General features: G+C 34.2%; 1 pseudogene; it reads left to right on the top strand.

Moving 5' to 3' along the window:
- Nucleotides 1-41,955: 41,955 nt before the first annotated feature.
- LOC141505738 (legumain pseudogene) lies at nucleotides 41,956-91,423 on the top strand (annotated as a pseudogene).
- Nucleotides 91,424-144,179: the final 52,756 nt, after the last annotated feature.

Raw genomic sequence — 144,179 nt, forward strand, 5'->3', positions numbered from 1 at the left:
ACCTATTATGAATGTAGCAAACCTTTTGAAATTGATATAAAAATATACGCACACATCTACTTAAATACCTCATATCTCACTGATGATCCTTATTTGGTGCAGTTTATGAGGAGTTCTTGCAATACATTTTTCTCTCCCTAATTTATGTCTTTAAAGCAAGATAGTACAGAAGGGACAGTACATGTCTTAGAAGTATTTGGTAGCAGGTGTAAAAACCAAATACCAACTGTTTTCCAAGCAGTAGAATCAGATGTGTAGTTTAGCAAAAGTCTGTTGTGTATCTAATTTTTTCATTAAGAATTTCATAGACAGAGAACTGATAATCACTCTCCCAGTGAATCCTGATGAGGTATGCTTGCTTGGTTGAAGAGGAGGAAAATGAATATGTGCATTTAAAATTTTTATGATTACATTTTCAGTGAAGTGTAGGGGGCTGCAGTTTCATGACTGTTTTAATGCAATTGGTTCCACTTAGAAGAGATGACATGTTGAAATGTGATGAGCAAAGATGTGCCGAATGCTTCCAGGGTAATTGGAATTCAAGCAATACCAAAACTTGTCATTGATGGTGCTTTTAAAACAGACTTATTTTAAATATCTCACATTTTTTCTTTCTAGAATAAAATACAACAGATTATAAGAACTCATGACCCTATATAATAGCAGAAGAGATGATTTTAAAAATAATTTACCTTCTGAATTTGGATCAAGTATTTGATTCAGCACAAAGATTTTTCTAGTACTTATGTTTCATCAAAAATGAGATAGTTTGTTTTGTGAAGGTAGTAAGGTACTAATTAAAAAAAGTAGAAAGTAATATAGCCAAGCCATGGCATAAAAGGGAGTAAATTCAACTATTTTTGCCAAGATATGCCAACACTTCTACCAAAAATGAGCATGTCTATAGACAGTCTTTAAGAAGGATGGACATGAAGCCTTTTACCTACGCTTTTGTAATTGGTCACATAGCAGTAATTTTCTTGATATCTATATTCTATAAGTGAGGTCTAGGTTCAGTTAACACTGTAGTATTCAGAGAAAGGTCGATATTAGTATCTATTTGATATAAGTGGTAGAATTATTTTTATTCTTATTATAAAGCATATTATGGTTTAAAAGCATATATAACATATATATATATGTGTGTGTATATACATTTATATATGTATGTGTATATACATTTATATATGTATATAGATATGATGGAGGTGAAATTTGAACTATAGTCTTGCCTACTCCAAGACACCATTCCATCCACTACCATGCCACATATAACACATTCAAGTGTTGATATTTGTCTTTCATTCTCCAAGAAAACAATGACATTCAAAAGCACATGAATTAGATTTGAGTGAAGGGGTGCTGTGCTAAGTCACCAGTCTCACTTTCTCCTTTAAAACCATCTGAGTCCAGTGAACAGATATAAATCAGGAGTACTGGAGATGGCCCTGCATACAAGGCAATCAGGGTTAAGTGACTTGCTCAAGGCCACACAGCTAATGTGGCTGGATTCGAACTCAGACTTTGAGGTCAGTGCTCTATCCCCTGCACCACCTAGTTATCCTCTATATTTTAATGGAATACAATAGGGAAAGGGAACAAGCATTTAATAAATACTATGTTATGTCATTTATTCCTCATTATAGATACTCATTTAATCTTAAGGACCCTAGGAGGTAGAAACTATTGGTTTTCCCATTTTACCTCTAAGGCAACTAAGGTAGACAGAAGTTAAGTGATTGTCCAGAGGCCAGATCTGATTCCTCAAGTTCAACACTATATACACTATGCTACCCATATTTCTAGGTGAAAAGCTTTGAAGTCAGAATTTCAATTGGAATTAAAACTTAAATACTACCTGTGTGACCTTAGACCAAGTCATTTAATATCCTTGAGCCTCAATTTCCTTAACAAGAATAATGGGAATGTAATCTAGGGTCCCCTCCAGTTCTGTACAGCTATGACTACTGTGTGTGCTATATCAAAACAATGCCATCATCTCCTACCCCTAGTGAAGGCATCCAGATTTGTTTGGGTATTTTCTAATTCCTTGGACATTCCATAGTCTACATCTACACTCTATAATACTACTTGGAATTGTATTAGGAATGCACAGTTCAGCCAAAGAGCTTCAAATCTATACAATTAAGCTTGAACAAATAGATGTCTATCTAATTAAGAGCATTAAGAATTCTCCCCCTTTAATAAGGGTGTAACTGAAAGTTTTTCAGATGTAAAATCCATCACTTCAAGTGTTCCTGTAGAGAATAACTGACTACTTTTTAGAAATACCATACATTGTATGGAATATCAAACTATTCTTTGATTTCCAAAGTCCTTTTCAGTCTAGGGGAGTTTGAGGATTGTGACTTGTACTTAAGTTTATGTGATATTTTAGAGGACAAGCAAGTCATTTACTCTCTTTTTTTTTTCATGATTTCTTGTGACTGCAAGAAAGGCAGTCAGAAACCAGTCACACTGTTTTAAAGAGGAGGCAGAGGCTCAAGTGTTTTTTTTATCTTAGACAAAGAATAAATGATTAAGTTCTCAGGGCCTGAACAACCTAAAACTATATTTAAGGTATAAGAGAGATTTTAAGAGATAGTAAAGGAGCTAGATAAGTGTCCAGAAAGTTAGAATGAAAACCAGGAGAGTGAAGTTTCTTTGAAGCCAAGATAGAAGAGATTATCAAACATTAGGGGCTTGTCAAAAACTGCCAAATGCTTCAGGGAGGCAAAAGAAGCTAAGGTCTCTGAAAGGACTATTGAACTTGAGTCATTAGTGAGTTTTTAAGACAACCATTCAATAGAATGATATGGAAGGAAACATGATTATAAGAGGCTGAGGAGTAAGGGACCAAAGGTTTAGTAGGCATTTGGCAAGTGCAGAAAGTTAGTATTGTCTGTTTTCTTTGTATAATTATGATAATAAAGAGGATGAAAGAGATAGGATAATTGTTCCGAGATAAAGTAAGGCTAAAGCAAACTCTTGGAAACTGGTGAGACTTGAGAATGTTTGTAGATAGAGGAAAAGAAGCTAGTAAAGAAAAGAGAGGAGAAATCCTTGATGGATCAAGTTCTTTAAATAGAGATGATAGAATGATATCAAAGACTCAGGGGTGTAAGAACTGCATTGTTAACTTCAGAAATTAAGAGTACCACTTCTTCTCCTGAAAAAGAAAGGGGGGGGGAAGGATATTATGAATACAGATTAAAACTGAGATGTAAAGTTTTCAAGGGATCTCTTGAATATCTTAATCCTTGGTAAAGTATAAGGCAAGGTTGTTAGTAGGGAGTAAAGTTAAAGGAGTGCAAATGAGGAGAAGGGTTGGGGTATCAAGAGTAATAGATAAGAACCACTTAGAAATATAACATGGAATTTCTAAAATCACATTGTCATTATAACAGACAGGAAGAAAGCTAAGAAATTTGTTACAAGTATCCTGGCATCTCTCAGCTAATCATCAAAGGTAATATCTGATTTCCTAGATCAACTACTGAAAATTGCAATCAGGCATTCCCCCACATTCAAGGCAGGTTTATTTAGACTATACAATAGTAATGAATGAATGGATACTTACTGTGACTCATATCAAGGAGTGGAGCAGAAATAAATTCAAGATCTCTGAGTATGCAACATCATTATTGGGCTAAGTCTTATCAGTTGCCAAGAAAAATTTTCAATGTCAAGAATTTCAATGGTACCCCAAATCTATATTTATCCAAGCTCATAGAAAGTCAGGGATCATTATGTAAGGACAGTAAGGAAGAGCAAAGTTCAAGATATGCAAAGAGCTAGTGGATGAAACAATTGAGATTTTAGGAGACAGTAAAGAAGTCAGATAAGTAACCAGAAAGACAGAATGAAAACCAGGAGAGTGAAATTTCTCTGAAGCCAATGCAGAAGAGATGATCAAATATGAGGAGCTTGTCAAAAACTGTCAAATGCTTCAGGGAGACAAAAGAAGCTAAAGACTCTGAAAGGATTGTTGGACTTGAATCATTAGTGGATTTTTTAGAGAATCATTCAGTAGAGTGACAGGGAAGGAAACATGATTACAGTCAATATGATAAAATAATGAATAAAGGGAAGACTGAATTTTTAAAATTTTTCAGAGGCAATGTTGCAAAAAGATGCATTTAAGCATGATCAAGTATAGAGGCTGGAAGTCTAGGAATTGGAAGAGACAGAGGCAATAGGAATCAGAGTAAGAGTAACTATGATATTTTCAAATTTGGTCAAAATTGTAAAGTTTAAATATCACAATATTAATAAAGTTCCTCCAAACTGTAAACTTCACACAAATTTCCATTATACAACACATTATGTGTAAAAAAATGTAGCATCTGGGCCACTGCAGAAGTTGTAATAGTCCAATTAGCATATGTGCTATCTTGTTTATACATGTAGCAAGAGAGACTACTGAACGAGATGGTAGAAAGAAGTCAGGTACTCTTAAGCTCTTCTGGCTTTCCCTTAGAACTAACATGAAGCAAGCCTCTTAACAGATTTTGGATGCATAAAACCCAAAGAAGAACTGAGAAGAACATCTACCAACAAGGTCTGTCCCAAGGGGGCATGGGCAAGACTGGGACAGAGAGCAGAAAGTCAGTGCAGGGGCTGTGGGGTGACATCTGGGGACTTACCTGGGAACAGCTACAAAAGTATTTGCTGTGTGCATGATGGCAGGGAGAGTTACAACACAGAAGGGTTTGATATGTAGGGTGAGAGAACTAGACACTGATTTAGTCAGTTCAACTGATCTGAAAAACCAGGACCAGGATCCCCAATGTTTTCAGTGAAGTCCCCATGTGTTTCCAGTTGAGTTTCCCCCGCCACTTTTCCTGTGGGAGAAAGATGACTTTTCAGAGAACAGACTGAGTAACAGCTACCACCCCCCATGTCCCCAGGGTCTGGTGTAGGCAGCAGATCTCAACCTGAAGATTAAGTAGATGAACTATAAAGCCTGAGGGCCAAGCTCACTTTGTTCAGGAATAACCCAGATCCTGCTGCTCCCCCAAACCCCCCATGTCTAGAGAGTGGGCTGTTAATCAAGGTCACAGAAACTCCACAGACCACATTTAGCATCCCCTACTGGCTGGCCCACTTGGAGTTACTATGGCCAGAGAGCAAAGCCACTGAAGATCTCAACCCCAAATGTCTGAGTCCCTCCCCCAACACAAAGAATCTAGGAAAAGGAAAAAAAGGCCAGTGAAAAGGAGGGTCCAGTGAATGTTACCTTGAAGACAAGGAACCTGACTCAGAGAGAATTAGAATTTCAGAGGAGAATATGAATTGGTCTACAGCCCAGAAAGACTTCTCAGAAGAAACCAGGAAGAATTTTTAAAAATCAGTTGGAAAAATTGGGAAAAGAAATACAAGAGAAAATTAACACTTTGCAAGAGAAAAATATCATCTTACAACAAGAAAATGAAAATATAATTGAACAAGTGAAAAAAGAAAATAATTCTCTCAAAACCACAATTGAGCAAATGGAAAACTCCTTCAAAAATAGAATTGACCAACTGGAAAAGGAACTGCAAAAAGGTAAAGGAAGAACATTCTTCTCTAAGAAAAAAGATTGGAATTTGTAGAAACTAATGACTTCATGAGACTACAAAAACAAAAATTTGAAAAAAAAAATAGAAGAAAATGTAAGATACCTCATTGAAAAAACAACTGACCTGGAGAATGGATCCAGAGAGACAATTTAAGAATCGTTGGACTTCCTGAAAATAGTGAGGAGGGAAAAAAACCTGTACTGCATATTTCAGGATCTAGTGAAGGAGAACTGCCCCAATATCATGGAACCAGAAAGCAAAAGAGTTATTGAAAGAATACATCAATACCCACCTGAGAGGGATTCCAAAATGAAAACATCAAAGAATAATGTGTTCAAATTCCATAACTATCAAATAAAAGGGAAATCCTGCATGCAGCCCAGGTTAAATAAAGAGAAAAATACCTAAATAACCCTTTATCAGAAAAAGACATTCAAGAAGCCATCAATAAATTCCCTAAGAAAAAAAATCTCTCCAGGGCAAGATGGGTTCACAAGTGAATTATATCAAGCATTTAAAGAACAATTGCTCCAATTCTATATAAATTCTTTGGAAAAGTAGGTGAAGACAAAATTCTGCCTAATTCCTTCTATAACACCAATGATGGTCCTGAAATCTAAACCAGGAAGAGTCAAAACTGAGAAAGAAAAATAGACCCATTTCCCTAATGAATATGGATGCAAAAATCTTAGCAAAGTGATTACAGCAAGTTATTACTACGTTAATATACTATGACCAAGTAAGATTTGGATTTGTTCTAGGAATGTAGAATTGGTTCAAAATTAGGAAAACTGTCAGTATAATAGACTATATCAATAACAACCCTAACAGAAATCATAAGATTGCCTCACAGATGCTGAAAAAGCCTTTGACAAAATATAGAACCCACTCCTTACTAAAAACACTACAGACCATAGGAATAATTGGATTGTTTCTTAGAATGATGAGCAATATCTATCTGAAACCATCAACAAGCATTATATGAAATGGGGATAAGTTAGAGGAATTCCCAATAGGATCAGGGATGGAAAAAGAAGTCTGTTATCACCATTACTATTCAATACTGTTGTAGATATGTTAGCTTTAGCAGTAAAAGAAGAAAAAGAAATTAAAGGAATTAAATTGGGAAGGAAGGGGGCAGCTAGGTTGCACAGTGGATAGAGCACTGGCCCTGGAGTCAGGAGTACCTGTGTTATAATCTGGCCTCAGACACTTAATAATTACCTAGCTGTGTGGCCTTGGGCAAGCCACTTAACCCCATTTGCCTTGCAAAAAAACTAAAAAAATGGGGAAAGAAGCAACAAAACTCTCATTCTTTGCAGATGACATGATGATATACATAGAGAACCCTAAAAAATCATCTAAAGTGGCAGCTAGGGGGCACAGTGAATAAAGCACAGACCCTGGAGTCAGGAGGACCTGATTTCAAATCTAGCCTGAGATACTTAATAATTACATTGCTGTGTGACCCTGGACAAGTCACTTAACCCCAGTGCCTTGCCCCAAAAAATAATCTAAAAAACTGCTGGAAACAATTAGCAACTTTAGTAAAATCATAGGCTATAAAAATAAATATACATAAATCCTCAGTATGTCTATATATTACTAGAAAGGTACAGGAGCAAGAGCTAGAAAGAAAAATCCAATTTAAATTAACTTCAGACAATATACTTGCCAAGGTAGACTCAGAAACTATATGAAAACAACTATAAAACACTTTTAACACAAATAAAATCAGATTTAAATAACTGGGCAAATATCAACTGCTCATGGATATGCTGAGCTATTAAAAAAATGACAATTCTCCCTAAATTGAACTACTTATTTAGTGCCATACTAACCAAATTTCCAAAATATTTCTTTAACCTGCTAGAAGAAATTGTAAGTAAATTCATAAGGAGAAACAAAAAAAAAATCAAGAATATCAGGGAATTTAATGAAAAAAAAGGCACAAAAGAAGGTGGCTTAGCCTTACCAGATATGAAATTATATTGCAAAACATCAGTCATCAAAAATGTCTGGCACTGACTTAGAAATAGTGTTAGATCAGTGGAGCTGACCAGCTACAAAAGAGACAGGAGGAAATGAAAATAATATTCTGCTGTTTGATAAACTAAAAGAGTCTAGTTTCTGGGATAGGAACTCACTCTTTGATAAAAACTGTTGGGAAAATTGGAAGAGAGTATGGCAGAAACTTGAATTAGACTAACATCTCATATCCTATTCCAAGACAAGATCAAAATAGGTGCAGGATTTAGACATAAAAAGACAAAAATAGTTTACCTGTCAGATCTATGGAAAGGGGAGAACTTTAAGACTAAGGATGTGATAGAGAACATCACAAATAACAAACTGGTTAATTTTGATTACATTGAATAAAAAGCTTTTGTACAAACAAAATTAAAGATCAAAAGAAATAGTAAATAGGGAAACAATCTTTACAACTAGTGTTTCTGACAAAGGACTCATTTCTAAAATGTATATAGAACTGAGTCAAATTTATTTTTTTTCTTTTTTTTTGGCAAGAATGCAGTAAAGTGATTTGCCTACGGTCACACATCTAGGTAATTATTCAGTGTCCCAGATTTGAACTCAGGTCCTCTTGATTCCTGGGCCAGTACTCTATCCACTGCACCACCTAGCTGCCCCCTGAGTCAAATTTATAAAAACAAACCAACAAACAAAGAAATAAACAAAAACTAAGCTATTCCCCAATTGTCAATGGCCAAAGAGTATGCAAAGGCAATTTGCAAATGAAGAATTCAAAGCTATCTATAATCATATGAAAAATTGCTCTAAATTATTACTGATTAGAAAAATGCAAATTAAAACATCTCTGAGATATCACCTCACACCTCTCAGATTGAGCCATGTGACCAGAAAAGACAATGATCAATGTTGGAAGGGATGTGGGACATCTGGGACACTAATGTATTGTTGGTGGAACTATGAGCTGATCCAACCTTTCTGGAGAACAATTTGTAATTATGTTCAAACGGCAATAAAAATTTAAATACCCTTTGATTCAGAAATACCACTACTGGGTCTATACCCTGAAAGGATCATGAAAAAGGGTAAAAAAAATCACTTGTACAACAATATTCATAGCAGCTCTGTTTGTGGTGGCAAAAAAATTGGAAATCAAGGAGATGTCCATCAATTGGGGAATGGCTAAACAAATTGTGGCACATGCATGTTACAGAACACCATTCTTCTATTAGAAAATCAGGAGGGATGGGATTTCAGAGAAGCTTGGAAAGAATTTCAGTGTGCTAGGTGAGATAAGCAGAAACAGAAGAGCATTATTCACCCTAACAGCAACATGGGGGTGATAACCAACCTTAATGAATTTGCTCATTCCATCAATGCAATAACCAGGGACAATTTTAATTTATCTATATCCTGAGAAAGGATTGTGGCATTTAAGCAAAGATGAAAGATTATTTTGTTCAAATTTTTTAAAAGTTTTTCTTATTTACTACATAATTTTCTCTCTAATATTTTTTCTCTTCCTCAAGGATATGGTTTTCCTCGTAACACATTCAATTTTGATGAATACATAGCATAGAAACAATGTAAAGATTATCAAATTGACTTCTGGAGGGACGGGATAGGGGAGAGGGAAAGGAGAGTGGGTGAAAATTGTAAAATTCAAAACCTTAAAAAATGATAGGTAGAAACTACTATTGTATATAATTGGAAAAGAAATAAAATATTTATATAAAAAAAGGAAAAATATGTAGCAAGACAAGCTGTTATATCAATTATTCATCAAAGAGGGTCCAATATCTGACATATCTAGTATCAGCTATCACTCTCCTTAAATCACCAGCACAGTGCTCACTTCAATTTCATTCTGGCTTATTCATGATGCAGCCCCCTATAGGTTCAGTACTTTCACTAACAACTGGACAGTATGATATCAGTGGTGAAAGTGATTTCAGAATTAAAACTATAAAATAACATGACATTTTGGGAGGGGCAGGTTAGGTTTTTTTATTTTTTTTGCAAGGCAATGTGGTTAAGTAGCTTGCCTAAGGCCACACAGCTAGGTAATTAGTGTTTAAGACAAGATTTGAACTCAGGTACTCCTGACTCCAGGGCCGGTGCTCTATCACTGTGCAACCTAGCTGCCCCTATTGTTTTTAAAAAATTAAAAATAGAAAACTATAACTCTAGCCAATGGCTTTATCTGTAATATCTTCTGTCATTTGGATATTTCTCTTCCTGTCCCACAAGATTTTTAAAGGAACCATTGTTTTATACACATAGGAACTGTGGCCTACAACGTAGCAGAAAATAGAATAAATGTAAATGCTAAGTGTTTGTACTTAAGGTCTCCTCACAGAATAACAGGATCATAAACTGAGAGATAGAAAGGAAAAAGAAAGATCATAAACTCTAACCTCCTCATATTATTGCAGAGAAGTAACCTAGATCCAAAGAGTTTGTTTCTTTCCCAAGATCATACATGTTATAAATAGTGAAACTGAGATTTAAATCTATGCCCTATTCCAATTACCTCCTCAGACTCCTTGAACTTATTTTTTAGATGATTATTCCTAAATTATCTATTCTTGGAGATCATGGAAAAGATTGAGTTAATATTTCATGAGTTTATTGCTTTTAGATCATCATAAAGATAGTGGAATATTCCTAAGTAATCTATTCCTATAGATCATGAAAAAGATTAAAAAGTCAATATTTCATGAACTTATTGTTTTAGATCATTATAGTGTTAATAGAATGTTTTTAAGATATCTGTTTCTGGAGATGATGGAAAAGATTAAAAAGTCTACATTTCAAACCACTCTTGGGGTCTGGAATTACATTAAAGAGGAAATATAGTGGAGTGAAGCTGTTCTTTTCCCTCCACTTTTTACCAGCTGATAGGAATTTCAATAACTCTCATCTGAACTTCCTTCTACTAAGACAATTTCTTCAATCTGCAACCCTGAGTGCCTTGATTTTACTTTTGCCTTCTCCTCCCTTACCACCAGCAGACATTATCAAGCCTTGGCAGCCTGTGTGCATTTCAGCCCAACCTGAAGGTCAGCTGGTGGTCTTTCCCACAAGATTACCAGCGACCCCAATTTCAGTAGCAGCCTCTGAGTACTCCTATTTCATGAATAATTAGCAAGAGTCCTGGGTCTCAAGAGATCATCCCAATTGCCATGAATGCTCATTCTCTGAGCCATTTCAAGTGCACTGGAAGACAAACAAAATCCCATACCCCAATGTACAGATTTACCAATTTCCTCCCCTCTCTCTGTGCTAAACACTATTGAGCAATGTTATTGTCCAGAATCTCACAATTCTTTTACTCTCTGTGGTAATTTACAGGGACACATTGCTACCCACAGAAATGAAAAAGTGCTACATTATTATTTCTTCAACTTTATAAACTGGTCTTCCTAAATATCAAGGGAAAGGTTTCTTTAGACACCGTCTTTAGCAGTAATGGGTTGTTCATTACAATATTCTTCTCCTAAGTCAATGATATACAAAGAATGGGTAAGCAGCATGTGTCCATGTGTCAGAATTTAAAAATACCCATTTATTTGAGCTCAGATTTTCAGAGGAATCAGTTCTGAACCTCAACATAAATTGTAGACTTTTTCCCCTCCTCTAGGCTTCTTGCTGTCAAACCATAAGCATGAGTTGAGCTATGAATATATCCAATGCCAATATGGTGACTCTCCAGTCAAACTCATCTTTCATAGGTTAGTTCAGGCTAATCTGGAATCTGGAATTGCTTCAATGGCTCATTTCATGCTGTATTTGCCAACAGGCAATGGACTTTGGCAGATATTAGAACACAAGGTGCCTTCCCTGATGAAGCTATTGCCATCTCAACTGTGTCATTGTGATCCAAATCCCCAGACACATATTGGCTCAGAAACATCCATCAGGGATGCCTAATATAGCATCATCAGCTCTCACTGACATGGAAGTCCAAGTAAGAAGATCTCTTGATGCAAAGACGCAACATTGGGCTCATTTTGTATTCTGAAGGATCTATTGCATTTTATAAATTGTTGAGGATAAAGATGAAATATTAATATTTTTATGAAATTTAATCTGGGATCTAATGGTGCTATTGAACTAGAAAGAGAAACTTTGATTTAAAGCCCTCTGTAGTTGAGAGTTCAAGAAGTGGAATTAGTTGGGGAGAAAGGGCAGGCATAATAAGAATTGTCAGAGATTCTGGTGGCAGTTAAAGACCTTGTCTCAGACAACGGGGCCTATATTTTGAACATGAGTATAATTTGCCCTAAAGATATGACCTCCAGCCATTGATACTATCTTTCTGAGAGTGTTGACCTCCAGTTTTTACTGTGCTGGGATCATATATACATATATACATATATTAGAAGAAAGATAATGCCCAACTAGGGGCAGGGGAGAGGAAGACAAGAGGGACAGGAAAGGCCTTCTGCAGAAAGTCTTGAAAAATTCAAGATCTAAAACTTCAAATTTAAGGAAAAATAAAGATTCCTTGAAATACAGTTATTGTACTTTGCCCAAAGAACAATAAAACTTCATACCCTTTGACCCAGCAATTCCAATTCTAAATCTATATCCAAAAGAAATTATTAGAACAGGGAAAAGTCCTACATGTTCCAAAATATTCATAGCAACCCTTTTTGAAGTGACAAAGAATTGGAAATTGAGGGGATGTCCATCAAATAGGGAATGACTAAACAAGTTATGGTACATGAATACTATGGAATATTATTATTCTATAAGAAACCCTAAATGGTTAGTCTCTAGAGAAGCATGGAATGACTTATGGGATCTGATGTTAAGCATTGTGAGATGAACAACCTTGATGGAAGCAACTCCTCTCAGCAGTTTAGAGAGCTAGGACAACCCTATTAGATCAGCTATGGACAATGGTATCCCCCCTCCAGAGGAAGAAAAACAAAACAAAACAAAACAAAACAAAATACACACACACACAACAACAACAACAAACTTTCAGAATCTCATATATAATTTACAAAAATTATCTATGTATCTCTTTCCCTTAATCCTATTTCCTCATACCTAAAATAATCTGTAAACATGTTTATCAAAATATTTTGTATATATTGTTCTTCGTATGTACTGTTCTTTTTTGTCTTCATGTCTTTGTGACATGATAAATGCTCCCTCTCTTAATGCTTTTTACCATTGATTCCACAATGCTCTTTGTTTTGGGACTCTAGAACTGTTGCTCAGTTTTTAAAAATTACATATCTGTCCATGTATAGTTTTTGCAGTTAAAAATAATCTCCATGATTTACAAAATCCTATTATATAACAAGGGTATCTAGATAGCACAGTGGATAGAGCTCTGGACCTGAAGTTAGAAAGGTCTAAGTTTGAATCTGGTCTTAGGTACTTGCTAGCTGTATGACTCTGAGCAAGTCACTTAACCCTGTTTGCTTCAGTTTCCTCACCTGCAAATTAATTGAAGAAGGAAGTAGCAAACTGCTCCAATATCTTTTCCAAAAAAAATCCCAAATGGGGTGTCAAAATATTTTGAATCTGCCCTAATTCCTAGAGTTAAAGTCGAGCAAATGGACTGTCTCTGAGTTTGGCATAGCAACAATCCTTTGGGCTCTACATGATCTCATGTAGTAAAGATTATTGCTTGGACCAGCATAGGAATTCACTGAGGTTATTAATTCTTCCTATTTCCCAAGGCTATCCATCCAATATTCACAGTCCCTGTTTCTTGTACAGTACTCCTCTTCTCCTCATAGAACTTTTATTCTGTGGTAATGACCTCCAGACTAGAATTAATGACTGCTCCCATGGAACCCAAGAATGCTACATAATCCCAAGAAGTACCAACCATGAGAAGTGCCTCAAGATCTAAGAATGATTGTGTGGTCGGCCATCATCTTTCATGTATACAAGGGACTCCAGTCTTAGTAGCATTAAACCCTCTTTTTAGGGGATGGATGGGGGTTTCATTTTTCTCATTCAGAAAGTAATTAAACTTATGTTTATGTCCTGACTCTCCCATCTCTAACTTGCTCTGCTTCTGCTCTTGTCACCCACAAGTTAGAGGACAGCTCCAGGCCAATTTACAGGGGTCATGGAGAGTCTGAACAACAACAAATAACATAGCAAGCATATAGGGAAAATTCAGTTTCTTTCTATTCAATTCACTCCTGGGCTGTAAGAGAGTTTATTGGTTTTCTAAATTTAGCTGAAATAGCAGCTTGAATTGAAATAGTTTGACATTCACTAGTATTTATTGTATATACTATATTACCTAAAGTGTGCACTATAGAATAGAAATATAAAACATAATTATGTCCCCAAGGAATTTGCAATATAGTTGGAGAGGCCATGTAAATATCAATTAAGTAGTTAAAAAACAACCAAAAAGTCTATAATTAAATGTCAAACCAAAAACCAGAGTCCTAGGGAAAGTTCATTGTGGGCTTAGCTGTAGGGGGAAAAGATTGCCAAAGAAAAAGACATCAGAAGAGTTTGAAAGATGGAGAGGATTTGGATGGGCTGAGAAGAGATTAGAGTATCGCAGACAATGAGACTAATAATATGTGCTAAAACTGAGAGATAGAAATAAGTATAAAATATGTAGAGGACATTAAATAGAACCTAGGGTCGATATTAAGGAGCAATGGAAAATAAAGCTAAATTGAAAGCCTAGTTTCAAGAAATGTTGAAGGACAGGGGCGGCGGGCAGTTATGGAACTATGGAACTTCCAAGTACTGTGCTAGAATAGTAGTTTTCAACTTTGGATGTGATGGGGAGGCACAAAGCTGTTTGTATGCCAAGCATTATTATTTTGTATGTTGAATAAATATTTCCATGTGCATTTATGGTTATTAATAATTAATAATTATTTTGATGATTAATTATTTAATTAATCATTAAATTATAAATGCAATTAGTTAATAATTGTTGTAGTGGCAGCTAGGTGGCACAGTGGATAGAGTACCAGTCATGGAGTCAGGAGTACCTGAGTTCAAATCTGGCCTCAGACACTTGATAATTACCTAGCTGTGTGGCCTTGAGCAAGCCACTTAACCTCATTGCCTTGCAAAAGCCTAAAAAAAAATTACTATTATTGTGCAGCTAGATAGCATAGTGAATAGAGTTTCACATATGGAATGAAAAAGACCTGGAGTTCAGTACCTGCCTCAGACACTTACTAGATATGTAACCTTAGACCACTGAACCATCTGTCTAGTTCAGTGTTATCATCTATAAAATGGAAATAATAATAGACTTATTAAAGTGCTGTTGTGAGGATCAAAAGAGTTAAGATGAAAAGTGTTTTGCAAAGGTTAAAGAACAATATAAATGTTGTATATTATTGTTATTTAAAATGTACATAGACTTTTTTTTTTTTGGTGGGGAGGAGTGGTCTGAAACTGTGTTTTCATGAATTTAAGGAACACCTTTTGTTGAAATTCCCATTACTGATACAAATCATCAACTTGTCTATTTCTTAGAGTTTTAAAGAGGTATATGGAAACTAAGATCCTCTGTCCATGGTCACATAAATAGTGTGTGTCAGAGGCAGCTCTGCAACTCAAGATTTCTGATATCAAGTTCATTACTCTATTAACTATGCATTGTCATATATTGTCTTCAGTAACCTATGAACCATAACATATCAATATTGTCCATAAGGTTTCCTTGGCAAAGACACTAGATTTTTTTGCCATCTCCTTCTCTAGGGTAAAGCAAACAGAGGTTAATTGACTTTCCCAGGGTCACAGAACTGGTAAGTTCCTAAGAACAGCATTGGCACAGATATTCTGGACCCAGTGGTCTATCCAGTCAGCCAGCTGACTTGTTTTTAACAAATCACTCATATAGATGTTGTGATTAATAAAATAGAAATTTATCAAAGAGTATTATTAATTCAGAGTATTTTGTCACTATTTATTTTTAAATCAGCATTTGTATTAGCATCAATAGGACCTTGTGAGAGCTCACAAAACTGAAAAAAAAATAATAATTATTTTAAAAAACTAATTTATGCTCAAGAAAAGTTGAGATGGGAACTGTTGTCCTACAGGAACTCAGAGGGATAAGACTTTCTCAGCTCACCTTGTCAAAGATGCACCTTTGTCAATAATAGAATTATCATGTCAAGGACTAAGTTGTTTGACACAGGAGTGTCACGATGAAAGCAGTTTATAAGGAAGATTAGTCTGGCAGAAATATAGAGGAGGAATTAGAGGCAAGGCTAGAAACAGAGAAAGCAATCTGGAAGACACAATGGGGCAATCCAGACATAAGGTTCTGAGTGCCTAATTAAAGGTGATAGAGGAAATAGAGAGGGAGAGGAGAATCTGAAAGATGTCTTTTTAGAACATATCATCAGTAATTGATTTGAGTACAGGAATGAGGGAGAGTTAAGAGGCAAAGATAAAAAGTTTTCTAGCCTAAGGTAAGGATGAGTTGGGACACTATTGTATTTTAATAATAATTGAAGGAGTTGTTCACAAAGAAATAATTCACAAAAATATACTTTCAGCCCAAGTTCCCCTCCTGAGTTTCCAACACGCACCTCTAATTCCCTGATGAATATTTTTACTTAAATTCCCTGTCATAATCTAAAACTTGAAATATCTAAAAATGAATTTCTTCCTCTTTCCCCCAATCAGTGCTCTATTATACTATTAAGTCACTCATCCATGAAACTTCCATTTTCTCCTTCCCTCCCTTTCTTTTTCCTTATTCGTTTACTTACCATTACCAATAGCCACACCCCAACATATCATTAAGTTCTAAGTTTTATTCATTTTTTTCTTTTGAAATGTTTTCATTAGCTAATTTTTTTTTGCTGTTTTTATTCAAACTGTCATAAAGTTATTCAGGCAAAGACTTTTACAGCAGAGATATCAAACTCCCAGCCAACAAAACTCTAGAGTACCACTAAGCTAGATTAAAATGCAAAAATATTTAACAAAATAAATAAAAACCAATAAAACATAGATAATATGGCCTGCAGGGATCCATTTTTGAGTTTGACATCATTGTATTACAGTATACTCCCAGCTGTTCTCCATGCCTTCAAACCTCTGCCTCTCCAATCTTCCTTGTACAGTTGCCAACTGGCTTATAACTAGTGTGGGGTAACGAGGACTTCACCTTACAGCAATTAAATTTGGATTTCAATATAGAAACTTAGCAACTAGTTAACAATGATTCTTAGTTAAAATATGAAGTTATCTGATGGTATCCTGGGTGAGTACTAGCCTGGGTTAAGCCACTCCCTTCTTCCAACACAACTCATCCTCCTCAATAGCAATATCATAATGTTCTAGAGACTTCCTCCTCCCCCATGTGTATTAGATCCTAGGGTCTTCCCTAAATGTGTCTTTTTAAAGTAATTTAATAGGGATGTATTTGGGATTTTTTTACTCCAAATAGGAATGTTGCAAGATATAACATTGCTTGCCAGGCTTAAGTTTTCTAAAATATCATTTTTCAAATATTGGCTTTTAAAAAACTTTCAATAAGTCCTCTTTGCCAAAAAAGATTAATATTTCCTAAAAGTTCAAAGTCCTTAAGCTATTGTGTGAAGCTATCCATAATCTGATCCAATATCTCTTCCCTACCATACACCCTTCAGTTCCTTAACAAAAGATTCTACTTCAGTAAAACTGGTCAGTTCACTGCTGCCTCCCAAATATTTCATTGACATTTTTATTTCCATGTAATCTTCCATCATAATTTTTTCCCTACACAGAACTGCCCAATTACTTTAAGATTCAAAATTTTAACATGACTCATATACAGCTTCCTTTCTCTCAAAAGAATAAAAATATTTTGTCACTTATAGAATTATGGAGATCCAGAATTTTAGATTTAGAAACTTTTTCAGAGTTTATTCAATTCAACTACAAAGATGATTTCACTAAAATGTGGATAACTGTTTGAAGACACTTCCCCACACACAATGATGTGACCTTCACTACCTACATAGGGAGTTCCTTCTATTTTGAAAACTAATTTTAATTGAAAACTAATGTTAATTGAAGGAAAATTCTATTTCTCAGTAGTTCCCCTTATGCTAAGCCAAAATTGGTATGTGTATCCCTCCATGCCCAAGCAGAATAAATTTTTCTAACCAATTGTACTTTATAAGTACTTAAACATATATATATATATGCCTTTTATATCAACAAAATATCTTTCAGTTAAAATTCATGCAATAATATACATACAAATGTAATAAATATTATGGAACAACTTACAAATGGATTATAATCTATAAATACATGATTATAAATATTTTTGCATTTTTCTCATTTTCCTCTATTTAACAAAATTATCTAGATTTGAGTTGATTTCAAAATCAAAAAAGATCTAAATTCAAATCAAATTTTTCATGCTTACAAATTGTATGACCCTGGTCAAGTTGATTAACCTCTCAGGGCTTCCAGACAACTTAGCTTGCATAGGAAAGGTTGTTATCATTGTTTCACTAAGTCTCCTCTCCAAGAGAAGCCTCTCTTTCATTAGCATTTTATATGATGTAGTTGAATCTCCTCACTACTCTGACCATTCTGTTCTGGTTAATCTACCTTTCCAAAGGATAATAGCCAGGATTTTACCTATTACTAAGGATATATATTGGCATTGTTTTCTTTTTTCCATATTATATTCTATCAATGCAGAAAAATATATAAACTTTTCTTTTAGTTGTGACATCATATTGTGATGCTTAAAGCACATTCAGTAGAGCTTTGTCTTTTTCACACCATTTTCTACTAGCATCTCTGTCATGTATTTATGAAGTTATTTAAAAATTAAGGTAAAAGTTGACACCCTTTGGGAGATCAGCCTGCTCTTAGGAAGTGTGATTCCACAAATAAATACCCTTTGTTTGACTTGGAAAAAATAAATGTAGAGTAAAATAAAATTAAAATAAAAAAAAAATTAAAAACCACTTCCTTCTCTCAGAAGAGAATTAGGAAACAATGGAAACCAAGTGCTTTATAAATTCATAACACTATTAGTTTCAGGAGTTCAGAGTTTACACTTATTTAATAACATACTATTAGCTTCAATCCCTCATTCTAACCTGTTGAAATATTAGATTCCCACTGTCATCCAGTATATCAACTCTTTTCCAGCATTCATGCAATCCTTAATTTGCATTCTACACCTTCATTCAAGTCACAACAAAAATTTTGAAAAGATCAGCTTATAAAGCTGTCATGTCATTTGACATTCCACTAAATATCTCTCTCTCTGCATTGATTTCAGCACACTTCTATCAATATGATTTGAATCATTTTGAGTCTCATACTTCTGAAGTCATCTAAATGTACTATCTGATCAAGTTGATCTGAAAGAATATCATGTGAGAATTGTCCAAGTTTTCTTTTGAAACATAACTAAACTATACCCATGGCATTCTTATATAGAAATGTAGTAACCCTATCAGAAAAGAAATGAAGTTAGACTTGCATACCTGATCTCTGAAGAACCCCTACTACCATATAATAACTGGTTCTATTTCACAAACTAATCACTCATAAATTCACTCTAGAAATTGAAGCAAGGATTGAGTTTAATAATCTTTATTTTAAAGCTCCCACCTCTTTTTTAAAATTTGGGATATTTGTCACTGTCTATATAGCTTCTTACTTGACATTATTCTACAAGTAAACTGTATTTCTAAAATGATACAAATCATAGGTCTAGAGGAAGAGGGAGAAGATGTCAGAGGAAAAATTATACATGATATAAAAACAATTTTTTCAATAATTTAATAATCTATTTCCTCCTAACTAGCAGAAAATATCTCATTTTTCCCCTTTGTATCATCATCATCGTCATCATCAAACATGGTGTCTGCCACATAATAAAATCTTAATAATTGTTTTGATGGGTCGACTCAAATTTTAATGGCCATGGCTCTAAAGTCATTTTAACAAATACTATTCATCACTAAGCACAAATAGCACTGAACTTGGAATCTAAAAAGACCTTGATTCAAACCATAACTCTTCATACTTACTCAGTAGGTGCATGTCCATAAGCAAATTCTAATCACTTTGAGTCTCCATGCCTTAATCTTTGCAACAGACATATTATCTTTAGTACCTATCTCATAGGGTTGCTAGGTAGATCAGGATTTTTCTGGGTTGTAAAGTGCTTTATAAACCTTGAAATGCTATATAAATTCTAACTTTCTCTGTTATTGAAGCAGTTAATTGGTACAATGGATAGAGCCTTGGGTCTGGAGTTCAAAAAACCTGAATTAAAATCCAACTTCAAATTTTTGCTAGTTGTATGACTCTGCATATGTCACTTAACCTCTGTTTATTAGATTTTATAGAAAGCTTATTCTCTTATTCTATGATCAACACCATCAGCACCAATGCTGCTGTATACTACCATCATTTTCAACTCCACACTAGAATGTACTTCATCAGGGATCTAGCAACTGGACCATATTTTGTGCAAATAAATGTCTTCTTTATTCTTTATTTCTCAAATGTGTTTTAGCTAGTAGCAATGACCTAAAATGTTACCTATTGCTCTAAATCATTCAGTTTGCTGACCAAGACTTTATTAATGCTGAAAAATAACTTCCTAGTTTTCTTTTTTTCCTGTCAATAAACTGTTGTCTCACAAGAGCTACCCAAAGTACTTAGTAGTTATTAGGTGTAAAGACTCTAATTCATGTTCTAGATACAAGTCCCAGAAACTAGCATGTGTCTTGATTTGCAATTCCAGGTAGAAAATAATGTAATTTCTATAAGCCACTAACAGGAAAGCTGGCCACCAGAATACATCTAATATTTCTTTGACAGATCTTTTTCATTCCTGATCATGCCTGAGTCTTCTCTATCCATTGAGAATTCACCATTAGAAAATATGGATCCAATCTTTGGAAAATATACTTATGATTATTACAAAGCCTCAATATCAGCTCTTTCTCCTCCCCTCCATGCTTAGAGGTTGTCAATTCCACTCAATTTATTTCAACATGTTTTTATTAAACATATAGTTGGAGTTCAAGATTTACTTGAGGCTTGAGTAAATAACTTCATTTCTTTTAAAACCAGTCTCCTCTCCTTTAAAAGAAGGGGCCGGACTAGATGAACAGATAAACCGTTATTTCTGTGAGTCATAACTTTGTTCATTTCTATAATTATTAAAATTGACTCATACTATTGTGTTTTGACAACTCATTTTTACCAAATCCCATTGCTTTTTCTCTACCCATGACTATCAGTTCCTTATTTCCATTTTGTTTCCTGATTTTTGCCTATTTCTTTTCTATTGCATCTGCTTTGTTTGGATTTTTCCTTTCAAAATTCCAAACAATTTCATAGCAACCTGTCCATTTTAATATGGTGAGTCCTCTGACTGTATTCTCAAGTCTCCCACTCCTTTCTCAAGAGCTATTGATCCTTAGTGGAATCTAGAAAGTGAGTGCTGACAAGAATTATATTCCCTTATCACTACTCATATTAAGGCCTACTTTTTCTTCAAGTTCCCACTTTCTTTATGAAACTTTCTTTAATCAGTGATATTTAGCTCCTCTGTGCTACTATAATTCCCTTTCCAATAATTTTCATTTGATATTTAGTATATGAATATTTATTTACATTTTCTGTATATGCTCTGGCTTTCATCTGCACTGTAAGCCTTTACATTACTTAGACTATGATTTACTACTCTCTTTTATTATCAGTATTGAAGACTTTGCCATAACCTTAAAGGATATTCAACAAAGGTTTCTTGTTGATAGTGAAAATATTTAGTTCATTTCCATAAGCACATATTTAAGAACCATCATATTCCAAGTTCTGTGCTAGACACTTGAGCTTACAGTGACAAAGATAAAACAATCCTTTCCTTCTAGAAGCCCACATTCTGCTAGTAGAAAACTCAGATAGGAACACTATATACATATATATATATATGTATATATGTATACATATATATATATGTATGTATATATATATATATATATATGATAAATAAATAAAAGAAAGTTTTGATGATGATTATTATAAATTTCAGGCCACTTCATGGGTCAGAAGGAAGGAATATTTTTGATTAAATGATAAAATATATTGGTATCTCTAACTTTGAGTGAATAACTTTTTACTCTCTGATTTGGCTTCACATATACCACTTACTCAATTCTAGGGCATGTAATCTTCATAATTTGCTATAAAAATCCAATTTTCCACAGAAAACTTTCCCAAGCTCTCTTAAATCTACTGCCTTCCCCCTCTTATTTCTTATTTATTCTGTCTATAACTTGTTTTAATATGTTTATTTGATTGCTATCATCCCCATTAGATCACAGACTCCTTGAAGACAGGGACTATCTTTAACCTCATTATGTATCTTCAATATTTAGGTCAGTGCCTGACCCATAGAAAGAACTTAATAAAAGTTTAGTGACTGACTTATATATGTCTGTGAACATCAAATATGTCATTTATTGCCTGATATATGCACAATATTCATATGAATCTATGGCACTTGTTTGACTGACCTATGTACTCTTACTCCATTATATTCCTACTTTCAAGAACAGTTTGCACATGAATACATATAGTTATTTCCTTCTGGAAAAGTTTTGTCATTCTGTTCTTATGAGAAAAATAAAGCCTTTGAATACTGCTGGGGCATTTAAGATGGAGAGTATATTTCCATATCAGGCGAACTCTCTGTTTTCCAAAATGCTACTGGACCTAGGAAGATATAGTATGTCCAGATCTTTTATTTCTCTCAATATTTTCTGAATAAATCTTTTATCTTAAATTGACCTAGACTTCAGTATGCCTGGTTCCAAACCACTAGAAAGCTGAGATGTCTAAACAAGAGAAATTTAGTTAAGGGGAAAAATATAGCTTTCAAGATCAGAAACTTGGCAAAAACTACTTTCGCATCAGAAGTTCAATTTAATCTGAAAGGAAAACAAATCTGTCAATGTCTATTCAACTTGCACTCAAACCTGGAGGGACATTTAGCTCTCTCCTACTTGAATCTCTGTTTTGCTATGTGTTATTCAGGTCTTTCTGTTCCCAAAACACTACCTTTGAGGTGTACCATATAATTAAATTCTACAGTCCTTTCCTAGATATTCACATGCCTACATATTAAAAGTTCCCTAGACTCTTTTAGAGGCTTGATTTTTAACTTCAAGCAAAGTGCCTTTGCCAAACCAAAAGATGATTTTGTCCCACTTGAGATTCACTTTCAGTATCACTAGAGAAGTTGGCCCCATCATCTTAAATGGACCATAGCCAGCTTAGTTATTTCTAATTCAGTACAACTTCTCCTCCATTGTGGATCCCTGTAACCTTTGTGGAACTTGACTTTCTTAACAAAGCCAAGTAGCATTTGGGGGATAATAGTCCCATAGAGATAATTAGGGGGGGGGGTAAATGTGAATACAACTTTTAAATTTAGTCATTTGCACACATGGACCAACCTAATAGATATGCTCTAAATGAACAATGCAATTAAGATTGGAAGCAGCATAGCAAAAATAATAAATTTGAAAGCAGAATCTTCACTTAGGCTGACATATTATGGTTAATGTCCAAGATATGACTATACAGTTCAAGAATATTTCATACAGAGGGATAGCTTTTGCTCCTGGATGCTTCTCCTTTCTCATCTCTGCCATCTACACCACCCTGCTATCAAAATATGTACTGTATTTTCATTAATGAAATTTCAACACCTTTTGAAGAGGCAGAATTCTTTAGTCAATAGTGTTGAGGGGAGTGCAGCACTTGGAATCAGGAAGACATGGACTTAATGCTATTTTTCACACTTACTAGTAGGGTGGTCATGAGGAAATCATTTAGCTTCTCTGACCCTGTTCTTTTTTATGTAAAATGGGGATAATAATAATAATGACCTCACAAGATAGCTATGAGACAAATCACAGAATGTAAATCAAATAGCTTGCAAAGTTTAAAGCACTATTATCACCAATAAATTAGCTTATGAACAAGTAATTAAGAGTCTCCTATGTGCCTAGCCCTGTGATGGCGGCTGTAGAGGATACAAAAGGAAAGCTATGAGATATTGTCTGCTTTCAAGAAGTTTCCTATTTTAGGAGAGAAACAGACAAAAGTAGTCTATATGAAGCAATTATTGAATAATCAATGGAATAACTATAGAGAAAGGAAAGATCAGTGTAAGACTAAAGTTATGAGGAAAGGCCTCAGCAAGGATATGTGATGAGATGGACTTGAAGCAGTAGTTGAGTATCCTCTAGTGAAGGATATAGAAGAAGAAAAGTTTGGATTTAGTCAGAGTGCCTGAGTTAAGTTTGAATCATAGTTCTGCTACATAAGTACCTCTGTGACATTTGACAAGCAACTTAACCTCTCGGGTTTTTGGATTCCTCATATTTAAAATTAAGGACTACATGTTCTCTGAGTTCTCTATTTCTAAACAGCCAACTTGATCTAATAGTCATTTATTAAATGGGTTCCTATAAAAGGAAACCAACATAAAGGTGCCAAAGAATAGAGTAAAGTTGAAGACATGAATGAAGGGATCTAGGAGGAAACTTTCTAACTGGAGCAGAGCTTGTAGGCTATTGAACAGTGATCACAGTTCTTATTAATTTGTAAATACTGGAAAATAATGTCTCATATCTCACTAATCAAGAAACAGACTATTAAGTCAGTTTTCCCATAGAGCAAAGAAACATTTCTGAGCAATATTTGAGAGTTATTAATTATGACTTCAAATTGTAAAGACTGATGATTTCAACAAGCATACTCCCTCAACCATTTTTCCTGGGAGATTGGTTTCAAGATGTATTTGCATCAAAACTTTCACCACTTTGTGGCTAGCTTGATGATTTGTTTTTGTTTTTTGTCTTTTCTGAATATGGACAAATTAGTCTTCAGATAGTAGATGAGAAATGTCTATATCATTACTCAAAAATGAAATAAAATTAATATTTATTAGAGATGGGTTTATGCAGAGCAGGGACTAAAAATAGGACCTTTGATATTTAATGGTACATATATGAATTGGTTTTACCTGTAAGTGCATAGGAGTTCAAATAAGGAGTGTTATTTCTTTGTGAGTTTAGAGAAACTGAGAAAATCTTCATAATGTGGATTGCTTATCTAGATTTTGAAGGATGAGTAGAATTTAGATCAAAGGGGGATAGAGAGGAAAGATAATGATCCTGATGTTCAGCTAGGGTAGGAATTTAGGAGCCCAAACTATTACTGAATAAGAATCCCTCTGACATCACAATGCATAAGACATTATCTACTCTTCACTTGCAAATTTACAGTGAGAAGTAACAAGTGGTATGATAACATATATTTTTATTCTCCAAACAAAAAGTTCATATAGTTCATCTATGGGTTTAATCACTATTATTAATATTCCTCCATTAAATTATTAAATGTAGATAATAAAAATCAATAAAGTCCTGATTTGTAACATCTATCAATTTCCAAGGTATAAATACTCATGCTGAAACTTGTGAATTTGCAATATTGTTCCTTCCTTCTCAAAGACCATGACATCAGGGAGGTGATGTCATGACAAACACATGATTTGGATTTGAGTGAGGGCTTGCTACACGTAGTCACTAGTTTGCTGAAAATTTTCATTCATGCTGAAAATTTTACAACTGACACTTATGAGTCACTGTAAGTTGCCTTCAAGCAACCTCCAGGGGGTATTCATATTCCAAAGACGGGGTACTATTTCATAGTGGGGGAGAAATAGTAGGAAATTTATAGGAGAATAAAAAGAGTTTATGCTTCTCTTATGAACATCAGACATTTGTTAGCTTAAATAATGTATTATATCAAGGTGGTAGTATGAGTGTATGAAAAAGCAGACTGAGGTAGCCTACTTTCTTTTTATAGTTTTTCAAAGAATGATGGGTATCTTTTTTTTCATTCATGCTTGTGATTTCATTGACATAAGAAATTCTCATTGAAGAATTCCTTCTACAAATAAAAATCCAATAAAATCTTGTATTGTTATCTGACATTGAGAATTTAAGAGATTTGTCCAGGGTCACACACCCAGTATGAATTAGAAGTGAAGCTTGAGCCCAAGCCTTTCTCATTCTGAAGTGTGTGTTCTATTAACTGTTCCATGTAAAAAATGCAAGATTGAAATTCAAGTTATTTGAAATATTTATTCAGAGTTCTAGTGACCAATAGAATTTACTCTATTTAAACAAATGATGAGTTAATAATTATTGTATAAAACTTAATTAACAAAACTGCTAATTATAGTTCTTGTTTAGTGCAATGAATCTCTAATGGATGAAATAAGTTCAGTTTCGTGAATCCAAGACCAATTGGTAGCTGCAGAGAAAGGGAAAAGGAATAGAGTTTTCAAGGTAATCCTAAGATAAATATTAGAAAATATGGAACAATGGATAATACAAAGAATTCTAAGGTAGTAGTTAACAAAACGTCAAAATTGCAGTCCATGGAGCTAAACCAAGTTAGAATGGTGAAGGTGAATTAGAAGAATTATTCAATGAATAAAAGGTCATCATATGGATAAAAAGAAGGGTTAGAGTGAGTGAAGAAATGGGAAAGAAAAAGTATAGGAGGGCAAGGTAGAATAAAATTTCTAAGTTCAGGGTCTTAAAGGTGGTGAGAAGATGGCATTTGACTAATGTGTGACAAGAGAATTTTAGCCAAAAGCATTGGACTTGAAATGGTGGAAGGATTGTAAGGATAGGATAATAGAGCTATAGTCAATATAAATATTTAAGTTGAGTATAATAGTAGAAAAGAGGGTAGAGAGAAAAGTTATGAATGAGATTCCAAAGCCATAGTGAAAATGACCAAGTTGAAAAATGACCAAAAAATGAGGAAGCAATAAGGGAGAAGAAAGAAGGGAAACAACCTCTATTCATAGCCTAATGAAACAAAGAGAATGGAATGAGTGGCCCACATTAGTGTTACAAGAGAAGAGGTATAATATTAGGAAAGAAAATTTTAAGTTAAAGTCAATGAGTAGGAGTTAAGTAAAACCTAAAAAAAATATGTGTATCTATTGAGAATAGACTATGCCTTTCAAAGGTCACAAAAGAATGAACTAGGAGAGGGGAAAACTTCATGACAGTTTACCTAGAAGGGATAGGGTAATTGAAATAGAGGTGAAGGTTTTAAAGATTTTATGGGAATAAAGCTTGCATCAAAGGTTATAAGATTCAGTGACCAAAAGTTGAGAAATAGTATAATGGGGGTTAAGGTTAAGCAATATATAGGCAGGATAGAAAGGGAATGACTTTGTTGTTGGACTTCAATAAGGAATAAACTTGAAGAGCTTGCCTTCCTCCAAATTCTAAATATTGTTATCTAACTAGATTCATTCAGGTTCTGTCTTTCTTCTTTTTTAGTTGCTATTTTCAATCTAGAATTTATCAGGAGAAAAAATTAAGATGCAGAAATATATTTTGAACCTTGATTACACAAAGTATCAGCATGTGAGCAAAATGGAGTGGGAGAAGAAGTTATCCCAATTTACCCAAAGACAGCTGTTCCGCACCTTTTCTCTATTAAAAGCCAAACCCTGTGGCTTTTCTGCAGGATTAATAGAACTTTATTGCATACCTGATAGATCTGACTTTTAGACTCTCTCACCTGGTTCTCAGACTCATCGTGTTTGTCTTCTCTTCCCTGCCAACATGTTTATTTCAGAGTGATTCCAAGTGTGGAGGATTAGTAAGCTAAGAATATATTGAAGTCTCTCTTTTCAATCCCTGATGCCCATCACATCTCCTGGAAAAGTAGATTTGCAAAAGTTTTTATTGAGGTTCATGTACCTCAAAAACTTTTTTTTAACATTTTTTGTTGTTAAGTTATTTCAATTGTATCCAACTCTTTGTGATTCAATTTGGGGTTTTCTGGGAAAAGACACTGGAGTGGTTTGCCATTTCCTTCTCCAGCTCATTTTGAAGATGACAAAACTGAGCAAGCATGATTAAGTGATTTGTCCAGGGTCACACAGTTAGTGTCTGAGGTTAGATTTGAATTCATGAGCATGAGACTTCCTGATTACAAACACTGTTCTATCCACTATATTACCTAGGTTCCCATTATTTTTTTTAATGATAGAATAATGAATTGCATTTCATTAAGAACTATAGCTCCTGATTTCCTCACAAATTCCAAAAACATTAAGCCACAGATTTTAGAAATGGAAATAAACTTTGAGATTTAGCATAACCTCCTCAAGAAAAAAAAAAGATGTGCTGAAGGTCACATAGCTTACTAATGAAAGAACTGAGACTCAACATCGATTGCTCTATATCTCTTTCTGGACATTCTATCAGCACCTCAAATTAAATAAACCCCAAATGAAACTCATTCCCTTCCCCCCCTAAAGCAGAGATGATCTGGAAAACATTTAAAAACCAGTTCTATGTGCAGTCAACAAAAAAAATAAATCAAATTATAATTTATAGAGCTCCCTAAAATTTAATAATTGACAATTATGAGATAGCTACAGCACACCTTTGCAGGTCTAACCTTCTCCAAACCTTTCTATTTCTATTGGGTTCAACCATCTTCTCAGGCACTGGATCAATTTTGTAACCTAATAGTCATACTGATCTTTCTTTTTTTCTCATGTCACCCTTATCCATTAAGCCACAAATCAGTTCTCCCTTCCCTATACCAAGTCTACTAATTATAGCCTCTATACAGATCCTCAGTGTTAGCTATATACTCCTTACAATAATATTTCTCTCCAAAAGCAGTATCCTTTTTACATTGCTGAATTTTACTCTGTATTTAAATGAATAAAACCTAGGATGTTGCTGAAGATAATTGGTATTTGATTATATATTCTAGACTCAACTTGTCCATACACATTTCCCTCAAAAATTTTAAGGCATTTTTTTATCTCCTCTATCCTTTGACCATGCCTTTAGGACATTCCATTTCATTTTCCCATCTGCCAGTTGGCTATCTCAGCTGCAATCAGATTGATGTTATGTGTTTCTGCCATTTCTGGGTCTGTCTTGCCCCCAAGAAGTTGCTCCCTTTCCTTGTCTATTCAGATATTGCCTGGCATCCCTTCTTAATCTCAAAGATTTCCTTTTACATGGAGTCAGTGCTTCCCATATTAAACAGAATTAAATGTGATGAAGAAACTCAGTGATTCAATTTAATCCGTAATTATTATAACCAGTGAAGCTTATTTCAAAAATAATCAAGTCATCCATTGTGCTCCTCTCTTTTCTATTTACAGCCCCCTTGCAAGCCAGTCTGATGTCTCATGAAATTTAATGTTCTTTAATTTTAGTTCTTGGGGTACCATTTTTATATACATTTGAAAATTATTGAGGAACCCAAATAACTTTTATGTGAATTATATCCATCAATATTTGTTGCAAAAACTTTCAAGTGACACATTTTATATATTTATTCATTTTGAAATATTTGAAATATTTATTCATATTTGAAATAAATATTAAATAAAATATTTAATGAAAAAACTGAATTTTCCAAAGCAAAAAATGATGAGAAAAGTGCCATTGCTTTACATATTTTTCAATTAATAAACAAGTATTTATTAAGCAACTACTATATATATATATTTATTAAGCAACTTATATATAAGCAACACACATACACCACACACACACACCCACACACACACACACACATATTCATATAGACATACATATGCCAGGTACTGTGCTAAGCATTAGGGATTCAAAAAAAAGAGGCAAAAGACAGTTCCTCTAGGAGCTAACAAACTATTGGGGAGCACAAGGGAAGAAAATATGAAAAAAATTAGACCAAGGAAAACATATAAAGTATAAACAGGAAAAAACTAAATGTTGGAAAGCACTAGAATTATGAAGAGCTAGGAAAGACTTTCTGTAAAAGATGAGATTTTGTTTGAGACTTAAAAGAAGTCAAGGAAGATGGTTGGTAAAGTTGAAAAGGAAGAGCATTCCAGGCATTAGGGACAGATAGGAAAAATGCCTGGAGCCAAGAATTGTAGAGTCTTCTTCCTGGAATGGCCAGGAGACCAATGTCACTGTATCAAAGATTTTGTTACAGGAAGGAAGATGTAAGAAGACTGGAAAGACAGGAGGAAACTCATTTTTGAAGGACTTTGAATGCCAAATGGTGATAATAAGCCATTAATGGTTATTGAATAGATTGAAGACTGATGTAATTTGATATGCACTTTAAGAAAACCATTTTGGTGACTAAATGGAAGATGGATTGGAGTGAGGAGAAATGAGAAACCAGCAGTTGCACTTGTAAATTATTGCAATAGACCAGGTGTAAGATGATTGCACTAGTGTTTGTCAGATGAGAAAAGGAAACATATATGAGACATGTCGCCGAGGTCAAATCAACAGACCTTAGCAACACATTGACTGCAATTGAATGTGGGGGGGTGAGGAGGATGAGAGAGATAGTGAAGGATAATTCCTAGATTTTGTACTTGAGGAATGGAATGATGGTATCTCATTTTAATAGGGACAGTAGGATGGGAAAGTTTTAGGGGGGGGAAATAAGTTCTGTTTTTTGCACATATTTAAGTTAAGATGCTTCCTGGAAATCTGGTTTTTAAATGTCTAAAGGATATTTGGAAATGTGCAATTAGAAGTCTGCAGGGTGGGCTAGGAAAAGTAAATTAGAGAGTCATTAGTATAGATATGGTAATAGCATCAAGGAATGTTGATGAGATTACCAAATGAAATAGTGTCAAGAGGGAAAAAGAAGAGGGTCCTAGAAAAACAGTTAGTATGCATAACCTGGATGATAGTAGTTAATTAGGGAGGAGAACCAGGACAGAGAGGTATTCCAAAAACCTGGATGAGAGGAGTATGATCAAAGATGTCAAAGGCTGCAGTCAGTCAACAGAATCAGAACTGAAAAAAAAATCTTGCATTTGGCAATTAAGAGGTTATTTTTGTAAATATTTTAAAAATCTAAATTAATAAAAAATTCATATTTTCATGTCTGCTTTTGCTTTCAATCTGTTACTATTCATTATTAAGAGATTACAAGTATAAATTTAAAGAATTTATTATAAATAAGTAGTCATAAAAGAGAGGAGTATTTTATTAAACCAGGGGAAGGGCAAATCTTACCCACTGGCCATTTAGTTTGGTGCTACCATGGCAACTGCAAGTGGCACTCAAAATTCAATAAACTTAAGAATTTGGATTTTTTTTAGGATTTTACAAGGCAAATTGGATTAAGTGGCTTGCCCAAGGCCACACAGCTACATAATTATTAAGTATCTGAGGCCAGGTTTGAACTCAGGTACTCCTGAGTCCAGGGCTTGTGCTCTATCCACCGCACCACCTAGACACCCGATAAACTTAAGAATTTTTTAGGAGTGTATTTATTAAATATTTTATTATATATAGTAGGTGAATGATGTTATAAATATCCAAATGGCCCTTGGCAGAATAAAAGGTTTCCCCACTCCTGAATTAGATAAATCATATCTTCATATCATTAAGAAAACAATTTTATCCTTACAGATCTTGTGAAAGAGTCTTGAAGACTCTTGGGATCCTTATACCATATTTGAGAATTGCCTTCCTCTAGCATTGAAGCAGCACAATGCATTGAAACACATGGACACAAACACACACAAAACTTAAGGCCAAAGTTTCAATCTCAGTTCTTTAATTTCTTCCTTGCCTGACCTTGGATAGGACATTTAAGGTTCTCTGTTCATCAGTTTTCTCTTTTGTAAACTGAGGGGTTGCTCTAATTGTATTCTAAATTCTAATGTTGCTCTATGATCACATTATCCACCAAAGAGTACTGGAAATTCTATAGAGATTCATAGATGCTTCCTGATGCTGCAGCTGCTCAAAGAATAGCCAAGATTAGATCATGTGAACCAAAGGAATGGAATATTTTAAATCTGAGTCATTCTCCCACATAAGAAGCAGCCTTGCTCTTCTCTGAGTGGCAGTAGTTAAATTCTATCTTCTTATATTCCTGGGTCAATGCTGATACAGCCATCAAGAGGGATTCAAATCAAAATTACACAATCCATTCCCCCCCCACTCCATGATTATTGAGGCAGATAGGTGCCATAGTGGACAAAAGATAGACCTGGAATCAAAATGAGCTGAGTTTACATCTAAACTCAGTTACTAAATGTGTAATTCTAGACAAATCATTTACTCTGTGTCTGTCTCATTTTCCTTGTCTGCATAAAATGGATAGTAATAACAGTTGCTTCCCAGGGTCATTGTGAAAATAAAATGATATTTTTGGAAAGTATCATAAAGTACTTTGTAAATACTAGTTATTATTATTATCAGAGAGAGAGAATGTTGATCCAGCAGAATTGGAAGAGAATCTAAAAATAAGATTGTCTTGATCCTTCTGAGGGTCAGAGAGATTAAGTTACTTTCCTAAAACCATACAGCTATACAATCCAACTTAGATATTACTTTCATTATACCTAAATCAGTGGGAAGTTTGAAAATGCATATGAAAACTGTGCTATTATCAATCTCTTCCCAATTTGGAGTCAGTCAGAGTTAGTAAGCATTCATTAGATACCCACAATGTGCCATAACAATCCCTACCCTTAAGGAGCACACAATCTAATGAGTGAAAACAACATTTAAAAAGAATTGACAAGCTAAATGGGGAAGTGGTGGTGGGAGGTGTACCCACACAGGGATGTACTGAGTTCAGGCAGGAAATGATGTGAGAAAGTTCAATCTACAAAATGGATTTGACTGCAGAATGATGTCTTTCTGGAGATGAGAGAATACAGGTCATCTTAGTGAGAAATCAAATTTGGAATGTCACAAAATCAGCGAGGTTTAGTGGTTAAAAGCTGAAAATGCCTGTAGAAGAGTGTAACCATAGCTTTTAGACTACAGTAGGAGTTCAGGATTACAGTAATTTTCTTTTACCTGATAGTGACTTTTATCCCTATTTTATAGTGATTCCCAGTTGTGACTTCCAGAGTTTCTCTGCTTCTGTCACTCAGAAATCCTCTTCCTTTCAGTTTTATTTTATTTATTTATATCATCCTATTCAGAACCTGAATTCAGAAACTAACCTTGAGAGTACTTTGCTCTCCTTTCTCAAAATGCTCAGTGCTAGCTCATAACTTTTATTTTCTTTCTAACTCTCTCTCTCATAACCAAATATAATATTCACACATCTCTCCTCAATCATTTTGGTCTTCTAATATGGCAGCCCTTTCAATCTTCCTAGCTTTCATTGCTATTCTACCACTTTAGGTTTTGCTATCAACTTAGGAGAAGATTATTTACAGTAACAGCAATATTGTTTTAAAAGCAACTTTGAGCTACTAAGTCATTTTTGACTATTATAAATACTGAAATCAACTACAAATAATATATGAAGGAAGAGGCTTTCTGCATGCAGAGAAAGTACTGATAAATAGACATATGCATATTATGATTTTTATACATATATATAAATATAAAATTTATGTCTAATGGGAGTCAACTATAGGAAAGGGAAGGGGAAGGGAAGAAAAAAGAGGAGAATAATAACTTTATTATATATTTAAAAGAAATAGCAAGACATACATAATAGATTTTCAATTTCATATATAATCATTTTTTATTATACTATGTTATGGAAAAACCTATTTTATTCTATAAATTAAAAGTAAAAAATTCTGATACTTATGTGATCCTGAAGTCTGAAATTCCCTTCCCTCATCACTAGTTTCTGCCCTCCCCTCTCAGTATAGTATTTTAATTCTATTTTTCTATTTCAATCGGAAAAAAAGATTTAGTCAGAGTCCTTCTCTAGATCCCTTGTCTCTTCTTTCTATATTCTCTCTTAATGACTTCATCTCTTTCTTTGGACTCAGTTATCAGGTAAATCTACTCAGCATCTTTGGAATTAGTTCTAGTGTGTTTCATGATCTCCTAGTTCACATTAAAGATAATTTGCAGAATATTGGCAATTAGGTGATACAATGGATAGATTAATAGGTCTGGATTTAGGAAAATCTGAGTTCACCTCCTGCCTCAGATATTTACTCAATGGGTGACCTGATCAAATCACTTAACCTTTCTAGGCCTCATTTTCCTCTCTATAAAATGAAGGCAGTACAATTGAAGTATTCCAAAATCTCTCCAAATTTAAAAATCAAATATCCTAATTGGATTGTTCATCAGCATCTCAAACTCTAAAGGTTCAAAAAAGACCATGTCTATGAACAAAAAAACCAAAGAGCAAAAGATAGAAAGAGAAATTCCACTTAAAGCAGCTATAGGCAAGATCAATTACTTGGGAATCTATCTCCCAAGACAAACCCAGAAACTGTATGAAAACAATTTATAAAGCACTTCCCACCCAAATAGAATCAGCTCTAAATAATTGGAAAAATTTCAGATGCTCATGGTTAGGTTGAACTGCTCTAATAAAAATGACAATGCTACTCAAATTAATCATTCAGTTCTATAATAATCTAACTACCAAACAACTATTTTACTAAGCTAGAAAAAATAGCAACAAAATTCATCTGGAGCAACAAAAGGTCAAGAATAGTGAGGGAACTAATGAAAAAAAATGTAAAGGAAGGCAGCGTAGCTCTACCAGATCTAAAACTATACTGTAAAGGGGCAATTATCAAAACTGCCTGTTACTGGTTAAAAAAATAGAATAATGGATCAGTGGAATTAGGATAGGTTCAAAAGAAATCACAGCAAATGACTACAGCAATGTACTATTTGACAGACCCAAAGACATCAGCTTCTTGGATAAGAACTCACTATTTGACCAAAATTGTTGGGACAACTTGAAAATAGTATGGCAAAAAGTAGGCATAGACTCACATCTCACACCCTATATCAAAATAAGGTCAAATTGGGTTTAGGATTTATGCATAAAGGGTGACACTATAGATACATTAATAGAAGAAGAAATACTCTATCAGATCTATGGAAAGAGGACAAATTTATTACCAAACAAGAATTACAGGACATTATAAACTGCAAAATGAATAATTTTGACTATATTAAATTAAAATTTTTTGCATTAATAAAATCAATGCTGCCAAATTTAGAAGGAAGACAGAAAGCTGGGAAACAATATTCACAACTACTACTTCACAACTACTCATTTCTAAAATGTATAGGGAATTATATTAAATTTATAAGGTTACAAATCATTCCCAAAGTGATAAATGATCAAAGGATATGAATAGACAGTTTTCAGGTGGTTTTTTTAGGGTTTTTTTTTTGCAAGGCAAACAGGGTTAAGTGGCTTGCCCAAGGCCACATAGCTAGGTAATTATTAAGTGTCTGAGACCAGATTTGAACCCAGGTACTCCTGACTCCAGGGCCGGTGCTTTATCCACTACGCCACCTAATCGCCCCTGAATAAATAGTTTTCAAATGAAGAAATGAAAGCTATATATAATCACATAAAAAACTTCCAAATAATTTTTGATTAGAGAAATAATGCAAATTGAAACAACTCTGAGGTAACATCTCAGACCTATCAGGTTGTTAAGATGAGAAAAAGGGGAAATGGTCAGTGTTGGAGAGTTTGTGGGAGGATTGGGACATCGATGCTTTGTTGGTAGAGTTGTGAATGGATCCAACCATTCTGGAGAGCAATATGGAATTATGCTTAAAGGGCAAAAAAAAATGTTCATTCCCTTTGACACAGCAATTACAATTCTAGACCTATATCCAGAAGAAACCGTAAAAAAATTGAGGGAAGTCCCATATGTTCCAAAATATTCATAGCAGCTTTTTTTCTAGTGACAAAGAATTGGAAACTCAGGGGATGCCCATCAATTGGAGATGGGCTAAACAAATTATAGTACATGAATACTATGGAATATTATTGCTTTTTTAAGAAAACTGTAAATGGTTGGGCTCTAGAGAAACATGGAATGACTTACAGGATCTGATGCTGAGCAAAGGAAGTAGAACCAAGAAACCAATGTGCACATCATCAACAACATCCTTGTGGGATGATCAACCTTGATGGAAGCAACGCCTGTCAGCAGTTCAGAGAGCTAGGAAACCATTTTAGACTGGCTATATATATAATGTTATAGCCATCTAGAAGAAAAGAAACAAAAACAAAAAACAAAGAACCTTTAAAAATCTGATGAACACTTAATAAAAATTATCTCTTATGTATCTCTCTCCCTTAATCCTAATTCCTCATATTAAAATTACTAATCTGCAAACATATTTATCAAAAATATATATTTATAATGTTAACCTGAATGAGGGGGGTGGGGTAGGAAAGGAGGGAGGAAGGAAATTTTATAACTTAAAAATATACATAGGCATATGGATGAATGTTGGAAAAAAACTTTCATAGCATGTATTTGAAAACAAAGTAAAATGTCATTAAAAAATAGTGCCTTTTTCCTCTTATCTTCTTCAAAATTCTGTATTATTATCCAGGCCACCATTTGCCAAGATTTGGAAGCTGAATTTTTCCCTCTCTCTTTCTTGCTCTTTCACAATTATTTCCCAAGTTTTGTTAGGTCTTCTACATTTTTTCCATACCTTTCTCTACATTTCTGATTCTAAAAATCCTACTTCTGGGTCTCATCACTTCTCATCTGTTCTGCTGTAATGTTTTCCTAATTATTTTTCCAGCCTCCATTCTCTCCTCTCCCTCACTCGTTCTATTTGCCCTTGATTCATCCTTTACATAGTTGCCACTCTTCCCAAAAAGATTGTGAAATGCATTAATTGTTTCTGAGATAAAATGCAAAGTTCTCCTTTGAACATTTAAAGTTCTCCACAATCTGTAGGAAGGGAATAAAAGAAGAAATAAATATTTGTTTAGTTTCTAGTTTCTAGGCATTGTATTAAGCACTTTTCAGAAATATTATCTTATTCAATCCTCACAACACCCTACTAGATAGATAGGTGTTATCATAATGTTCATTTTTATAGTTGAGGAAACTGAGATAAACTGAAGTTTAGTAACTTGCACAGAATTACATAGCTAGTAAGTAGTCTGAAGTTGAATATGGACTCTAGTATTCCTAACCTTAAACTCAGGATTTTCTCCATTGAAGCACCAGGTACTTTTTTGGTACCAATCTGATTTTCTAATTTTTATTTTATTCTTCTTCCATCTCATTGAAAAAAAAATTCCCTGAACTTTACATTCCTCTGCTTCTGTGTATCAGTACAACTCACATCCCACCCCTCCCCAGTGCCTAGAACATGAATTCTCCACATCTATTGCTTTCAAATAATTATCTTTCTTTAAGATTCAAATCAGTGTTCATCTCCTCTATGAAACATTTGCTAGTACCACTCTCACATCAACTTTCTCTAATTTTCATGTATTTATTGATCTCTAGTCCCACCAGAAGAAAGCAAGTCTTTTAAAGGCATGGACAATTTCATTTTTATTTGTGTATTCTCATTTTCTAGTGTACTCAGCAAGGACTTTAAATATGTTCAATTTATTAATTTATGTATTATTTAATGTGTTATTGTATTTACATGAAAATTGATAAGGCTTTAGATTCAATAACATTCTCTTCAAGATCCAACAGTCTTTGGTAATCAAAGAGCAGAGCTGTAATGGTAGTATAATTGGGAGAAAGTCACAGGACAATAACAATAATTGGACACTGAACAAAAAAAGCAATGGTCATGGGAAATTTTGGTTCACATTGGAACCTAAGTTCTTTTAGCATGCAGAGAAGTAGTTAGCACTGCTTCTCAGGGCAAGTGTGACCAAGCAAGGAAACACTGGCCTAATTAGAAGGAGGATACGAATATCTTTTGGAATCTATGTTTCTAGTTGAATCTTCAATAGAATTCCTGGGTTTGTAGCAACCTAAAGGTTACTTATAGATTTGTTGTTACTATTGTTTTTGTTGTTACTGTTGCTATAAACCTATGATTATGTTAGTAAAGGGATTTCTCACCTCTTGTAAAGCAAGTCAACAAATGTTATCAATTTTTAGAGAGCAACCAAGTAATCATGAGGTTAAATGATTTCTTCAAGGTCCCGAAAGCAGTATATGTAAGAGTAGTTTCTCTGCTTCTTTAAACTGCTTGTAGATGTTTTATTAGGCATTGTTTATTGTTATTATAGATTATTCGACAAGTAAAATACAGTATAATCGAGCATGTTCTCCCAACCTATAAAAGAGGATTGCATTCTGCCAAAGACACATGAATAGATTAAAATATAGCAAGTTCATGAAGGATGCATGGTCTTTCATTCTGAAAATGTTTAAAGCTGAAGAACTATTCAGATTAAATAAATCCATACAAACTATATGTGCCAAAGATGAAGTGTCAGCACACTCAATCAGAGAAAAAGCAGAGATGAAGAATAGGTCTTCTAATCTCTGAAAATCATAGAAAGTTTAGCCTTCTACTTAACAGGATAGAGCATATAATTCTAAGATAAGCGCTCATCTCCTGATCTGTCCCTTGAATAGGAACAGGTTGATGAGGTTTGTTTGTCCTTCATTCTCAAAGAAGACCGTGACAATATGGAGATGATGCCACGACATGCATGTGAATTGACTTTGATTGAGGGGATGTTGTGCTAAGTCACCAGCCTCACCTTCTCCTCCAGAGTCATCTGGTTCAGAGGCCAGATATGAATCAGGATGACTAGAGATAACACTGGATGTGAGGCAATCAGGGTTAAGTGACTTGCTCAAGGCCACATAACTAGTAAGTGTCAGGTAGGATTTGAACTCAGTTCCTCCTGTCTTCAGGGCACTGTGCCATCTGGGGGTATTACCTAGTACTTATGGGTATTTAAATGGAAGATGTTATTTATTATTTGAATACCTTTACTAAAGTCCAACTAAGAAAATTATAGAAAGGACCATTGAATCTAATCCATGAATAAACATGAATTTTCTCTGGCATCTTGTTCAACAAGTAACCAGTCACCTACTACTTAAAAAATTTCAGTATGTTTGAAGTCATTAATCCAGGAGGCAGGTAATTCCATTTTTAATAACTAATTATTAAGAAGTTTCTCTCTATATCAAAATTAAATTTTCTTCAATCAAATGAAGAAACATAATTTCTAGTTCTGCCTTCTTAGATGAAGCAGAACATGTCTATTTTCTTATGAACCTGACTATTAAAAATGCTTAACAACAACTATCCTTCCTTCCCACACCTATGGAAGAAATCCAAGTTTTCTCTCTGCAGGTTACACACCTTGAACCTACAATGCCATTAACTTGTCATTAATATGTCTTCTGCTGTCATGGCTACGCTTCCCTGGACATTCTCTACATATCAAGAGTGTTCTAAGATGTTACATTTAGAACTGAAAGAATAAATGGATGAAAATCATTAAGTGCTTCCTATTTCCAATCATGGCACTAGGTTGTAAGAGTATAAACAGAACATATAGACACTCTATATCCTTAAAGAATTTATCCTATGTAGAGGTGGGAGGAGGAAGGGAATGATCTATAGGATCCATATGATCTATAGAGGAAATGAGCTATAGAACATATACATACACACACATATAGCATAGTGGTAGCCTAGGTGCCATATATGTACCATGTAGGTAGGTACATATATATATATGTACATATATATATATATAAAATTTTTATATATAAAACATGCAGTGTGTACCTACACACACACACACACACACACACACACACACATTACTATATAGGCTAGTGGTAGCCAGGGAAAAGAATTTTGGTGTGAGAAATAACAATACCCTAGAGCCACATAGTCTGACACCTTAACTGTTACACTAGAGACATTGGCGATTATATTATTAATTTGATACTATTACCAAAGCACTAGGTAAAAGAGGAGAGAGAAAGGGTGAAGGCTTATGCGTAAGAATGAGGGTCAGAATGCAAGATATCTGAAAAAAGCGAGATATACACGGGAATGTCATTGTATACTTCCTTTTCCAGCAATCAGAACAGTTCAGTCTCAGAGAAGCATTATAAAATTGACTGAAGCATCATCTCTAGAAGTTTGATTTGGTCAGAGTATAAGGCCACCCTGTCTTATTTCATATTGAAGAGCCTTATCTTTTATATTGCAATCTCAGATTACATCACCTTTCTTGGTAGCCATGTTACATCATTTATATATGGAAAATGCAGTCCGCTAAAATTCGATAGCGTTTTTGTCAGAAAAAAAATGTATCCTTTTCCCATTTTATACCTATGAAATTAATTTTTGAACCCAACTATAAACCTTTACAATTATGTCTTTTAATTAATTTTATCTTCTTCAACCCCCCCTGTTTTTTAGAATTGTTTTTAACCCACTCTGTGATCGCTCCCAGATGTCATTTGTAAATGTTGTATGTCTATGTTTTTATCCAAAACACAGATAAAAATATTAAACAGAACAGAAACTTGAAACACTCCACTAATAACATCCTTCTGGGGTGATTTAAATTTAGTGATGACATCTGGGAACATGGTCATTCAACCAGTTCCAAATCCACTAATTGTATTATCTTCTAATCCAGGTCTTTCCACATCTACTTCACAAATTTCCCAAGGGTCTGACCTCCATGTCTAAGACATGTGCTGGTGCTAACAGAATTAATCATTATTCTCTTTTATCATTCTGATGGGTGATCCTGTTTGGTCCTAAAAGGAAAATGATTTTATCAGTTATTGCACCTCTGAGTTGTTATTTCTGTGGTTCCCCTTCTCAAAATCTTTTTCTATCCTATTGTTCTTTCAGACTAAATGCCTTATTTATCTCCCTCTCTTAATGCATCTAAGCACATACATGCACACATATTATCTTATATGACTGGTAGAGGAACAATTAAACCAAGAATTGGTTTAGCATGAAGTTACCTTTGACAGATTCCATTTGAATGATAGATTAGTTTCTCCAGCAAACCAAGGATCTACCACACCTCTTCCTGCCTCCAGATAAAAGCTGAATGGAATAAAATAAAACTAATTCATTCATTTGGTCTGCTTATCAGTAGTTCACAAAAGCTCCATCCCTTAAAGAAGTTTTTTTTTTGTTTGATAGTGTAGTTTCAGGAAAGGAGTGGGCACTCCTCACTGATATTATATTTTATTTTCTGGGTCTTTGTGAAGTTAATAGAGTATGTATAAAACTCAGTATTAATCAAGGAAAATAGAATCATTTAAGACTTATGGGTCTTACAAAAGTATTTAAAAATTATGGGTCTTACAAAAATATTTAAAAATCATGTAAATGTCCTTCAATTGGGGAATGTATTAGCAAACTGTGGTATTATGTATGTCACTGTTCTATTAGAAACTATTGTTCTATTAGAAACCAGGAGGAAGGGAATTCAGGGAAGCCTGGAGGGATTTGCATGAACTGATGCTGAGAGAGATGAGCAGAACCAGAAAAATATTGTACACCCTAACAGCAACATGGGGGTGATGATCAACCTTGATGGATTTGCTCATTCCATCAGTGCAACAATCAGGGACAATTTGTAGCTGTCTGTGATGGAGAATACCATCTGTATCCAGAGAACAAATTGTGGACTATTACCTTTAATTTAGAAAAAAAAATTAGAAAACAATCTGATCTCTTATTGTCTGATTTTGCTATCTCTTTTACTTTATGATTCTTCCTTAAGGATATGATTTCTCTCTCATCACATTCAATTTGGATCAATATATACTATGGAAACAATGTAAACACTAACAGAATTCCTTCTATGGGGTGGGGGGAGGGAAGTAAGATGGGGGGGATTGTAAAACTCAAAATAAATAAAATCTTTAAAAAGAAAAGAAAATTACTCCCTGACCAAAATGAACCAAACTCATTGGTGCCACAACAACCCAAACACTCCCTGTAGGATTTGCATTTCTCCAATGAAAAGGAATGTACTTCTCCTACTGTATGGTCCCAATGTTACCCAGGTTTGAAGACCTTGATCAAGTTTCATCTCTTTCTCAAACACTGAACTCTCTTTTCTGAAAAACAGTAGTCATCTGGTTCATTTATGTATCAATCTTATTTATTCAATCAATTGTGGAATTCTCCAAGCAAAGTGCCTTCCATATTTTAATCTTCTCCTCCAAGTTACCCATCTCAAAAGTGGATTCCTCAGTTAACACACTGGTCAGTAAAGGAATAGCTAAGTCATTCCCTTTAAACTCAGTTTCAGATCATGAAGATTTCTTCCTTAATATGCCTATGTTGTACATCAACAAATAACAACAATTTATTAAGTGATTTCTATGTGCCAAGAGCTATGCTAAATCTGAAGATTCAAAGAAAGACAAACTCATGGTCATTGCACTCATTCTAAAGGGGAAAGGCAACATTCAAACAACTAGCAACAAACAAGATATAGAAAGTATAAATAAGAGGTGCTCTCAGAAGGAAGCTCTACCACTGGGTGAAACTGAGTGGAGTATGAGCTGAAACTTCAAAGAACCCTGCATGTGGAAATGAGGAAGAAGACTATCCCAGGTCTCAAGGGAACAGTCAGTGAAAGCACACAGAATAAGGAACTGGGATATCACATGCAAGGGATTCAAGACTTATTGGACTACCAGTTTTATTGGATCATAGAATATATGGAAGGGAAAGAGTGTGAGCAAACTGGAAAGGTAGGAAGATCTAAGCTGTGAAAGACTTATAAAGTCAAATAGAATAGACATTTGATTCTGAAGGTAAGAGAGATACATTGGAGTTTAATAATGGGGGTAAGGTAAAACCTGTACTTTATCGAATTTATTTTGATAATTGATGAAAGGATGAACTAGAGTTGGAAGAAATGGAGTAGAGAGGTTGAAAAGCAGGTCATTGTAATATTCCAGTTATGACTATGAGGACCTGTACCAGGGTGAGGACTATGGTGAGGAGGCAGAAAAGATGTTGTGAAGTTAGAACAAACATGTCTTATTAACAGTTTATATCTGTATGTTGAGAATGAGTTGTAAGCCTAGGATACTGGAAGAATAGTGGCACCCTTCAAAGTAATATGGAAATTAAGGAGAAAGGAAGATTTGGTGATGGGAGGGGTAAAGTGGGAAGGGTATTATGAGTTCTGCTTGAATATGCTGAATTTTAGATGACAATGTAATATCCAGTCTGAGATATACAGAAGTCAACTGATGATACAAATTAGAAGTTAAAAGAGAGGCTGGATAATAGTTATAATAAACATCTACAAAGAGGTTGGTCACAATTAGTCAACCAACTGAATAATTGCTTAGCGGGTCAATACATGAATCTAGGAATCCTTTCCTCACTTTTCTCTTACCTAAAATAAACTAGCTTGTCAAACATGTCAGTTCCAGAAAGGTAACCAGTAGTCAGTAATATTGAGAATTGAAAGACACCTATACTTGTTCTGAACTGCAGAGCTCTTTTTTCCCCAGTTTAATTATTTTGCACTCATTTCTTTGAGGATGATGATTTTAATTTTATTCTGCTGACTTTTAGAAGAATTTTTTAATAAAAATAGTTTAGACTTTTTAAAAAGAAATCACTCTTATCAACTGCCACTTTTTTCTTCTCCAATGGCTACAAATGAATCATAATTGGTTTTGGGAACACTCACTTTAGTGGAAGAGATGCCCTTTCATACTTCAGATATACATTTGAACTCAGATATTCCCTTCTTTTATTTTTTCTAGATTGGTTTATAAAACCTCTTCATTGGGTAACATTTGGTGACCTTAAGCTCTCAAAGGGACAAAACACAGTACTTCCTGTGATAATTTGATGAAAGTTTTGCACTGTGTGAATTTCTTCTGCAGTTTCCAGGACCAGCTTTCTGCAAATCTAAAACAATTTCTCTATTCCTCTGCTCTGCTATTGGCATAGGTTTCCCTTGTAGGGTGGTGAATTCAGCTAGTTCTTATTCTCTACTGCCATTAGTAACAGCATGAAATAAATATTTAAAGAAACTATTCTTTTACATTATATACCAAGAACTAAAATTTTCTGGAGAGTACTTAGAACTTGGAAAGAATCTATTAAAATGAAATTGAATAAGACTTCTAGAAAAGATGGCAATTTGATCATTTCTAGAGAAGTTCTCCCTTCCCTGGAAACTACCTCATTAGAAACAGAAAATAGGATCAAATGAAATAGAGAGGCAATAAACCAGAATAAAGAGAAATACCAGCAAAGTGACCTCTGTGCCTTTAAAAAATGTTTCAAAAAACAAAATAATACATGTGAAGTTCTAAATCTGATCTAGCAGTTTGGATTCTTCCTCTGTCAACCTCCATCCCAAGTAATGGAAGAAAGTTTGGTACTGATAAAAACACTCATTCAAAATTCCAGTCCAGATGAACTGCCTTGGGTTCTAATCTCCTTCCACAGGATGATGGGAGAAGGGGAGAGTCAGCATTTATCCAAATCATCCAAAATCATAGGATCCAATGCAATGACCAACCATAACATCAACATTAGATATTATGCCAAAACCAAAGCAAAACAAGAAAATTTAAGTGAAAGAAAATATATTTCAATCTGTACTGAGTTCATCAGATCTCTGGTAGTGAATAACACTCTCTTTAATGAATCCTTTCCAATTATGTATCATTGCATCAATATTGATTAGAGGGAAAACATTCATTAAGTTATTAGGGTCAAAGGGTATGATCCATTTAGATTTTTGCCCTCCCTGGTTTAGATATCAAAACTGTATTATGGAAGGAAAGTTGTTAAGACTTCTTTCTTTACCTATTTTTTCTAACACTTTATATAATCTTGGAATTAATTGGTCTTTAAATTTGATGGAATTCACTTGTCAATCCTTCCAGTTCTGGGGGGGGGGGGTTCTTAGGAATTCAATTTCTTTTTTTTCTAAAATCAAGTTAAGGATTCTATTTCCTCTATTATTCTAGACAATTTATATTTTTAAATATTCATCCATTACATTTAGTATCAATTTCATTAGTTTATACTTAGAATAATAGCTCCTAATAATTGCCTTAATTTCATTTCCTTCATTATACATTTATCTTTTTTTCATTTTTGAGGTCATTAATTTGGTTATCTTCCTTTTTAAATATGTTAGCCAATAGTTTATCTACCTTTTTCATTAAATGAGGGCCTAATTTTGTTTGCTAGTTCAATTTTTAAACTTCCAATTTTATTACTCTCCTATTTTCAGGATTTCTGATTTGGCATTTAGGGATTTTAAAGTTTTGAGTTTGATAGTTTTTAGGTGTAGACTAAGTTCACTGAACTACTATTTCTCTTTTTTATCATTGTAAGAAAGTAGATAGATGAATTTCCACCTAAGTACCGCTTTGTCTGCATTCTGTAACTTTCAGTATATTGTTTGATCTTTATTAAATTATCACTTATTTTCTGATCTATAACTTACTCCACATTTTTTAGGATTATATTATTTAATCTCTATTTCATTTATAATGTAAGCTTCTAAGATCCTTTTCCCCAATTATTATTTTACTTTATTTTTCCAATTGCATATTAAGAAAGTTTTTCAATATTCATCCACATACATATGCATATTTGAAAGTTACATAATTTCCTTCCACTTCTCTCCTTTCTCACTTGTCTCCTCTCAGAGTCATTTTCTGTGTAAGGAATTAGGACTAAGGGAATAGAAAGAAAACCATGAGACAAAAAGGAAAAACAAAACAGAAAGTTTTAAAAAATGACCACAGTGTTGATGAAGACTGTAATTTTGTTTTTTTGTTTTGCTGTGTTTTGTTTCTTTTCCTCTGGAAGTGGATAGCATTGTACATAGCAGGTCTTGCAGGGTTGTTCTAGCTCTCTGAAGTGCTGAGAGGAGCTGCATCCATAAAGGTTGGTCAAATCACAATGTTGCTGTGAAAATGTACATTGTTCTCTTGGTTCTGCCCCCTTAGCTCAGCTTCTGTTCCTGTAATTTGTTCCATGCTTCTCTAGAGTTTGACCATTCATTTTTTCTTGCAGAACAATAGTATTTAATAATATTTACATACCATTACTTGTTCAGTCATTCTGCAATTGATGGGAATCCCTTCAATTTTCAATTCTTTGCCACTACAAAAAGGGAATGCTATGAATATTTTGGAGCATGTGAGACTTTCCCCCCCTTTTTTAATGATTTCTTCTGGATAGAAGCCTAGTATTGGTATTTCTGGGTCAAAGGGTATGATCCATTTAATTGTTCTTCAGGAATAGCTCCATATTCCTCTCCAGAATGATTGGATGAGTTCACAATTGCACTAACAGGCCATTAATGTCCCAATCCTCCCACAACCTATCAAATGTTGATTGTTTTTCTTTTTGTTATCTTAGTCAATCTGATAGGTATCAGGTAGTAAGTACATCATAGTGGTTTTAATTTGCATTTATCTAATCAGTTATTATTTGTAGTATTTTTCATATGAAAACTGTCTATTCATATCCTTTGACCATTTATCAATTGGGGAATGACTTGTAACCTTATAAACTTGATTAAATTCTTTATATATTTTAGAAATGTGATATTTATCAGAACTCCTAGTTGGAAAAATTCTTTCCCAGCTTCCTGCTTTCCTTCTAATTTTGGCAGCATTGATTTTGTTAGTACCAAAACTTTTTACTTTAATACAGCAAAAAGTACCCAATTTACAATCTATAATACTCTTTCTTGGTTGGTCATAAATTTTTTCCCTTTCTATAGATCTGACAGAATATTTCTTGATCTGTTAATCAGTCTATGGTATTGACCTTCATCTCTAAATTCTGGACCCATTTTGACCTTGTTTTGATATGTTTTCCCACTGATTTTTATCAAATAGTTAGCTCTTATCCCAGAAACTGTCTTTGGAAGTGTCAAACAGTAGTTCACTATATTAATTTTTTATTGTTTCTTTTGAACCTATCCTAATCCTCTGGTCCATTACTCCCTTTCTTAAGCAGTACCAGGCAATTTTGATGACTGCAACTTTATAGTATAGTTTTAAATCTATTAGAACAGGGCCACCTTCCTTTATTTTTATTTTCCATCAGTTCTCTTGATATTTATTGACCTTTTGTTGATGAATTTTGATACTATTTTTTTCTAGCTTGGTAAAATAGTAATTTTATAGCTTGATTGCTATGGCACTGAATAAGTAATTTATTTTGGGTAGAATTATCATTTTTATCATAGAAGCTCCACCTCACCTAACTATGAGCTATTGACATTTTTCCAAAGTCTAGATTTAAATTTATTTGTGTTAAAAGTGCTTTATAATTGTGTTCATACAGTTTCTAGGTTTGTTGTGGAAGGTAGAGACTCAAGTATTTAATGCTGTCTGTAGTTACTTTAAATGGAATTTCTCCTGTCTCTTGCTCTTAGACTTTATTGTTCATATATAGAAATGCTGATGGTTTATGAAAGCTGATTTTATATCCCATTACTTTGCTGAATTTGCTAATTGTATCAAGGAGTTTTTAGATGAGTTTCTCAGGTTCCCTAAATATACCAATATATCATCTACAAAAAATGAAATTTTGGCTTCCTCATTACCAATTCTAATTCCTTCAATGTATTTTTATTCTCTTATTGCCTAAAGCTAACATTTCTTATACTATATTGAATAGTATTTGTGTTGTTGGGCATCCTTGTTTCACCCTGATCTTATTGGAAATACCCCAAGTTTATACCCATTACATATAATATTTGTTGATTGTTTTAGATAGATACTGCTTATTATTTTAAGAAGCACTTCATTTATTCCTATGCCCTCTAGTGTTCTTAATGGGAATTGATGTATTTTGTCAAAGATCTTTTCAGCATCTATTAAGATGATCATATGATTTCTATTGGTTTTGCTATGGATATATTCAATTATGGTGAGTGTTTTCCTAATATTGAGCCATCCCTGCTTAACTGGTATAAATCCTACCTGATCATGGTGTATTATCCTAATAATGACTTGCTGTAATCTCTCTGCTAAAATTTTATTTATGATTTTTGCAATAATGTTCATTAGGTAGATTGATCTATAATTTTCTTTGTCTGTTTTGGTTGTTCCTGGTTTAGATATCAGCACCATATTGGTGTCATTAAAAAAAGGTGACAGAATTCCTTCTCCTATTTTTTTAAATTGCTTATGTAAAATTGGAATTAATTGTTCCTGAAATGTTAGGTAGAATTCATTTAGTAAGCCCATCTAGACCTAGAGACTTTTTCTCAAGGAGTTTATTTATAGTTTCTTCAATTTCTTTTTCAGAAATGAGATTAGTTAAGTTTTATTTCCTCTTTATTGATCTGGGAAGCTTGAATTTTTGAAAATATTAATCCATTTTACTCAATGTTTTGTCATATACTTGTACAAAATAGCTCTAAATTATCTCTTCAATTTCCTACTCTTTGGTGGTCAGTTCACCATTTTCATCTTTTATCCTGGTGATTTTGTTTTCTTAGTTCTTTTCAAAATCAGACTAACCAAAGGTTTATCAATCCAATTGTTTTATAAGACCAATTCAGTTTTTTTAACATTAGGTCAATGGTTTTCTTGCTTTCAATTTTGTTAACCTTTCCTTTGAATTTTAATGTTTCTAATTTGATTTTTAATTGTGGATCTTTAATTTGTTCTTTTTCTAGCTTTTTAAATTGTATGTCCAATTCATTGATCTCCTCTTTTTCTTTTTTATTCATATAAGCATTAAGCATTTAGAGATATAAAATTTCCCCTAAAAACTGCTTTGGCAGCATCCCATAAATTTTGATATGATGTTTCATTGTTATCATTTTCTTGAATGAAATCATTGATTATTTCTATTATTTGTTATTTGATGCACTCATTCTTTAAAATTAAATTATTTAGTTTCTAATTCATTTTTGATTTATGTCTCCATGACCCTTTGTTACATGAAATTTTTATTGCATTATGATCTGAAAAGTATGCATTTATTATTTCTGTCTTTCTGCATTTGATTGTGAGGTTTTTCATCCCCTAGTACATGGTAAATTTTGGTGGAGGTGCCATGTACTTCAGAGAAAAAGGTATATTCTTTTCAATTCCCATTCAATTTTCTCTAGAGGTCTATCTTATCTAAGTTTTCTAAGATTTTATGCACCTTCTTAACTTCCTTCTTATTTATTTTGTGGTTAGATTTATCTAGTTCTGAGGGAGGGAGGTTGAGGTCCCCCCACTATTATAGTTTTCCTGTCAATATCATTTTATAATTTATTTAGCTTCTCCTCTAAGAATTTGGACACTATATTAATAAGCACATTTATGTCTAATAATGATATAACTTCATTGTCTATGGTACCTCTTAAGAAGATGAAGTTTCCTTCTTTTTTTCCTTCTTTTCCTTTCCTCTTTTAATGAAAACTGTTTTTGCTTTGGCTTTGGCTGAAACCAGGATCTCTACCCCTGATATTTTTACTTCATCTGAAGTATAAGATAATTTGCTCCAATCTTTTACTTTTACTCTATGTATATCAGATTCATACATGTTTCTTGTAAACATATTGTGGGATTCTGGTTTTTAATCCATTCAGCTATCTGCTTCCATTTTATGGGAAAATTCATCCAATTCACATTTACAATAAGGTTACTAATTCATTATTTCCTTTCTTTCTTTTCCTCTTATTCCTTGTCACCAATGTTTTGTTGCTTTTTCCCTTTAACTTTTCATTTAAATTGTAACTTTCAATTTACTTTCACTTATACCTTCACCTTTCGTTTAATCAGCTTCTTCCTTCACCCACTTCCCTGTAGTATTGAATATACCCAAATACGAATCTATGTTATTGCCTCTATGGGTTAAAGCTACTGAATATAGGGGGCAGCTAGTTGGCTCAGTGGATAGGGCACCGGCCCTGGAATCAAGAGTAGCTGAGTTCAAATCCGGCCTCAGACACTTAATAATTACCAAGCATTGTGGCCTTGGGCAAGCCACTTAACACCATTGCCTGGCAAAAAAAAATCTACTGAGTATGGTTTATACACATGCTCTTTTCTTTCCCATAATAGGTCCTTTTATCTAACTTGATAGAATTATTATCAAATTACAATGCATAAGCCAAAGCATCATGTGAAGCCAAATCATTTTATGAACTACTTGTATACCCTCACCCTCTGCAAATGTATTCTCTCCAATTATAGCCAAACTGCCAAGTTAAGCAAAAACTTTTCATAATGTTTACATGTCTAGTCCCCCAAGTATACTCTGTCCCTCAATCTCTACAGTTTTCCAACAATAGCCCTGTAGCCCTCCCTAACCAAAGTATCAGGTACATTCTCTCCCACACTCCCCACTTTACTCCCATCCATGTTACTTAAACCATCCTTAATTAAAGTATTAAGATAAAATCACTTCCTAATCTCTTTATGTCTAACCCTTCTAAGTAGGTTACCACCTTCTGCCCAGAAGTTTGGTGCAACAAACCTCTAAGAATCTAGTAAAGTATAGTCATTTCGTTTTTAATTAAATACAGAACCTCTAAGTACTTTAAGTACTGGGACACCCTGAAGATCTCTTTTGAGAATTTCACAATTGATCGTAAGATATGGGAGACACCTGGACAACCCAGCATAAGATCAGTCATTAAAGACAGTGTTGGGCTCCATGAACAAGACAAACCTAAAGTAAGTCAAAGGAAACATGAGACACATAAATTTAAACACCCAAGATTTTTATTCTTGCATGACATCAGAACTTTACTTAGAGAGAGGGCATGGATATGAGTTTATTGTATTATAATGAAGTTCTGATCAGTCACAGTCGAATGTATGATAATTTGTCTCAAACACAGTGATGCTATTTTGGTCTTCTTTGATAGAAGGACAAGAACCAACACTATACTCATATTATCTAGGTATAATCATCTATATTCAACCCTTTAACTATCCAAAGAGAAATACAAATCTCAAGAGTTAAAGTGTTATCTTCCCTTGTAGGCAATTTTTCATTGCTTTCTTCTGAGGTGGCATTTTATCATCTCTCACTGCATAGTAGTTTTCTATGCATAGAACTCTTAGTTTGGGTTTTTTTTTTTTTGTTGTTGTTGTTCATTTTGATTATTTGAACTCTGCTCCTGAGTTATAGGGAGTATAGACCCAAGCTTTTTCTGCTGCAGTTGGGATCTAATCTCTATCTTTTCTCAGGTCAATACGTTGCCTATTCAGCCTAGGCATTGCCTGTGCAGAGACTTGTTCCCTCCTATATGTCCAGACTCTCCTTATGCAGTGGTTTGTTTCTAATATGGTCCTGTCTTTTTCCTCTATGTTACCAGGGTTCAGACTTTGTTTGGGATTGGGAACCTTCCTGTTGGCTGACTATCTAGCTGCCAAGACCTGTGCTGTTGTCAAGCTGTTGAAACCTAAATTGTACAGTGGTTAAAAATGTTCCCCAGGGGGGCAGCTAGGTGGTGCAGTGGATAGAGCACTGGCCCTGGAGTCAAGAGTACATGAGTTCAAATCTGAGCTCAGATACTTAATAATTACCTAGCTGTGTGGCCTTGGGCAAGCCACTTAACCCCATTGCCTTGCAAAAACATAAAAAAGTATTCCCCTAGCTGGGTTTTACTTCCCCTTTCCCCCCAAAGAGACAGACATTCACTAAAGATCCTTCTCTATGTCTAACATTGAAAACTTGTTTCTCTCATTTCTTTCTTTGGTGGGATCTATGGCTTTAATGTCTGTATAGAGGCTTCATTTAACTTTATGTAGGAAAAAGCTAGCTTCATGTTGCCATATTGACTCTGCCCTGGAAGCTGGTATCAAGTCTTTAATTGAATGTAATTTTAATTATGCTATGGTCCCCTAATAGTGCTTTTTTTATTTCTGGTTTTTTAAAGGTTGATGCTTTTACTACATAGTCAGTTTTTGTGAAGGTTCCATTAAGTTTAAATCACTATATTCTTTCTATTCCTATGCAATATTTTATCTAACTTTTTAAAAATTCTATTAATCTCCTTACTTTCTTTTTTCATGTGGCTTTATTTGCTTAGGTCTTAGAAGAGTAAATTGAGGTTTCCTATTAATATAGGTTAATTATTTCATCCTTTAACTCCTGTAATTCTTCCTTCAAGAATTTGAATACTATGCCATTTGGTGTATATATGGTCACTATTGCTTCATTTCCTATGATATCTTTTAGCAAACTGTCGTTTCATTAGATAATTCTTTTAATTAGGTCTGCTGTTGGGTTTTTTTTTTTGTCCAGGATCATCATTACTACTTTGTACTTTTTATTTCAACTGAAGTATAGTAGATCTGGCTTAAGCCTTTTATTTTGATTTTGTGCATATTTTTCTAGTTCTTGTGTGTCTCCTGTATACAATATATTCTTAGATTCCACTTTCTACTCCATTTTACATTCTGTTTCCATTTTATGTGTGAGTTTATCCTATTTATATTCACAGTTATGATTGCTAACTTTACATTTCCTTCTATCCTATTCTTTTCTATTATCCTTTTCCTTTTTATCCTATCATCTCTTCAAAAGTCTGTTTAGCTTTTGATAAGTAACCCCCTTAATCTTAATCTACCTTTTTTTCTTACCCCCCCTTTTCTATTATACATCCTCTTCTACTTTCTTTTGGAAGATAAATTTTTAGACAGAGCTCGGTGTCAATTTTTTTGTGTATTCTCCATCCTTGAATCAGTTCAAATGAGAATGAGGTTCAATATTGTCTGCTCCCCTTCATTTCCCCTCCATTGTAAAATATATGTATATATATATATATATATATTCTCTCTAGTGTACTTCTTTTATATGAGAATATTTTCTACATTTTTCTTTTTCTTCCCTTTTCTCCCATTTCATTCCTTTCTCATCCTTCCATTACTTTTTGAGTTCATTATAATACAATAAACTCATATCCATGCCCTCTCTGTAAGTAAAGTATTTAACTTTTTAAAGAATCAAAGTTCTTAGAAATTAAATGAATCATATTTCTATAAATGAATATAAATAATTTAACCTTATTAAATAACTTATGTTTTCTCATTTTCTTTATCTTTTTATGCTTTTTTCTTGAGACCTGTGATCAATTATCAATTTTTTAAATTTAGCTTTAAACTGTTCATCAGGCATTTTTGAAAATCCTCTATTTCATTGAATTTTCATGGACCATAGTCAGATTATACTCTGTTTTGCTGGATAGGTTATTCTTTTTTGTAACCCTAGTTCCTGCACTTTCTGGACTATCATATTCTAAGCACTCTATTTAACATGGAAGCTGCTAAAATTTGCGTGGTACTGATTATGAATTCATAGTATATGAATTGTGTCTTTCTGACTTAGTTTAGTATTTTCTTTTTTGACCTGGGACTTCTGGAATGGGACAATTATATTCCTAACATTTTTATTTTGGGTTCTCTGTCAGAAGGTTTCAGTGGAATCTTGCAATTTTTACTTTTCTTCCAGTTCTATAATAGCTAAACTGTTTTCCTTTATAATTTCTTGAAATATCATATCTAGGTTGTTATTTTATTATAATTTTTACATTGTCCAGTACTTCTTAATTGATTAATTAATTACCTCTCATTCAGTTTTTCCTATGAGATATTTCACATTGTCTTTTATTTTTTTAACTTTATTTAATTGTCTCTTGATGTCTCATGAAGTCATTGTGTTCCACTTGACCAATTCTAACTTTGATTGAATTATTTTCTTCAGTGAGAGCTTGTACATAATTTATCAAGGTATTAATTCTCATTTGACAATTTTCCTTTATTTTTGCTCTTATTTATTTTTTTAATTTTCTCCTATTATTTTTATTTGAGTTTTAATTTTTTTTTTTTTGCTTTTTAAAATGTATTTAGCTTTTTCAGGAATTATTGTTGCACTTCAACCAATTTGTATTTTTGCTTCCAAGCTTTTCTTCCAGATGTTTTCATGTCATTGTCTCCTCAGTTTGCATCTTGCACTTCCCTTTCACTATAGAAGTTTTTTATAGTCAGGTTTTACTTTGTTCATATTTGTTAATTTTTCCTGTTCCTTATATTGACTTTCGGCTTTATGTTAAAGATGAGCTCTGCTCTCCTCTGAGCGGATGGCTAACCTGAACTTCAATGACTAGATCTAGGTGACTGTAGGTTTTTTGTGCTTCCAAGGTAGTGTGATCTAGAGAAAGGTGTGCTCACTTTCCTCCCAGTCTGTGCTCTGGTTCTTTTAAGGATAGGCCTTTTGATCCCTCACAACTGTAGATTGCAACTACTTTTCTCTGCCATGGAACCTTGACCCACAACAGGGTAATTGTTAAAATATTAACTAAATGGTACTCAATCCTTTGCCCAATGCTACCATGGGAGTTTCAGGTGTTTAGTTCACTGACCCTATTTAGAGGCTGAGTGCCTCCACTCCTGTTGCTGCCATTGTCTCTAAGCTGCTTAAAGGGTATCACTAATGTCTATTGCCATCTATAGAGCTCTCTGTCCTTCTAAGCTGTCTAGGCTGGAAAATGAGTCTCTATTCCTTATTCTTTTTTTCTTTTTGATTATACTGTTCAGCATTTGATTTGTTGTTTTAAGTTGTTTAGGGGGCTGAGAGAAACTATCAGAAAGGCTCATGTCATTCTGCCACCTTGGTTCCACTACTCCCCTCACTTTCATAATCAATTGTGAGAGTTAAGGTAAAGAAATGCAATAAAAGAAGTGTTAGCTTACTTGTTGTCCTACCTGGTACCAAAGAAGCAGCATGATATATTAATAGCGTAAGACTAGGATTTAGGAAGAATAAGAGCTTAAATTCTGCTCTTGGCACTATTTATGGTGACACATGAATTTAATAATAATATAATTAAAAATGGATTTATAACCACTTCAAAGACTGAACTCAAAGTGTTTTAATGTTCCAATATTAACAGGGCAATACATTTCTACTTGACTAGTCTAGAGATCTGTGAATCAACTATACTATTAAAATATTTTACCAGTGCTTTGAATAAAAGTATAGGTGTTATGCAATCAAATTTGAATATAACACAAACTTGGAAGGGATAGCTAATATACTGTCTGTCAGACTAAAATAGAAAAGGATATTAACTGACTTGAATATAGAGCATTGTAATAAACATGCAATAAGAATTTTAGCAGTTTGTAAAAAGATTGGCTACAAGAATAATTGAATCACAGATTTAGTCATGGAATGGGTCTCAGGGGTCATTTGGTGCTACATCCCTCATTTTAAATATGAGAAAACTAAGATATATGGAGTTAAGTGATTTGCGCAAGTTCACAGAGTGTTAAAGACAGAAATGTAACCCTGTCCCTCTGGCTCCAGAACTAATACTCTTTACTCTTTCCAATAAATCTCAAGAGAAATCTTCAGGATCAGATTTAAAAAACCTAGGCATTTAAATAGATATGGGAGATGAAGGACATGAAAGAGTCAATGATAATCTCAAATTTTAAGCCTAGATGGGGGTTGGTGCCAACCATGGTCATCAAGAAGTTGGAACAAAGTCCAGATTTGGAGAAGTCAAAAATTTCAGTTTCCAGATATAAGTTTGAGGGGTTGGTGATACATCTATATAGAGATAATTGAAAATATAAGTCAAAATGTCAGTAAATAAACATTTCATGAACACCCTGAAGAAGTAATAATTAAAATGGCAATAATAAATAAATCACCAAAGGATAATATTTAGAGTAAAGATAGCGATCTACTTACTATGTCAGACATGTTTTCTTCACCAAGAAGGGCTTAGTCAGAAAAATGGAGAACAATGTAGACTGAAAAAAAAATCCATTTATTTTTGACTACATGGAGTTCATTGTTGACCTCAGAAAGAATAAGTTCAGTTAAAGTGCCTCAAAGGGAAGCCAGATTGATGAGACTAAGGAAGGATTAGGTCATTAGTAGTAGGAAGTAATATGGAACAGATTATTTTTCTAGTGCAGATATTCTTAACCCGTAACTCCAAAATTCCATGTATAGACTTTATGTGATTCATAACTCTGGATAGAAAAAGAGGCATTTATATATCTCTGATTAATAAATAAAGTACTTATTTTATGATGAAGGTAGATAACAAAACATTACTTTGAGAAGGGAACAATTGAGAAAGTTTTCCCAGGTCAACAAAGAACTACATGATATATACATACATGCACATGTACACATCACAAGTTATGAACAGCATCTCCTGAAATTTAAGAGTAATGAAGACAAAAAACTATACCAGAGGCTTGTGTGATTTGCAGACCTAAAGGACAATTTTTTTTTTTTAGTATAGGAGACACTTGAATACATTTCTAGGCAATAGGAAATGGTCCCATTTAAAAGCAACAAACTGAGGATGGGAAATGGGAATGACATTTAGATCAGAGTGACAAGAGCAATGGAGGCAATCATGAGTTAAAAAAGAAATTCTGATGTATGAATTCTACATGGAGATGGTCATTAAATTTATCTTCTTCCCCCATATTTTCTGATAACATTAATTTCAATTCCATTTACTTCAAACTCATTCTCAGAGCTGTAAGAAAGAATAGAAAGTCCTAATGATCAGTGTTGGAAGGCATATGGGAAATCTGGGACACTAAGACATTGTTGGTGGAGCTGTGAACCCATCTAAACTTTCTGGAGAGCAATTTAGAATTATGCCCAAAGGCCAACAAAAATGTGTATACCCTTTGATCCAGAAATACTACTACTGGGTCTATACCCTGAAGAGATTATGAAAAAGGGTAAAAACATCACTTGTATGAAAATATTCATAGCAGCCCTGTTTGTGGTGGCAAAGAATTGGAAATCAAGTAAATGTCCTTCAATTGGGGAATGGATTAGCAAAGTGTGATATATATATATATATATATATATATATATATATATATATATATACATATATATGTCATGAAACACTATTTTTCTATTAGAAATCAGGAGGGATGGGAATTCAAGGAAGCCTAGAGGGATTTGCATGAACTGATGCTAAGCCAGATGAGCGGAGCCAGAAAAACATTGTACACCCTAACAGCAACATGAGGGTGATGATCAACCTTGATGGACTTGCTCACTCCATCAGTGCAACAATCCGGGACAGTTTTGGGCTATCTGAGATGGAGAATACAAGCTATATCCAGAGAAAGAATTGTGGAGTTCAAACAAAGACCAAAGACTATTACCCTCAATTTAGGAAAAAAAATGTTATCTTATTAGGTAATTTTGCTATCTCTTATACTTTATTTTTCTTCCTTAAGGATATGATTTCTATAGGGCGGCTAGGTGGTGTAGTGGATAATGCACTGGCCTTGGAGTCAGGAGTACCTGGGTTCAAATCCAGTCTCAGACACTTAATAATTACCTAACTATGTGGTCTTGGGCAAGCCACTTAACCCCATTTGCCTTGCAAAAATCTAAAAAAAACGGGTATGATTTCTCTCTCATCACATTCAACTTAGGTCAATGTATTCCATGGAAACAATGTAAAGACTAAGACTGCCTTCTTTGGGGGGTGGGGAGAGGGAAGCAAGATTAGGGGAAAAATTGTAAAACTCAAAATAAATAAAATCTTTCTTAAAAAGAATAGAAAGTCCTTAAGAGAATCTAACAGGAGCATATCAATTCTCAGGACCAGCCTAGTGAAAGGTTGAATCTTTTTTTTTGGGGGGGGGGGGGAATTACAAGACAATGGGGTTAAGTCACACAGCTAGGAAATTATTAACTATCTGAGGCAGGATTTGAACTCAGATCCTCCTGACTCCAGGACAAGTACTCTATCCACTGCACCATCTAACTGCTCAGGGAAATCTTTTCTAAAGCTAAAATAGAGACCCAAATCATAACTGTGAAAATTTGCTTTAGAGAAAGGGTGGAATCTTTTTTTCTGCCAAGGGTCAGTTAGATATTTATAACATCTACTTGGTCAAATATTTAATTTAATTCATCCCTAAAAAGGTCCTAGATTTATTGAATTTCAAGTCCTGCCTGCAGTTGCCATAACAGCACTGGATCAAATGGTCAACAGGTTGGGATGTTTCCATTAAAATGATTTTTAAAAAGTAAGAAAAAATAAATTGTAGAACTTAACCTTCACATGTGAAAACAGTTTTCTAAACAATGGTAGAATTTCCTCAATTATTTCAGATTACAGAGAAAGCATTTTCATCTTTTGGGAATTTCCCATGATCAGTAGACTGATGTCTCCCTCCAATGCACACTTCAACTCTGTTAGCTTATCCTGAGTGTGAATGTAGGTTCATGAAATGGACTAGAATCTGATCAAACCAAATTCATTGTATTGTAAATTAATGGTAAAGCCAGGACTTGAATCAAGGGTGCTTCCTGCTACCATCTTAGCTAAAGTACTGTTCCACTTGGTTCTTTCTTTGAAAAAAAGAAATATCACTTTTTAATTTTGAACTTATCCTCAACAAAATGAACTAGAAAAATAGAATTGAGTATGAAACTTCAAATCCTTATCACATACAAGTTTTCTTAAAGTATATAATAAATTCAATATGCATTGTTCATTGCTGACCTGCTTGTCTGTGTTTCCTCCTGATCTTCCTTTTATTCATATCTATGAATGAAAAAAAAATACTTCATTGATTCTCTCTCTATTTTTTGGAGAGGTGGGGAGAGCTTGGCAACCCTACTTACATTTCTATATCCCAAAGGCCCTCACACAAAAATTTAAAAGATTAAAGAAATAAAAATCCTTGTAACAAATATGCTGTATTGAGTAAAGCAAATTCCTATACTGTCAATGTCCAAAAAAAAGTCCCTCATTTTGTAGCTTTCTTTGACATGAAATTGATAAAATGTTTTACTCAGAAAATGACTGGATTTCTGATCAGAGTCCTAAAATTATTCACAAATCCATTTTTTACAAAGAATACAATTCAACTTTGCTTCATTCCTTGCTTTTCCTTTTTTTGTTTCCTTCCTTCCTCCATTCCATTTTTCTTTCCTTCTGACAGAAAACAAGTCATTTTCTCAATTGGAAATGCAAACTTTTCTGTTAGTTTCATCTTGGATCACTAGTATACACAAGGTAAGCAAGGGAATCATATTTGCATCAATGAATTATGTCTTGCTGTACAAAAAATAAATAAGTATCCAGGAACTCTTTTGCTCCTTGCCTTCCAGGCTCTAGGTAAGTGGCATAACTCAACCTATATTCAGTAAGTACTACACTGAATCAATATTTCATTCCATTACAAGGAATGGAATTTGCATTGCCCTCCCAAGAATAATTTAATTTCTCTCACTTCTCAAATTAAATGATACTTTAAAGCTTTAGCTGATGAATGACTCCCATTTTACTCTAGGAGGTCTTCCAGGTACTTGGAGTGTATATCTTTTACTATTAGTAAAAAGCATTAGCTACACCATAATGTCATCTCTCTAACACCTCATACCACAATTAATATCTCCTCCTGTTTTAGCAACTCAATTTCATGGCTCTGGTTAAAGAAGAGCTGGGTAACTCAAAATTTTTTTTTGGTTTGTTTATTTCTTTGTTCTTTATTTGACCATTTAATTGACCATTCAAGGAAACCAGATTGATAAGGGGGGGAGGGGGTTGTATTTATCCTGCTATTGTATTGACTATTACATGGAAATGATAAAGGAATGATAGCACATTTGATTTTTTTGATATTTTATTTATTTGTTTTTCCAAATACATGCAATGATAATTTTTATGAATAATTTTTTTAAAGTTTTATAATTTTTCTCCTGCCCTCCCTCTTTTCCCCTCTCCTCTCCCCTGACAAAAAGCAATCTTATATAAGTTCCATATTTATAACAATACTAAATATTTATCAATATTGAACATATTGTAAGAGAAGAATAAGACTCAAATGGAAGAAAGAAAACATAAGAGAGAAAAAAGAGACAAAACATTAAACAACTTTTAAAGACTGAATAAGCTTTGTTCTTCACTTAAACGACACAGTTCCTTCTTTGAATATGGATGATGTTTTCCATCACAAGTCTTTTAAAATTATCTTTGATTATTGTGCTGCTGAAATGAACAAGTCCATCATGGTTGTTAATGATTCATGTTGCTATTAACGTATATAATGTTCTTATGGTTCTGTTCATCTCACTCAGCATCAATTCATGCAGGTCTTTACAGGCTTTTCTGAAATTCTGTCCCTCATAATTTCTTATAGGACAATAGTATTCTTTCACATACATATACCATAATGGGAACACTGGGGGCTCATGGTTTGGACCTTCCAAACCAGCTGTGCTAGTCAAATGGGTATCCTGGGAAACTCCACTGGAGCTCTCCCAGGCCACCCACCATGCTCACCACCAAAGCTTCTGTTCCCACTTCCACCTAGGTGAAGTCCTCCACCCCACCCTGCTGGTGTTCTAGGCTTCTGCTCTCTACCTTGAGCTTGCCTATGCTTCCTCTGCCAGACCTTGCTGAAGGATGTTCCCCCTCTGTTCTTTTGTGGGTTCTGTCTAATAAAAATCTGTTAAGAGGCTTGGTTCATGTCAGTTCTGAGGGAAAGACAGGAGAGCTTAAAACAGTGCCTGCCTTCTCTTTGCCATCTTGGCTGGAAGTTGATGGCACATATTTCTAAAGCCTTCATGAATTGTGAAGTTTTTTTTTTTTTCCTTTATGACAATCTGGTGAGGTAGGAAATGCACATATTCAATGCATATTTAAGTTGAGGAAATAAGCTTGGAAAAGTTAAGTGCTTTGCCTAAGGAAAATATGATTAGTAATTGAACCAAAGATTGGGTCAGACCTTGGCTCTTTACTCCAAATTCAGAGCATTACAATTTTTGCTTCTATGATGACAATGGAATGCATTTTTTGGAATGAATTTCAAGTGGGTTCCAATTCTCTCATTTAAGATAAAGAGAATTAAAGTCATTTTAGCATTGGAAAAGTATGAAAACAAAATCCAATTCAATTATTTTTAATTGTTCTGGAGAAGTCATGAAACACTTTGACTATCTGGTGAAGTATATGGATGACTTCCTTCTTAGAAAAACACTTTTAAAATATAAAATAAAATATATTGGATTACAAAGGAAATCAATACTATTTAAAAAGTTACCATTTTTAAAGCCAGGTTCAAAATTTTCTTCAACTCCTTCAGTTCTCAAATGAAAAGCCTGAGTATTTGAGGCCCAGAGAGATTAAAAGTTTGGACATATTAATACAAATTAACCTAATCATGAAGCAGTTAAATGTTGTTAAATATTTGTGAGCAGTAGTCATGGTAACAGGATTGGTGGTGATGGTGGTGTGGCAGTGGTAAAATATGTATGTGTTTGTGTTCATTTTTAGTTTTCTAAATGGCCCACTATGTGGGGTGGCTAGGTGGCGAAGTGGATGAAGCACTGGCCCTGGAGTCAGGAGTACCTGGCTTCAAATCCGGTCTCAGACACTTGATAATTACCTAGCTGTATGGCTTTGGGCAAGTCACTTAACCCCATTTGCCTTGCAAAAACCTAAAAAAATAAAATAAAATAAATGGCCCACTATGCTTGAAAATCAATCTTTCTTCATCTCTGCTATATAGAATCTCAAGTTCCCTTCATCACTCAGATCAAGTACTGTGGTCTTAGTGATCCCCTATTGTCATATTCTGTTTAATTTATTTAACTGTATATCTATTGTATCACCTTTTTTTTTTGTTTTTGTTTTGTTTTGTTTTTAGGTTTTTGCAAGGCAAATGGGGTTAAGTGGCTTGCCCAAGGCCACAAAGCTAGGTAATTATCAAGTGACTGAGACCTGATTTCAACCCAGGTACTCCTGACTCCAGGGCCAGTGCTTTATCCACTGCACCACCTAGCCGCCCCTATTGTATCACCTTGTTAGAACATAAGATCATTGAGGATAGAGACTATTCCATGTTTGTCTTTATATCTCCGTTATTCTGTACCTACAGGTCACTTAAATGTACTAAAGCCAGTGAAAAGAAGATGCCAAATGTATATTGCAAAAGGAAAATTTGGATAACTCTAAGTTGAGATAAAAATGATATTAGAGTTACCATGGTGTCCCACACAGGTCAATTAATTGATGAGAGTACATTAGTCAATATACTCTTTCAATTATAAGACCCAGTTCTGTTCTTTTCAAATGATCAAGGATTTTCTTTTTTGTGCACACTTTATACCTATCCATCAATGGACTAAAAGCCTCTCAAAATGAATGATTATTCTGTAATGTTATCTTTAAAACACCAATATCTAACAGAGTATTTTGAACAGAATTTAATTGTATCCTATTTCCCTCCATAATAAAAATATGGTATTCCCAATCTCCAGAAATTATTACAGCATCTTCCATCTTTTTCCTCTTTGGATCTATTTTTCAATCTCTACTTCCTCCAATTTTTCTTTCTGCCATGACCTAAAAATTCTCATCTATCACAGAAAAATATTATAAAATTATATGAAATATACAATGTCCCTCTTTGAGAATATGGCCCACATCCTAAATATAATCTTCCCTAAACAGATTCTCATGCCTAACATCATAAATAGCAATGAAAAACAATGAGATCAGAACTCTGGAGGCTCCTTCATATTGTAATAAAGATGGAAAAATTTTACCTGAGAAAGAAATGAGGAAGCATGTGAAATAAAATCACAACATTGTTGCAAGCAAGCTAAAGGTCAACAAATTTTCAAATGTCAGATGACAAAAAGATAACATTTGTTTCCAATTTTCAGTTAGTAAAGTGCAGGCTTTGCCAAGCCTTGAGCATGTCTGGGTCCTGCATCTAGCCTTCAGGGTATCACTTTATTCAGATTTGAATTTACATTTTCATAAATGTCTATCAGCATTTTAAATAATTTGGAAAACGTTAGTATACAGACAAACATTTTAGCTGCTAATTGCATTGAATATGCAATTCCATGGTTTTACAATAGGTTTGGAACCATGAAGGAAAAGAAAAGGCATTATTTGATTTTTGTATGTTTTAGGTTTTATATGATTTGTCCTGTTGCTTATGTTCCTGACTTTAAATAATAATTTCATAGTATGAATTAATCAGTAATTTGAGAAACATGATGTTGCAGGATGTGGAGCACTGACTTCATATGTAAGGAGAACTAGTTTTACATTTTTGTTTCAGACATTTAGTAGCTTTGTGACCCCGGCTAAGTCACTAAACCTATCCAGGCCTCAGTTTCACACTATAAAATGATGGGTTTGGATCTAATAAACTTAAGATCTCTTGTAATTCTAAATCATGCTCCTATAAATGTTTCTTTTGAGTGCAACTAGACTGTTCAAATTCTTAATTTCCAAAAGGCTATTCTCTAAGGTTATTAGTATACAATAAGCCTATCTATACAAATGAATAGTATTCCAGATACACGCTAATATTAAAGCATTATTTATTCAATTCTACCTCCATATGAAAGTTTGAGTTTGTAAAGCTCATGTTCCTCCATAGTGCAAAGGCACTAGGAAAACATCCATGGATGTCATGAATACACTCCATTATAAACAAAACCAATGATCAATTATTTTATGTTCAACATGGGTAGACCTATAAGTCTGTCATGATTGATATTCCCAGTCTAGTATATACATTCTGCTAAAATTTATTCTCTTATGTTTATCTAGCTTTTTCTTCAAATGTCCAACCAATTAGTTATTCCCAAGTACCTTTTAGAGGAGGAAATCTATAAAATTTAATGTATTACCATATTAACAGAAGATACTAGACTTCTATTTAAAGTACTAAAGTTGCTTAAGAAATTTGTCCAAGTCACATTACTAATATATATCAGATGTGGGCCTTGAACCCAGGTATGAAGTTCGACTCTAAAAACCTCTTCTATTTCTACTAAAGAAAGCTTACCTACCCATATGCAACTGTTCAACTGAATTAAAGTAAAGTGAATTAATTATATAAAGCTATTATGGTCTGTAAAGCAGTTTGGGCAGAGACCTACTTTATTTCCATGGGATATGGGGGAAGAAAAGAGAGGTGAATGATTAATTGATTGAGTGAGCGAATAAAAAATTATTAAATATTCATATGCTTACTTATTAAAAGATTACAAAAGAGTTACAAAAGTTACAAAAAAAGTTACAAAAAGAAAAATGAGTCAATCTATTGTCAAGGATTTCAAATCCTAATTGAAGAAGGCAAAGTCAATAGCTGGGTCAGATGGAGCTAAATGTAAAGACCCATTGATACTTAGGTGACTTCTTTCCTTATTTTTATACCCTTTAGAGGATTTTTCCTTGAGGTTATAGTACCCTGTTCACTAGAGTTCAGACATGAGTGATGACAGAATGTGTTAACTCAGAAGAAATCTAGATGGAGAATTAAAATGATAGTCAAATGGGATTTAAATTTTACATGGACAAAAGGAATGATATGCATATGTTTCAGTGGTAGTTGGGAAAGAGATTATGATGATCCAACATAGAATGAATAAATGGAAAAGTTAAAGAAATCAGTTAAGCAGACTTGGCCTCACATCTGATTTCCATGGCAGAAATAAAATACTAGAAAGATAATTTAAGACACATAATTTAGAGTAGATGTCAAAATCAGTAGATTAGAAAAATAAGTACATCAGGACAAAAGACATATTCTGGGTATGTGAATAACAACATCTTCATGGGCAATATGAACCTTCATGAAAACAAACATAGGTGCCTTTCAATGAATTTAGGGATCCTACAGGGAATAAACTGGGCACCAAATCAGGGTCCTGAGAAAAAGAGAAATAGTAAGGCATGGGAGATACCATTAGCAAGGCTGCTGCCCTGGATCATGAATCAGATCTTCTTAGTAGCTATTCCTTACATGTTCCCATTCAAAGTCAGAAATAGGGCTAATAATTATTTAGTTTGTGTTGCAGTTTTACAATTATATGAATTATTTTGCTCAAAACAATCTTGTGAAATTGGTAGTACAAGTATCATTATCTCATTTTATAGATAAAGTAACTGGACTTCATAGAGTAAGTGACTTGTTCATTGTCATACAAGTAATAAGAAATAAAGACAGAACTGTTTTTATCATGTGGCCTAAGCTAAAAAGAGAGACAAAAAAAGAAAAAAGTGCGTAGGATTTTGGAACTAAAAAGTTCCTGATGCCACCTCACTATCCTTCCGGTGAAAGAAATGATCCTCTAGCTGACTTAATAGGTTCAAGTTCTTTTATAAGTTGTATTGGTGATTCTTGTTTCTAAACAATCATTTCCCCCTTAACCATATTTCCTCTATTGAATCTTATCCTTTTAACTGAAAAAATATTTAATCAGGACTAACCTTGGATTTAGAATTAGAGCCTGCACTATACAATACTATATAATGAATCCATAATCCTTACTTCTCTGCTGAGAAGAGACATGTGTATTTCTTCATTAGATTTTCTTCATTAACTTTTCCAAAATTCACAGCACAACTTCTTAGTATTACCATTTACATTAATGTAAGGATCATATGTATACTCTTTTAGTATTTTTGCTACTCCTAATTACTAAAATCAGACTACCCATGCTCATATACATAATCTCTTATGAAGTAATCATGTTCTATTACTCATATAACATAATTCATTCATGTTAATCATTCCTTTATGAATGAGAAACCAATATGTTTCCAGGTGTTTGTGTGTATCTGTGTGTATATGTATGCATTTTGCTAAATGAAGTATACTCCTCTGACTCTTTTGTTTTATGATTATTTCTGTTACTAACTTCCTTGAGCTATATCTAATGTCAGACACTTGTGTAACCCCGGACAAATCACTCAACCTCTGTCTCCTCCAATTTCTCATCTGAAAAATGAGGGTAATAAAAACATCTACCTTTCAGAGTTGTTGAAAAGATCAAATAAGATGAAAATATAAAGTTCTTTGTTAACTTTTTGTTCTATATAAATGCAAGTTATTATAATTATGGTTATAGCATCATCATTATTCCCCATTAGTATGATTACTGATTCTGAGATTGAAATGTTTAGTGACTTTTCTTATATAATTCCCAATTGTTTCCCAGAATGATTGGTCTAGTTTCTACATCCAGTACCAGTATATAAGTGCGTAGGTCTTCCCACAATAATGAGCTATTCTGTTATTATGTTACACATGAGGTGTAAATCACCCAGAATTGTTTTACTTTGCATCTTTTTAAGTAATATTGATTTAGAACAATCATATTGTTCTTGATAATTTGTGTTTCTTCTCCTGAAAAGTGGTTATTCATATTTTAACCATAAATTTCATAGTATTTTACTGATGAAAGTGTATATAGAGATCAAGTCTAATGTCTTCATTTAACAAATTAACAAATTAAAGCCCAGAGTGATTAAGTGATTTGCCCACAGTTTGACACAATTTTGTCTCAGAACAGTTCTACATAGTAGGTAGAAATACACCCTCTGGAAAGGAATTTATCATCATGTCAATGCAAATAGAGTCATAATTTTTGTCATAAATGTATTTAGTCCCTGTATATGAAACTTGAAAGGAATACTTCTTGAAATTTCCCAGTTCTCAGGAATGACTAGAGGAAAATGACAGAATTCTGTTTTTCTTGCATTTAAATTACAGAAACACACACACAGACACACACACACAAATACAACTTCCTTCTTTCAAAATAATTCAGAGCTATTTTGCTATTGATGTGACATAATTCAGAAAAGTCTGGTTATTTTATTTCCTAGCATTTAACATGCTAGAATCCTGACATTTTGCCTTAGATCAGTGAAGTTATACAAAGGAGCTAGTCAACTGTATACATCTAACACGCAAACAAATTTGTGTTAATCAGTATGTATATGTATGTTTCTGCATGTGTTTATTATGTATACATATTTTTTAACTAGTACCTTTTGACTAAAAGATAGCTATACCACACCAAAACAAAATTGTGCTTCTCTTCCAAGAGATGACTAAGTAATCTTTGGACACTGTGAGGTATTTAGCTCATGTTTTATTCACTATCTCAGTCCTCTCTGATCCCACCTGAGAAAACCCTTGCTTCAAATCAGAAGGAAGGTTTTGCAGAGTTTGTTGTGATTGATAAATGTTTCACTTAATTCATCAGTGTTAAGCACATCAAACTCAAACCTTTCTGCACCAGATTATAAATCACCCTGGCTAAAAACACTAGGAAATGTGCTATCAAAAATGCAACACCTATTGCAATGAATTCCAAACAACCAACCCAAAGTCAAAGAAAATCTATGGTGAAAGATAAAAATTGATGATATTTTTTGAAGAGCTATAAATTTCAAGAAAGTAACTGGAAAATCTCTAAAAGCTATGAAAAACTAAAAAAGGAGAAAAGATGATTAAATACTGGAAAACACAAGCCCATCTCATAAACAGGTTTTCCTTTGGAGAGTAATGAAAATTTTGTTAGCTTCCCTGGAAATAAAGTTTCCATTTATAAGGTTTTGAAATTGTAACTTTGGTCAGAATTACACCTCTTATGCTCTTTTTACAAAGCAACAAAAAATCCAAACCACAAAAATTGCCAAAAGTAAGCTATTTTACTGGTGAACCTTTCTATATACTCTATGTGAGCCACCTCCTGAGAAGTAAACAGACATCACACTTGAATATTCCTTCTGCACATTCATAAGAGGTTTTAGTTTTTAAAAAGATTAATCAAATATTAGTCTTTCTTTTTTGACATATGAGAAACTAGAAGTTAAATGAGTTAATGTGCCTTCTTCTGATAATTACTTAGAGATATATCTAGGACTAAAGTTCAGTTGCTTTGATTTTCTTCCCAAATATGGCCATCTCTATAATATCATGCCGTATTTTATTCATACTAACAGACATAAGACAAAAGGCAAACATCTTGCTTTGAATCCTTGAGTTCTCTCCTGAACATTAAGACCACTTCACTTGTTAGATCTTCTAAACTATTTTGCTTGATGATCACCTCCCATGAATGAATTGTCTTCTCTCTATATAATTCTCTCATTTCTTTATCAAATTCTAAACTCTGCTTTGACTTTCAGTCTCTTATCTCTAATAGCCTACTGAATACCACTATTTTGGCCTTTGGCATCTCAAAATTAACGTGTTCTTTTTTCTCTCATTACATTTTCCCCCTCAAACCTTCCATTCCTGTTGCTTTCCCCCTTGCTATCTAAATCTTTACCATGCTTCCTTTCACAATGTTTGAGAAATTGGTGTCATCCTTGACTCTTCACTTATTCTATCTCACACTTTCCACATATTCAATCTGTGGTTGGGTTCTGACAATTCTACTTTTGCAACATTTCTCATATGTACCACCCTTCTTTCCTTTCATACTGCCAGCACCCTGATATAGTTCTTCTTAATCTTATTCCTGGACTGTAAGAAAACTCTGCTAATTTGTGTTACTGACTTAAGTCTCTTCACACTCCAATACATCCTGCACTAATCTAACAGTGATGAGATCTGATCATATCTCTCTCCCCTCATTCAATAACCTCTAATTGCTCTCACTCTAAAGAAGAAGATTGAAAAAATTTTAAAATGAAGTTTAAAAATTGTTTTGGTAAATGTTTTTAGGGTGCTCATTTTGGATTCAAATGTGAAGAATTCATAAAAATATCAGGTCTGACTCTCTAGGGACAAAAAAGTTTATTTAATTATTACTGTGATTAGCAGTAATTAGAAGAGAAAGAGTAGAGACAGTTAGAAAACACTATTCCACTAATGGGATTAGCAGCAAAAACATCACCAGTAACATCAGTAGCCAGGAGAAAATAAATAGAAAGGAAAGGTATAGGAGCTTGAGAAGTTACCCAGGGATCACACATTCCAAGAACTGCAAATTTCACATAGGAAGATTAGCAACTCAACTCAGAGACTGAGCTTTTAAAGGAATATATAGGGATACAAGATGAGAGAGAGTGGATAGCTCAAAGAGCAGAAATGAGGTAATGAGGGATACACTGATGAGGAGCAGTAGCCCAAAGACTTAATCCTTTCAGGCTAGGGCAGGGATCCTTTGTTTGGGAGATAGGGCTTGTCCTTGCTAGGGAGGGTTCTGGTGATAGACTTTTTCTGTTGGGGGGCTGGCAGGGATTTACAGAATCCCTTTGCAGAGGAAGGCAAAGCACCTTACTAAAAGCTCATTGACCTCATCTCAAAGTTTGGACAATAGGATGGAGTGGGGTGGGGTGTGAATATTAAAGTGTATGTTTGTTTCAGAATGAACAAATTATAGAAATTATAGAAATAACATTTCCCTTATTTCAGTATGACTGGGAAAGTCACTTACTTTCTCTATTCCTGACGTTTCATTTTTAAAGTGAGGAAATTGGATTTGACTGCCTCTAAGGACCTTTTACAACTCTGTTCAATGATCTTTTGCCTAGATGTAAAGAATAGATGAAAAAGGGAAACATTGGCAAGCCTTGAATAAAAACAAATAGATTTAAATGTTTTTATTCAAACAGGAAGAAAGTGGCTAATTCATATTTAGAAATTAATGGGTCATATTCCATAGAGAGATATGGAGGTAGATAACAGTCAAAGCAGAGGTGTTAACCTTATTTATCTGAGTTATACTTCTCTGATCCCATGATAGCAAAAGCAGAAGGGTTATCTATAAATTCTATTTCTCACTATCACTACAGTTCATCCACCCTATAAATCGAATGACCCCACAGACATCTGCTCCTTTCCTAGATCACCATATCTTGGGCTGCTACAAATAAACAGAGAAAAGAAATCTAACCATACAAGACAGAAGAAAATGTAAAAAATTTGAGGACATATTTATGGGGGAAATTGTATCTGTCTTCACATATTTGAAGGGCTATCATATTGAAAGGGCTGTATAACTTGTTCTACTTAGCTGCAGGGCAAAGAAATAGGACAGTTGGATGGAAATTGCAAAGAGGTAACTTTGGAAACTGTATAAAAGTGGAATGGGATATTTTGTGAGTTAGTAGAACCCTCCTTTAAAGATCTTTAAGGTAATTAATATCTGGAAAATTAAAAAAGAAATTAAGAAAAAAAGAAATTAATATCTGGAAAACTATTGAGAAAATTACTTTTTAATCAGAGCTTGGGCTAGATGACCTCTGAATTGTCTTCTCATTTTGAGAGTGTATGGTTCCATGAAAATGATGTACAACAAAGGAACTAAATAACTAAATTGAAATTAGGGTAGTCAGAAAAAAATAAAGTTCAATTAACAAGATATAGAAAAGGAATTCCAACTGTCTCCTGTGTTTAACCAAGAATAGTCTCTTAAGAGGATTTCACATCTGGGAAGTCTTGATTCTTTTTAATATTCTTGCTTAGAACTGTCAAATCTGATTAAAAGAAGAATTAAGGGAAGATTTTAAACATCCAAGACAGAGAACCTGATGTCAGTGAAAGGAAGGCGAAATTGGGGGGAGGGAGGAAGCAATATGATCTCCTAAGAGCCTTTCTGGTTCAGCTCATTCATTTCAATAAGAGGAAAAAGTTTTGGGTTTGGTGATGTTGGTTAGAATAACTGGAAATAGAGATATCTAGGTGGTGCAATGGATAGAGCACAGACTCTGGAGTAAGGAAGATCTGAGTTCAAATCCAGCCTCAGACACTGATACTGGCTGTGTGACCTTGGGCAAGTCACTTAACCCCATTGCCTCAAAAAACAAAAACAAAAATAAATAGAATAATTGGAAATAATCTAGACATAAAGATCTTAGAATTTGTTTTAGGAACAGCTATCAGAAGCATCTCTTTTCCCTGCTGCCTTTCTCAGCTATAGATAAATTTTTTGATCATATATCCCATCAGTAAAAATAAAAATAATACATAGCCCCCAATATATGTATAGTTACTATATTTATACATTTTACATGCTTCATTGTATTAAAATTATATATCATACAACATGAAAATAGACATGAAAAAATATAAGATAATATTTGATTCTGAGGTCAATAGGGAGGCACTAGAGTTTATTAATCAGGAGAATGATGTAATCTAAGCAGAGGGTAGATAATCAAAGGAAGAGAAATTACGAGTATACAAACTACAGAAATGTAAGTTAAGATAAAGATCCAAACTAGGGTAATGACAGAAAATAGACAAAAGGGAACTGAAATTAAATATTTTTATGGATATAGAAAGGGGAAGACTTGACAATTGATTGACTATGTGAGATGAGGAAGAATAAAAAGTCAAAGCTGACACTGAGGTTCAAAATCTGGGCAACTGGAAAAAATGTATTGCCTTCAAGAAGAATAGAGATGTTTATAAGAGATGACCCTTCCCAAATCACAATAAAAACAAAACTGATAATTTTCACCTACAAAGTGCTAGACCTAAGAGTGATAGTTTCATATTAAATAGCTATTATATCTCTAGAGGAATCTGAGGTCATTTAACATAAGATCATAGAATTGAGGTTGAAAGAAACCTCAGAGGCCATCTAGTCCTATCCTCTCATTTTACAGGAGAAACTAGAGCTGAAGGAAATTAAGTGACTTTTACAATTCACATTGCTAGTAAATATCAAAGACTTGATGGAATCCAAGTCCTCAAATTCCAAAGCCACTAATCATTCCATTATACCATTCTGCCTTCTGATAACACAAAAGAAAGTAGAGTTAACAGCTTTTAAAGGATCTTAGGGAGGTTGCTTTCTCCCAGAGTACTTTCTGGTGTTGTCTAAAGGACAAATGCAAATGTATCTTGGGTCCTCATTGTTAGAAAGGGTCATGACACTAGGCAGACTAGCTGGCAGTTAATTTGCATTTTGACAAACCTTCTTCCTCTGGTCTGAGTTCTTCCTTCTAGTCTGGGACCTAACATCCATGTATAAGTTTGGTCTATTTCCATATAATCATTCTTCAAAATAATGAAAGAAAATACTATAAATTTCAGTTATCATTAGTTTGAATTAGCAGCTCATTTTTAATGCTCAGTGCACATCAGAAACAATCTCAATCTTCCTCCTTCAATACGTGTAAGTGGGAGTGGGAGTGGAGTGCAAGGCTTTTTCAGATAATGAAATTTCAGTAAATGGATTGGTAAAACTTCTCATAGGGTTGCTATCAATAACCATACAATATTCAGGTCAAGTACAAGGTACAATCTAAATAGGAAACTTGTAGGAGCTTAAATGAGATCTCAGCATCAGTAAAGAAATTTCTTGTTCCACTATAATTATGTTATCAAAGTGAGAGATGGTTTACTGAGGAATGGCTGTAAAAATGAATTGTTGCAACTGTGTATTTAGGAAAGAAGATATATATGGATTTCTTTGTTTACACAATGGCAAGAAAAACATATTGAATTTCTATTTTTCAACCTTTAAAGTCCTTCAATTGCAAAGGATCTTTGCTTTAATGCCATCTTTGATAGAGTTTATCAAAAGATCTCATAAGTGATTTCTTGGGCAGGTCATTCACTGCTTGCTTTAGGTTTTCCATTTTAATACATCTTCCAAGTAAACCTTCATTTCACTTCCTTCTTTTCATTATTTTCTTTTAATTTTATCTTTTTTTTTAGAGATGACAATTAGTAGTCAGTCAGTAAAAACAATGAGTTTTTCTTTAAGCTGGAAGTTCATTTTGTAATCTATAATTTAGCTATGAGTAGAGATTGGAGAAGAAAAAGAAATTCAAATCAGATGAACATATACAACAAAAATGCAAATTATTAAAGAAACTGGGTGATTTAAAAAATAATCTTGTAACTGTTACTATTATGATAAGAAAAATAAACATATGCCCCTCAAATATATTCTGACAATCATGGGCATGGAAATGGGGGATACTCTCTCCTGCACATCTGACAAAAGGTATAATTGACTTTTCTATCTCATTCACTTCAAGTATTTCCTATCATGCACTTGAATTGGTGGTGATAAAAGCAATCTGCAAGAGTGACTGAGGCAAATGAGGCAGACAAGTGATTCTGGCTGTCATCATTGGCAAAGAGAAGAGATTTCATTGAGCAATTTGAGAATTGGATTTAGTCAAGGTATAACAATCAATCTATATCCTTCAAGATAATGGAACTTCCTCTTTGTAAACTATAACTACTTTGACTTTAATTTTGGCAAAAATTGTTACAAAGTCCGAGTTTGTTTTGTCTGAATGATTTAAACACTAAAGAGTAAAGATTATGGAATTATTTCCCTGAAAATATGAGTTTTAGTTGGGTCACAGATTTTTTTAAGTTTAAATCAACAAATATTTAGTAAGCATCTATTGTGAAATTACTGTGCTAGATGATGACACAAAGTCAAAAATGAAGCAGTCCCTGTTCTCAAGGAACTTACAACATATTTATCATGTTCAAAGGTTAATGGAGGTGTCAGAAGAATCAGGTATAATATAAAGGAATTAAAAAATTGTGGACAGCCTCTTGGGAAAAATCACGCAAACATTAAATGTCGCAGAATGAAAAGAGAAAGAATCTATCAATATTTAAACCTGCAGGAGTAAAAAGATGATGACAATTGCAATATGCCAATCAGAACAAGAAATGCATACAAAAGAAATGTAGCAATTATTCAATCGACATTATTAAGAGTGTATTTTAGGTTTTGTGAGTTTACAAAGAAAAATAAAATTTAATCCCTGTAGTTCTAGATGGAAAGATATATATATATATATATATATGCAATTAGCTATAGTACATAATAATAAAGATACATATATGCAATTAGCTATAGTACATAATAATAAAGGTACATATATGCAATTAGCTATAGTACATAATAATAAAATGTGACCAATACTAGAAAGTAGTATAAATTAAGAACCATGTAAACTTAAACTATATAATGTCAGTCATGAGGTCCATGATATATTCCCCAATCTAACAGATCAAATATCCTCAGGAGTCATTTCAGTATGGGATAATAATTGTTTTGTTTGTTTGATTCACTGTTTTTCCATTAAGCTCTAATTTGATGCCTCATTATTCTGTGGCCATGAATTCCTAAAGGCTATTCCAACAGAATTTAATGACAAGCACTGGTTCAATGAGGGACTCTGCAATTATCATTCAAAGACCAGGCTAGCTAATGACAATGCCCATTAATTCCATATGCATTTATAAAACACATATTATTTGTCATTAATATTGAGGAAACAATGCCAAAAAAAATGAAAGAATGGGAGGGAGGAGTTTAGATGAAGGACTAGAAGCAACAAATCAGCTGAATCCTCCCAACATCCCCCTCAAACAACTTTAAAATTACAAGTCAAATTGAATTCTGGAGTGGTAGAGTCAACAGAATATCCAGATAAGATATTATATTTTTTATTATTATATCATATTAATGCCCAAGAGCATTAGTAGGTTGGCAGGAGATGTTTGTGACATCATGATAGAAGCTGAGCTGGAGTATAATACATACTATTGCAACACTAGGAGCAGGCCTTCAAGGCAAATGCAATAACAACAGCAGCAACTTTGGGAGGTCTGTCTCAGTACAGAGACAGTAAAGAGGCCATACTAAAAAGATTGTAGGGGCTGCAGAATTCTGTTGCATTGCCTATACATCATTTCAGGGTACAATTCCAGAACTAAGTGGAGCACTAGCATTTAAGGGCACAGCAAAGTAAGACCCTGGGAAAGTTCCAAGGGAAAGATGAATGTTTGTGGTTTCACACATGGTCTCAGTTCCAAGGCAGAAAGGAGCAGTAGCAATTACAATTATAAGGGAACAAGGTCTCTTCCTGGGTAAAAAACAGTGCATAGGCCAGGAGAGCAGGGACCACATCTCTCCATTGATCATATACAACCTTAGAAACACTGAAAGTTTACAGAACCCCAGAACTAGCTCTGAAAATAGCTTGGGGCAATGTCCAAGGAAGTTAGCTTAGTAGTGGCAGAGCTCAAATTGTATTACAAAACTTTTATCATGAAAACAATCTGATTGGTTTGACTAAGAAATAGAGTGGTGAATCAGTAGAATAAATTACATAAACAATACAAAGAAGTAAATGACCACAGTCATCTAGTTTTTGATTAAACCCAAAGATCCAAGCTTTGGGGACAAGAACTCAAAATTTGAGTTTGCCAAAAAATGCTGAGAAAACTAGAAAGTAGTTTGGCAAAAACTGGATATAGAGCAACATTTCACACCACATAACAAAATAGGGTTAAAATGGATACATGATTTAGACTTAGAAGGTAATATTATATGAAAATTAGGGCAGCATGAAAATGTGTACCTGTCAGATCTATGGATAAGAAAATAATGACCAACAAGAAGTAGGGAAGATCTCGCAGGGCAGGGGGAATGGATAATATTGATTATATTATATTGGATAGAGTTAAGTAGTTAAAAGTGAGGAATACATAAGTTGTAGTAAGTATCTGAAGGAGGATTTGAACTGATGTGTTTTTTTGATTCAGAGTCCATAACTCTATATATTATGCCATCTGGTTGTGGCTGAATAAGTGTTGATAATATATAAATTCCTTTATGGCTTTATAACTGTATTTTAACACTTGACTATAATATTTGAACTTAAAAATATTTTCATTTGTATTTAATTCTATGGAAATTTCTAAAAGAAAAAGTGTCTTGTCCCATGTTTGTTGTTATTGTTCTTTTTTGTTGTTGTTGCTATTGTTACTGAGGCATTCATTTTTCTCCATCTCTTCATGACTCCATGTAACATAACATGTTGGGTCATTCCATCCTCCGTTATCTCGCAAAGTCTGTCTATGTTTAAATTCATTGCTTCCATGATACAAGCTATTCATCTTATCCTCTGTCATCCCCCTTTTTAATTTCTTTTTTAACTGATATTTTATTTTTCTATTTATGTATTATGAAAATTTTTCAACATTCATCCACTTGCATATTTATAACATGGACATTTTTCTACTACATTCCTTTCCCAATCCCCCTTTCTCAGTAGCAGTCTGGCAAGCATTTTATATGTATATTTGCATTTAGCATGCTTATATAGTTTTCATTTTGTATATAGGGAATTAGGATTAAGGAAAAAAGAAAGAAAGCCATGGCTGAAAAACATAAGAAAAATTTTTAAAAAGTGAATTTATTCTGTTTTTGTTTTATTTCCCCCCCTTTGGATGTGTACACAATCCCCTTTACTCTTTTCCCTTAATCTTTCCCAACATTAGGATCTTTTCCAATAAGTCCTATCTTTTCACTTTGTGGCCAGTATTTAAGCTTCAGTTTCAGTGAATAGCCTGAATTCATTTCTTTAAATATTGACTGATTTTATCTCCTTGTTGTCCAAAGGACTCCCAAAATCTTCTACAGCACTACAGTTTGAAAGCATTGATTCTGTGGTTCTCACCTTTCCTTACAGTCAAATACTCTCAGCCACACAACATTACTAGAAAAACCATGGTTTTTAGCAAATATATTGAACTTTGTTAGCAAGATGATGTGTCTACTTTTCAGTATGTTTTCAAGATTTGCCATACCTTGCCTTCTAAGAAGCAAGCTTTGTGGTCGTTGAACCCAAGAATATAAAATCTTATATTCCTTCCTATCTTCTCCCTATCTTTGCCAGGAAGTGATTGAACTAGTTGCCAGAATCTTAGTTTTTTTGATGTAAAGCTTCAAGCCAACTTTGATACTCCCTTCTTTCATCCTCATTGAATCTTCTTAATTCTTCGTTATTTACTGCCATCAGAAGGGTATCATCTGCATATCTGAGATTGCTGATTTTTCTCTTATCAAGATTAATTCTGGCTTTTGTTCATTTAGTCTGGCATCTTATATGTTGTACTCTGCATATTAGTAAATAAGAAATGTGACAATATGAAGCCTTGTCATGCCCCTTTTCCAATTTTAAATCAATTAGTGTTCTATGTTTGGTTCTAACTCTTTCTTCTTGGCCGTTATACAAGTCCCTCAGGAACAAAATAAGATGATCTGATTCTCCCATCTCTTTGAAGACTTACATATTTTTTTACACAAAGGCATAAGTATAGTCAATAGAACAGAAGTAGATGTTTTTTCTGGAACTCTTTTTTTCTCTTCATAATCCAGTAAATGTTAGCCATTTGGTTTTGGTTCCTTTGATGCTTTCAATAAGAACCTATTCTTCTGGTAATTTTCATTTCATATATTGTTGAAGCCTAGCTTGAAGAATCTTAAGCATGTTGATGTATGAAATGAGCGCAGTTGTTTGGTAATTTGAATATTCTAGCATTACTCTCCTCTAGGATTGGAATATAATTGATTTTTTCCAACCCTGTGGCTACTGTTGACTTTTCCAAATTTGCTGGCATTTTGAGTACAACACACATTTAATTTGTAGCATATTGAGGGTGGGTCAAGACAAGTCACTTATCCTTGAAGTCTCAGTTTCCACATTTGTAAAATGGAGATAAAAGCAGCACTTATTTCACAGTTTGCTGGTTGATTCTTGTCCTTTGTTATCGAAGAAGACCAAGATGACACCACTATGTTTGAGACAAATTACAGTGTCTTTGACTGTGATTGATCAGTCCAATATGAATTTCAGATGCTCTAGCACAGATCAGGCATAAATAGTCCATGTGAACACCTGTGGTAGATACTCTAAAATTACCTATGTCATGTTTCCTTTGAGCTATTTAAATTCAGCTCTTCTCACAGAGAACAGTACCCTCACTGATGAAAGCATGCCATGCTGGACGGTCCTGTTCCAGTGTATCCCAATGCTACACAATCAATTCCAAAGTTCTTAAGAGAGATCTTCAGGGTATCCCATTATCATTTCTTCAGACTCCTTTGTGAGTGCTTGCCCTGTATGACTTCTCCATAGAATGGTCTTTTTGGCAAGTGTTACTTCTGGCATTCTAACATGTCCAATCCATCAAAGCTGTACTCTCTGTAGTAATGTTGGAATGCTAGGCAGTTTAATTCAAGAAACGACCTCAGTGTTTTGTATCTTTTCCTGCTGGGTGATCTTCCTAAGACAATTTAAATGCAATCAATTCAGTTTCCTGACATGGTGCTGGTGTTTCACAGGTATATGGCAATGAGGTCAGCACAATAGCTCTGTAGACCTTCAATTTGGTAGTTAGTCCACTAACTCTTCTCTTCCACACTTTATTTTGAAACCTCCCAAATACTGAGCTAGCTCTGTCAATGAATGTGTCACCCTCATTGTCAATGTGTACCTTCTTGGAAAGAACACTACCAAGGTAAGTGAACTTATCCATTTCTCCATTTGCTGAAATTGATGGTTCCATATATGCATGGTGTGGTGCTGGCTGATGGAGCACCAGCTGATGGAGCACCTGTGTCCTTTGGTGTTAATTGTTGAACCAAAATAAGCACAAGCAGCAGAGACTTGTTTCATACTTTGTTGCATCTCAGTTTCAGAGGTTGCAATCATCTGCAAACAGATCATGCAACAACACTCCCTCTACTTTGGTCTTGGTTTGTTGCCTTTTCAAGTTGAAGAATTTGCCATCAATGTGATAGCTAACCTTGAGGCCAAGTTCATTCTCAATGAAGACATTTGATAACATGACTGAAAACATCATGCTATAAACAATGGGGCCAGGACACAACCTTGTTTCACTCCATTGATGACCAGAAAATCTCGAGAGCATCATCCACTATCCAGAAACCTGGCAAGTACGTCATCATGAAATTTGATGTGAACTTCTCTGGGTAACCAAATTTTGGCATAACCTTCTATAAACCCTCATAACTGATGTTATCAAAGGCCTTGGTCAGATCTTCAAATGTTGCATACAGACTTCTGTTCTGGTTCCCGGCATTTTTTCTGAAGTGGTCGGGTCATAAATATGATATCAACTATTTCTCTATCCTTCCTGAAGCCACACTGGCTCTCAGGGAAGTGACCATCTTCAAGGTGAAGGAGGAGCCTATTGAGGACTCTGGCAAGAATCTTGTAAGGAATAACTAAAAGAGAAACACCGTATGATTATCACAGGACTATTCCTTTTACCTTTAGAGATGGATGATGGAGGCCTTCCTGGATTCTTCGGGGATAACCTTTTCATGCCATATAACCTGAAAAATTTCAATCACTTTTTGTATGAGCCATGGAACCCCCCCCCACCTTGTAGATCTCAGCTGGAATAAAATCAGTCCCTGGTGCTTTGCCACTTGAAAGAAGCCCAATGGCATTCAAACCCTCTTCTTCAGTGGAAACTAATTGACTTCAACTTAAAATAAACAGTCAATGGCTTCTGCACTGATTGATGATCTGTTAAGAACACTATGGAATCATTCAGCCCATCTTTCTAGGATCATTGTTAATCTTTACTCAATGTGGACCCATTGTTGAGATGCCCCATAGTTCTTTGGCCCATAAATAATCTTCAGAGCATCATAAATGCATTTTAGTTTATTACTCTCTGCATATAACTGGCTTTCTTACTTAGCCAACAGTCATGCATGTCTCTAACCTTTGTACTTCACTTTTGAAGGAATTAAATGATGACTTTTTTGAAATGGATAAACTATCCTACTGGTAGAATGTGGATTTCTCATTTTTCATTTAGCAGCTTCTGTATTTCCTCATCATTTTCATCACACCAATCTTGATGTTTGAGAAAGTTCTGGCCCACATGAATAAATGTGGTGCTGTACACCAGATCTCTGAAAGTTTCCCATTCTTTTTCTCTTTCACTATTGCCAACTGTGTGTTGACTCAATTTTTTTCCCTCCAAGTTTGCGACAAACTGTTCCTGCTCAAAGAAACACTCTAACCTCTTGACATTAATTTTTCTATTAGTCATTATTTCACAGTATTGTGATGCATAAATGAGGTAATTAATGTATATGAGATATACACACACAAGTGCCTTGCAAATCTTAAATTTCTATATAATTGTTAGCTGTTATCATTTTAAGACAATACTTATGAGAGAGAGAGAGAGAAGAGAGAGAGAGAGAGAGAGAGAGAGAGAGAGAGAGAGAGAGAGCCTATAACTTCAATTTATTTAAAGTGCATCTGAAATGTGAAGGGCTTTTCAGAGGAGGTTACACTTAAACTGCCTCTCAAAAGAATAGAAGATAAAGATTTTGAGGGGCAAAGTTTGAAAAGTAATGTATTTCTGATATTGGAGATAGTCCCTAAATATTCATGAAGGCAAAATAGGTTATATGAGCTCTGGACATATTTAAAAGTCCAGTTTAGAGGAAAATGTGAAGAATTTGAAGAGAAAATAGTGTAAAATATCTGGGGAAATGATATTTCTTATTTGTATCTTAAATATTTAGCTAACAAGTTTGCTTTTTAATATGAGGCCACAGTAAGTTACTGTAAGTTTGAATCCTCTTCCATTCTTTCTTTTTTTGTTTTCAGTACCTAGTGCAAAGATGGCCCTTCTTCTCAGTAAGAGCAGCACCTGCACTTGTGTTTTAGATTGTATTTCATCCTATCTTCCCTGATAGCTTCTCCCTCAGTCACTCTATTCTTCTCATCTTCAGGGAGATATCAATTGCTTCCTTCTGTACTACTTCCTACAAACAATATCAGGTAAACCATATCTTAAAAAAAGTTTCTCTTTGCAATTCCATTCTCTTATATTCTTATCTCATGTCCTTTTCAGAGTGTAATCCATTGAAAATGACATCTATAAATATTGCTCACTTGTTTTTTTTTTCTTTTCAACCTCTTTCCATCTAACCTTCACCCCATTTTCCATCAGAAATGATAAATTTGATGATGATCTTTTTATAGATTTTTTTCTCTTTCATTATTATAAAGTTGGTGAATATAACTTCCATATATGAAAAGAACAGAAAAGGTTGCATTTGAAATCCTGAATCCCTCTTATGGAGAATTTGTTTAATATATAATAAATTTAGCACTGTAATTCTAACATATCCTGCATATTTATACCTTTTTGAATTTCCTTCTATTCTCTTTTGTGTTTCATTGACTTTTTTCTCCTTTGTTTTGTTTCTTTTATTTATTTATTTACTTGTTTGTTTGCTCATTCACTTATTTATTTATTTGTTGACATTACAACCCCTGTCTCTTAATTGTTGAAACAAGTTACTTTTTTTTTCACTCCTCATTTTAATTGAACTCTGCAGCTTTTGACTTATGGAATATTTCCCTAAAACATCCATTCCTCCCTTAACTTTCATGTCATTGTTCTCTATTGGTTCTCCAGCTGTTTGTTTTTTAGTTCTTTCTCAATCTTATTTGAGAAATTTTCTTCTTTCTCCTTTCCACTAAGTGGGATAACCTTCTGACTCCATCCTAGACTTTGCTTTTCTGTGTGTGTTCTCTCCCTTGAAGACCTTATTAGTTGTTAAAGGATAAATTTTCATGTTTGGGAAATGACTTTTTAATCTACATACCAAGCCCTAATATCTTGCTTACTCCAATCCTACATTACCAATTATCCACCAGATATTTCGTCATGGATGTCCTTTAAGCATCTTGAACTCTCTATGTCCAAAATTGACTACCATTCTCCTGACAAAACTATCTCTTCTTCAAATATTCCTATTTTGATTTTTGGCACAATTATCTTTCCATTCACCCAAGTTCCCAATCTTGACATCATATCTGACTTTTCTCTTTTCCTTTCCCCATATCTCCAATTAGTTGGCCAAGTTCTATTGAATGAGTCTGTCATTGCTGAATAAGTAAACATCTTTTAAAAGATAGACACAGTCTCATTTATCTCTTCATTCTCTCAGGTACCATAACATTCAAATTTGTGTCCCTGCTTCCAGTCTCTACTTTTCTCCACATCTTCCCAAAGGATATTCCTAAAATACAGATATAACAATATTGCTCTCCTGTTCACCAAAGGCAGTTAGGAATCAGAAAGACCAGAGTTCACATCTAATTTCAGATATGTGTGTTTATACATCTATCTATTCAGGGTCTTCATTCCAAATAGACCCTTCATTTAACTCTCAGGTTGTTATTTTGATTCAGAAGAATAGCAGGGATCCTGTTGCCACTGTAGTGAAATTTCATAACTAAGCACTAGCTTAGTTAAGAGTTCTAATAATTGTGAAATAAGAAAAGATTCACTTTAAAGTAGGCTATCAAAATTTTGCCTTGAAGAAAATTGGGATTCAGTTAGATAAAGCTGATATATGATTCAGTCAGATAAAGCTGATTTCAGGGATTTTTATTATATCTTTTAGCTTATGTTTGCCTTAATTTATTTATTTATAAAATAATGATAATAATAACACTTACCCCCCAGGGGTTACTGTTATTAAGATAAAATTATATAATATTTGTAACAGAGTACCTGGCACATATTAGGCACTTAACAAATGCTTATAATCTGTCAAAAAGCAATGAATGTCTTCCTTACGTTTCTAGAATGAAGTATATGAGCTTTAGGGAGGCTTTTAAAGTATTTGGGGGGGGTTGTTTGCAAGGCAATGGGGTTAAATGACTTCCACAAGGTCACACAGCTAGGCAATTATTAAGTGTCTGAGTCCAAATTTGAATTCAATTCCTCCTGACTCTAGGGTCTGTGATCTATCCACTGTGCCATCTAGCTGCCCTGGCATTTAAAGACTACAAATCTGACTACATCTATCTTTTCTATTTTATTTTATATCAATCCCCTCTTTCATTTTTTTCAAATTTTTTAAAAATCAGAATGGCCTCCTAGATTTCTTTATATACAAAAATTTAGCTCCAACTCTCCTGCCTTTTCCCAGTTCGTGCCTCATATATCAGCTTTATCTAACTGAATCCCAATTTTCTTCAAGGCAAAATTTTGATAGCCTATTTTAGAGTGAATCTTTTCTTATTTCCCAGTTATTAGAACTCTTAACATTTGGGTGCTAGTGCTAAGTTATGAGATTTCACTACAGTGGCAACAGGATCCCTGCTACCCTTCTGAATCAAAATAACAACCTGAGAGTGAAATGAAGGGTCTATTTGGAATGAAGACCCTGAATAGATGGATGGATAAACACACATGGAATGCTATCATGTGAAGTCTAAAGAGTCTAGCTATGATATGCTCCTGTCTCAAAAATGTTCATATAGTGAAGTCAACAAAGTACTTCTTCTTGATCATCAATCAAATTTCAGTTTGGAATATTGATTTGTGATCACAATATAACAAAAACAACACTTCAAACTTCAGGTAGGATCTATAATGAAGTTGGGGATTGAACCTGTGCTTTCAATTGTACAGAAAACTCCCAGATGAGGAAATGCTTTCCACTAATGTTAATCAGTATCACATCTGCACTTTATAGTCTTATAGAAATGTCTGAAACTCTGGAGATTAAATGACCTGCCCAAGATCACCTAGTCAACATGTGTTATAGATTGAACTTGAATCCAAGTCTAACTTTGTACTCATTAAGCCACCACACCTGAAATATCATGTTGCAGTGACTAGGGCATTGAACTCAGGAACACCTGGGAACTCATGTTTTCCTGGTTACTGAACTGGTTCACTATCCACTATGCCAAACAGGCTCAAAAATGCAATAAAAGGGCATCACAGATGTGTATGATTGCCTTCATGAACCCCATAGTTAGTATTATGCCTCACCTCACTTCTACTTCTCTGGAGGACTAGTTTTCATGAATATGTTATGAATCAAAAAATCACAAAATCCTATTATAAGTTGTATCACAGGTAATCTCTGATCTTGGGAAACTGAAAACCCAGGACTTCTGAGCTAAAGTAGGACTAAGGTGAAAGAGTACCCAAACTGGGGCAGCTAGGTGGCACAGTGGATAAAGCACAGGCCCTGGAGTCAGGAGTACCTGGGTTCAAATCTGGTTTCAGACATTTAATAATTACCTAGCTGTGTGGCCTTGGGCAATCCACTTAACCCCATTTGCCTTGCAAAAACTTAAAAAAAGAGTACCCAAACTAAGACCAGAAATAATAAAGTGAGTTCAAAAAAGAAGCAAATTTAAACAGGTCAGAAGCAGAGGAAGTCTAAGCTTCCAGGAACCATCCAAAGTAGGATCATTTCAGTGAATGACCTCTGTACTTCTATCCTTTGTGAGGTAGAAAGAACAAGTCTAAAGAAGAAAAAAAGAATTAAATGAAAATAAAAACACACATCCTACTCCTGTACTCATAAATCCATCTAAACATTTTCAAACATAATTTTTTTTCAACTTTTGCTGGTAATGGTCATTCTTGTTATAAAATTTGACTAAAATGCCTATTTTAGTAGTATAAATTACAGGCAGGAAGCTGTCAAAATCTTTCCCAAACAGTCTCAATAAATTTGAGTCTCTTCTCTTTTTCAGGGAAAAAAGTACCCTGGCAAATAATTGTTTTTATATATTTATCCTTACTCATTTTGTTTAAAAACTGTTTATTAAGTGCAGTTTTGCTCAAATTAAGTAACTTGGGGAAAGTGTTTTGGAAACTCTAGTGTACTATAGTTAGATCAGTTATGATGACATTTATTTATTTTTTCACATTAACTACAATAGTCATGTTATAAAAGTAAACATAATCCCCCCCACACACACAAAGAGAAACCTCAAGAAAAACAAAGTGAGAGAAAAAAAGTCTGATAAAAAATTGTCCTTCAGTCTGTATTCAGATACCATCACCGCTATCTTTGGGATGCATAGCATTCTTTATCACTTCATCATAAGTCCTTCAGAGAAATTGCTTCAATACTTTTTCCAACAGTTGCTAGCATAGCTATATTTCTCTCCATCCTATTCCTTCCCATCCACCCCCAATTACTCTATTCTCTCTCTCTCTCTCTCTCTCTCTCTCTCTCTCTCTCTCTCTCTCTCCTTTCACCCTGTCATTCCCCTCTGCCCTGGAACTGTGAGGAGGGTCCCTGATCCACTGTAGTAGTAGTAAAACTCCTTTTTTTTCTAAGACTGGGTCTCAGACCATTACATGGATCTTTACTATGGGCAAAGTCATGCCTCAGAGATGGCAAAGAGACCTCTAGAGTCTCCTCTGACCTCCTTATCATTCATGGGCTGAGGGTTCTGGAAGCAACTGCCAGGTGGGCTCCCTGTCAGGTGGCTCTGCAAGCCTGCTCCAGGTTTCTGAGGCTGGGTCCGCATGCTGACTCTGTTGCAGTAGAGTTTTCAAGGTTTTCCTTGGCAATCCCTAGGCTGAGAAGTCTGGAAACTTCTTTGTTCCCATGGACCTAGATTGCCCCAGGGATCTAGGTGCCCCAGGTTGTTTGTGGATGGCTAGAACTAGTTTGCTTTGGTGTGGTCCATGTCCTGTGGCCCTTTCCAACACTGGTGTAACAGAACTTTCCTGTGGATCTTCCAAGTTGTCTTAGACTGGAAAATTGTTTCACTCATTTTCTTTTGTGGGTTCTGCCACTGTAGAATAGGGTTAGACTCATTATTTAGAGATATTTGGAGTGGTTTGGTGGAGAGCTGCTGGGATTTCATGCCTTTACTCCACCATCTTGGCTCTGTCCCCAGTGATGATCATTTTTGTGGGTACTATTTGTCTGTATTAGCAAAAATCTAGTCCAATTTAAGTAATTTCTTACATTGTTCAAGTGTGGTTATTTTTGAAGGTGTATTTAGGCTGAGGAGATGGTTAAAGTAAAAATTCTGATTACTATTTCCCTAATAAAAAATACTTTTGTGACTACAAGTTTTTATGCCTTCCATTATACCTCACACACTTATCATGGTGTTTGATACATATTTTTTAATTTATACTTCAGTTGTTTTTCAGTCATTTCCATTTCAGTTCATTTCCTTTTAGGGGTTCTGTTAGTAAAAATACTGGAGTGGCTTTGCATTTCCTTCCCCAGGTCATTTTGCAGATGAGAAAACTAAGGCAATCAGGGGTAAATGACCTATCCAGGATCACACAGCTAGTAAGTATCTAAGGCTGAATTTGAACTTAGAAAAAAGCATCTTCCTGAGTCTAGGCCTAGCTCTCTATCCATTGAACTTCTCAACTGCCTAGCTGACATGTAGTAGTAAATAATTAATAAATGCTGATTGACCAAGAGACTGAAGTAGAGAAAGTGAGTCCAAAAAGATTAAGTGACCCATGTAAGTAATATTTCCCAGGGAGTTAGTAGCAGAGTTAGGACTCATAGCCAGGGCTTCAGACTAGGTCATCTGCCCTTTCAAACTATGCCACTAGTCAACTCTGATCTTTGACAGCAAATAATGTTCTATTTCTCACCCTGCACAGTCAGCTTAGACAGAGAAGATCAAATAGGGCTTTATTACACTGCATGCCTCAGAAAATGAAACACTAGAGATGAAATGGTAACCCACCGAAAAGTTCCCTTGGGGGAAAAAAATCATTTCAACTATATCTATTTCCCTAGGCTTTTTGTCCCTGCAATCAGAAGCAATACAAGACCTTTGTAAATCACACAATCCCTACTTCTTGTGAGGATAGAAGAGGCAGATGGAAGACAAGTGACATTTCTGATGGCTATTAGAGCTTATAATTCTAGTTGACAAAGGATTGTGACCAAAAATTGGGCTAAGTTCCAAGTCTTTGTATTCAGATGGAAGATTTTTTTTTATTATTGTTCCACAGAGAATTGTCTTTTAACTTGTAATTTGATATGAAACTCACTGAAAGAGAATTAATTCAGAACCCCATTATGTCATTTTAAACTCTACTTTTCACATTAGAAGTTCAATTTAAAGTTCTTTGATGGTGTTTTCTTTAAGGAATGCATGATATAACTTTTTTTATTTTTTATTTTTTACTCCAAATAAATTTGTTCCCGGAGATAGAATTAAGGAAGGACCAAAAAATACCAAAATTTTCTCAAATTTGTCTTTTGATTCTCCCAAAAGCCTTTGCCACATCTGATTATCCCTTATAATTTTTATATCTTTAGTGAACTATCTTCAATCTGGAATGATTGCTCATAAAAGGATGCAAGTTAGTAAGTCAATGGCAAATTTCTAAGCACATTACTCAGTATTTTATATCAGTGAATGCTGTTATTAAATTTAATAGTTAATTGCTTTAATTTAGATTATGAAAAGACTTGGGGATCTTGTATAGATGTAAGGCACTAAGAAGAGTTACCTCCTTCTTCCAAAAAGATCAAATATATACTTTTCCATGATTGATTAGCCACTCAAGTGTTAAAACTTTTTCAACATGAGAAATGGCCTAATTTCATAGAGATCATCAGAGCACTAAAAATTACATTCTTGCCTTCTCTCAGAGACACTACCAAATTAGGTCAAGGTGATGCTAATTTTAAATTTAGAACAGACCTGGAGGACATTGAATCCAATTCTTTACTTTATAGAATATGTGGTCTCTAAAGGACAAATGACTCGCCCAAGGTTACACAGGAGTAGCAGTCTCACTCCATATCCATTCCACCAGATTTGGACATGAATTTCAAATAAGCAATGTGAATTTTAGGGATGCACGTCTATTCCAGATATCTGAAAGTTCTACATATAGTAGAATACTGAATCTTTTCTTCCCTCTTTAATGTGGTTCTTTTAAGTGATATCTCTTGAAAAAGAAGTGAAATTCCTCCCCCCCCCCAAATTTTGGTTCCTTAATAAGATGAGCCAAGACTATACTATACAGTTATCAAAGAGACTTTAATTCTGTGACCTTTGATAATACCTTGACAAAGTGGGGGAACTTGTTTGGTGAGATTGCCAAGGAGAATTCATTGATGTCTCATTTATGATCCTTAACAAGTTCATGTACCTCAGCTATATTCTTTAAAGGGCTGATATACAAGAAATCAAGATGGAACTTGGAGAACCAAGAAGAGATAGGCTATACATAGATTCAAGCAAACAGTACCAGGTAAGGATGCCCAAAAAGTGAAGATTCTGTAACATGCTGAATTCCCCAACTATGAAGAGCTTTCTGGACCATAATAAAGAAAGGGACAGAGTGAATATATGAATTAACAAACATAGACTAGCCTTTCTGTGGTGTGTGTGTATTCTGTGAAAAATATGTAATACAAATAAGATGTTAATCCACAAACTTGGTACACAGGAGCCTTTTAGCTATTTCTAAAAGATCATTAATAATAACCATCAGACATGTAGCTTGTTAGCTCTGAATAAAAATAATAGCAATAATAATATTAATAGTAATGATGATGAAAATGATGATATGATAGAAGAGTTTAATATCATTTTATAAAGCACATCTGCGTGTGAGCTTATTTGAACTTCACAAGACTATGAAGAAAACTGTGGTTTCAAATGGTTAAAGTTAAATGTATTTTTCTAAGAATTAGAAAGTGGAAAAGATCTTAACTGGGTGTCAGTCATTCAGCCTGATGGTAGAATCAGCATAGGAAGTGATGACACAGGCAGAGAAGGATTTGGGATCAAAATTTGTAGAGATGGAAGTAAGTTTATATAATTAATACTGAGCAAAAAGCTAAATGGTGGAGCTGGCTGAGAAATATCCCAGTATAGGTAGTCCCTCACCAAAGGATAGCTTAGAAGACTAGAAGTTGTTGTATCAACACCCTGTTATATAGCCCTCCCCTCTGTCTTTGGAAGATGGGCTTTTTGCTTCCCTGTTGGGAACTTTTTCTCTGTTTCTCACTGCTTTAGGAATCTGTGAGGCAAATATTTTCCATTGGTTGATGAATGATAGAAATTATGATATTACATGGGCAAAATTATGTTTCTGTGTAGTTTAATTAAAGTATTATTATTATTACTAGGGGGAGATTTGTGATTTTTCTAGTTTGTGAATGCATTTGTCAATGGATATACATTCAAGAAATTGTATTTCTCTTCCTCCATGTTAAAGCCAAAGGTAAGTAAAGGACTACCAGAATGACATGGGAGAAGTTTCACCAGCATGTCTTTTCAGGAATACTTATTTGGATTTTTTTAAAGTAATGTAATAGAAAGAACATTGGATTTTTGTAGTCAGACAAGCTACATTTGAACATCTTCCTATAGCATCTTTTCCTTTCTGAATCAGTTTCCTCAACTGTAAAACTAGAGAATAATTAGACAATACCCTCACATTAGATTTTATCAAAGAAAACCCTTTGTAACCCTTAAAGGAGTAGGAATAGGAGTAGTTGTAGGAGTAATAAGTAGTAGTAGAAGTAATAGTAGTAATGGTAGAGATGGTGGTGATGATGGTGGTAATAATGATCATAGTAATATTCTGATTAGTAGTGTTAACAGAAGAAGGAAGAAAAGAAGGAAACTTTAAGACTTAAAGACTTGCAAAATACATTAAATAATATCATATTAAAATATTATCTCATTTATAATCACAATCACCCTGTAAGGTAGGAGCTATTATTATTTCCATTTTACAGATAAGGGAACTGAAGATCAAAATTAAGTGACTCACCCAAGATTATACAACTCATAGATTTGTGAAGCAGCATTTGAACTCATCTTCCTGACATGACTCCAAGATTCTAAGATCTCAATGTACCATCTTTAGAAATATGTCCCTAAATCAATATGAATTATTATTGACAGTACAATAAAGTGGAGAGTGTTAACAAACTTAAAATCAAGAAGACCTGAGTGCAAATCTGACTGCAAACACTTAATAGTTGCCTAGCTGTGTGAACTTGGGCAAGTAACTTAATCCCATTGCCTTAAATAAATTTTTTTTTAAAACTGAGATTTTTATCTCATACTGATCTAGATGTCAAAGATAGCAAAAAGATGGCAATAACCAATATTAGGTGGTTTGGTTTTGAGAAAACAGACACATTAATATACTATAATTAGAATTTGGAATTGATCCATCCATTTTGGGAAATGATTTGGAAGTAATTCAGTGGGGTTGGGGAAAAGTGTGGGACAGGGCAGTGGTACTCAGGAAATATACAGAGCTTCCTAGAGCAGAGCTAGGATATTTTGGGAATGATGGATCTTCTGGCTATTTCCTGAGTTACTTCTAGGTACTGAAATATTCATGATGTGAATGACAAAAAAAAAATCTCCAAGTGACCCCAGAACAAGAAGTGCTAATGATTCAATGAATCTTTAAAGGGGAAGGACTTACTCTTAATTATACTTTCTCCTCCCTGCTGATAATCCTTTCTGGAAGGGTGATAGTTGGTCTAGTCACTCTTATACTCTGATAGAATTGTCATCGCTCTAATTTACAACTGGTGATAGTTAGATGGATAGAGTGTTGGACCTGGTGTCAGAAAGACATAAGTTCAAATATAGTCTCAGACACTAACTGTGTCACCCTAAGCAAGCCACTTTATCCTATATGCCTCAGTTTTCTCTTCTATAAAATGAACTGAAGAAGAAAAAGATAAACCACTCCAGTATCTTTGCCAAGAAAACTCCAAATGGACTTATGGTGAGTCAAATATGATTGAAACAACCTAACAACAAAAAATCTACAACTGGAAGCGTGAAACAGGTTATTGAGAAGATGGAGAGACAGAACTCAACAAGGTCAGTTTGAAGCTGAGTCTCTGGTGTCTTTTTCTGCTATGTATTTTCCTGGTGACTAAAATTCACCTCAAGTTAGATGCCTCCAAACTTGTAGGCTATAGTCTGAGTTTGAAAAGTCCACAGATCCTGGAGCCCTTGGTTAAAGTTGCCTTGTAACAGGCAGAATTTTTGCATCAGAGAAGACAAATTTTCAGGAAAAGGAGAACTAGAAATCTAGGATGTTGAAGGAACAGTACAGAGCTGAGCCAAGGTGAAATATAACAATATTTCCACAATCCCAAAGATTACTTTATATTCTGATGAGATTTGTCTCAGTTTTTTAGTAGAGTCTAACAATAGTTATAAATTAAATTAAATTTCTGAATTCTGTTTTTGTGACTTTCTGTCAATGCCTCCTTGTAAATATTATTAATTTAACATTTAATTTATATGCAAGAAAAATATCTGTCCTATGCCTGATTTGTATTATACCTTGAATATTTTTATATTCCCCATTTTTGGTGAAACCCTAAAAAATTCCACTTAATTATTAAGGAACTTTTCTGTGGGGCAGTGAGGTATAAATGAAGTGAGCCAAAAGTTCTGAAAAAAAGGATCTAACCTTGATTTTGTGATCAGGTTTCCCAGGGTTTAATCTGGTCACTCAGTGTTTCCAGAGTATATGGGCCCCTTAAGTAGAGAGGGGAAGAGTACAATGGCTCAGTCCCTTTGTGACCTAGCAGCAGTTATTTCCATTAAGCTAAAAAAATGACCTACATTTCTATAGACTCTGATCCAGAATTCTCACTGGTAGACATAGTCATCAAGAAGGTAAAAGATATTAGCAATAATATTAATAGCAATAACAGTGGGCAGAGTGGAGCCAGGACCAGTGGGCAGGTTTAAACTCCAAGCTGTACATTGCACTTGTGATTTTTCTCGGATCCTACCATGGACAGAACTCCTCCAAGAACAATTTGAATCCAAAGAACAGAGTGATTTTGAAGACAATTATAATGGTGACTCTAGTCCTAAATGCATTGCCCCAGATGCTCCTGATATTGGAGGTAAGCACTGGATTGTTTTTGTGGCAGGCTCAAGTGAATGATAGAACTTCTGATACCAAACTAATGCATGACATGCACATAAGATCATCTACTGAAATGTGATTCCTGATGAACAAATAATTGTCATAATGTATGATGGAAATGCAAACAATAAAGAAAATCCTCCAAAAAATATTTACATCAAAAACCCCAATGACAGCGATGTGTACAAAGAGGTCCCAAAAGACTATACACAAGCAGATGTCACTCCAGAAAATTTCTTTACTGTGTTACAAGGTGATGCTGAAGCTGTGAAGACTAAAGGAAACGTTTTGAATAATGGCTCCAAGGATTATGTATTTGTTTGCTTCACTGATCCTGGAGTTCCTGAGTTCCTGGACTCTTGATGTTCCCTGATGATGATGATCTTCATGCTATTTTTTAACTAAGATTTTTTTTTTACTAAAGATTTTACTAAAACTATCTGTTTTATAAACAACATAAAAAGTAGAAAAGATGATGAAGCATGTGAATCTGGCTCAATGATGGTCCATCTGCCTGATGATATCAATGTTTATATATCTACTGGTACCAATCCTAGAGAATCTTTCAATGCCTATGATGAAGAGAGAAGCAATTATCTGGTAGATTGGTATGGTGTCAACTATATGAAAGATTCAGATGTGGATGATTTGATTAAAAAGATTGTCTAAGCAATTTAAGTTATTGAAAATGTATACCAATGTCTTGCAAATGCTAATAAATTTTTAAGAAATTCTGGGGTAAGGAGGTAAAGGGCTTTTCTCTAAGAAGTTTCCCAAAGTTTCTGTTCCTCACCTTTGCCCTCTTTTCCCTCTTTCAGATATGTGTTATTGCTAAAAGTTGTAACTATTTGAAAGGCCAAAGCATTTTATTAGATGGAATATTTTTTCTTTGCATACAAAATTTTCCAATTTTGAAACTAGCAGTTTAATAAAGTGTCTTCTTGGTTGTCACCCTTTTATGATTGATCTGTGTAATGACATTTAATTGCTGAAATTCAATAAATTATAAGAAAAATAGAACTTAAGGAAATTGCAAACATGAACTGGGAAGTTATTTTTCAGAAAACTTACCTTATGATCATATTTCTCCAAGATTAATGTATATATGCTTAGAATATGGATGTTACAAGTTTAGTGTCTAAAAATAAAGATTTATAATTAGTTAAAAAATCACAAAGGATATAAAAAAAAACATTTTGCTACTATTTGCCGGGGTAATGTGGGAAGTAGTTGGGTTTTTGTTTGTTTGTTTGTTTATACAAATACTCTCATTTGATCATTGCAACAACCCTGGCAGAGATATGGTATTATTATCTCCATTTTAAAAATGAAAAAAAACTGAGGTGAATGGAAATAAAGTAACTTTCCAAGTAAGTGTCTTGATTTAAATTTGGATCTTCCTGACTCCAGAGCCAGACCTCTTTCCCAATGCTATTTATATACCTCATTAGAAAGAAAACTGTCATATGAAACAAAATATTCATGTTAGCATTTTTATGCTTGCAAAGAATTGAAAAAAAAAGGAAGATACCACTAAGTGGAGAATGTCTTAGCAAATCTTGGCAAATTAATATATTTCACTGTAAGGGACAATAAATATAAAGAGTTTGGAGAAGCATTGGAAGACTTACATGAACTGATTAAACAGGAAAATCCGATAATTTTATTTCATGAATGAATCTGTGCCCATGAAATGAACCTAACAAGCTGTTTTTCATGTTTCACATGCTTAGAAATTCTCTGTAATTTTCAAGAAATTAATTCCTTTTACTTACTAAACAACAGCTATTGACTCCCAGAATTACTGCTAATTGCTGTAGCAAAGATAGCCCAAGGTTAATGCAATAAATATGCCTGATTCATTTGTTTCCATCTAAATCTTTCCTGAAACTTGAGTAGGAAATACAATTGTGCTGGTTTTCTCTTAATTAAATACCATAGGTTCTTCAAATCCCTTAGTATGCTTTTTCTACAAATAGACAATATTGAGATATAATAATAATAAGCCCTTGGGGAACTTTTACTGTTCGGCATTTAAAAGCAAACCAGAGAGATCCCATATCGTTGAATTGTTTGAAAGTTGCATTAATATCCTCATCAGTGCATGTGATTTGGAAAGGGTAAATAGATGCAGAATGGTAAGACTTATTGCATTCATTTTTGGCATGATAGACACTGAGGGAAAAATGTATTTCAGAATGTTTTATTATGATATAGTTAAGCACATAGCCCCATCACAATGTTGTTCTCATTACAAATATCAGATAAAACTTTTGTCAAAGGGATAAAGTGAGTCATGTAGAGACATTCTTCTTCTACCTTACCTTTTTATTCCTACAGATATTTTTAGTACTACTCCTCAATCAAAAATGCCCCAATTCATTTTGTTGTTCTTAGTAAGGTCCAATTCAGTTCAAATGAATTCAACCCATATCTATTAAGTAACTATTCGATGTTCAATTGTGTCTATTTCATGACCCCAACCATGGCAAAGGTATTGGAGTAGTTTGTCATTTTTTCCTCCAGCTCATTATACAGATGATGCAACTGAGGCAGAAAAGGCTGTGTGACTTCCTCAGGGTCACACAGCTAGATTTGAATATAGGTATGGACCTACCCAGCTGATCCAACTACCTTGGGTACTATGTGATATTAAGGAAACTCAGGTTTAGTGACTTGTTCAGGGTCACCAATTAATTGTCTGAACTCATATTTGAACTCATCTCAACATTCCATCTAGTACTCTATTCACTGCCCCACTTAGCTACCCAAGTCATTTAACCTCAGTTTCTTCATTATAAAATGGGGATAATAACAGATCCCATTTTCTAGGGTTGTTGTAAAAATCAAATGTGATAATAGTAAAGTGCTTCACAAACTTCAAAGTTCTGTAAAATTGCTCTACGTTGTTGCTATTGGATATAGGTTTTCCTGACACCAGTGACTGCTCACTATTCACTCTCTGCACCAAGGTTGCTTCTTATCTCCACTTTTCTTAAGAGGGAATGAAAACACAAAGAGGTTATCCACCAACCCTTGTTCATAGGTCTTAGTAAAGTGTCTGAGGGACTAAATGAAATTAATCCTGGCTCCAAGGCCATCACTATATCCATTAAATTAAGCAGACTTTAACATGGAAGAACGTAAATAATGCACTTTGTCAACCCTTATTACTATATAGGTGTCAATTATTAGAATTAATTATTTTTAGTCAATGGTTAAACAATAAGTCAATTTCACATTGAAAATAGCAGTTTTCTGGTTACCCTAGTAGCTGTCTAAGTACATATTTTAAAGTAAAGCTGAAAAAGTTTTAATGTGAAAGAAAATTAGCAAATAGAAAATGTTGTGTTAGAACTGATCCAAACTGTATCCTTTGGCTGGGAGGTAACAAATCAATGATGATATGAATGACAATTTAAACTATAGCCTTCTGGGAAGATTTCTTTTGATATCTATCATATTGTTAAACTTATTTCAGAGACATATTTCCATCAGCAAAGATAGAAGTACTTTAAGATAAACCTCAATTCAATCTGTACTCATAATGAATTTCATTCTTAGTATTCTGAAGGTAGATTGAAGATAATATGAGGCATGGTTTGGGGCCTAAGAATCTACTGTGATGAGATCTGAGCAGAGTTTTAACTAGGATTGGGGTGTACAGGCCTTTTATTAGAGTAATTTAAAATGCTGTTTTTTAAAGGATGTACAATTTCTAATTTAAGAGCATTTTCATTTTTGCATCACCAAAAGCAACTGTTCTTAATTCCTAATTAGCAAAAACAATTAGTTATAATAGCATTGCTTCCTCTGCTTGTTGCTCTCATCCTTCTTCCTATCTCTGTTCTACTGTGAAGATTTTTGTGGGTATGTATAAGCTTCATGTCTACATCGGTGAAGTCAACTCTCCCCTTCCAACTCCCATTCCCAGCAGAAATACCTCTTTACTCAAAAGTTCATAAGCAGCAGCGAACAGAGTTGTACCAAAGCTAATTCATTTGTCCTTTAAAAATAAAATCCAATGGTTTTATCCTGGCATTGAAAGTCTTTCACAATATGAATCCATCTGTGTTTTCTAGAGTTTTTCCCCTGCTATTCTTTTTCAGTGTAAATTCTAAGCTACAGATTGACTGCTTCAAACCTTGCCTACCAAATAAGTTTTTGCTTCAGCCCAGTGTGACCTACCCACATATCTTAATCGACACAAGTCTTGTCCTTTCAAAATCCTCTTCAACATCATCAAAACCATCAGAAATGTTCTCCCTCTTCTGTGAAAACTTAAATGATTCATTGACTCTATCACTCATATTTGGTACTTATTATTTACTACTGTCTTGTTCTATTAGGTATGTGGGTGTGGGTGTGTTTGTGGGAGTTTTTTTATTTCTCACAAACCCATTTCTTATATCCTCAATTGGACTACAACTTCTTCTAGAGCATGGCTTATGGGATGCAGATATTTTCTAACAAATCTGATATTATGCCATATCTCTTGACAACTAGGATTCTTGTCTGTTTTCTTCTCAGAAAATCCTTTGAGTATTTGGTTTCCTCAGAAACTATTTTTTCAGGCTAAGTCTACATAGATTCAGGATAAGAATGAGTATTATTATTTTCTTTTACTTGCTGATTAATGTCATCAGTTATCTGTATGATCAGAATGACCCCTCTAAATCATTCTGTGCTTAGTTTTTCATCTAAAAATTGATAATGGTTCCTACTCTTTTCATCCGCCTGTCATTGTTAACAATATTGCGAGGAACAGATTGGATAAGTCTTAAATCACAAAGGATGTAAAAAATAAAAAATAGAAACTGTTTTTAGTTATTCTGAAGATTATATGTTTAGATAATATTGCTATTTTTTAAATTACCTTTTATGGTGAGGTTATTAATGTTATAATAATAATAATAAAGAAAATTAAATAAAAACACTGAATAAACTTTTGCTTCAGGTCTTAGCTCTGTCAATTACTACTTATGTGACTTTGAGCATATTTATATCTACTCTAGGCCTCACTTTCTTCACCTGTAAAATAATACCTTCCAAGTCCCCTCATCAACATCCTTTCCTCTTCCTTTTCCCACCACCTTTTTTTGCCTACCCCAGAAGCCTGGGTCCTGGAATTTGCTCTTCTATTGGCAAGTTCCATATTGTAAGTGGGGTCCTAGTCATCCTTCTTTAACAACATTTTTAGTTCAACTCATCTCACCACTTTCCAGCTCTTCTTTATTTATTGTCTTACTTCAGTAGAATATAAACTCCTTGAGGGTAGAGATTGTTCTTGTATTTGCAACTCTTGGGATGGAGGGAAAGCAAAAGATAAATGATCTAGCCTGACTTCAGAAGTTTTGTCAGTGGTGTCCCAGTAAAAAACACAAAAAAGGAAACATTCACCCTTTTAATATTTAAGTTTAATATTCATTATTCACATCGCCTCCATCACTTCCTTAAGTCTAAAAAAAATAATTCAAGGCCTCATTTTAACCTTTGCTATTTCCCAAGATACAAATGCTCACTGAAAATATAAACAATTGACCCTCAAAAGCTAGTCTGAATATGTTCAAGCTGGTTCCAGAACATCTTGGATTCCCAGACAGACCAAGAATTTTCTGTCCCCCCCCCATTTCCACATGCTAGAACTCTAGAACACTAGGAGCTTAGGAAGGGGGTGAATTAAACTTCTTGTCAAGCACCAACTACTCATTCATATGGAACTGGGAATGGAGAAATGTAATTGAAAAGTTGAGCTTGTTGCATACATAAAAATGATCTAAACACATCTATTGCTGCTTATCCTATTATGAATGAAACATTAATAATTAGACATGCTTCTCAATGTTCCCAATAAAACCTTATTAATTAAACAAATGCAAGAATGATATAGTATAAATAAAAAACTCTACCTCATTAGGAACAAATCATCAACCTGATTTCCTAGCACTTACCTGGAAACCCATCTGATACTAGGGACTCAGTGGTAAGGTTCCCTCTTTGTCTATTCTGAGAGCTGTGTGTTGCCCTCCAAATGGATTGACTGGAAATAGGCAAATCTCTATCAGTTAATCAACATTTCTCTTAAGTGAACATGGGGGATGCTTGAATATCAAACAAGAGTAGACCTAGTTATAACCCAAGACCATTAACAAGAAAGGAAGTATGAAGTGAATTTCTTATAATACTAGGTTCTCAGTGGTGACTAATACCTAAGCTTATGATATTTCTCTAAGCTAATATCATTAAAAAGTGTTTATCAGCTGTTTACTGGATCTACAGGGCATATTAGTAATAGTCTTTACCAATGGTTTGGGAAATTTAGGAAGCATGCACATCATAAACAAACTATTCCAGTTCTTATTACAGAAAAATAACATAATAACTAATCATTTACAAAATATAAACTTAAAGCAAAATTGAGTCAATTATTTCTAGGTGACAAACTTTGCTTTGGCTCCAAATTGGAAGCATTTCCCACAATGCTGTATTACACTGCTAGTTGGTATACCATTTACTGGATTCCCACTAGTTTTACACCACTCTCACATAAAATAATACAGAAGACTGATTGATATAATTAGGCTGTAAAACAAGATAATTCTCCAGATTAACAGTGATACTACTTTTATGGCAATGAAGAGTAAGATTGGGGGTTGTGGTTGGAGAAAGAGAATCTGGTATTAGGGACCAAATAGGCTATTTTAGTCAACAAGTCTACATTTTCCATTATAGTGTTCTGACCCTGGGAAGGCTATTTAATAACCATGGCTACTGTGGTATAGGAAGAGATTGTATTAACTTATCATACTCCCTGAACCCACAAGGCACTATATATAATCACCTATGTTGTGTTAAACCTAGGACCAATTTCCAGTTGATGAGATGGAAGGTCTTCATTATCACTGTTGCCTGGCCAAAAACCCAGCTCCTAAATCTAAATCCTGCTCCCCAGAAGGCATGCACATGTGAAAACATATTGCATTAGCCAGTAAAAGAGAAATTTTCCTTTAGTAGTATCTGAGTATTATTATTATTATTATTATTATTAAATTAGCTAAACTAACACATCTAGAGGTAATATTCTTCTTTGGTTGTCAAAGGAATTCTACTTACTTTGAATATAGTAGATTGGCTGCACATTTTTTAGATCTAAAGATGGCATGGAATTTCACCTTAGAGCATCTGGGTCCACATTTTAATTACAAGTCTGAGAATTCTGTTGCCTGTGAATGTAGTAGATCTAAAAGCTTAAGTATTTAAAAATAAGTAAACAAACAAATAAAGTGATCTATCATTGAATTTTTGACCTATTTCAAGTAGATTTGAGATTGTGTTGTTCAGTCTGGACTACCATTGGATATAGATTTCCTCTGCAATTGTGAAGCTATATCTCTAAAGATGTCTTAATAGTAAGCAATTTGTTTATACAATATACACAGTTTCACTCTTCTATAAATAGTTTATGGGAGAGGCAAGTATGAGAACAAAATTTTCCTAATCCAGGGATTTGCTACAAGGACCCCATGACCATGACACAAAAATAGGTAAGAACTTGGAAAGTATAGTCAAGAATGTGATTGCTACTGACTTTGCCACATATATTTATCACTACCTAAACCCTTCTATGTACAACAACTGAAATCCATTCTTCATTTGTATAAAAATATTAAGATACAGTTGAAATATGCAGACTAAAACAATTTTAAATGAGCCAAATGAATGTTTCCTCATTTTTATGGAATATATTACAGAGGTTATTAAATAGCCTTCCCAGGGTCAGAACACTATAATGGAAAATGTAGACTTGTTGACTAAAATGGCCCATTTGATCCCTTAATACCAGATTCTCTTTCTCCAAACACAACCCCCAATCCTATTCTTCATTGCCATAAAAGTATTATCACTGTTACTCTGGAGAATTGTCTTGTTTTACATTCTAATTAACCCCATTACCATCAATAACAGAACATAATTGATTTCTCATTTCTGATCAGTGCTTCTCTGCCTTGCTGCATCTTAAGGGCTATGATTCAACAGTGCGTTCTCATCGGGATGAGAAAGTATTATATGTATTCTGCCACCAGCTTAAGTTGAGAGAATTGGCAGAGGTATAAGGTTTCTATGTGGGTAAATTTGAAAAGGGAAATGTCTTTAGAGCATCCAAAGGTGGCAGATATCTGGGCATGAAAACATAGTTTACTGACCATAATGGTAACTGAAACTTGTATCTTACTTATTTTTTAATTTTCTGTTTCCAAATCCCTGCCTTAAATTCTTTCAAAAAATTCTTTATTTGGACCTCTTTTACCCCTGCCCCCCAACATCTTTTATACCCAATATATTTCCCTGATGACTAGAAGAATAGAATAAAGCTCACAAAATGAAATTTAATAAAGATAATTAAAATACCTGTATTTAGGTATTTTTTTTGGTATAGGATTATCAAATCCCACCCTTCAAGAAAAGAGATGTGACAGATGGAATCAGTGATTAGGATTCAATTAAGAGAATCTGAGGGACATATCCTGGACCATGTCATTATTTTAGAGGAAATAGGAAGATATACAGATTCAAGTCAGAATTTGCAAGGTGAAGAAGGAAGCACAAAGTTTTTGTAGAAGTGGTGGAAATCTGTGATAGTCAGCACTGGGTCAGGAAGAAGACATTACAAGAGGAGTGAGTAAGATGAGCATTTTCTTCTTGCAATTTCTCCAAACAAAGAAAAAAACACAATGTTCTGGGTTAGACATCTCCATTTCAACCAGTGTCATTGTTTCTAGACAAGAAACCGGGGAAATGGTTAAGGATTATTTGCATGTAAAGGACCTAGAGTCAGCCTAAATTGTTCTCACAGTTAAAATTAACCAGATGTTCTATGACTACCAAAGAAGCATGGCAATTCTCTATATGAAACTACTGCTACCAATGTAGATTAACAACTGTTTTTCAAGCAAGTTACTCTTTTAGAGTGTTGCCTGCGGCACTAAGATGTTAAGTGAGTTGCCTTGGATCATACAGCCAGTAAGTATCAGATGTAGAAAATGAACTCAGGTCTTCCTGACACCCAGACTGGTTTTTACACCATGTCACATTATCTGCCTTAAGACAAAATGAAGCTATTTTAAGTGAAACATAGTGTCTAACTCCAGAGAGTTAATCCCAATACACTCTTGGGTAGTCTGGATATTCTTTTTTGCCATTAGACTACATCTCAAGTACTGTGTGTGTTTTGGTCTTCCCATAGGAATGTGGGCATTGACAAATGGGAACATACCCAAAAAAGAGCAACCAGGATGATTAAGTGCCTGAAAACTATTTCATATGATGAATAGCTGAAAAAATTGAGGATTTTAGCCTGGAGAAGACAAGATGTAGGGCAACTCCATTACACTCTTCAAATATTTGAAGGACTATCATTTGAAAGAAGGATTAGAGTGATTCTGCTTGAACCCAGAGGGCAAGACTAAGAACAACAGGAAGAAATTATCAAGAAGTCAGATTTGGGGGCCAACAAAAAGAACTTTGTATCAATTAAAGACATTTTCAAATGGAACAGGCTGTCAGGTCAGGTGAAGCTTTCCCTGTCACTGGAAATGCTCAATCAGAGCTTGAATAACAATATCTTAGACATCAGGTGGGAAATTGAATTGAATGACCTTGAAAGACTCTTTCAATTCTAACATTCTTTGATTTGATACAATAACCCTAGAATGATTAATGCATTCAGTCATTATTCAGTTTTGTGAGGGTTAATTTCATCCAAAGACTTAAAATATAACCAAGACACCCTGGGAAATTGAGATTCAATGCAGGTAATACAACAAAGGATAAAAAAATGAGGAATGTCTAAAGCACTAAGAAGCTGCTTAAGAATTATGAAGCTCCATAATTGAGATCCTGGGCAATGAGGTGGGGGAATCTAATAAGGGCACAGGGCCAGTAAGGAAGAGAAAAGAGGAAAGCCACAAAGAAAGTAAAGAAACTCTGAAGGAAAGTATCAAATATCTCACACATTTGCTGTGGAAAGTCTCTGCATAAGGCAATGTCAGATAAGAATCCAGTCCTAGCCTGAATTCCTTCTCTTCATTTAGGGGTCAGAGTCCACCAGAAATTTTGTACAACTTGAGTCTTAAAGCCTATTGGAATGGGACTTTCTCTTTATTTGGTAGAGATTAATTTTCTGCACCTGTCAGGGGCATAGAAGAATTGGTGAGAGGGGGAGAGGAAGTTGGAGTCTTCTATTCATCTCTAATTCTTTTTGAGTTTCTTTGAAATACTTGAGTTCCTTTTGGTTCTGTATTTGTTTCAGACACATCTGACTTCCAACTCTGAGAGACATGAACAATATCAATCCTAATACATATTGCTGAAAGAAAAGACTGAGAAGAAGCTGACTTGAAAAGAATTGGCAGTCTCCATCATGTTCCTATCCCCATTATACTACATTAGAAATTTCAGAGAACTTCTTGGTAATATCTAGGATTTTCCCTCTCTTGTTTGAGCTGAATGCTCCCAACGGGAGTACTCTGTACTCTTTTCTCTGTACACTGTATTGTCTGGTATGCATGTGTGTGTGTGTGTGTGTGTGTGTGTGTGTGTGTGTGTGTGTTTGTGTGTTTGTGTGCACACAGGTATGTACATTCTCCTGTGTATACTTTCACTAACTTGTATTTTGCTACTAATTCAGATAAACTGATTTGTTGGGTAAGTGCCTTGTGTGTTTACTGTGGAATTGGTTGTTGTTCAGTAATTTCAGCAGTGTCTAACTTTTAATGATCCTATTTGGACTCTTCTTGACAATATATTTTGTGGTGTTTTTGATATTTTCTTCTCCAACACCCTTTTCAGATAAGGAAACTGAGGTAAATGGGGTTAAGGGACTTGACATGGTCACATAGCTAGTAAGTGAGTAAGTGGCTGAGATTAAATTTGAACCCAGGATTTCAAGACTTGAAGACTGGCTGGCACCTCTCCACTTTATCATTCAACTGGAATTGGCACTTGATAGGAAACTAGTAAAGTCCTTAATATAGAACTCAGGTCCTGCTTCCCCTATTAATGAAATAGAAATAAAAATTTAGATTGAATCTGAAAATTATATCCTCTATACTAACAAATATTTAAGATATTAAGTAAATAGATTTCCAGCCTAGAAATCTTATTCCTGTAATTACAGCAGAGTGACAAACTCTGGCACCTATCTTCTGCTTTCTCTCCTGGCAAGAATTAAAGTCTACCTTCGAGAAAGGAAGGGGAGGGAGGCTAGAGATGACTATACTGCCTTCTTTCAAGCTAAGTACCAACACCCCAACACTATATGTTGGAGATAGCTATGCAACACATGAGTTACTCTCCAAGATGTCTTGGAGCTCACTCAAGCCAGGTAATGAGAGTCAATTTTTAAAATTTTCAATGTGAGCATTTACCCATATGAAATAAGCAATTTCTACAAATCAGACTCTGATTTATTGTTTTATTGATTGTCTAGACGGAAGAAAATGAAAGAGAAAATGATTTTTAAAATACAAATTGAACTTAAAAGTGTGTAATGAGGTTTATTTTTTTAAAAAAGCCTTATTAAACATTTACTAGCACTCTTCTTGCTACTCTCCTGAATTGCCTTCATTATTGGGGCCTTAAAAATGGATATTATTTAAATAGGGATATTAAAACCTGTTTCATACCAGTTAAATTTTGTCAAAATTAGCATCTATGTTAATCACTGAAACTTTACAACATTTTCTAACACAGGATACTTTGAGCATGGAATACTTTATATTTTACCAAACATTTGTTCAACTGTTACTTCCTTGTATGTATACATTCTCTAACTTCTTTTCTTCTCCTGACCTAGATAATTTGAATTCTTAGGTAACGATTATATTTTTAACCTTGTTACAGTGGAAAACTTACTGAATACTATTTAGAAAATGACTATGATTTGAAAATCAGTCATCATTCTTGATTCCTTATTTTCATGCCCCATATCCAATTTTTGCTAAGTGCTATTATTTTTACTTTTACAACATGTCTCTTATGAATCCCTTCTCTTTTCTGACACCACCCCCACCCTGTTATAACAAACCCTCATTACTTCATGCCTGGCCTATTGAAACAATATACTAGTTGGTCTTTCTTCCTTAAGTCTTTCCCCATTCCAGGTCATCTTTCATTCAACTGATCTGATTATGTAACTTACTTAATCAATAATTCCAGTAGATCTTCATTGCATCTAGGACTAAATAAAAAACCCTCCTTTTAAAGCCCTTCACAATCTCATCCTTCCTTTTACAATATCCTTAAACCTTACTCTTCTCCATAGACTCTGGGATGAAGTACCACTGTCTTCCTGGATGATTCCTCCACAAAGATCCCCTATATTTCAATTCAGTACATCTTCATTGGCTGTCCCCAATACCTGAAACTCATATCTTCCTGTCTTCCATCATTTGACCTCCCTGGCTTTTTTTCCAAATCTCAGCTCAAGTGCCAACTTCTGCCAAGAAGACCTTTCAATCTTCCTTGGTCTTAGTGCCTTAGTGTTTACCTTTGAAAGTAGGTAATGTTTTTGGTTTTTTGGGCTTTTTGCTGTTGCTGTTTCTTTGTTTAGTGATTGTCTATTTTGTTTTGTTTTAGCTTTGTTTTTGGTTTGGTTTGGACATTTTTTTTTGCTTTTCTTTTATACCTCTAGTCCTTTCAGTGCTAGGGATATAATACATGCTTAATAAATGCTTACTGACTGATTGCAATCAATAAAATTTCCGTATTTTTAAGTTAGACAAACAAGAGTGTGGTATGATAAAACTCTGCAGTCAAGTCTCCCTAAGTACCTAAACTTTACAGAGTCTGGCATTGCCACTTGTCCTCTCAAGTCCTTCATTCATTCCTAATCTTTTCTAATATGTGACCATAGACTCATAAACACAGAACTGGAAGGAATCTGAAACTATCCAGCCCAAATAATTTTACAGATGAGTAAAACAAGGTATGATGAATTTAAGTGAATTTGACTTGCCCAAGGTCAACCATTTTTTTTCAGTCAATTTTGTAACTGTGAATGTAATGGTTACTATAGAATATCATTTTCAGATGTTAAACTGTTCCCCATTCATATTATCCTCAAAAATACCTTAAATCTACATAAAAACTATCTTCCCTAAAATTTTATAGATTGGGGTGGCCGGGTGGCACTGGATAGAGCACTGGCCCTGGAGTCAGGAGTACCTGAGTTCAAATTTGACCTCAGACACTTAATAATTACCTAGCTGTGTGGCCTTGGGCAACACACTTAACCCCATTTGCCTTGCAAAAACATAAAAAAATATATTATAGATCTAAGAGAGTAGGTATGTAGATCAGTAGTGATTAATTTTCACTTATACAATTAGTTCCCAATATTTTTCCATGCCTTTGATATCTTACCTTCTTTTATATGCCTTGAGAATCAATACCTCAATACCTGTCTTTTTTCTTCAGTGCCTTTTTTACTTCCTGAAGCAAAACATCATATCCACTCCCATGTATAGCAAAAAAGTGCTTGCAATTAAAAAACATCTTTATAGATCTTTTAGATATTTCATTTTGTTTCAATTTTTCTCCTCAATTCATCCTGAAATATTACATAGTTGAGGGTCTAATCAAGTTTGCTTTACATGTGTTTTCCCCAATGCATATTGTTCTATTGTGCAATAGTATAATAATATCTTTAGGAATAAACAAATGAATGTATATTATAAATGTTTATTCTGCTGGTGGTTATCTCTTGTGATAAAAGATAAAAACCCTATTGATTTAAGTAATTTCTAGACTTGTTTATCTCCTAGTTAAATTAAATGATTTAATTTGATTAAGTTTCTTAAAGATGTTAAAAATTGATCTTGATGTCTGTTCCTCAAACAATTTCCTATTTTGTAGCATCAACAAATTCTTTAATTAGGACAGATTAGAATTACTTTAATATACTACCATGTGTTTTTGTTATTTTAACTTTTTCTTCTAGGTTTTTTTATCCTGGATCTTATAAATTAATAGTTTTACTCTACAGGGATATCTGATTAATCCCAAATCAAAATAAAAGAAAAAAGATTTTATTTTTATAAGAAGTCTTTTTTTTGGTTACAAAAAATAGAAACTAAGGCTATTTTCCTTGAATTGAAAAATGACTGAACAGGTTATGGTATAGTAATGTACTAGAATAAGAAACAAAGGAATAAAAGATTTCAAAAAGATATGAAAAAATAAGAGACTTGCTTAAACTGATTCAGATTGAAGTAAACTGAAACTCAAAAATAGTGCATTCAATAATAACAAAACTTTAAAACAGAAAATTTTGAACATTGTCGAAACTGTTATCAATACAATGATCAATCATGATTTCTGTGGACCAATGATGACATATGCTGTCCATGATCAAAAGGTGGTAGAATTAATATGCAAAATGAGAATTGTTTTTTTTGGGGGGATAGAGACAATAGTGAAATTTGCTTTGCTTGATTATGAGCTATTTTCTGAGTAATGGTGGGAAGTGCTATAGATGTTGAATGTAGCATACACATTCAGAATAGGTATTATTACTTTTAGTTAATTATTTTGCATTTTTATTAGAGATCCTTTATGAAGTGAAGGTAATCAGCCAATGCTTACAATATTTTATTTTTAATAATATTATAATGTAATTATAATAAAACAATAATATTTTAAAAGCTTCATTAGACTCAGTTGTTCAAAAAGTTTGCTTGATGGGCACTGTAGAAAATTCTCACTTTTAGAATGCCATCAACAAACTTTACATTTATTGTTTTCCACAAAAACTGAGAGATTGGCAGTACCCTCCCTTTTCAGTGTCACTCTACTACACCTTCACTGCAGAAGCAGAAGGGGGCTACAGATGACTGAGGTATCTTTTATATTTTTCTTTAATTCATGGGTATCTTTAGAAAAAAATGATCTTACCAAGTGGGCACTTTACTGATGTTGAATCTCTTTGCACTTAAGTAGTCTGGTCCTCTGAAAGCAGACAATAGGCTGCAGGGACTGTACTAGAAGCTTTTCCAGCATGACACAAATTGTTAGAGTTTTCACTCTAGCAAATCCTTAGAGAATAAAGGGTCACCACTCTATCATGCTGAATCACTGAGGGAGGCCTTTATTGAAGCAGTTGTGTTGTAGCAGAAAATTCAATAATAAATTCAGTAAGATATTTAGTTGAATCTTAGCTCAGCCATTTATTATCTGAATGAAACTAGGTTTAATTTCTCTGGCCCTCAGTATCCTAATTGATAAAAATGAATGGTTTGGCTAGTTAATCACTAATCTCCTGAATAGCTCTAATAATTCTCTAATTCTAAAGGAAAAATTTCTCTACCATTTCACAAAACACATTGATGAAATTTCTGTATCATAATCATCAGAAATGCATTCATATAATGTTTTACATTTTTCAAAAAAATTACAGCTATTCTTTTATTTGGATTGCATATCTACATAGCTCAGAGATAGGTCTTATTGCTATGCCTATTGTACAGATGAGTAAAATAAGGCAGGGAAAGTTTAAATGACTTGCTTAGGGTCACTTGACTAGTAAGTGTCCTAGATCAAATTTAAATTCAATTATTCCTGACCTGAGTTCCAGAACTCTATATACTACATCACATATTTGCATGTTGGAATGTTTTATTTATATTCTTTCTAAAATTGTGAATATTGTTTCCCAATGATAACTTAAACAACAGGACCTTCTCTTTTAATAGAAAAATAAAATGAAGCACAATCAATCAAGATATTTACTTTGGTTGACCACATGTACCTCTTTTTACACCTAGAATTCCTTACTTCTTTCCAAGACAAGAGAGGCATGTTTACCACTAAAATTCACTGAAGTTATAAATAAATACTACATAGATCATTGTTTCAAAATCTCACAATGCTATTTTCCTTGCTGCCATTGTTATCATTGTTCTTGTGCAAATTGTTCTTTTGCTTCTATCTTCTTTATTCTACATCAGTTCAAGTAAGTCTCCAAAGATGAAATTTCAACCATGTAATATAAGAAGTTATTTAAAGGCATCAGACACTTCTATTCTCCAAAATCATGAGAATCATGTGTTTATTCTACCTACATGTAAGGTGAACCTAGGCAAAGCCATCTTTGGAAGTTCAACTTAGCTATGTGGAAATATGATCATTTAATACTTATTTTCATTGCCTTTTTTTCTTTTTGGACATGTTAGTTTAAGTGTTGTATGCTGCTATTATACTGACATTGCAAACATTCCCAAGGTAGCAGTGTGACAATAGAAAAACCTCCTCTTAACGGATCATAAATCTATCAGGGGACTGAATCAGAGCACCAGGAGCAAGTATCTTCCTATCACTGTTATTAACAATTTCTACTCTCAGGGTTTCAAGTATATCTTCCTGCTTTGTTTAGATAAGCACTATTAAAAATGTTGTAGGGCACACATTCATATTTATACCGTATTTAACTTTTCATTAATAATAAATTCAGGTGAAATAGCACTGTTATTAATATTGATCAATGTTCCAATTGAAAGCACAGATGTCAGGGATTTTTCCTAGCATGCTCAGTTATATTTAATAGTGCTGTTGATGAGAAAAAAAACCTAATGAAAACCAACAGATGGTATATTTAATATCACTCTAGGTTTTGAAGCATGTGCCAAAGGCGATACACACAAGGGTTTGACAGGGCTGTTGCTAGAAACCTTTAATTACAGTGATTTGCCCTCCTGGGTCTTTTGATACTGCTAAAATAACATTGAGGGGTCTAATGTTGGTCAAGCCAACATTTAAATGAAAGACTTTGGTGGTATCATTTGTACCAATGTATTTCTTAATTACCTCTATAGAATGTTGTGCTAAGAAATTGTTTATCAAGGAACTGATTAGAAAGAACAAGAATGATAACTCACATTTCTTCCCTCCCAACCACCAAGGATCTGAGGATGAACATACTCATGCCAACTCCACAGTTAGTCAGAGGGATGCATGGTCCATTGGATGGCTATGACCTAACACCAGAGACAGCATGTCCACAACTCAAGTGAGACACAATCAGAGTAGATGTTAGGTTAATACAGGCAGATTAGTTAATTAGCACAAGACTTACACTAGTTAATTAAAGGGTAGTTGTTCCACCAGTCCCCTGTGTGTTTCAAGTTTGCCTGAATGGACCAAAGAAGAAATAACTCTTTAAAATTATATTTAGTATAATTGGAAATGATTCGGGACCAATTGACATTTTTCTCCCCCTGCCTTTCTTTTCCTCAAACAACCTCCTACAAAGGCCTTTGTAAGGTCATACACATTTACAAGCATCCACAGGAATGCTTGAATATTTTTAATTCACTCTCAAGCAAGTGTACTTCATATAAATCAAATAACTTGAATTAATGAAGTTAACATGCTCTTTTCCCAAAGTATCAGCTTTAGTACTGTCCAATATAATCAGAAATTGGACTACAATAGACTAAAGGATGTTATGAAACAACTAGACTTTTTCCCCTGGCCAACGAATAGCCATTTGCAAATCATCAAGCAAATAATCATGAGATTTTCATTTAGCATTTACCATATGTAAGTCCCTCCCCTGGGTGGTTCTTGCTCAAGGAAGTTGAAAACATGTTCCTGTACTCAAAGTATATATGTGTGTGTGTGTGTGTGTGTGTGTGTGTGTGTGTGTGTATACACATGTGTATGTGTATGTGTATGGGGGGTGTATTTGGGGTTACAAGAAAACAAAACCATAAAAAGTAGTCTAGGTGGCATATAATTAGTGCTACATAAATGATACAAAAAGATGTCAGAGTTCAGAAGGAGAAAATATTTGGTGGAGTAAAATAATTAGGTCTAGTTCTGGAGTTAAGGATTGGGAAGTAATATTGTTTGAAGAAACTGGAGATGTTTAGGTTGGAGAATAAAAGACTTAGAAAGCATATGATTGGTATATTCAAATATTTGAAGGATTTTTCTTTTTTAAAAGTGATTTATTTTTTTTGAGTAACATCTTTATTTTTTTCATCCATATGCATTTTTAAATTACAAAATTTTCTTGCACCCTCCCTGACCACCCCCTCTACTCAGTAGTGAACAATCAGATTAGCATTGTACATATATATTTTTGATAAACATATTTACAGATTAGTCATATTCAGTATGAGGAATTAAGATGAAGGGAAAGAGAGATACATAAGAGATAATTTTTATAAAGTGTTCATCAGAGTCTGAAGAATTTTATTTTTGGTTTGTTTTGGTTTTTTCCTTTGGATGGGGATAGCATTGTCCATAGCAGGTCTAATACAATTGTCCTAGCTCTGAATTGCTGAGAGGAGCTGCTTCCATCAAGGCTGATCATCTCACATTATTGTTGTTGTTAAAGTGTACATTGTTCTCTTGGTTTTGAAGGATTTTTTTAATATGATACTTTTAAAGCTGTTAGATTTATTCTACTTAAGACTCAAGGGCAAAGTTAAATTTAGTGGAAGTTGTATGGAAATGGATTTCAAATTAATATAAAGAAGAATTTGCTGGTTGTAAGAGCTAACTAAAAGTACAATGGAATCCTAGCAAAAGTAAAGTTACCTATCATTAGCTGAGGAAATGGGAATCACATGGATAGAATACTCAGATGGAACTCACATTTGGATTAGATGACCTCTGATGTCATTTTCAAATCTGAAAATCAAGGAAAGAGATCTAGACTGAAAATCGACATTATATAAGACTCAAAAAGGTGGAGAACATTGGAAAGTTTATTTATTTAATTAGCATTTATTCAATTCTCACATTATTTGAATCACAGTAGTATATACTCAAGATAATACAAAAGAAGACATTTCCTGACCTCCAAGGATTTGCAATTTAATTGACTGGATTAAATATATACATGCAAATAACTAGAGAAAAAAAGTGCAACAATGGAAGAATAAATGGAAGACAAGGTCATACACATTGCACTCATATATTCTGAGGGGGGAAAAATGTAAATACAGTATTGTGAATTTTTTCCAAGAAAATCTTTGAATGGCATAATCGAAATATGTCAGTAGTGGGGAGAGAGAAAATCATACCACTGATTCCATCAGTACTAAGAGAAATCAATAGTTACATCTCACATTGCTACCAACAGAAGCTTTGCCCATTATATGATTTTAATGTAAGTTTTAGTATCTCAATCTTTTAGCACAACGGATCTAAAATTATAATCTATAAAATATCCTGAATGAAAAGGTTAAACTAAAATGGTCTTTATAATGTTTTACCTAAAATTATTATTCATTAAATAAAAAATACATGGAAATTATTATGATCACAGATTATAAAAATATTAAAAGTCTAGCTGGTAAAACAATATCGGAAAAAATAAATGTCCTATGGGAAATATCTTTAAAAAGCTCACCATTTTAGTAGTTAACTACAGTAAACTAAATATGGCTATAACCTTACCAAAAAACTTCTAAAGTCAACCCTTGACAACAGTAATGGGAAGAAATTATAATCTTCTTCCCTGCTCCAACCCCAATCCATATGAATTGTTCAAACATCAGAAATATGATCAGGAGATAGCATTATTATATAGGAAAAATTGTTCTAGACAAAATAAATTGATTTCTTGATAACATGATCAAAGTATACGAGGAAAATGTACATGCATGTATGAATGATATGTAGATAAGTGCCTATAACATACATATAGATTTCATTCAAATAAGTATTGGTTAATATTTAATTTAAGGTGACATACATAGTCAAATGAATCAAAATCTCAGTTAATGAATAAAAATAATGTGAATAGGAGTCTAAAGTCCACAGAAATCTGACGTTTTGGCACTATAGTATTAAGTCTAAAATATGTTGTTATCTATCCAACTAATAACATAATTTGAAGATTTACCTAGGATCAATGAGTCTAGTTCAAGTATCCAAAATAATCCCAGAACATAAAGAATTACTCAAGAAAATTCAGATAGATATATGCAAATATATATATATATATACATATATATATATGTATATATATATATGTATATATATATATATTGTGTGTGTATGTTTGTGGGTGTGGGTATATATTTGTTTATATATATATATATATATATACATGTGTGTATGTGTATATAGATAGATAGTTAGATAGATAGATAGATAGATAGATAGATAGATAGATAGATAGTAATTTTGAGACCCTGGCTCCTGAGTTACCGTGACTCAAGTTCCTGAATCCAGAAACTCTACTGTCTGCACCTAGAAAAGTACAAGTAAAACAAACTAAAATTCCAAATATGTTTCTTGAGATCATAGGTCCTAAAGGAACTGCATGAAGGTAGTCCTTCCCCCAATTAATATTAGCCCATGATGTCTATGTTTTGAATGAATAGGACCTTTGGCCCTTAGATTCTGTTGGAAAGTAGGAAAAAAGAAATTGACATAATCTGAGAACGTTAAATCTTATAGACCTTATACATCCAAGTAAGAGAGAAAGCAGGATGTCTTCTCCCAGAAGCAGGTCCCTGCTATCTTCCACAAGGAAGCTGCCATCTAAGGTGGTCTGGGCATGTGCAAAGCCCTGTTACATACTGAAGTAGACAGGAATCAGTACATACAATTTTAATAATTCTATATCTTTACATTATATATTTTAGCCACAAGCTTTCTCATTGTCACCTGTTTTAAATAATCAACAACTAATAATAATAATAATAGTACAAATATATATTATATTTTTAAGTTTTGCAAAAATCTTTCTTCACACTGACCCCAGGAGATTTATGCTACAAACATTATTGTGTCCATTTTATAAGTGAAGAAATGGAAACTAAGAAAGTCAGAATTGTAGAACTTCCATCTTGGAAAATAGTTCAACATATCCCCCCATAATGAATTCTTTCAAAAACAGAACAGGCAAGGGGCCATTCAGACTTTGATTGAAAAAAAATGTAACGTGACCACTAGGTTTCATAACTATATAAATGTATGGTAAATTTCAGACTTTAACAAAGTCTGAAAGTTGCTTCTTCATTTTGGTTCAGTGCTTGGTTTTGATGCTTTTGAATTTAACCAAGGTCATGTTTTAATATATTTTAATCCTTGTTCTGCTCTTTGCTCACTTTATGACCTTGAATAAGTCAATTTTCAACTTTAAGCTTGTTTTCCTCATCTCTAAAATAAGGAGGCAATATCAAAAACATCTCTAAAGTCCCTTCCTCTTTCAAACCCTTTGTTCATAAAAGCACTGTGATAAAGAACCACCTACTTTAAAAATTTTTTTTTTTTTAGTTTTTGCAAGTTAATGCGGTTAAGTGGCTTGCCCAAGGCCACATGGCTAGATAATTATTAAGTGTCTGAGGCTGGATTTGAACTCAGGCACTTCTGACTCCAAGGCCAGTGCTCTATCCACTGCGCCACCTAGCTGCCCCCAAGGACCATGTATTGATTATAGATATTATTTTTGTACAAAGAACCCCGTGATCTTGGTCCAATCCTAGGGGTAATACCCTCTCATTTTTCCAGGTCCCCTCTCAATTGCTAATAGTGCATTGATTCCACCAGTAGTCTATCTGTGACTTTAATCTGCCCCATATGGTCTGCCTTATTGCATGTGAATCATAAGTGGAAAAAAAACTACAGAGATTCATATAGAGTTTCATGACATTAATTTACAAATAAGAAAACTGAAGCACAGTGTGGTTAAGTGTCAGAACCTAAAATCATATAAAACTAATTCAATCCAACCCCCTAACGTCATTGCTAAAGAAACTAAGTTTGACAGAGGTTAAATAATTTGCCCAAAGACACAGGTTTGGGATTTCAGATTTGGGATCTGAAACTAGATCTGCTGACTTATCATTTGAAAATTCTTTCTCAATTTCCACCTTCATCCTTTTCCATTCTTAATCATTCTAGTCTATTCCAATATGAATTTCCTAATATCAACACCTACACTATATCTGACCAAGGATTTGCCTACTCCAGTCCTAAGTACCCAGACTCAACACTTCAGCTATGGTTATAGCCATATGGGTACATTACTATAGAACTATAGAACTATCCACAACACTTATAAATCTTGAGTTCAAATTCTACTTCAATCACTGGTAAGTTATTTAATTGTTACCTTGTTCATATATAAAGATATTACAAAGATAAAATGAGATAGTGCAAGGCAATTTGTGAACCTTAAAGAACTACAGAAATGCTAGCTATCATTATTACATATAAATAAAATATTCTATGAAATTTTTACCTGTGTCCTTCCAAAACTATTTTAAACTCATCTTGTGGACAACTAGATGGCACAATGAATAGAGTGACAAGCTTGTAGTCAGGAACATTCCTTTTTTTTTTCCTTAAGTTCAAATCATGCTTCAGACATTCAGTAGCTCGTATGACTCTGGGCAAATTACTTAACTATTTTACCTCAGTTTCCTCATCTGTAAAATTAACTGGAGAAGAAAATGGAAAACCACTCCAATATTTTTGTAGAAAGCTCCAAAAGTAGTTACAAAGAATTGGACACAACTAAAAGACAAGTGTACAAAACAACCCAAAATTTCTTTCTATATTTCACAGGATTTAGAGCTGAAATTAGCCAAAGAAGCCAGATGATACAATTCTCCCACTTTGTAGATGAGGCAACTGAATCCCACGGAGGTAGAAAGTTTTGAAGGTGATATTTGAATCTAGGTACTCTGATTCTAGGGCTGGTGACTTCTCCTTCCAGTTATTACAGCAGTAGATTTATCATGATCACATCATATAGGACTTCCTAAATCCCCAGTGATTTTCCAGCTGGGTTTAGATTTATTTTTTTAATTGTCAGAAATGATGAAGCAGACTTTGAAGTTCCTTGAGATATTCAGCTGGAATAAAAGCAGTGTTTGTGAAAAAATACTGAAGCTGTTCCAGGAAAATTTACCTCAAGAAGAGCTGGAAGCCAAAACATTATTGTCTTTCACATTCCTACCAGGGCATATATGCCACACAATTTAATACTAGCTTTGTTTTGTTGAAAGTAGCTAAGACCTAATCTTCACCAAAATTGGAGCCAAGAACTGACAGGATGGTTGAACAGGTCCAAACCAGTTAAATAAAAAAAAGTTGCATCTGTTCTTGTTCTGACCAGATGTTACCACTTGCTATCTTCCCCATTTTGAAAAACCTCTTAACCCTCCTAATCACTCCTCCCTGTTGAAGTAGTTTTCAACCATACCCCTTTCAGCCATGCAAGGTGCTCATGCACTCTGGTGCTGTGTCCTGCAGGGTCCTGAATTACAGTTCACTTGTTTCAATTAAAGAACTTTATTGTTGCTATTTTTGGTAGACCTCTTTATTTTATGTTGACAATTTATTATTCATCAAATGTATAAAATGTCAGAACCATCGAGATGACTGACTGAATTTTTAAGGTTTCATCTTGTGTTTGGGAATTACTTAGGCATAATCTCAATGGAAGTTATATCAACAAAAGATTAAATAACTGTCAACCAAGCAGCTCCATTGTAATATTGTCAAAGTCACACACCCATCCATTTGGTGACAAGAATAAATAAATAAACAAACAAGTAAATAAATAAATCACTCAGTGTATTAATCGACCAACCAATAAATAAATAAATAAATTGCTGAGTGTATTGATCAATAAATTGTATTTATTTACTGATAGAAAAAACACAACATATTGTTATGAGCTTAAATTAGAATTAAAATGTACCCTTAATCATTGACAAAAACTAACTGTAACATATTATTACGTAGGTACTTGAGATAAAAAGACAAAAATGAAAAGTTCCCCACCATCAAGAAACTTTCATTCTTTCAAGATAAAAGCAAAAATGCATTCATAGAAATATGACTAAAGCAACAGCAGAAAAAAGATGATGCAATTTCAGGTTGAACTACCCAATGGAAGACTGATTGGTCAAGTTGAATAAGGGAGAGTGAGGAGTCAACAGTAAGTTTACACAACCTACCTGCTATATCCAGAACACCAGTTTAGTTCAGGTAGAAATATATATATATATATATATATATATATATATATTAATGAACTTTTTTTGCCTCTTTATGGGAATTCTCTGGATCTCAATCTGTCTATAACTTAGAGTCTTTGAGATTGCCTGAAGTTCAGAAAGGTTAGTTGACTTCACCATGGACATGATGCTGGTTAGTTTCAGAAGGAAGTTTTGAACTCAGATCTTTCTAACTCCAAAATAAATACACTATCCACTAAACCAAGCTTTCTCTCAGGAAATGAAATTGCTGAATGTTTTGTGAACTTAAAGATTTCTCTTAAACATCTTTGCAAGTTAAGAAAAGTTCCAAAATGAGAAGTTTTTCCTAGAGTAACAAGTGAGCAGTCATTTGCTATGCTTCACTCCAGTTGATCTCATTTCAGTGACAGAAGTGGGATCATTTTTTATAGCTGACACATTGGTGAATGTTCATGGCTTTGAGAAAGAAGGTATTTCCTGGATAAACCAAGTTAACTTTTTGACCTGTAATTCCCACTTGTCATCACCCTTCAATCATAAACCCTTTGAGACTATGTACAGGGATGTGAGAATGACCTAAATGAGGTTATTTGTACAGATAGAGTCATCATTTCAAAGGAAGTGAAGCTTACACTGGAGCTCCTCTCTAAGTAGTCAGTTGCCCCATTACTCCTCCCTAGCTTCCCAAAGTCTGTCATTACAGTGCCCAGCCCAAACCTGCCCTTCTCTGGTATGTCCATGCTTCAAAACAACTCTTCTCTACTCCATACCATTGCTCCAACCCCTGAAATCCCTATGCCCTAAATTATATGGAGTTTAGCTAGGTGTTAGACAAAACCAAATTGATTAAACAAATTTTACTAAAATGTAATCAATTAAACTCACTAAAGGATATGTACCTTTTTAAAAAAAGGTTTCTTCTTACATCTAAATTTATCTCTAATTGTAGCTTTGAATAGTGTGAAAATTGAATTTTTTAAATGCTATAGGGAATGATTTTAGGGGATTGATCCACCCTAGAAATTTCTCAAAGCAATACTACTGACATACATATGAAACCACCCCATGTACCAGAAGTTGAATGAAATCATGCTGTAAAAAGGTTTTTAAAAAATGAAGTCCAAAGATGAAAAGTGAAATATCTCAAATAACAAGGACTTCAGATTCCATTTAACCCAATTTGTACCTAAAAAGGACTTTCAATTGATCAGCAGACCTCTACTAAGGGGGAATTTGTTGCTTTCTCAGACAGCCCATTCCATTTTGGAATAATTCTAATTGTTAGGAAGTGTTTCTTCATATTGATCCCAAATAAACCTTTTGAAAATTGCAATAATTGCTTTTGGATGATTTTTCAAATACTTAAAAGTAGTCATTATATCTATTTCAGTTGTGCTTTTCCAATGTGAAGCATTACAGGTTACTTCAAATGATCCTAGACAGTCACTTGTCCCTTCAACATTCTGGTTGCCCTTCTTTATATGAATTCCAATGTGTCAATGTCCTAAAAAGTTGGATAATTGGACTAGCATATGTCTCCTTCAGCACTTAGCCTAAGATTACATTAGGTATTTTGCCTATCATGTCACTTTTGGCTCATATTGAGCTTACATACCACTGAACCTCCAGATCTTTTTCATATGAGCTGTGCCTAGTCACAGCTCTCCCATTTTATATATGTAAAATTGATTTTTGAGCCATGCATTGAACATTATAATTATTATTAATAAATTTCATATTCTTAATTCATTCCATTTTTTGAACCAGCCAAGAAATTTTTTGGCTCCTGATTAAGTCACCCGATAGCAATTCCTTCAAGTTTTCATATCTGAAAATTCAGTAAACAATATATCTATGTATATTAAGGTATACAAATATTGAGCAGCATAGAACCAATGACAGATTTCTGTGTCACTACATTACGTTTCTTCCTTATAGTGACATCAGAAAACTCAATAAAATTAATACTATTATTTGTTTAATCCATATCTCTCCATTTTATCCATAACAACAATATAAAAGGCTATGTCTTGAAATATTAACTATACTTTTCAAATTCTATATTATCAAGTGGGAAGAATTACCCCTAAGATGGCTACTTTTCTGCATCTATATCTATTCCCTGCACATCTCCTATGATCCCTGAATAGCCTAGTTCCCATAGGGAGCTAGATGAGAGGGAAAAATAGTTTATCATACTAATTGAATAAGCTGGGGATCCTCCAACCACAATTTTTTTTCTTGTGAGAGAGTGGTTCACCAGATATTATCTGCACCACTATGGAAATTTTAGATCTTTGAAGTCATGCAACATATCTTGCACATGGCAACTCGATGATGTATAAAATACTTGTCCTAGACTCAGGGAGACCTAAGTTCAAATTCTGTCTCAGATAATTATTGGCTGGGTAACCATGGAACAAGTCATTTAATCACTATATGCCTTAGTTTCCTCATCTGTAAAATATTATCACTTATTTCACAGTAAAACATTTCACAAATATTAAGAAGTCATATAAATGCTAGTTATAGTTATGATTTATTATCATGATTGTTGTTGTCAATTTGTCTTGTCTCACTAAAGTAGATTGTGAGTTCCTTGAAACAAGGAACTGTCTCATTTTTTTTCTATTTGTATTCCCAGTGCTTGACACATTGCTTGGCACAAAGTAAGTGCTATATTTTCATATTCATTCATTGAGCATATCTGTATTACTCCCCTTATCTACTGGTATAAGCAGTCCTATCATTGAAAGATATAAGGTTAATACAGCATGACCTCATCCTCATGAAGTCATGTTGGCACTTAGTGATCACCACTTCCCTTGCTAAATGTTTGCAAACTATCCCATTAATAATACATTGAATAATTTTACCAGGAATCAAAGTCAAACTCATTAGCCTGTTGTATGAGTATTCCACCCTTGTCCTTTTTTAAAAACTGGGACGTTTGCCCTTTTCTAGTCCTGAAGCATTCTGCTGTTCTCTTTAATCTTTTAAAGATCACTGACAATGGTTCAAGTGGGAATAGCAAGAGATTGTGAAGAATATATTTGAAAATGAGTGAGGAATGAGGAATGAGCAGGGTCAAAGAGGTGTAGAGGCCACTGAAGTCTAATATCACTCCATAATGAATAATATTTTCAGAGATAATTGGAAGGTAATGGACATGGTAAAAAACAAAAAGTATAACAAAAATGAATATGATTATTTTTTATCAGCCAGGAAAAGTCATTGCTGTTATGAATCATTCCTGAATTAGTTGTCTATATATATATATATATATATATATATATATATATATAGTCAAACTACTGACTTATTTGAACACAAAGATCAAAATAAGTATGCAGTTAGAAGAAAGTAATATAATGAGGAAAAGATATCATATCTCAGTCTTGACTTATTAAAGTATAATTTTAAAGAAAAATGAGTTACAGATGGTAAGAAGGATATCAACATCAATTATAATAATTTCATGCAAAAAATTAGCTAAAGCAAATATCAATTGCCATAAGAAAGAGACCAAAAATATTGAATTTCTTATAAAGTAGACAGATATTTGCAAATATTTGAGTTTCATATAATGTAGACAGATATTTGCAAGTGATTAAAAAATAAAATACTATTAAAAAATAAACTAGACAGATACAGCACTAAAAGTCAGTCTTGGCTTATAATATAAATTTATAAAAACTTATGAAGAAGGATTATAGGAGAAAGAGGTGGAGGAAAAAATCAGTTCCAGATTCATAGAAATGTCCCAAGGACATTTAATGATGAAATTGGATAAAGGGCAACAAAGAGAAGAAACAAAGAAAAGATGTAACCAATTTTTTTTACAAAGTTTTCACCAAGGACAATAGAGTTATTTGACTTAGACTTCAATGTCAAAGTCCTAAATGTCCTTATAGTATTCTATAGATAAGCTTATATGTAATTTTTTTTGTCCTGGAATATCTTGTTGCCATGCTGGACCCCTTCTTCCACTGATGAATTACTCCTCAGGTTTCCATTTTCAGCATGGGTCCAAGCTGGCCAAGTTTCATTTCTCTTCTCTTTCCCTGACTTTCCAAGAATGACATGAATCCCAACTTTTCTACTTTCTCTTTGTTCTGATTTTGTTTTGTGGTTGCTTGATGTTTTTGCTTTTTTTTTAATTAATCAGTTCCTTTTGAGTAGAGAATATATTTTTGCTCTTAGTTTTATCCCCAGTGCTTAACATAATGTCTGCACAAAAGAATCGTTCAAAGTTTTGTTGCCTTGCCTTTTTCCCAGAACTTCCAGAAAAGGCACTAAAGAGAAAAAATAGGGGAAAAAACATCTGAATTAAACCAAGTGTACAAAGAGGAGATCCAAGCTAGAGACAATACAAACCATAAAGATATTGAAGGGTTATTTTGCAATGAAGGGGAAGATACCAAATTTTTGAAAATAGTATTAGATCTTATTAATTTTCAAAGAAATTGGCAATAACAACCTCAATAATTACAACCTCAATACCTACTTTCCAATCTAGGGAAAAAGTTTATAAGAATTATCTATATATGTATCATGGGAACACTTGAGGAAAGTATTTTAGGAAACATACAGATTTTCATGAAAACTATTTGACAATAGATCATGTTTACCAGCATTCAATTGGTCAACACATGAAAGAAATAAAATGCCTTTCTCTTCTAATTTTTGTTATTTATAAAAAAAAACATTTGATTGAGTAGAACAAAATGCTACCCTATGAACTCTAGGACAAAATTTCTTTGATCTATATGTAACATCAATCTCAAAACCCATTGAAATTGGACTCTATCCTTATTAGTGGAGATGAGTGCCCAACTTCAGGGCCAGAACAGTCAAGAAAGCTCCAGTATCTTCAGTTTTTTAAGTCTCTTTCAAGTCTTTTAGTCACTTCAAGTTCATCAGTCTCTTTAGGGCACTTCTGGTTTCCTAGACAAAGAAGTTGGAAGATGTCAACCTACTTCACATTATTGAAGGGAAAAACTGAAAAGCAATTGATATTAGAAATAGATAGTAGTTTCCATTATAAACTTATCTCTAGTTTGCCACATTAGAAGTTTTGGGGAACTTCCCCTTTAATAATATCTAGGACACTCATTTGGTTGAGCTCTCAAGGGATAACTCCTTCACATTCTCTATTGTCTGATATGTATATCCTGCTTTTGGGCAGCAAGGTCACACAATAGATAGCAGTGCTAGGCCTAGAGTCAGAAAGACTCATTTTCCTAATTTCAAATTGTGATCCTAAACAAGTCACTTAATACTATTTGCCTAAGTTTCTTCATCTGTAACATATTTTCTAAGAAAACTCCAAATAGAGTCACAAAGAGTCAAACATTACTAAAAATCAACTGAACAACAATGTATTCTTTCTCTGAGTTCTGGGTGAATTTTGTTGACTAAATTTTGGATAAATGGGTTTCTTGACCAATTATTATGTGTGCATTCATTTTGGAACTTGTATTTAGTGGGATTGGAGTGAAGCTATGTATATAAAGCTTGGTTTCCCCTTTGCTGCAATAATGAAAGCTTAAACTTGAAAATTTTTTGTTTTATATTACTACATTTAAAGGGGAAGGTAGCCTTATACCCCGTCATTCTGAGGAGAGCAGAGTGACTGATCCTCTGTCTTCTACTTCATGCTTGTCCTCCAGGTATATTTTTCTGCTTCTTTAAATCATACAAGCAAGGCACACACACACACACACACACACACACACACACACAGAGACATACATACATGTACTGCCCCGCTATATACTAGAATAGAATAGAATAGAATAATACTAAACATACAAACAAAATGAAAAGAAAATATTGAAGATTCATAAAAAGATACAATAGAGAAAAGCTTAATAAGGTTCTCATCACAAATGTCTGGCAAGGACAAAAGTGGGATTAAAATATTAGGTGAAAGCATTTACTATTGTGATAAAAGATACACAAAGTCTAGGCCAAGGGGAAGCAATGGTTTGTATGGAGAGATTCTTTTCTTCATACTCCTGCTTATAAAACATTAGATTATTTGCAACAAGACATAAAACACTATAGAATCTCCTGAAAGAATGTAGAAGTCTTTCAAAAAATGGATACAAAGGTTAATTTGCAGTTCAATGTACACTATGTTGTTCAGTCATTCTTCATTTGTGTCTGACTCTTCATGAGCTGATGGAGGTTTTCTTGGCAAAGATATTGGTTTTCCATTTCCTTCTCCATTCCATTATACAGATGAGGAAACTGGTGCAGACAACTTTTTTTTTTTTGCAAAGCAAATGGGGTTAAGTGGCTTTCCCAAGGCCACATAGCTAGGTAATTATTAAGTGTCTGAGGTCAAATTTGAACTCAGGCACTCCTGACTTCAGAGCCAGTGCTCTATCCACTGTGCCACCTAGCCACCCCTGATGCAAACAACTTTAAGGGACTTTCCCAGACTACCACACATTGTATGTGTCTGAGGCTATATTTGAACTCTGAAGAAGAATCTTCCTGATTCTATGTCCACTGTACCACTTAACTGTCCTTAAAAGGGGGTAAAAACACCAAATAAGATTAGGAATATAGTTGGAATGTCTATATCTATATCAAAAGCATTTATTAAGAAGGAGATACTTATAAAACTCACTTAGCAAAATGTCTAGAAAATACTTAATATTTCTCCATCATATGTCAGCTATCATATGCTGGGCACTGAAAATTCAAAGACAAAGCTCAAAATAGTAACTCCTTTCATGGAGCTTAAATTCTTCTGACAGATATCAATGCATAGTTAATTAAATACAAAAAAATAGTTGATATTCATAGCACTTTAGGATTTGCAAATAATTTTATAAATGTGTCATTTAATCCTCACAACAGCAACATTGTCATTATTCCTAATTTATAGATAAGAAAACCGAAGCAGAGGTTAATAGACTTTTCTAGGGTCACACACCTAATGAAAATTCCAGTCTGAATTTGAACTTGGGTCTTCCTGACTTCAGATACAGCATTCAATCTCTGTGCCAACTTGCTACTTGCAAAGTAAATTCAAAGTAATGTCAGATTTGGAAAAGGATACCAGCAACTGAGGAATCAGAAATGATAATGCTTTAAAAGGAAGCTAGGGATTCTAAGAGAGGGGGTTAAGGAGAGAGTACATTCCAAAGTCACAAAGAGAAAATACTGAATGCTATTTTGGGGGATCAGCAAATAGATACATTTGGCTCCAACTAGGATTGTGAAAGGAAATCATGTGTAATTAGCCTGAAAATATCATTTTAAGCCAAATTGTGACATGCTTTCTATGTGAGGGTATAAATGTCTGATGCTAAGTAAGACAGAAAGACAAGGTCTTTGACAGTGAAAGCTAGAAGCATAAAATAAGACCAGAAAGGTAAGTTTCTTTAATTTGCATATAATCAAACCATATCGATACTCTGAAAATGTTCAGTTTTGCAAAATATTTTAGTTTTTTGACAGTGTCTGGAGATAAGGGGAGAAGAGCACTTTTTAGAGCAAATGTTGATATGATATGAGTGAGTCATGATTATAGGAAGCCTGAACTCTTGGATGTTCTTGTAAAATCATTAAACTCTAATTAGTATTGGATTCAGATCTGCCATGGGGTGATACATTGCTTAAGTGGTCCTTTTCAGCTCAGGGTGCCCAGTCCCCACCATGCTGGTTCACAGATGTTTTTCAACTACTCCTTGGCTTCTATTTGAGATGTTAAATCATAATTCTTTCCTGGTCATAGACAACAAATTTTAAAAACCCATTACCTGGTTCTGCTACTGAGATGAGCATCCTGGTTAAGTGATCATTTGCCATTTCAGGATATGCTAATGATTAGTCTTTTCAGGAAAAGAAATGCCATTGAGAAGAGTAGGATTGACAGCTGGACACAAGCTAATGTTTTGCCTGAATTTCACTTAATGAATGCTCCTTAAAGTTTTTAGAAGCTTAAGCACTCAGCTTCCTGTGTACAAGCTAAATTTAGTCCCAGATCTACACACAAGGTAAAGAAATCTCTGCCTCTGTAGTATGACTGCAGGGAAATTGCTGAAACACTTTTCTCCCTCCCATTCCTTGAAATTTTCCCAGTATCTTTAATCTTCCTTCCCAAAATTCCTATTGATTTCATCAACTAAGCCAAAGCACTTTTCAATCAAAGTATTTCTGTTTCTGGAAATGAGTGTTATTAAAATATTAGCTCATCAGAAAATAGTAATATTTCAACAAGTACTATCAATTTGTTTGAAACTTCAGGACAACCTCAGAAAAGCTGGTCAATTTGATTAGAAGTCAGACGTAAAAGAACACTACTAACATGATGTGACTATTATTGAAATAGAAAATGATTAATATTTTATTTTATTCTATAACTTTACAATGCCATCTCAAATTTCTTGAAATGGATCTTGCTACCATCTATCAAAATCTATAATAATATAATTCATTACAAGCAAAAAAATCTATTACTAAAAAGTCTAACTATAGGTCCCATCTGGCCAAAAAAGTCCATTGGTAATATATTTACTTCTGATAATGTTTGACATAAAAAAGGGCATCTGAGAAAGTTGCACTTGTCACTGAAGTACCTTATAATAACATCATGGTTCAGTGGAAAGAGGTCTGAATTCCAGTACTGCCTCTTCTATTTGCTACCTTTTTGACTCAGTCTCTTCTAGGAGCTCCCTTTTACCTCCAGAATCAAAAAAAAAATTCTTTTTTGGCATTTAAGGTCCTTCACAATCTGGGCCTTTCTTAACTATTCAGTCTTCTTAAATTTTTCTTGGGGGGTAGTTAGGTGGTGCAGTGGACAGAGTACCAGGGAATAAGCAAGACTCATTTTGCTGAGTTGAAATCAGGTCTCACATACCTATCAACTCTTTGACCCTGGGCAAGTCATTTGATTCTGTTTGCCTCATTTTCCTCAGATTTAAAAAAAAGAGTTAAAGAAAGAAATAGCAAACTAATCTCGTATCTTTGCCAAAAAATGTAGTCACAAAGAGTAAAATGTTACTAAAAGAACTAAAATAAAATTTGCTCCACTCCATATTTGCTACAATAGAGTATCAAATACTTAGCCCCCAAACATTAAGTCCATAACATTCCCAAGTGCAGTCCAATCCAAATTAAAATGTTAATTGAGAAATGTAAAACAAAACAAATAAATCTATAATAAAACAGATAATATCAGATCAGAGATCCCTTTTTTGTTATTGCTCACTGCTTTTTAATTGTGTTTGACTTTGTGACTCCATTTGGAATTTCTTGGCAAAGATACTGGAGTTATTTGATTCATGTGTCTTCAAGTTGCACATAAATGTCAGTTATCACTGACATGAATGGTACCAGGACAAATGATGGTAATTCAATAACTTTGAATTGTTTTTCATGGCTTTTTTATTTTATACCTCATAATTACTTTTTTTAGCTTTTTGCAAGGCAATGGGGTTAAGTGGCTTGCCCAAGGCCACACAGTAATAATTACTTTTAGAGCAGTTTGAGATTTTGAAGAAAAGAGTTTATAATTGTACTGTAAGAGCAAGTTACATTCTATCTTGTTCCACATCTTAGGGAGCGATATCATTTCATCTTTGTCAATGGATCTCTAATAACTAGAAATATCCCTTGATCATAGTAAGGCTTCATATATGCTTGATAAATTGAATGGGTTCTTGATTGGTATTTAGGTAGGGCTAATCTGATTTAACTATGTATACTCTGGCTTAATTATCCTCACAGTGCAGCCAAGGTGTTTAAAACCTGGAATTAATCCTTAGACTAGATGAAAATTTTTACAGCATGAAGTATTGAAAGATGACCAGAAGCATAGTATAAGTCAGGATTAGATTACATCCTATATAATTATAGTGATTATCCAAATGGATCCTAAACACACAACTGCATATGTAACTATGTTCCCTAAATACTGCATTCCAAATGAAAACTAGTACTGTAAATATGAGGATTAGGAATAAGAGAAGGGTTGAAATAGAATAAGCCCTAGATACAATAGAAGCCAGCTTTTTGATCCCACCCATCTTATACTAAACAAGTGGAACCATTTCACTTCTCATTTGAGTCTGGATGATGCTAAACTAGTTTAACATTTACATGGACATTGGCCATTCTTATATAATAACCTCTAATGGTACAGCTAATCCTCACAATTAGAGAATCTGAGGCTAGAAATTTAAGATTTGTTACACACAATGGCATTTCATGCATTTTCACTATAATTTATGTTTGAACTCTCATGAGATACATTTCCTTTCAGAGTGTAACAACGATCATCCCATGGGGTATTGTGAATAGACCAATGCTCTCTGTACTCTGATTGAAGAAGTTCCCAATGAATTCTAAGCTTGTGTCCTAGTCATATCCTGGGACATATATGTTCAGTGCTGAAGGAGTTGCTTTGGGATGATACAACAAATATAAGGTGATCCCTTGGTCTCCACTCCCTACTATGATGATGGAAAGGAGGAGGGCTGAGCTAGAGTTGTAAGAAAGGACAAATCACTAAACCAAATGAGTTATTCATTCAGTAGAATTAAAAGGGAATGACCAAATGCCTCTCACACTTCTTTGATATTTTCTTCTAGCAAGCCAGACCAGAGTTAGTCTTATCTTCCTACCTGTGTTCATCCTCTCCAAGGATTACTGGGGGAGATACATTGGGTTCCTATGATTGAGGAACCCAGGAATCCTGATTTATTGAAATCACAAAATGGCCTTTAAGGCTGTAAGTATCCAATTGAGGATCAATATTTAGTTGCTCAAGAAGCAGATTTTTAAAAAAAACAGCCAGAAGCCCAGGCTTAAGCTGGGCTTGTCTGATGTGATTAAAATTTTACAAGTTTATGTATGTGAAGTCCATTGCAACTTCTTGCAGCCTCCTGAGATGCTTGCAAAAGTTTAAGAATTGTTGTTAGTTTTTGGTTTTTGCACTTTGGCATTGTTACAGGTTCTAGAAGAAATTGCATAAAAGGACACCAAGATAAAACTGTTCATATAACTGTTATCTAAGATTATGAGAAGTCCATCCTTTGGTCTAACAGCAACTTGCAAGGTCATTCCTAACAGCATTGTAAAAAGTGTCACTGATCAGGCCACCTATACCAAGACAGAAGCCACATCCAAGGTCATTAAATTTGTGCCAAGGGCTGATCAGTCACAAAGACCAAAAATGAGCTCTGCTACCTTGCATAATCTGTACTCAAACATCTACAGGGCTACATAAATATTGGCATTCTTTTCCCTTCTTTATTTTCTTCTTCCTTTTATTCTTTTCCTTCCTTTTTTCCAACTTCTTTTATTTTTCATATTGATTGAACATCAATGCATGCAACAAAATTTATCAGTGTGATGCCTAGAAAACAATATCTCTGAAGTCAAAGGACCTGAAAGCAACTCTCCCCTCTGCTTTCTACCTGTGAGACCTAACTCATTGAACTTCGCTGTTCCTCAGTTTCTTCAAATATAAAATGAGGACATTGGGCTATGTGACTTCTGAGGACCATTCTATTGAAGATCTATAATTTAATGAAGAACAAATGTTGTAATTAATTAATTTCACAGCAAAAGTGTCATGGCAGTAATTTATAAGCTTGAGGTATTTTTTTACCTGATTAAATAGTAGATTAATCAAGGCAAACCCAGGTTATGTTGTACAATGACTCCACACAGATATAGGACCTCACTGATGATATGGATATTTGAAGAATCATCAAAGAATTAGGAGCTATGCCAGAGGCAATTAATCTCTAGGATTCTTCTGAATCATTCTAGCACCTAACTGGTTGTGCTGTACACTTCAGGAAGCCATAATTGCATACTTTCCAGTTACTAGCCTTAACTTTTAGAATAATTACAAAAAGTCATTCAATGGAAAGCAGGCATAAGAGGATCAACTCTCTAATCTTGGGTGATTTGACTCCCCTCCCCACTCATGATACCTCTTAGCTTTTTCTGAGTATTTCATCAATCAAAAGGAAATAATAACATTTACATGTTTTTCTGGGGAAAGTGTTTCATCAATAGCTACATAAAAATGACCTATTAATATTACCTTCCTTGAGGCTGAAAAAATCCCATTAGAGCAAATATTATCATCCCCAAGCTATAAGTAAAGAAACTCAAGCTTGGATAATTTAAATGACTTTTTGAAAGTCTCACAGGTAGCAAATAACAAAGATAAAGACTACAAGTCAGCTCTTTCTGACACAACCCCAATGTTTCTTACTATATTATATTGTCTCTCCTGAGCAAGAGATGAAGCCCATAATATCAGTCATTCAAAATTATACTAGGGAATTTTATTATTATGGAAGACAAATACCTTCTTCCAAAATAAGAGGAAGCTTGATTTTATATTGATAAATGTTTGTACATAATCTTTATCTTACCAGAAGAGTACAGTATTTAGAATTTCTTCCCTTGCAGGGAAGTAATTTTTAAAAGTATCCCCACTGAAGGATATAGATCTCTATATTATATTCATTGGAATCTCTTCTAAAAATAATGGTAAGGAAAATGGAGACAGTGAGGGTTACCATTCCTTCTGAAGATGGCATATATATTTGCATATATATATATATGCATACATATATATATATATATACAAACATATATATAAGCACAAATTCATGCATACTCACAGAGGAAACACTCATCTGTGTTTTTACATTTTTTTCATCTATAAGTGGTACAAGTGTCTCTCAGTGGGAGATGCCATCTTGCTGCCATCACTTATAACTAGATAATCCCCTCCTGCCAATAATAAAATATGAGGAATACAGTTCTCCACCTGTATGCAGATGGAGGTCAACCTTTTAAAGTTTCTTTCCCCTACCTTGTATTTGTTTTCTTATGATGGAGGCTGAGATGTGATCAATTTTCATTTCTATGACTTGTGCATGAATTCCAAAAATAAAATCTAGGTCAAGACCAGATTAGCTGGAGTCAGATAGTTATGAATATTGCTACCAAATAGTAATTATTTTCTACAGTGTCAAAGATAAATAATTCTCATAGAGTAACTATAAATACTGGCCTTAGAAATGTTTCTATGATTATGTAAAAAGATTTAAAGAGTGTCTTCATTAGTCCATTCTCTTCATTCCCTGGTGATAGCAGTATCAGAGAACAAATTAGAGTTTCAATCCAGAATCACATTTGTTTACCTATAATACCTGATGTAGGGGTAAAAAAACAACTAGACAGTTTCATGCTTTCTCCATAACTGAAAACTCAAACTGAAAACTCATAAATTTTCATCTAATGAACAGCAACACCTGATTAAGAGAAGATTGAAGGACCTTCCCCATCCTTTGTTGCTTACACAAGTCTGGTCTAGCCATCTTGATCAGATATGATACCTGACTATGACTGTGGGCAAGAAGAATGAGGAAATGTCAGTAGTGCTTAATGTGCTTTATTGCAGGAAATAAGAACATTTTCTGGACAGCATGACTAGGGTTTAAAGGAAGAAGAGGAATCCCTGAGGCTGAACCCTTGAGCAAAATTCAGAAAACAACAGAAAAGGGACCTGAGATCTAGGGTAATATAACCCTCAAATCAGAATTAAAACAAGACTGATAATATTAAGTTGCTAAAAATAAAATAATACAAAAATAAAAATGAGTAGGCAAATGAAAAAGAACCTAATCATAGGGAGTTACTTTGTTATAAAAGAACTAGATTCATATTGAGGACATAGATTGAAAAAAAAAAGCTTTTCCTACCCTAAAAATTCAAGCAGTCACAAATCAAAAAAGAAATCTTGGAAAAGTTTAAAAAGGAATTTGAAAAATCAAATAAGAGAAAATAGGGAAAAGTTAAGGAAAAAAGCAATTTAAGGAAATTATGAAAAAAATTAACCAACTGGAAAAAAAGATACAAAATTATAAGGAAGAACTTTAAAAAAATTAAAAATCAAAGTAGAGAGAATGAAGAAAAATTAGAAAAAATTAAAAAAAAATTCTAAGGAGGCAGAACAAAGATTGTACAGGAATGTCAGGGCTGAGATGTTCCCAATTTCTCTTTGAAACAACTTTAAATGAAGTCTCCAAATAGATTCTGGAGTAAAAATAACCCAGAATCACTATGGAGTGAGACATTTATTTAGCTCAAGATATCTTGAGGTAACTTCAGAAGAGGTCTATCTCACTTGGTTAAATGTATAGTAAAGCCCAGCACAGGAAGAGTGCAAAGAAGTCAGTAAGAGGCTCTTAACCAGAACAGATCAGTAACTAAGGTCCCTGGGTCTTGTCTTGGCAGACAAGTGGTATACAGGTCAGCAATGAGGGCCCCAGTTTCAGCATGTAAAGTATATTGAGGGCAGAGCCAAGATGGCAGTGTGAAAGCAGAAACTCCCAGAACCTTGTTCCCCCAAAAGCTCCAAAAGCCATAAAATTATGACTCTAGCCAAACCCACAGAAAGACTGAGTAATATGATTTCCCAGTCCAAGACAACTCAGGGACAGGTCTGTTCCACTAGGACCTGGGGTTGAAAAGAAGTCACAATGCAGCCACAGCTGTGGGGCAACATAGCTGGACTGGACATTTTGAGTCTGTAGCAGAGGGGGCAGTTTAATGATATGGAACAGCTGGAAAGGGTGGTGAGAGCCCTCTGCTGCACCAGAGTGAGTGGAGAGTGGAGCACCAACATTAGAGCAGCCCTGCAGTGAGAACCTGAAGCAGGAGTCAGCAGACCCACCTAACATTTCCAGAGCTCTCGGGATATGGATGGTAAGGGGATCAGTGGAGACAGTAGAAATTTCTCTGCTCTCCCTGTGGCAGGACTCAGTTGTTAGCCCACACTCAGATCCAGGTTACAATTTGGTCTTCCACACTACCATAACTAAGCAGGGACCATCCTCAAAGCTCCAGGGCAGAGGGGAGGGCCTGAAGCCTCTCATAAGACCTTAGAGGAATTAAGATCTCTGTGGATTGTCCCCAAAACCCCCCAAAGCCTTGGAAGCATGGTAAATCAATCACAGGCTGAGGAAATGAGCGAACACCAGAAAAAGAGGAATTGGACAATAGAAAATTACTTTGGTCCCGTGGAGGACCAAAATACATAGTCAGATGATGACAAAATCGAAGCTTCTATATCCAAAACCTCCAAGAGAAATAGAAAATGGACTCAGAATATGGATGAACTCAGAAAAAGATTCTGAAAAGCAATTAAGGGAATTAGAGGAAAAAATGGGAGGAGAAATGAGAGCAATGCAGATAGATCATGAAAACCAAGTCAGCAACTTGGTGAAAGAAATACAAAAATTACTGAAGAAAATAATATGTTAAAAACTAGTTTAAGTTAACTGGTAAAAGGCAAAGGAAGAGAAGAATGCCTTTAAAAATAGAATTGGTCACCTGGAAAATGAGATTAAAAAAACTCTCTAAAGTAAATAACTCACTCAAATGCAGAATGGAACTAAAGGAAGCTGATGACTGTGCAAGAAATCAGGAAGAAATAAAGCTCTTCCAAAAAAAGCCAAAAATTAGAAAAAATGTGAAATATCTCACTGGAAAAACAACCGACCTTAAAAACAGATCCAGAAGAAATAATTTAAAAATTATTGGGCTATCTGAAAGTCATGACCAGGAAAAGAACCTAGACTTCATTTTTCAAAAAATAATATAGCAAAATTGCCCTGAGATCCTAGAAGACGGTAAAATAGAAATTGAAGGAATTCACCAGTCATCTCCTGAAAGAGATCCCAAAAGCAAAACTTCAGGAATATTATAGCCAAATTCCAAACCTCCCAAAGCAAAGAGAAAATTCTAAAAGCTTCCAGAAACAAGCAATTCAACTACCAAGGGTCCATAGTCATTATTATACAGGATCTGGTAGCATCTACATTAAGGGCTTGTAGGGATTGGAATATGATATTCTGGAAGTCAAAAGATCTTGGTTTACAACCAAGAATCAACTACCCAGAAAAACTAAACAGTCTCTTTCAGGGGAAAAATTCATTTTCAATGAAACAGGGAACTTTCAAATTTTCCTATTGAAACAACAAGAGCTGAACAGAAAGTTTGATCTCCAAGTACAGGATTCAGATGAACCACAGAAGGGGTGAATGAGAAGGAAAAATTATGAGTAACTTAATTATGTTGAACTGTTTGTATTCCTGCATGGGAAGAAAAGAATGATAATTGATATGAATGTTCTCAATCATAAGAGCAGTTAGAAGGAGCAAATATAGACAAGTCACAGGAAGGACCTGAATATAATGGTATAATATAGTAAACAAATAAAATAAAATAAAATCATTGGACTAGCTGAAAGCCATGATTATGGAAAAAAAAGAGTCTGGGCAATATAGATCAGGAAATTATGAATGAAAACTTTCAGGAAATTATCAAGGAGGGTAATAATCCTTAAAAGCATCCACTAATCACCTCCTGAAAGATATTCCAAAACGAAACTCCAAGGAGTATTGCTGCCAAAAGTCACAATTATCAGCTCAAGGAGAAAATACAAGTCAGAAAGAAACAATACAAATTTCGAGTACTCACAATCAGCATTACACAAGACTTAGAAGCTTCAACATTCAAGGACCTTAGGGCCTGGAATATAATATTCTGGAAAGCAAAGGAACTTGGTTTACAAGAAGCAACTACCATATAAAATAGAGCATAATATTTCAGAGAAAAAGATGGACATTAAATGCAATTGGGGAAAGAAGAAAGAAAAGGTGGAGACTGTTAGAAAAGAGGGGAGATTGAAGGAGGTGCTGTCAAAAGAAAATAATGGTGAGAATAGGTAAAAAGAACATAGAAAAGCATAAACAAGGAAAAAATAAGATGGTTGGAAATACAGTCAATAATCTTAACTGTAAATGTGAATGTCATGAAATAATCCATAAAAGAGAAGTGGAAAGGAGAATGGATTAAAATCCAGAATCATACAATACATTGATTATAAGAAACACATCTGAAGTATAGAGATACACATAGAGTAAAGGCAAGAGTAGAATTTATTATGATTCAGCTGAAGTTAAAAGCAGGGGTAGCAATTCTTATCTTTGACAAAGCAAAAACAAAAATAAACCTAATCAAAAGAGATAAGGAAGGAAACTATTTTGCTAAAAGGTACCATAGAATCTAAAGTAATTCATTTTTTTTAGATTTTTTTCAAGGCAATGGGGTTAAGTGGCTTGCCCAAGGCCACACGGCTAGGTAATCATTAAGTGTCTGAGGTCAGATTTGAATCCAGGTACTCCTGACTCCAAGGCCAGTTCTCTATCCACTGTGCCACCTAGCCTCCCCTATTTCTGAAGTAATTTAAATATTAAACACATATGCACCAAATAGTATAGCATCCAAAATCTTAGAGGAGAAGTTAAGTGAATAACAGGAGGAAATAGTCAGCAAAACTATACAAGTAGGGGATCTCAGCCTCCCTCTCTTAGAATTAGATAAATCTAATCAAAAAATAAACAAGAAGGAAATAGGGAGGTGAATAAAACATTAGAAAAGTTTAATAGGATAGGCCTCTGGAGAAAATTGAATGGGGACAGGGAAATAAACCTTTTTCCTCCTTGGCAATGGCATCTAAACAGAAATTGACTATATATTGAGACATTAAAACTTCCCAATAAAATATAGAAAGGCAGATATATATTAAATGGATTTTTCTAAGGAAATAAAAATTAAATTAAAACAGGGTCATGGAAAGATAAACTCAAAGAATTGGTAACTAAATAATCTAATCCTAAAAGAATGAATGAGTCAAAATACAAATGAAGGATGCAATCAATAATTTCATCCAAAATGACAAAAATGAGACAATATACCAAAATTTAAGAAATGCAACTAAAGCAGTTGTTAAGGGGAAATTTTACATCTCTAAATGTTCCCATGAATAAAATCAAGAAAGAGGAAATCAATGAAATGGGAATGTAGCTAAAAAAAGCTAGAAAAAGAACAAATTAAAAATCCCAATTAAGTACCATATTAGAAATCTTGAAAATCAGAAGAGAGATAAATAAAACTGAAAGTAATAAAACTATTGAATTAACCAAGAGAATAATGTAAACATCAACAACCTTATAAGATGAACAACTTTGATGGAAGCCACTCCTTTTGACACTTCAAAGACTGAGGACAAGTGTATTTGACAGTAACGGACTATATTATCCCCAACCAGAGGAAGAAAAACAAAACAAAACACACAGGTGGAAAAAGCCCTTCTGAAGCTGATAAACACTTTATAAAAATTATCTCTTATGTATCTCTTTCCCTCAATCCTATTTCCTCATGCCAAAAATTACTAATTTGCAAATATGTTTAACAAAATATGTATGTACAATACTAACCTGACTGTTCCCTCATGAGAACAGAAGGATGGGAAGGGAAGATAGAGAGAAATTTTTTAACTTGGAAATATGCATGTACTAATGAATGAATAAATTTTAAAATTATTAAAAATGAAAACTATTGAATTAATAAATAAAACTGTGTTGATTTTGTTAAAAACCAAAGTAAAGAGAACTTCTGGCCAAGGTGGCAGAGAGAAGAAAGACGTTGTTTTAAGTGCTCCTGATTTCCCCTCAAAAATAACATGAAAGAAACCTCTTGACCAAAAGTCGATCAACAAAACCCAGAAAGAGAAGGTAGGAGAAGAACACCTTTCAACAGGTCTGTCTCATGGGACCTTGGTGAACCGGGAGTGGAGAAATGCTTAGAAGAAATAAATTCTAACCCAGAAAGATCTTCTGAGGAGAATATGAATTGGTGTCCAGCCCAGAAAGACTTCCTTGAAGAAATCAGGAAGGAGTTTAAAAATCAATTGGAAAAATTGGGAAAAGAAACTCAAGAGAAAATTAACATGTTGCAACAAGAAAACAAATCCTTGGAAAATGCAATTGGACAAATAAAAAAAAGGGAATGAGAATAATTCTCTAAAATCCTCAATTGGGCAAATGCAAAAAGAAAATGAATCTCTCAAAATTATACTAGGCCAAATGGAAAACTCCTTCAAAAACGGTATTGACCAACTGCAAAAGGGGTTCCAAAAGGTAAATGAAGAAAATCTTCCCTATAAACAAAGAATGAAATCTGTGGAAACTAATGATTTCATGAGTCAATAAGATACTGTTAAACAAAATGAAACGATTGAAAAAATACAAGAAAATGTAAAATACCTCATCAGCAAAATCACTGACCTTGAGAACAGATCAAGAAGGGAAAACCTGAAAATTATAGGCATCCTGAAAACATTGAAGAGAAAAAAAAGCTTGGACTTAATATTACAAGATTTTGTGATGGAAAATTTCCCTAATATCATGGAACCAGAGGGCAAAATACTTATTGAAAAAAATATATATATCAATCCCCTCTAGAAAGAGATCCTAAAATGAAAATGCCAAGGATTGCTGTGACCAAATTCCAGAACTATCAGATAAAAGAGAAAAATTCTACAAGCAGCCAGAAAGAAACAATTTAAATACCAAGTAGCCACAGTAAGGATTATGCAGGACTTGGCTGCATCAATATTAAGGGATCAAAGGGCCTGGAGTGAGATATTCCAAAGAACAAGGGAGATTGGAATGCAGTCAATAATCCACTATCTGGCAAAACCAAGCCTTCATTTCCAAGGAAAAAGATGGACATTTGACTAAATGAAAACTTCCAACATTTCCTGATGAAAAGGCCAGAGCTAAATAGAAAATTTCGACATCAAACAGGAGGCTCAAGAGACACAGGAAAAGATTAAAAAAGGGAATAAAGGAAAAAAAAATTGGTATCTAATAAGATGCAACTGGCTATATCCCCACCTGGAAGAAAGCTTCTCATAACCCTTGAGAATTGTAACTCTATTAGAGAGAATATACTTAGCCAGAAGTGATGGTCACTCATGACTTTTCCGTAAGACTGTTATCCAATAAGCTGAAACTGGCTAAATCCCTACCTGGGAGAAAGACTCTAATAACTCTTGAGAACTGTAACTCTACTAGAATATATTTAGTCAGAAGTGATGGACACTCATAACTTTTCTGTGACTCAAACAGAATGATTTCAAAACAATATCTCCTTAAAAAGGGGGACAGTAAAGAGATGGGAGAAGGGAGAAGAGTGAATGAGTAAATCTCCTTTCATTATTAGTACAGAAGATCTATTGTAATAGAGGGGAAGAAGGGAGGAGGTGAGAACCACCTGAATCTTCATCTCATCACACTTGGCTTAAAGTTGATTTACATACACTCAGTTAAGTTAAGAAACTTATCTTAGCTTTCAAGTATTAAAAGGGGAAAAAGGGAGGGGGGAACAGGGAGAAAGAGAAAAAGGGGAACTAACTGAAGGAAGGGAAGAAGGGGAAAAGGGAAGGGGAAAGAAAGGGGAGGGGGTTCTTATAAGAGGGCAAATACACTGAAGGTGGCGGTATTCAGAAATAAAACACTGAGGAATATGGATAAAAGGGAAAAAAAGGGGAAAACACAAACAGATGGAAGTTAACATGGAGTGCAATAAAGAGTTAATAATTATAACTTTGAATGTGAGTGGGATGAAATCTCCCTTAAAACTTAAGCAGATAGCAGAGTGGATTAAAAAACCAGAATCCTACATTATGCTGCTTACAAGAAGCGCATTTGAAGCAGAGAGCTACCTGTACAGGAAAGGTAAAAATTTGGAGCAAAATATATTTTGCTTCATTTGAAGTGAAAAAAGCAGAGGTAATAATCCTTGTCTCAGACAAAGCAGCTGCAAAAATAGATAGCCTTAAAAGAGATAAGGAAGGAAACTATATCCTCCTAAAAGGTACCATAGACAATAAAGTAATTTGTATATACCCAATGGCATAGCATCCAAATTATTAGAGGAGAAGCTTAAAGAGCTACAGGAAGCCATAGAAAGCAAAACTGTACTAGTGGGAGACCTCAACCTCCCAATCTCAGATTTAGATAAATCAAATCATAAAATAAACAAGAAGGAAGTTAAGGAGGTAAACTGATTGTTAGAAAACCTTGACATGGTAGACTTATGGAGGAAATTGAATGGGAATAGAAAATAATATACTTTTTTTCTGCAGTACATGGCATTTATACAAAAATTGACCATTTACTATGGCACAAAAACCTAATGATCAATTGCAGAAAGACAGAAATAGTGAACACATTTTTCTCAGACAATAATGCAATAAAATCATATGTGATATGGGGCCAGGGAGATATAGACCCAGAACCAACTGGAAACTAAAGAACCTCATTTTAAAGAATGAATGGATCAAGCAACAAATTAAAGAAAGAAATAATTATTTCATCCTAGATAATGACAGTGAAGAAACAACATAAAAAAAAGTATGGGATACACTTAAGGTGGCTGTTGGGCGATATATTATATCTTTAAATGCTTATATGAATAAATTACAGAAAGAGGAAATCAATGAACTAAATACGCGACTAAAAAAATTAGAGAAAGAACAAATTACAAACACCAGATCAAATACCAAATTAGAAATTCTAAAAATTAAAGGAGAAATTAATAAAATCAAAAGCAAGAAAACTATTGAAGTAATAAATAAAACCAAGAACTGTGTTTATGGGAAAAAGCAATAAAATTGATGAATCTGTGGTCAATTTGATTTTAAAAACAGAAGAAAACCAAAATGATAGTATCATAAATGAAAAAGGTGAACTCATCAACAATGAGGAGGAAATTAAAGTAATAATTAGGAATTATTTTGCCCAACTCTATGCCAATAAATTTGACAATTGAAGTGAAACAGATGACTATTTAAAAATATATATTGCCCAGATTAAATGAAGAAGAAATTAAAAATCTAAATAATCCTATCTGAGATAAAAGAAAATTCAATAAGCCATCATTGAACTCCCTAAGAAAAAAATCTCCAGGCTCAGATGTATTCACAAGTGAATTCTATCAAACATTTAAGGAATAACTGGTTTCAATTCTATATAAACTCTTTGCAAAAATAGGTGAAGACTGCAGTCTACTTAACTTTTCTATGACACCAATATAGTGCTGATACATAAACCAGGAAGAGTTAAAACAGAGAAAGAAAATTATAGACCAATCTTCCTGATGAATATAGATACAAAAACCTAAAATAAAATCTTAACAAAATGGTTATAAGTTATCACTAAGATAATACACTATGACCAAGTAGGATTTATCCCAGGAATGCAGGGTTGGTTCAATATTAGGAAAACTGTTAATATAATTAATTATATCAATAACAAATCTATCAGAAATCATATGGTATATCAATAGATGCTAAAAAAGCTTTTAACAAAATACAGCACCCATTCCAACTAAGAACACTAGAGAGTGTAGGAATAAATGTATCGTCCCTTAGAATAATAAGCATAATGTATCTGAAACCATCAAAAAGAATTATATGCACGGAGCTAGGCTACAGGCATTCCCAATAAGATCAGGGGTGAAACAAGGATGCCCATTATCACCAATACTACTCAATATCTTATTAGTAATGTTAACTTCAGGGGCAATTAGGTGGCACAGTGGATAGAGCACTGGTCCTGGTGTCAGGAGTACCTGAGTTCAAATACAGCCTCAGACACTTAATAAGTACATAGCTGTGTGGCCTTGGGCAAGCCACTTAACTCCATTTGCATTGCAAAAAAAAAACTAAAAAACAAACAAAAAAAGAACAAAACAAAAGAAGAAAAAATCAAAACCAGTATTAAAAATGAAAAGACTAAATTCACCACAACTAAGGAGGAAATTAAAATAATAATTTGAAGGTATTTTGCCCAACTGTATGCCAATAAATCTAACAATCTAAGTGAAATAGTTGAGTATTTATAAAATTATAAAATACCCCATACTTATATGGCCTCATTTCAGAAGAAGAAATTGCATAAGCCAAGAATGAACTCCATAAGAAAAATTCTTCAGGGTTAGATTGATTTACAAATTTAACATTTAAAGAACAATTAATTATAATATTATATAAAGTAAGGGGCAGCTAGGTGGGGCAGTGGATAAGAATACTGACCTAGAATCAGGAAGATCTGAATTCAAATTCAACCTTAGACATTTAATAATACTTTTCTAGTTGTGTGACCTTGGGCAAGTCATTTAACCCCATTGACTTAAATAAATAAAATTTTTCAAAAATATATATAAGTATTTTAGAAAATAAAGAAAAAAGTACTACCAAACTCTTCTTATGACACAAATATTGTGCAAATATCTAAATCATGAAGAGTAAAAACCAAGAAAGAAAATTATAGACCAATTTCCCTAATGAATATTGACACAAAAAGTTTGAATAAAATGTTAGCAAAAAGATTACAGCAATTTAACATGAGGATAATACGCCATGAACAAATGAGATTTATACTAGGAATACAGGGTTGGTTCAATATTACAAACACAATTAGAATAATTGACCACAAAATAATAAAACTAACAGAAACCATGATTACCTCAATAGAAGCTGAAAAAACTTTTGACAAAATACAGAATCTGTTTTTATTAAGAAACATAGGAATAAATGGAATTTTCCTTTAAATGATAAGTAGTATCTATCTAAAACTATCAATAATCATTATATGTAAAGGAATAAGTTATAAACATTCTCATTAAGATCCAAGGAGAAACAAGCCATTATCACACCTGTTATTCAATTATGTACTAGAAATGTTAACTGTAACAGTAAGAGAAGAGAAAGAAATCAAAGGAAATAGAATAGGCAATGAGATAACAAATAATCATTCTTTGTAGATATGATGGTATACTTAAAGAATTCTAGAGAATTCACTAAAAATTACTTGAAACAATTAACAACTTTAGCAAAATTGCCTGATATAAAATAATTCCACTTAAATCAGCATTTCTTTATATTACCTAGAAAACCCAGCAGTAAGAGATAGAATGGGAAATTTCATTCAAAATCACTACAAGCAATATAAAATATAGGGGAATCTATCTGCCCAGACAAACCCAGTAACTATATGAATACAATTACAAACATTTCATACTTATAAAGTCCAATTGAAACAAATAGATTAACATCAATGACTCCTGGTAGACCAAGCTAATGTAATAAAAATGATAATTCAACAAAATTTAATCTACTTATTCCATGCCAATTGAACTATCATGTTATTTTATAGTTATTAAAAATAATAACAAAATTTATCTGAAAGTATAAAAAATCAAGAATATCAAGGGGAATTAATGAATAAATATAAAGGAAGATGCTTAGCCATAATAGATCAAAACCTATTCTATATAGTAGCAAATATAAAAACTATTTAGTACTGGCTAAGAAATGGTGATAGATCAGTGCAATTGGTTAGGTTCTCAAGAAAAGGTAGTAAATAATTATAAAAGCCTCTAGCTTAGAGGAGAAATACTTACTATTTGACAAAAACTGCTAGGGAAAACTAGAAAATAGTATGGCAAAAACTAGGCATAGATTAAACTATACCAAGATAAGGCCAAATGGTTCATGATTTAGTTATAGAATAGAATAAGACATAGAATAATAGAATAGAATTGCATAAGACAATTAAAAGAGTAAAGAATCATTTACCTTTGTCAAAGTGAAAGGAGAGAAAGAATAAATGGGAGTACGGAGGAACGGATGGACAGAAATGCAATTGGCAACAGTAACTGTGAGAAAAAAATATTGAAGCAGCTTCTCTGAAGACCTTGAGATAAAGAATGCTATACAGATTCAAAGCGGAGCCAAGATGGCGACAAGAAAGGATCTAGTCTTAGGAGCTCCCTGATAAAACTCATAAGCTAAGGACTCTAACTAAACTTTTGAGAGACAGAACCCACAAAGGGACCCAGTGAGGCAGTTCTCCTATTCAAGGTAACCTGGAAAAGAGCAAAAAGGCTCTGCTCCCCAGGGTTGGAGGGGCGGCCCACCAGAGGGAAAGAACTTCAGCCTCCCGGAGGCAGCCCCAGGGCACTGGGAGCCGGGGCTCACAGCAGCGGGGGAGTCTCCTGAGCTGCACCCCGAGGAGCACCGGGCACAAAGTGGGGGAACAGCAGGGGACCTCTGCCAGAGCAAGCACATGGAGTCCAGCCCTCAGGGCACACAGAGAGCAGCAGGTCCACTCCAGCCCAGATCCAGAAACAGAAGCAGACTGAACAGGTAAGCAGGAGCCTCCAGGGCATGAGCACATAGAGCTGAGGGAGGGGAGAGAAGAGAGAATGCTGAGCTCTGTCCTCTGTTGCTGGAACAGGACTCTGGGGCTCTGACCACATTCAGATCCTGATTGAAGTCTAGACCCCATCATAGAACAGCAGCCCCCCCACCTTAGCCCCGTGGCAGAGGGGGGTGCTTATGGTCAATCACAGACCAGGAGGGAGGACAGAGCCTCACACACTGAGACCCTTGTGGGAGTGTCCCAAAAGCTCAGGAAGCACCCCAAAAACAGACCCAGGCTGGGAAAATGAGCAAGCAGAGAAACAATAGGAAGACTATTGAGAAATATTTTGCAGATGAGCCCAAGAAGGATCAAAATGCTTAGTCTGAAGATGAGGAAGCACAAGTTCCTGCATCTAAAGACTCCAAGAAAAACAGAAATTGGGCTCAGGCTATGACAGAGCTCAAAAAAGACTTTGAAAATCAAATGAGGGAGTTGGAAGAAAAACTGGGAAAAGAAAGGAGAGAGATGCAGGAAAAACATGAAAATGAAGTAAGCAGCTTAGTCAAGGAAATCCAAAAAAATGCTGAAGAAAATAGCATGCTAAAAACCAGCTTAGGTCAAATGGATCAAACAGTTCAAAAAGTTTTTGAGGAGAAGAATGCTTTACAAAGCAAAATTGTCCAGATGGAAAAAGAGATAAGAAAACTCTCTGAAGAGAACAAATCCTTCAGACAAAGAATAGAATTCAGCGAGATTGATGAATTTACCAGAAATCAGGAATCAATACTTCAAAACCAAAAAAATGAAAAATTAGAAGAAAATGTGAAATATCTCATTGAAAAAACAACTGATAGGGAAAATAGATTAAGGAAAGATAATTTAAAAATTATTGGAATACCTGAAAGTCATGATCAGGAAAAGAGCCTTGACATCATTTTCAAAGAATTACTACAGGGAAATTGCCCTGATAATCTAGAAGCAGAGGGCAAAATAGAAATGGAGAGAATCCACCAATCCCCCCGAGAAAGAGATCCCAAAAAACCAACCCCTAGGAATATTATAGCCAAGTTCGAAAACTCCCAAGTCAAAGAGAAAATACTACAAGCAGCCAGAAGGACACAGTTCAAATATTGTGGAGCTGCAGTCGGGATCACACAGGACTTAGCAGCAACTACATTGGAAGCTCGTACAGCTGGGAATAAAATGTACTGGAAGGCAAAAGAGCTTAGAATGCAGCCAAGAATGAACTACCCAGCAAGGCTGAATGTCCTCTTCCAGGGAAAAAGATGGACTTTCAATGAACCATGGGAATTTCAAATGTTCCTTTTGGAATGGCCAGAGCTGAACAGAAGGTTTGATCTTTAGAAACAGGACTCAGGTGAAGCGTGGAAATTGGAGGAGAGGGTCGAAATATGAGGGACTTAATGAGGATGAACTGCATGTATTCCTGCATAGAAAAATGACACTGATAATACCCATATGAACCTTCTCAGTTAATAGAGCAGGTAGAGGGAACTTTTATAGTTGAAGCACAGGAGAAAGCTGAATTCGAAGATAAAATATGGTGTAAAAATGGAGTCAATAGAAAAAAAGGGAAATGGAATGGGAGAAAGAAAAAGGAGAGGGGGAATAAGCCAAGATATTTCACGCAAGATTTTTTTTTTTATTACAATGAGCTATTGCAATGATATGGAAGGGGGGGCAAGGGGGAATGAGGGAACCTTTGCTCTCCTCAGAGATGGCTAGGAAAGGAAACAGCATATGTACTCAATGGGGTATAGACATCTGGAGTAAGAAGGAGGGGAGAGCAGGGGGAAGGGTTGGGGATGTGAATAAAGGAGGAGAGCATGTACCATGGTGGGAGAGTGGTCAGATATAACACATTTTCTTTTTTACTTCTTGCAAGGGGCTGGGATTGGAAGGCCTGCACAGGACCATGGGGCCAGGTGGATTCTGGGCCTAAGGGATGGTATGGGGTCTCAGGGCTTCTTGGCCCCAGGACCAGGGATCTGTCTGCTGTGCCACTCAGCAACCCTACAGCAGAGTCAGAGTGAAAGGAGAGAGAAAATATAGTACATGGTAGCAGAGAAATACGAAAGGAGGAAGTTGCAATCAGCAATGGCAACATTGGAAAAATATGTAAGTAACTTTTGTGATGGACTTATCATAAAGAATGTGATCCACCCGTGACAGAGTTGTTGGTGTTGGAACAAAGACTGAAGCACATTTTTTGTTATTATTATTTGGGGGAGGGTGCAGGGCAAGTGGGGCTGGGTGGCCTGCCTGGGGCCACATAACAGGGTGATCTTTGGATGTCTGGGGCTGGATTTGGACCCAGGTGCTCCTGGCTCAAGGACCAATGCTCTGTCTGCAACCCAGCCACTCCTACTATAATTACTATTTTATTTTACTTGGGGTCTTTTTTTTTCTTTTCTTTTTTCTTTTTTTCTTTTTTCTTTTTTTTTCTTCTTTTTGGTTTTTGCAGGGCAGTGGGGATCGGGTGGCTTGCATGTCACACAGCTGGGTGATTGTTGAGTCTATGAGGCTGGATATGGGCTCGGGTGCTCGTGGCTCCAGGGCTGGTGCTTTGTCCATTGTGCCACCTAGGCATAACTACAATTATTACTATTATTTTTTTAATGTTAATTTTTTCTCTCTCCCCTTTACTTTTTTCACCCAAGGAAGTCTATCTATATTCATGGGGGAGGGGTATTTTGTTTACTTGTAAACAAGAATATTTTATTAATGTAAAAAACCATTTGTACAAAATGAGAATAAAAAAAATAAATTATAAAAGAATGCTATACAACCCAAAGATAGAGCTATGGTATCTGAACACACACTGAAATATATATATATATATATATATATATATATATATATATATATATATATATGTATTCCTTTTACTCACTTTATTTTTCATGGAGGTTTTTCTATTTTTGGGGGAGGGATTATGTCTATTCTTACAGCAAGACTATTTTAATAATGTGTAAATAAATAGATTTGAAAATTAAATTTGAAAAGTATCATTTATCTCTCAAATTTATGGAAAAAAGAATTTGCAACTCATTTAGAGAAAGAAAACACTATGAAATGCAAAATGGATAATTGTGATTATGTTACACTGAAAAGATTTTGTGCAAAGAAAAGCAATGCAATAAAGATTTAAAGGAAAGTAGAAAGCTGAGAAACAATTTTTAAAGCCAGGTTGTTTTTAGTTTTAATTTTTAAATCTCCCCCCCAAGCTACATAAAAAAGCATGTGCTTTTATTTTCACATATACTTCCAAAATCTTGAGTTCTGAACTCTCTCCTTTCCCTCCCATCCCACTCCCTTTCCTTGAGGAAGCAAGTGACTTGTGTAAGTTTAAAAAGTAATGAAAAACATTACTGCAATAATCATGTTATAAAAGTAAACATAACCCCCCCATACACACACAAACTCACAAAGAAAGGAAAACAACCTCAAGAAAAATAAAATGAGAAAAAAAGGATATTTCCGTCTTCATTCAGACACCATTAGCTCTGTCTTTGGATGCATAGCATTTTTTATTATATGTCCATCAGAGAAATTGTTCCAATATTTTTCCCACAGTTTGCTATTAATAGCTGTATTTCCTCCATCCTATTTCCCCCACCCTCATTTACTCTATTCTCTCTTTCCTTTCACCCTATCCCTCCTCAAAATAATTACCCTCTAACATGATCTTCCCTCTCTTTTATCATCTATACACCTTTCATCCCCTGTCCCCTTTCTCCCATCCCTTTCCTATTTTCCTTTAGAGTAAGAGAGAGTTCTATATACAATAGAGTCTATATTTTTCCCTATCTGAGACAATTCTGATAATATTAAGGTTCACTCACTCCCCCATCCTCCGCTCTTCCAATCCACTACAAAAGACTTATATATGTTCCTTCTAACTTCCCCCTAAAATGAGAAGGTTATTTTGAGTTATAGCACATCTTCCCATGCAGGAATAAGCAGTTCAAAATCCTTAAGTCCCTCATAATTTTCACTTAACATCCACCCTCTCTATGCTTCACCTTAGTCCTGTACTTGAAAATCAAACTTCCTGTTCAACTCAGGTCTTTTCATTAGGAAAGTATGAAAGTCCCTTTTTTCTTTGAATGTCCATCTTTTCCCCTGAAAGAATATGCTCAATTTTGCTGTGTAGTTGATTCCTGGTTGTAATCTAAGCTCTTTTGCATTTTGGAATCTCTTATTCCAAGCCCTACAATTCCTTAATTTAGAAACTGCTAAATCTTGTGTTATCCTGACTGTAATCCCACGGTATTTGAATTATTTCTTTCTGGCTCTTTGTAATATTTTCTCTTTGACTTGGGAGTTCTGAAATTTGGCT

This window comes from Macrotis lagotis, chromosome 1 (genome assembly GCF_037893015.1).
Source record: "Macrotis lagotis isolate mMagLag1 chromosome 1, bilby.v1.9.chrom.fasta, whole genome shotgun sequence".
NCBI lineage: Eukaryota > Metazoa > Chordata > Mammalia > Peramelemorphia > Peramelidae > Macrotis > Macrotis lagotis.